General features: G+C 46.9%; 4 protein-coding genes and 1 long non-coding RNA gene across 10 annotated transcripts in view; 3 read left to right on the top strand and 2 right to left on the bottom strand.

Annotated features, from left to right (window-relative positions):
- Positions 1-23,543, top strand: part of LOC119389411 (solute carrier family 35 member G1) — a 98,572-nt gene extending 75,029 nt beyond the window's left edge. For 4 of the 6 annotated variants that reach the window (XM_037656644.2, XM_037656647.2, XM_037656646.2 and 1 more), the window contains exons 2-3: positions 20,135-20,454; positions 21,529-23,543. In XM_037656644.2, the coding sequence (XP_037512572.1) occupies positions 20,213-20,454; positions 21,529-22,381 (1,095 nt within the window). In that variant the 5' untranslated portion in view covers positions 20,135-20,212 and the 3' untranslated portion in view covers positions 22,382-23,543. Of the gene's footprint in view, positions 1-9,876; positions 10,120-12,362; positions 12,533-20,134; positions 20,455-21,528 lie in introns of those variants that run through there. The other 2 variants (XM_037656645.2, XM_037656643.2) reach the window with 2 other exon arrangements.
- Positions 23,544-33,995: 10,452 nt separating this feature from the next.
- On the top strand, positions 33,996-38,769 carry LOC119389409 (N-alpha-acetyltransferase 35, NatC auxiliary subunit-like). The gene is given in 4 exon segments (XM_037656642.2): positions 33,996-35,138; positions 35,585-36,326; positions 36,328-36,342; positions 37,630-38,769. Coding segments are annotated over 4 exon segments (2,208 nt in total). The 5' UTR covers positions 33,996-34,023; the 3' UTR covers positions 37,966-38,769.
- Positions 38,770-38,880: 111 nt separating this feature from the next.
- LOC125758006 (uncharacterized) lies at positions 38,881-39,192 on the bottom strand. Its single transcript, XR_007415689.1, has 2 exons — positions 39,055-39,192; positions 38,881-38,977 (listed from the first exon to the last, which is right to left on the bottom strand). It is a non-coding gene; the product is annotated as an uncharacterized LOC125758006 (long non-coding RNA).
- Positions 39,193-43,416: 4,224 nt separating this feature from the next.
- On the top strand, positions 43,417-69,587 carry LOC119389408 (uncharacterized). Its single transcript, XM_037656641.2, has 5 exons — positions 43,417-43,674; positions 49,003-49,064; positions 66,431-66,508; positions 67,400-67,426; positions 68,160-69,587. The coding sequence occupies exons 1-5, from the start codon at positions 43,575-43,577 to the stop codon at positions 68,217-68,219; spliced, it is 327 nt and encodes a 108-aa protein (XP_037512569.1). The 5' UTR covers positions 43,417-43,574; the 3' UTR covers positions 68,220-69,587.
- A 1,077-nt stretch (positions 69,588-70,664) lies between these two features.
- On the bottom strand, positions 70,665-93,685 carry LOC119389407 (uncharacterized). Its single transcript, XM_037656639.2, has 5 exons — positions 93,298-93,685; positions 82,693-82,868; positions 79,624-79,783; positions 72,085-72,231; positions 70,665-70,854 (listed from the first exon to the last, which is right to left on the bottom strand). The coding sequence occupies exons 1-5, from the start codon at positions 93,540-93,542 to the stop codon at positions 70,761-70,763; spliced, it is 822 nt and encodes a 273-aa protein (XP_037512567.1). The 5' UTR covers positions 93,543-93,685; the 3' UTR covers positions 70,665-70,760.
- Positions 93,686-122,169: the final 28,484 nt, after the last annotated feature.

The following is a 122,169-nucleotide window of genomic DNA, read 5'->3' as shown; positions in this document are numbered from 1 at the left end:
TTCGACCCATACCAGTGCGGGTTTAGAGAAGGCCGATCCACCACCGATCATCTCATACGTATCGAGGCACGCATACGTGAAGCTTTTGTTCATAATCAATTTTTCCTATCTGTATTCCTCGACATGGAGAAGGCTACGATACGACGTGGAGGTTTGGGATACTGAGAGACCTTTCACACATAGGTATACGCGGTAAACATGTTCAATGCCATTGAAAGCTATCTATCCGATCGCACATTCCGTGTTCGAGTGGGTAGTGTTTGTCCCGAACATTTATACAGGAAACCGGAGTGCCACAGGGCGGGGTGCTCAGCTGTACGCTCTTTATTATAAAATGATTCTCTCCGTTTGTACATCCCACGTAATATGTTTTATTCAACATACGTTGACGAGTTCAGATAGGTTTTCAATCGTGTTCTCTTGGGATCTGTGAGCGACAGGTTCAGCTTGCTCTTAACAAGGTGTCCAAATGGGCTGATGAAAACGGGTTCAAACTGAACCCACAGAAAAGCACTTGTGTCCTTTTTTCACGAAAAAGAGGCTTGCACCCTGATCCTGAAATCGTCATGAAGGGTGAGCGTCTGCCCGTAAATACAGAACATAAGTTCCTAGGTATAATTTGGATGCGAAGTTAACCTTTGTACACACATCAAACATCTTAAGAATAAATGCATGAAAACAATGAATATCCTAAAGGTGCTGTCACGCACAACGTGGGGAAGCGACAGAAAATGCCTCATGAATCTATATAAAAGCCTTGTACGCTCACGCCTCGACTATGGGGCGATAGTCTATCACTCTGCCACGCCAAGTGCTCTGAAAATGTTGGACCCAGTTCATCATCTAGGCATCCGCCTGTCCACAGGCGCATTTAGAACAAGCCCAGTTGAGAGCCTTTATGTAGAATCGGACGAGTGGTCACTCCATCTGCAGAGAACGTATTCTTCTTTCATATATTTTCTTAAAGTGAACGCGAACAGTGAGCACCCTGCATATTCTACCATCAACGATCTGTCCAGCTCTCAACTTTTTCGCAATCGGCCCACAATGGCACGCCCTTTCTCACTGCGTGTTAGAGAGCTAGCAGAAGAAACAAATCTTCCACTGCTTGAATATCACCCCATTCCCCCCGCTATGCAGCTCCCGCCATGGCAGTGGCAGCTTATAAAATGTGACACATCCTTCGTAGCTGTCACAAAGCACGCCCCTCTTATACACATTCGGATGTATTTCCTAGAGCTGCAACATAAATATAACTGCCCAGAAATTATACTGATGCATCCAAGTCCCATGCTGGCGTGTCATATGCAGCGGTAGGCCCATCTTTCTCGGATGCCGGCGTTCTACCCACTAGCACAAGCATTTCACAGCCGAGGCTTACGCGTTATTCGTAGCCGTCAAACGCATTAAAGAATTGAATACACCAGGGTAGTTATATACACTGACTCCTTGAGTGTCGTGAAAGCTTTGAAAAGTCAGAAAAAACATAGAAATCCTGTAATTATGTCCCTCTACTCAATACTCTGCGCGGCGTACGCTTCCAAAGCAACATATCGTCGTGTGCTGGGTGCCAGGGCACCGGGACATTGAAGGAAATGTGTTGGCTGACCAGCTGGCCACGTCAACCAACGTAAGCGCTGCCAACTTTTCAATTGCTGTCCCCGTGATGGACCTAAAACCAAACATACGGAAAAAGCTCAGGGCTCACTGGCAGAAGTTATGGGATCTACAAACGCATAACAAGTTACACCTGATCAAACCATACGTCGGTAACTGGCCACCTACATCAAAAACACGCCGTACAGAGGTCACTCTCTGTCGGCTTAGAATAGGACACACACACAGCACACACACACACCTTTTGTCCGGTGGTGACCCACCCAGTTGTGACAGATGTGGCCATCCACTTACCGTACATCACATACTCCTTGAATGCTCTGAGCTAGACGCTTACAGAAAAAAACACTTTCCACTGGCGTTCAAGCAACACATACCCCTTCATCCAGCAATGTTCATAGGTAGAGAACCTCTTTTTAAATATGATGCATTGAATGCATTTTTAAAGGACGTACATACTTTCATGTCATCTATGCAGGTGATCGGTAGCACGGCCTCCTAAGGGAGGCTGCTGCTGCGGATGCTACATCAAAAGAGAGCACCTGCCTCCTGGCCCTTGGGACCAAGGGCGCTGACGAGGCATCCGTGCTAATACAACACTTCTATATTTTAGCGTCACGATAACCTAGAACTCATCTTCACCATGCACGCTTCACTCCACTTTCATGATTTTAATACATATATGTTTTACGCACCTTTAGTGCGCAGAATCTTAGGCCCTTATACAGCCACTAAACATCATCATTGTTCCCATCCTACACCATTTCCTGGCGCTCTTTGGCCATCAATGGCCCTTGCGCCATTAAACAACATATATCATCATTTCCTCCGATATTTTAACGTCACATAAGTTGTTTCAAAGCATGTGAGTAGTAGGCGAGCAGCTGATAGCTCCTTTTCTATATTTATTAATCTTACAATGTGATGCTGTCTCTTTTAATGATTATTATTGCTTTCGGGATATATATGTTTTCTTATACAGGTTTATAAAGTAAGTTTAACGTCCCAAAGCAACTCAGCGTATCAGAGACGCCGGAGTGGAGGGCTCCGGGTAATTTCGACCACGTGGTTTTTTTTTTTTTTTTTAACGTGCACAGACATCGCGCAGTATACGGGCCTCTAGCATGTCGCCTCCGTGAAATGCGACCAGCGCTGGGGTCGACTTGTTTTCTGTAGGAAGCGGGCAAAGAGGGAGTAGCCTTTTCCTGGGTGTTCTCTATTAACAGATAATGAGAACCAGAACCTGTGGTCAGCACGCATTTGCAGTCCCCTACCGTTATATTTATTTGGAGATATAAAACAATGTGATTTGCTTTCACCGCTATGAATAATTAAAAAAAATCTTCCTGAGAAGCATTGCAAGTTTCCTTGCACGCGCAAGGAACCACTCGTAAATGAGTCAGCCTTGACACAAATAATCGGCTATTTGAGATTTTTTTCGCTTGCTCATAACGTCACACGCGTCAGCGCTGACTGTCTCATGATGAGGAGGATGATTCGGCATCCGCGTCTGAAGTGGCCATCGCTATGAACCCTCAGAGGCGTCATTTAGTGCAGCCCGACACGGTCGACTTCCTTCACATTGTGTAACAGCTTGATATCAGCGGAAACTTCCGCATTCCTCGAAAAGCTGCCATGTCTATGCACATCCAATCGAGACAGAAGCTCGAGGGAAGATGGAGGCTCGAAGTGGTCAGAAATCGTCGATCCCTTACGTGGAATGTGGCTTGTTCGGCGAGTTCCCACCATATCTGTATCGTGATTTAGAACAACACAGATATGCAGAATAGGAGGATTCAGAAATATTCAGTTCGTCAACCGGAGACTTGGAGAATAACATTATGTCGCACCGGTCACGGGACGCTCATGTGAGGACACAAGCTTCCGGGGTTATTAAATTTATGTGGCAGCAAGAAACATTGCACCGGAAAGATCCTCAATAAAAGAACTGCGTACTTATTGCTCAAATCTTAGTGTTGTTTTTGTTTTATTAGCTTCGCAGTTAACCTCCAATCATGTTCTGATATCAATTTTGATACAATGTGTGATGTCCTTTAAGAATAATCGCATCGTTTCTTCATAAACCTAATGCATGTAATCTTGTTTTCACCTATGCAAGTTCAACGCTGTATTGTGTAGTTACGAGATTTTTTTTTTTGTAATGCAAGTTGTTTGCAATGGTTCTTGTTTCCAATTAAAATGCGTTGCATCGTTGTTGATTATCCTGTTTCTCCATCTTCTTTCTTTATTTATTTACCTGCTTTACCATGTTGATGAGGCTGTTTTCTCATCGCTCTTTTTGATCTGTATTATGTGCACCACAGTTTGCTGTATACTCGCCAAAGTGTACTTTTGAGGTGCCGGAGCTAGTCAAGCTGCTTCTCAGCCTTTTCTCCCAGCCTCCGCCATCTTTTTGATGAAAAATAAAGGACTGTTGTTATTATTAAATATGTTTGTGATTGACCCTTGGGAACACTGTTCATGTGTTACAATTGCAAAGTTGAGTGTATACGAGCCACGTATCACAAACATGCACGTTCAGCGGCTGTATACCTTTGCCTATATCAAGGACCGCACTTGGTGAATATTTGTGCTAACAGCTGCTCTTATGTCCTATGAATGCCTCTTAAAAGCGGTTCCAAAAGGAGTGTGCAAACCTTCAAGCGGGTGATGTTCAGGTGATGAGGCAGAAGTACGAGACGTTTATTATCAGAAGAAGATTCTCCATTTAGATTGGGTCCCTTTGAATAGTGTAAACTACTTTTCTCGATCGTCCTTTTTAAGACGAAAGTGTTTTATGCCGAGGTCCACCAAGCCTTTAACCAAGCCTTTACTGACATCATTTATGTCACGGATGTGACGTCGGTAAAATGCACACGAACAGGTGACAAAGAAATAACAGAAGAAAACTTGGGCCATCTCCCCGAAGGGAACCCTGATGGGATGCGAAGCAGCAGCGGTGCGCACGGCATTGACCCGGTTGAGACGGGCGTCGACGCGGGTGCTGGAAGGACGGTTTGAAGCGAAACTCGGTGTAGCATTTACTCGAGTAAACGTTTGTTTGAAAGGCAAAGACACGGGAGGCGGGTTGGGTTTCGTTTAAGTTTCATTAAAGCGTTTGGCAAGACTTCGTTGTTTCTTCAGAGTCGAGACACGGGCGCTGGACCGGAGCAGGCGCGCGTTTCGCCTTGACTACCACGGGTGAAGCGAGAGAGAAGTGACACGTTCAGAGGTGTTGCGAGCGGGCGGAGCAGCCGGCAGCTGCGGGCGCTCCGGCGAGCATGCTGCGGGTGAGGGAGAGAGTGACGTCAGCGCGCACCTGCGAGGGAAACGTGCGAGGGGAGCGTGACGTCAACGCAAAGCTGTGGCGTGACCTACTTGGCAACGCTCCAACACCTACGGCGAGAGGAACGCGATGCGGCGCATTCGTACGGACGCACGTAACGTACGGCGTTACACACGTGAGTCAAAAAGCTGCTTCGCATCTAAAAAATGTCATTGATTTGGATGACATGATAGTCGAACCCAGGACCTCCAACCGACGACGACAAGAGCAGGGCGCTCAGCCCACAAAGCGACCGACGCTCACGCATGAGCCGTTACAAACGCGCCTTATATCTTTCAAACCTTTTCCCTGTCACAGTGACCTTCGCTGGCGTGGGGCGGTGTCGTCGTCTTAGAGGGGTGAAGTGAAACTCTGCATCATGACACTAACGAGTGCCGACAGGACGCGGTTTGTTAGTCTCAGCGCAGCGGACGTTGGCTCCCTGATTTCCACTCCATATCGTTTCAATACAGTTTAGAGTGAGTGCTTTGTTGCATGAGACACGCCAGTGGGCAGCGGGACGCCTTCGTGCGTTCACTGCTCAAGCTACGAGCTCTGCGCCCCGCGTTCCTGAAGCGCTGTGTGGCAGTGTATGCACGAGCAGAAGTGTAGGTTACCCACTCGCTGGAGAGCGCACACCTTGCCGTTTCTCTCCTCCAACGGCGACGTTCTCCACGAGTGCATATCGAGTACTAGTGATTACGTGCTCGTTCATGCCATCATTGCGCTGGATTAACCATAAGCTGTGTACGAGTTTTTGTTAACTACTTCAGCTAGCACAACGATTTAATCATGATCGTTGAAGTTAGTCGTCAGGATGGAGATGTGCCACTAGGATCAACGTAGGCGCGTCCACATCAAACGATGCTATAGCCGCCAAACACCAACAGATATTGTGCAAGCTTTGATTTATCAATGCACAATGAACATTAAACTACTTTTGCAAACACACATTTCACTTTCGTGTTATACCGATTCCTATGACGGAGGGATCAACCATTTTTTTTAATGCCTGGGGTCTTGCGCGCCTAAACTACGATATGATTACGAGGCACATCGTTGCGGGCGACTGCGTACTAACTTTCGACCACCTGACGGGGTTCTTTAACGTGCACCTAAATCAAAGTACACGAGTGTTATTGCATTTCGCCCCCATCGAAATACGGCCGCCGTGGCCGAGAATCGTACCCGCGACCACGAACGTTTATCTAAAGTGATAACAAAAAAAAATGATATAACTTAAATGATATAGCTCATGACTGCTTAGAGAAATTACCTCGTTATAGATTGTTTTGCCACCGACGCAAGTTGTTACATGTAGTTGATTGCTGTAAAATGTACCTTAATTACTTTCGGATATAAAAAAGTTAAATTACAAAAAAACAATAATTTATTACAAGTAATTATATGCGATTCATCACGAACTTGTCTCCTCATAAACGCGGATTATCGAGCAATGAAAACTGTAGTTCACTTACCCTGACTGCCCCGCCACGGTGGTCTAGTGGTTATGGCGCTCGACTGCTGACCCGAAGGTCGCGTGATCGAATCCCGGCCGCGGCGGCTGCATTTTTGATGGAGGCGAAAATGTTTGAGGCCCGTGTACTTAGATTTAGGTGCACGTTAAAGAACCTCAGGTGGTCGAAATTTCCGGAGCTCTCCACTACGGCGTTAGGGATGGTAAAATCGATGAACGATTAATCGATTAAAGGTCCGCAATTAATCGATTATTCGTCATCTATTTCCGCCTATCGATTAATCGAATTAATCGATTAAAACTATTCAATTATTCGATTACGGCACCCCCCCACTCCCGCCCCCAACCTCGCCCCCTTGGCCGGAGCGCATGACTGCGAGGCGCGCTATCCTGAGACGCAGATGCCGTGCACATCGCCTTCTTTTTCACTGCTTTCACTGCAGCGCATATTTCTGCGCTAGCAGAACGAGCCCAGAGCTGGCGGCGGCCATACCCCACAGAGAAATATATGAACTCGCCCTGAACTCCAAGCACTCCCCAATGCTTCAAGCCCGCACAGGAAGCGGCTCCAGCCCATCGAGGCAGAAATGAACTTGCCCGCTTCTCTCCGGCTCACAGTCTGCTGCTGCTACTGCCTTCACCTCCTTGAGCGTCGCCTGAGTATACGCGGGCTGGCGTTGCTTGCGTGTTGTATTGTGTAAATATTACACATTGGTGGTTACACTGCTATTTTTGCGATGTCATAATGCCGGGCAATCGGAAGAGGAGTGCAGTGTGGTCGTTGTTCGCTGAATATGAGAAAACGAAGACTGCAAGGTGTAATAAATGTGGCAAGCACTTCTCGAAGCCAGCACTTGAAGCACGAAAGTTACTGCCAATAATATCAGTAGCGAGGCGGCAGAAGAGGGTGTCCAGGTTAAACTTTTCGCAGACGACTGCTTAATCTACGCCACAATTACCAAGCTAGACGACCAACTCAAAGTTTAGAATTGTTTGAAAATTTTAGATAATTGGCATAGTAAATGGAAAATGTCAATAAATTATTCTAAATCTACATATACACGCATCAGCAAAAGGAAAACTATCCATTCCTTTTCGTACAGCATTGGTGGACACTTGTTGGTGACTGCGCACCGGTTCAAGTATCTCGGGGTAACAATTAGGCGAAAATTGGCATGGAATGAACATACAGATAACGTCTGCACGACAGCCTATCAAAAGTTATATATATATTGAGCAAAAAACTAGAACATGCATCTCGTAACGTAAAACATATTGCATACACCACCTTCATTAGGACGATACTAGAATATTCAGCCGTTGTTTGGAGTCCCGATAAAGTGACCCTTAAGAAGAAGCTGGAAAGAATACAGAGACTGGCGGCGCGTTTTATTTGTTCAACGTACCCAAGGAAGGAATCGTTCACGCTGATGTTACAGAGATGCAAATTAGATCATCTTGAACTACGGAGAAAAAAATATAGGCTGAAGGTATTTTTCCAAATAATTCCCGATCAACCTGAGATTGATATGCTCAAATATTTACACGCCCCAGACAAAAGAAACCCCCGAACTAACCACGATTGCGTCATAAAACCATACCAAACAAATACTGACACGTTTCGATATTCTTTCTTCCCAGATGTCGTAGAAATGTGGAACAAACTAGCAAACGCTATTGTTGTTTTAAATGACGTCACCTATTTCGAAAATGCTGTAGAAGCGCACTTACGAGATTGTTCAATGTAATTTTTTTCCAATGATAAATGGTGTAAGCGACCTCATGTTCATTGTAAATATTTTGAAAAATGTGAGTGAATTTTGAATTGTTATTTTGAATTCTGAATTGTTATTTAAGGAAATACCTGTTTTCATTGTGAAGTGCCAAATATTACGCAACTTTATGTAATTTGTACATTTTTTATGTATGTAATTGTATTGTCATCTTTGTTATGACCCTCTATGAGGGTTGACAGTATTAACAAATAAATAATAAATTAGTTGAGAGAAAATGTAGCGCAGGAATGTGCACTCGCGAATTGTGACAAGGGTCTTATAGACCCTTTATGTAATCCGCAACTTTACGCGTCGGTTTACCGAACGTCTAGGATCCAGTGCATTGAAGAAGTGACCTTGTAGCATTTAGTAATACTGTATGGTTGCATATTTAGGGAGCAATACAGCTCTCAGCTAGAGGCCCCCGTCTTCTGCTGTGACAGGAAAGGACAGTCGCGAAATTTATGTTGTAATGTCTGATACACTAGATAGCGATCACAGTTCAGGCTGTACGTACGATTGAAAAGGTGCGAGTGGCGCCGCGTTAAGGCAACGATCAGATGAAACTTGCGGAGTATACTGGCGCAGCTGCTGTTTATTCTAGCCGGGAGGCAGAGACTCATGTCACCCTATTTCCCGCAGTACCGATGGTCAGTTTGAGTGTTTGTGTATGTTTGTGTGTAATCTCTGCATGGGTGACCTCAAGGAAAAGATCGTGTCAGTCCGCAATTACAGTATTATGTAGGGCTTCCACAATATCTAACCGACAAACCGCGAAAAGGTGCGGTGCTTACGAGAGCGAGCGTCTTATTTAATTCCTCTTCCTCCTCGCCTCTCTTTTACCTTTCTCGGGATTTCCTCACCCTCCGCCACACTGCATGTTTCAGCTGCGACTTTCCAACCAGTGTGGTCCCCGAGCACGCCTCCGGTTTCGATGAGCTCGAGTAGGCAGGCTTCGAGAAAATACGACCTGCTGCCGAATAGTCCATAGATGATGGCCACAGATGCTTGAATCCGCGACATCAACCAACGACGACGAGCCCCTTCTGTCCAGTGTGCGAAAGTGGGAATTTTCACACACTGGGCACAAGGGGCCCGTCGTCGACACTTTCGAAAGTGGGAATTTGCGATCGTCAGCGCGTCTGAAAAAAAGATTTGGGTCCATATCAAACACGAACGATGCCTCTCAAACAAAGAGATATCTGTTTTAAAGCACCCATAAAAAATGTCAATTAATCGATTAATCGATTAAAAGATTCCACCGAAAGCAATTAATCGATTAAAGGCTAAACCGATTAACGATTAATCGATTAAAAATTTTAATCGACCATCCCTATACGGCGTCTCTCATAATCATATCGCGGTTTTGGGACGTTAAACCCCAGATGTTATTATATTATTACCCTGGCTATCGCGTATGCAATTAAACATGCGCGCGAGCATCTTCTTAGATATTTTTTCCCGTTAATGGCACATATCAGGCATGCCATATGTGAGATCGTATGCCTTTTGGTTGCCTTTTGCAAGATTCAAAACAGATCAAACACACAATTGGCAAAGGCACAACGAGGCGTGTGGCTGCTCAATAAATCAGCGGAGCAAACCTGCACAGCGTGTCGCAAAAACAGTATTAACAATGCTTCGAGGAAGGGCATCTGTGACAGGCGGGATGAATATGCGACGCGCTTTTGCAGTCACGCAGGCGAATGAAACGCAGCATTCTATTGCAACGTAAGCTTACTTTACGAGACTTGGCTGACATCTGCTGAGCACCCGTTTGTGTTTTCGGTTGCGAAGCAGCACTCCTCTTGGAGCGGCTGCTTAGGTGGTGGGTCTTTAAGGGCACAAGAATTTCTTTAACTTGATCTCGTTGATTCGTGACAATGCAGCCGGGTCCGCTGACCACTCACCGCTGGATGATAACGGCAAGTGCTGCTTTCTGTTGGCCGCAAGGCACCGGCAATGGCTGCCGCTCAGTCGGATGCGGCCTCTCTATAATGTAGACGTCATTGTAATGCGTGCTCTGCTAATGCAGGCGTGCTTATATGTTCCTGATGACACAGCAGGACGCAGTCGAGGCTGCACCGAAGTCAGCATGGCAGACGCGTCCACTTTTGCCGGAGCATGAATATCTCCTTTTTTTTTATTATTTCCAAAGCCTGCCCTTAGGCATATTACACGCGGTGTCATAAATACATGTACAAATTTGCTTCATGCATGAATTCGAACAGTGAGCGGTGGAACGGTTCGTGAGTCCAGCTATCAAGGTCGGGTGGTCGGTCAGACCCGAGTCCTGTCGCAAGGAGGGGGCGAAGACGGCCTAAATGCAGGCCTGTACAGCCACCCACAGCAAGTGTGTCGCAGTCACATCGCGGATTGGGTCGTCACAAAATGTCTTCTATTGGCCCATGACACGTGCCCTGAGCTGCGGCGCGAACTCGGTCCTTGGATGTCTGCGCATAACGAAAGCGCTTCGTCGAGTTCTTGAGAACGACTAGAGTTCAGAGAATGTTCGCTGATCTTCTTCCGCGTTGAGTGATGTAGGGTAATCTTTCACCCATTTTCATCTCGTGTCAGGCTTTTTGCCAGAAATAGTTTCCCTATAATCAAGTTCTCTTTTATGTTTTTAGCGATAAGTTGGCGGTAGTTTCTCGGCCCGCGTCAGCCAACTGGCGCGCGTGACAGTGCAAGTTGTAGCGAGCGCGGCCCAAGAAACCACCGCCAACTTATCGGTCTACCGCTGCAACGGAGCCGGCGAGTCGGGGCCGCTATAGAGTTTCCTACAATACTTACTAGAGGGAACTCTGGCGCTAGTGTCTATGGGAGCTCAAACTAGGGACCCTACTCAAACGCATGACGCTTCAGCCAGCATGGGAATGATGGGTAGTACACAAATTTGTCTAAACTTCGTACTTTCGGCTCCGTTTGGCTCCGCGTCGCCTGCATCCGCTTTGTCGCAAAACGAAGTTCAGCAAAAGTCAGCAGTTTCACTTCGCCACTTTAACTTCTTTAGGCTCAGCGACTCAAATCTGGTCACGAAGTTCACAACGATCCATTCTTTTATCCGAAAGAAAAACCAAAACATAGCAATAAACAAAGCCACAAGTACGTTTGAAGCCGCAAGCACGAAGACTAGGCAAATTTGTGTACTACCCATCATTCCCATGGTAGCTGAACGATCGCAGCGCCAGAGTCCCCTCTAGTTAATTTTAGGAAACTCTATGGGGGCCGCAGCTGATTCCGTTCGCTAAAACCACGCTTCAGAGCAGCACGATCGCGGCGCGCGAATGCGCTATAGTCACGTGTTCTTTTTTCTTTTGTTTTTACTTGGATAACATAGTACACGTGAGACTCTCTGTATCGCAAATAATGCATTGGAGGCTTCTGAAGACGCTCTCAAACTTTGCGAATCCCATTTCTTGCCTAAAGTCAATATTTAGCAATTTAGTTGAATAATTCTAATTAACAAATTAATTAATTACAAAACAAAAATTGTCTAATGCGCAAGGTGGCTGTCAGCAATATGCAACTGATCTCACCCGCTTGCCTCTAATATTGTATTTTTAACCCTTGGCAAAAAAAAAAAATATATATATATATATATATATATATATATATATATATATATATATATATATATATATATATATATATATAAATTGCAATGGCACTTATACCGTGAATGGCAAAAGAAGCGGCGTTTGTCCTGCTTCTTTTATGACGCAGACCCGTCACGGTGGTTTAGTGGTTATGGCGCCCGACCGCTGACCCGAAGGTCGCAAGATCGAATCCCGACCGCAGTGGCCGCATTCCGATGGAGGCAAAATGCTTGAGTCCCGTGTACTTATATTTAGGTGCATGTTAAAGAGCACCAGATGGTCAAAACTTCTGGAGCTCCCCACTACGGCGTCCCTCATAATCATATCGTGGTTCTGGGACGTAAAACCCTCAAAATCATTAATATGTGTATCTTTTATGGCGCAACAAACCATTAATTTAAGACAAGTACTACCACAAACTCTCCTGGATATGCGTAGAAGCGATTGTTTTCGGCGGCAGCGGCGCGCGGAGGCACAACTCGCTGATGACGTGCGGTGCCGTCACGCGCCGAGTGTCGCACGCGAGCAGCAAGGCGATCAGTTGAGGCGACGCGTATTGTCGCCACAGCAAGTGGACAGAGGAAAGAGGGAGAGTGTGCGGAGCACGGTCGAGCGAGCAGCAGGGGAGCCTTCGCGCAGCTGTGCACTCGCCGCCGATAACCCGCGAGAAGCGGTGAACCTACATCGGTATACTACGTTCAACAATTAATCTCTCGCACTGGGACGAACTACAATTTCGGTAAGTCTCTGTCTGACAATGGCTACTGTACGTTCACCTCTCTCTCTCTCTCTGTATATATATATATATATATATATATATATATATATATATATATATATATATATATATATATATATATATATATACACGAGTCCCCCACGCCGAAGCCATTGTGAATTGCTTTCCTTTTTACGATTATTACAACTACTTGGGCGGCGCTGCTGTAGAGGTTAACTCATGCGAGAGCATATCAACCAGACGAGCGCGAGTCCGGTTTCCTACCCCTCGTGTAAGGGAACACAAGAGGAACAGAGGGAGAGAGTGCGCACTGCACGTAGTCAGCGTCAGAAGTTTATGGACCACAACGCACAATACAAATATTTCCGCTGCTTTAGCAGGCAGCCTTGAAATTTAAATTTCTGGGCTGTTTAGAAACGCACTAACAACATATACTACTGTGCAGTTCGATCGAATACAGTCACAAATTGCTGGGAAGTTCAAAGTTTCTTCAAACGTAGTGGTCTCTAAACTTGTTACGTCGACTGTACGCGCAACAGGATTACGATCTCTCGACGAGGCCGGTGTTTGTGAACAACTGCGAATTCGCACGAAAAGCTCTTATGAAATACGGAACGAACGAGAGCTTCACGTAATGTTCTGGAATTGCAATTCCACGTTTGCACTTCAAGTATCAAAGCTCTGCAAGTTGCTCCCGTTGGTGCATATTTGGTTAGCTTTTCAGCACATCACCATACTTATGTTGCTGCGTCTGAAGCTTCTTATTCAGCACGAGCAGCTATTAGACGCTTTTGTTTCTTGCTAACGATTAGGTACGTTTATGCCAAGGTTCGTAATAAAACTAAGTTCGCCGCTATACTTACTGTATACTAACTTTATACTGACTAAAATCGCGTCCGATAACTCGACCATACTGTGAAGAACCGCGAGAACTATTCGTCAGCTGGCATCAAGCTCATCATGAAGACACTAAAAAGAAAGAAACAATCTGTGCCATAATTTAAGCTGGCAAACGAATCAGCGACAGGCTGCTTTTCGATAGGCAGATTTTCTGTCTGATGCACCGCAATCCGTGATATATGCGCTGCGTACGAATTAATCTTTCGGCGACTCTAGTTTGAAATGGACCTGTCGTAGCGGCGAGCGCCACCACGAGAGAGTGAGACGCTGCGTGTCTCACCTCATGTACAAGCCATCTTATGATTTACCACACATAAAATGCTTGGCCCACGGGAGCCGCTTGTCATCACCACCACCACGCGGCTTGTCGCGGTCATCGTGTGTCTTCATATGGGCCTGGCCACGCCACCGCGCACCTGTTTTTAGCAAGCTCATGTTGACTACAATTCATACAGTTCCTAAAGCCTTACTTCGCATAACATTCCAATTTGTTGCTACCACATCCATTGCTTCGCCCTTGCGGCGAAACTGCGACTTTTTTTTGTCTCCTCTATTCTTTCCGGTTTTCTTTTTTCCATTTTCCTTTCCCCTAATGTCGGGTAGCAAACCAGAAGTTCCTCTTCCGCTTAACCTCTCTGCCTCTCATTTGTCTCGCTCTCTCGAAACCCCAAGCTTTAACTATACCACAGGGTTTGTTGATGCATAATTCTGTGGTTATCATTGTAGACATCTCTGACATACGCCGATAAGGATGTGAGCCGATCAGTCACGTGCTGCACTCCTTCACAGCGCCAATTATGCTGACTGCAAGTATACTATACTTGCCTATATACGACACGTGCAAGTATCGGCGTCCCATCGGCTGATTTTTCATCATCGTCACTCGTTACGACCTAATCGCCGATTCGACTTTGTTTTTATTCCCTCGGAGTCCACTTGGTTGCTCCCGTAGTTGGACGTGTCATTCTCTTCTGTAGGCGCACCACCACACATTCTGTCCAAGTTTGCATTTTGGACGCAAGGACGAAGAAAGCGACGGTACAAGCGTTTATGTTAAACTCGCAATTTCACGAAATGTTCTTCTACATGTGACCGCGGGGACCATCGCTCCATTACAGCAGATATCCCATGTTTAGGATTCACTATACAAGTTTTGTGACCCGAATAGCTTTTACATTTCTTTCTGTTCTGCTTCTCTCAGGGACTGGCATGTCCCTATGGCTGCCGTGAGCAGCAGGAGAAGTACCGGCTGCTGGGATCAGGGGCTTATTTCCATCCTTCGGCACAGCGCGTCCATCAGTCGATAACGCACCATCGTCTTCGTTCCTTCCTCTCGGAAAAAGTAGGCAGGCTTCACTGTTTGCGTCTAAGCACACGTAAGCTCCGGGAAAGCTAGCTTCTCGTGATAGGAAGCTCGAAAGGAGAAGCCGTAACTTATGCCGAAGCTTTGGGAATCGCGACATCTCGCGGTAATGTTGATGGCTATTCGGATAAGCGGGTCACTCATTTTTCACGGGCCGCAGATGAGCCGTCGGTATAATTCGGGTACGTCGTGGCCTATTTAGTTATATCATTATATTTAGATCATGATATCACGGCCTTTTCACTTATGGCATTTAGAATCTTGGTTCTCCCGCTTTATATTTACATACAAGGAAACACGAGGGTTCTCTTTTTGTGAAAAACGCCAGGCATGCGCGGAACACGCAGCGCAATCACATAATAATAATAATTGTTTGGGTTTAACGTCCCAAAACCACGATATGATTATGAGGGACGCCGTAGTGGAGGGCTCCGGAAATTTCGACCACCCGGGGTTCTTCAACGTGCATTAAACATAAGTACACGGGCCTGAAGCGTTTTCGCCTCCATGGAAAATGCGGCCGCCGCGGCCGGGATTTGATACCCGATACCGCGACCTTTGGGTCAGCACTCGAGCACCACAACCGCTAGACTACCGTGACGGGTGCAGCAGAGTCACAGCGGAAGCTAGAGGAGCGGCCTTTCTAGCGCGCGTTGTAAACTCGCTTGGGGCGACTACGGCAAGTTCATTTGCAAGGTACCCGCTATGCCATTATTCTTCATTCTGCGGAGAAGCTAGGTACCCGCTTCACATCGTAAACGCATTATGCGCACTTTGCTGATGCTGTGGCTGATGACGATGAAGAATTATGGCTGAGCCTTTTGTAAAGAGTGAGAAGCTTTAAACCATACATTCGTTAAAATAACCATCGTGTGACGCCTGGCTGTTATTACTCCTCTACCACGCTATAATGCATCTGTTAACGTGATTCCTTGCCCGACATGACGCCTGGGTCTTTTTGCGAATGAGTGTAAAGCGCCGGCGCGGCTCTGTCGTAGAATACTCGACTGCCACGCAGGGGGCCTTGTTTCAATTCCCGCTTTATACCGAATATCTTTTTCTCTTTGTGCGCGATAGCGGTTACTGACACCGGCGGCGGCGTACAACTACGCTACCAAAATCGGCTGTTGTGATGTCGCGACAGAATTCGCTGTAAAACGTCAAAAGCGCAGCGCGGAGAAGAGCCACCGACTGGTCATCCTCGGTTGTGTTGGCAGTAATACTGAAACGATTACATTGTACGTCGAGCTTAATCTATCTTTGACGGAACGTCAACTACCGGCGGCTGATGGACATCGGCACACTGTGCCACCGCTTTCGCATTTGCACTCGTTACGCTGACTCCGCCACGAGTTCTCGTCACGCCTGAACGGAATCACTGGCGCGGCGCGAGTCCCTCCCGTCGCGGAGCTGTTCGCGCGCATTGATTGAGCGGGAGGTGATTGTAGTTCGCACAAACGCCAGCTGCGTGTCCACGTCGAGTGGACGAGACGTGGCCGTAAACAGCTCGGACGTTAATTCTCTGTCATCGCGCACCGTGCTCTGACGAGCGCTGTCAGTGCAAATTGTATTTGGCGGCGGAGAAAATGGGATACCTAAATTCTGTTCTCTACTGGCACGAACCCCGCCACTTCTGCATAGAAAGCAGTGAGCGGCTCGCATCAAATCGCATTAGTCAACTCTGCAGATGAAAGCGGATTTGGATGAGCGAGGTCTGTATATACATGAGCTGTCAACATAAATTATGATATCTAAATTACTTGAGTCGTACAAATTCAGAAATGCAAAATTGATACCCCATGTAGAAAAGGCGTTCTTGCGATATACATTACTAGTACTCTATTTACCGAAGCAGTAGTAACAAAAAAAATTGGCCGCGTATCTGCGTGCTTCGCTGCAAATGTCGTCTAAAGACGATAGAAGAGGCGCTGCGTGAGATGTGGACGCCATCTGGCAATACGTCGGGAAACATGAGTGCTGTGTTGCGGGCTGGTAGTCCCGGCGCAGGGGCAGGCGAAGACCGGCGGTGACCAACGCGACCGGTGGGGACGCCGGCCAGCCCGAACACGCTGTTTGGCGCGATGCGCCGAAGGAGAAGAAACGTCCGCACTCAACGAGTACTCTCCACAAACTCTCTTACTTACACGTCGCCTGGGTAAAACAGGAATGCCAGAGCGGCGCCCCCTGTCATTCGTACAATGCAATACTGAACCGAAACCGAAACACAACATGAGCTTGTGCAGAGGGCACGGAGGAAGACAAGTTTCAGCGCAGTCGCATTTTCAGCGCACCTTAAGAAACTAGGGTTGTAACATTGTAGGGCGAGTAGGGCCAGAAGGACCGTCACGACGAAAACCTACCTCCTCAGTCGTATTCGCCTGGAACGTTGGTGTGGCTTCGCGTTCCCTCCTCCGCTCCTGGCCTTTCCACAAAGCTACTGCCTAAGTACGAAGGCCCCTACGCGTCCTACGTCAAGCATCCCCAGTTAACTATATGATTGAGCCTGTTCAATCATCTACGGACTGCAGTCGTCGCGGCCGCGAGACTGTTCACGTCGATCGACTGAAGCCGCAATATGACCCACCAGTTGTACCTGTTCCTTAGGTCGCCAGGATGGCTCCTTTTCTGCGGGGGAGTGATTTGTAACATGGTAGGGCGCAGACAAGAACGCCTGCGAAAGAAGAAGACGAAGACGGTTGTTGTTGGCGCTCGCGCTTGCTCGGCTTGGACCGCTGATCGCTTCAGCTGTGGCAATCTTTTAATAAACGCGTTACTGTCTCAACGTTAAGTCTTTAAAATTGCGTATCTATGTATTTTCTGTTAAAGGAACACACCGCCTAATACTTACCTAGTGATGTTGCGCCTCAGATATGCGTAATGTTTGCTTTTTGATCAACAATGTACACAAGTATGAACCTAGTCAGCCGTTCACGATGGCTGGCCCTTGGGCAAGTGGTTCAACTTTGGCCGAGTGGCTGAATCGAGGGACGTGCCGACAAACAGAAAGACAGACAGAAAGACAGACCAAAATTTCTGCGTTTAAGTTCCCCAAGAAAGACTATCGTCTTTAAAAACGCTGAGAGTGGGGTTGGCACGTTTTGACTGCTCACAACGTGCACCTTGCCTCTTCCTGTTCTTAATTTCCATTCACCGGCGGTTTGGTGGCCAATCACCGTAGTGGGTAGGCACCACTGACCGAGCAAGTAAGCAAACATGCACCCGTAACTGCCGTACTACATACAGCGTATATTAAACCTCCCTCTGGTTGCGTCTTCCGTATGCGGACCAAGATGTAAGCATGAGACGGTTCTTTAATTTGTTGCAAATGCACTTTACCAGTCAGCATGGGCTATAACGACAGGATGGTGGAATAAAGAGCTCGTCCCTGTCGTCCATCATCCTGTCAGGCTTATACTTGGTGCTACAAACCTTACACACAATGCCGGCCGGGTTGGCTTCAGTATTGGCTTTACGCGGATAACAACTGTAACGGCATGCACGGTTCACGCGCCGTTAGGACACCGCGTCTATAGTATGCCGTTGCGGAGACAAGGAAAATCTAATCCGCCTATTTCGCATTAAGGAGTACCGCTACTGTGGCGAAGGACAAAGCGGCGGCGTGGCATGTGTCGAATGTCAGTCAAAGAAAAGCCAGCAACGCATCTTTCGTCAGACTCGGGTTGCGTTACTGTTTATACAGAGGGGAGGCGCTCGTGACATTGGTTGAAGTAATAGTTTCTGAGGTTTTACGTGCCAAAACCACGATAAGATTACGAGGCATGCCGTAGTGGAAGACCCCGAATTAATTTTTACCACCCGGGGACGGGCTGCGAAATCTACTTCCGCGTATTACTTCCACGCATCTGCATATATTTGCGTACATGTCTAGATCTGCTTGCATATATTGGGAGCGCCAGCTAAAGCGACCATGCTGTCATATAAATAAACGAAACGCACGGGACGAGTGCTGGGCGTCTAGAATTTAATATATTGTTGCACAATCATACTCGACGTTGAATGTGCACGTGGTTAGCAGGTAGGAAAACATTGCATATGGTTTAGTGAAAAAAAGCATGTCCCAAATGAATCACCCTTTGCGTAATGAAAACGAGTTTACAGTGACAACTGGAAGCTCTATGCAAGCGAAATCTGCAAAACGATGTTCCCGACAATTTCCTCGATATACTGCTTTTTTCATCTGCGTTCCCTTCCGAAAAGCGAAATCGAAACTATGGATGAATGTCTAACCGATGCGCCTGGAGCGTACTTGAATTGCAGTAGAAACGAAAATTGTGCGGTTTGGGGACTATTCATGTTAGCTTACTTCGCATCAGTATGACACGCTTTCATGTGCGCCTCAATGTGCTTGTGCCCTTTGTGCGCACAAGGATATTAACAAGTGCGCTAAAATGTTTGTCTTGCTTTCCTTTCATGCCCTACACATTTGTGTGTGTGTGTGTGTGTTTATTTCTCGGAGCTTAAGAGTATTCGTAGTCAATGTAGCTGTACTAGCACTTCGAAGGACACGCACGTGGCTGCGTAAAAACAACAAATTTGTATGAAGATGTCCAGCTGTATCTGCCGTTCCTGTTTTTAACGTTTTCGTGTCTCCATATTGTGCACATAAAATTGAAGCTAGACATATACTTCTGCTGCATCCCTAATCGCACTCCCCGTCAACGTTTCAGGGCTCCTGAACTTTTAAAAACAGCATAAGAACGGTTCCGTGGTCAGTATTACATGTTTCCTTTTCGTTAGCCACTGACGCCAACTATTTTATAGCCAAGCTGTACATGTCTAGGGCTCCGTGTGTTTTTCCTGTACGTCAATAAAAACGTATGCGCCACACAAATTCGGCAGACATCACCACTCACTACCGGTCCACTAATCGTGAAGAAGGAAACGCACAGGCGGCAAACGCCAATGAAGATCGTGCACAAAGCGCATGCGGGAAGCCAGACAACACATGTCGGGAAGCGGAGAATGCGGCAAGCAGATGTCAGTGCCGTGCTGCTCAAATGGAACGAAGCTATACTCTAAATTTAAAGGGGACATTCTGGACAGACATTTCGGATTTAGTTTCAGGGTTCGTGATCGGCCATGGTTTGAAATTATGTGTCACCTCGGTGTCGTATGCTAACAGCTTCGTTGATCATTCACCTTCACAGAGTGGAACGACTGACTCGCAATTTTCTTACCTTAGTACTCCCTGTCAGCTCCGATTTGCCTTTGATTGATTGATTGATTGATTGATTGATTGATTGATTGATTGATTGATTGATTGATTGATTGATTGATTGATTGATTGATTGATTGATTGATTGATTGATTGGATACAGATGGCCTGTGGCGATGAGGCGTCCTGAGCAGCGTCGGGCCAGTAGGAGGCTTCTTCCCTCACCAGCCGGCGGCGGCCCATGCCGACCTCCTCGTCGTGTTCGCTGGCCCTGCCGCTGCTGCAGACGGCCGACGAAGAGCACGATGGCTACTCTGCCGCCACCGCCGCGGACGGCAAGCCGTACGCTAACGGTTTGGTCGACGAAGACGATGACGGCGCCACTTCGTCCGGCCACTCGTGGGAGCTGTACAAAGGCCTCGCCTTCTCCTCACTGTCCAGCTTCTTCTTCTCCATCTGCACCGTCATCGTCAAGAGACTCAAGTACGTGCCACACTCGTCACCTCCTGGCTCCGTGTGATGCCTCGCTGAAAACACCGCCTGTTACGTGCCCTCGCGTCGAGGATTCGCCCAACCCCAATCATCGTCAAATAGGCCTGCTATGCTATTTCTTTTTGGAAACTGATCTCGAGACGCAACCTTTACTCAACATGACGAAACACATTCAACACGGCGGCATTTTATTGTTTCGCCTAACGAAAGTGATCCGCCAGAAACGTGTTATATTAGATTGTAATAGCAATTACGTGAACGTTCCAGGCTAATTTTCGAGCCGCCGTCAGCGTCGCCTTGAGGTTCCGTATACGAAGTCCAAGGGCGATATCGTCGTCCCGCGCGTCTTATGTTCTATGTTCGAGCGAAAGCACGCGACGGCAGCTGGCGATCGCGGATAGGAAACGCGCGATCCGTCTTCCGTCGCGTCAAAGGCCCGCGGGGGATCCCGGTGGGGCGGCTGTGCGGCTCCAGCAGCGACTGCACACTTTGAGCGGCCAGACGTGGTCGCTCGCGCCCTATCTTGACAGGGATCAGCGGACGGCTCATGTCTTTGTATGTGCTGTGTTCACGCCGCTCAGTTCGCGTAGAAGTGATAGCACGAAGGTCGCTTCACTGGCAGAAGCGGCAGCGTTTCCTTACGCCAGTGTATTGTTGCGTTACGCCTGGGTGAATGCTAAAGGAGTTAGCTGTTAGCCTTACTTCGTACAACATTTCAATTTGTTGCTGTCGCATTAATTGCTTCGCCTTTGCGGTGAAACTGACTTTTTGGCTTAGCACAAGCAGGAGGCTGCCTCTATTTGACACTTCGTGCAACAGTGTTATGTAAGCACTGAAATGCTTATAGCAACAGTGTATCCTTGGCGCATACAGCTCTGCGCGACAGTCTGAGAAGTCAGACTACGCGGAAAGTGTCGCATTTCTCTATTTGTTCTTTCTTTAAGGGAAAGAGGGAAGTTATTACATAGATTACTGCCCTAGGAATCATGTTTTGACTGTCGCAGCGATTTAATGCCAAAGACATGCTCGTTGCCAATGCCATAACCCATTGCTGTCGTGGCGCAGTTACATATCGGCGGCCGAGCTGGCTGTGGTGCGCTTCCTGGGCATCCTGGTGTTCACGGCGCCACTGGTGGTGCTGAGCCGCGAGTCACCGCTCGGGCCGCGGGGCGTTCGCCGGCTGCTGGTGCTGCGAGGACTGCTGGGCGCCACCAGCCTGTTCCTACGCTTCTACGCCATCCACTACATGCCGATCGCCGACGCGTCCGTCATCATCTTCAGCGTGCCGGTGTTCGTGTCGGCATTGGCCAAGCTGTTCCTCAAAGAACCGTGCGGATTTTTCCACGTGGCCGCCGTCATGGTCACCCTCGCCGGGCTCGCGCTCATCACCAAGGTGCCGCTGCTGTTCGGGGGCGGTGTCGACCAAGGGCCCGTGCAGGCACGCGGCGTGCTAGCCGCACTGTCATCGACCGTGTTCGGGGCCAGCGTGTACATCGTGGTGCGCAAGGTCAAGGGCGTCCACCACTCGGTCATCATGTTCAACTTCGGCTGGGTCGCCATCCTGGAGACGGCCACCATCTCGCTGCTGACCGTCGGTCAGTTGGAGCTGCCCCGCTGCGGCATCGACCGCTGGCTCCTCGTGGTGCTCGGCGCGTTCAGCTTCGGCGGCCAGGTGCTGCTCACGCGAGCCCTTCAGCTCGAGCAGGCGGGCCCCGTGTCCGTGGTCCGGTCGGCAGCCGACATCGTGTTCGTGTTCGTCTGGCAGGTGGCGTTCTTCGGCGAGGTGCCCGACCGGTACACCATGTCTGGCGCCGTGCTCGTCACCGCTTGCGTGCTCCTCACGGGCTTGCGCAAGTGGGCGCTCACGCTGCCCGAGAGCTCGGCCACCAGGGCCAGGCTCGCCTGGCTCATTTCTTGATCCCACGTGGTGCTTTGCCTCGCGATATTGGCTGAAAAGCAACGAACGCTCGCGGTGAAGCTTGCGAATGTCAAAAAGCTTGTGCCAGGCACAGTGTGCGATAAGGCGAAACGCTCGCAATTGGCAGTGCTGTAAAGATTCACTTAGACCACGCAGATGTTTCCAAAAAGATCAGGCAAACACGAGTGACTCTACAAAACATCAGCGTCACCCGCGAGCGGACGACACGTGATCATACACAAAATGGTGGCTGCTTGCAGCGCTATAGCGTTCGTGAGAGCGAAGACATGCTTGTCGGCCCAGTCCTCACATTGCGCACAAGTATCGGATTCCAACACACACATAGGGTGCGCATTAGAAACTCGCATCGTTCTGTTTGCTCGCGGTTGTTAAAACTGTGTTGTCCCGTGGGAGTGCTCGCTGCAGATCTGGGCATGCTTTCATCGAGGTATGTTAATTCAAGACGTAAGTGCGCTGTGGTATGACTTGGGGTGCACTATTAAAGGTTGCGTTTTGTTGTTTTTGACAGCTGTCTTGAAAACGCTGACGCTCTTCGATGCTCTAGAATTAAATAAGGAAAGAAAGAAACTCTGGGCGCGTAAAGCTACTATACTGCATGTGAAACAACTAGTCAACGTCTGCTGGCGACACTGTCATTATAAGCGTGCTGGAGGCCGCGACGGGCAGCGTTAGCTATGCATTAAGTAAAGACGCAAAATGGTGGTGTGTCTAAATGAAGACGCAGAAGTGTTTTGTTTTCTCGCTAGCTTCCGATGCATTTTCGGGTCAACTTCAGGGCTGAGTGTATTGGTCGCCACCATCTCTTGTCACGATCGGTGTTTCTAGGACTCTTGCGGTGTATGACAGCGGAGATTGCTTTCTAGATGACGTCACTATAACTGCGATGACGCCGCTGAAAGTGACAAACCTCTCTAGCGCCTTTCGGTAGTGTGGTGTGAGTAAAAGTTGCATCCGCGACCGGGTTGACCTTAGTACGACGTTCCTCACGGTTCTGGATACGCGCTTTCGCCTCCTGTAGTCAGCGCCTCACATATCGTGCTTGTACGTTCCGTACAGATCTAGCTGTGATAATAATTTTGAGAAGATATGCTCGTGTCTGCGGATGAGAACAAAATAAAGAATTATTGACGCTTGTTAGAAATGTGCTTTATTGGTTGTCCAACCATCTATTTTCCCCAAATCTGTCGCATGAGCTACTGCAATGCATTAGTTACATACTGCTTGGACCACGTGTCACACTTGTCCGCAGTATTCAAGAGAAATAAATGAATACGCATCACAAACAAACAGCCAGGAGTCACCCGCGTAGCGAGAGGGGAGGGGGGGTGGAGGAGGGGAGGGTGTTCATACCCCGCGAAATTTTTCAATTTTGCATGTGTGTGTATACATGCACACATACAAAAGCGAGCACGAACATACATCAAGTGCGGTTGAACCCCTCCCCGAAAAATTCTGGCTGCGCCTCTGTCGGAAGTATTTGTATCAGCGCACTTCACAAAAGCCTAAGCCTATACGCAGGTTTATATATATATATATATATATATATATATATATATATATATATATATATATATATATATATATATATATATATATATATAGAGGCATTCACTGTTAACAGACAGATATTCAGACATGCGCAGTATTTTGTATGGTGATAGCATAAATAGCGAAATAGCAGTACATATTGAAAATGTGACAAAGCAAACCCAAACATATAATAGCGATAGTATGTAGGGTGGTTGAAATATCACCACACTTGTGACACAATGAAAAAATAAAAAATAAAATCTATGCAATGTTGATAAGTCACATTTGTTTGCAACGAAATGTACACGAGCAAAATACCAGCGTCGACGTCACATTATGATAGCAAGGTTACATGCGCATTCTGGTCACCTGAATGATTGGGCGGATATATATATATATATATATATATATATATATATATATGTGTGTGTGTGTTGTGTGTGTGTGTGTGTGTGTGTGTGTGTGTGTGTGTGTGTGTGTGTGTGTGTTTGCGCGAACGTAGGACACGTTAGAGCCGGCTATCCCATCATCATGATAGTAGAAGACAAGAAAAATTAGGAAGAATAAAATAATGAGAAGAACACAAAAAGTAATCAGAAGCACTATGTACATATACAAAATGTGGCGTTTAAAGCATGAGAAGTCTAAGGGCATTGTACAGTACATACAGCAGGTTGAATGATGCGTATACAATCATGGGCTCCTGTTCACTTTTTTTCCTTAAAGACTTCCCATTGGAGGAATGACATAAGGTCTGCTACCCTAGGATTAATCGATCATTTTTATTTGTTAGTAATGATAACAACTGGAGCGCCAACTTGGGCTTAAACATTAGCTTGACGGGGTCCTATGTTATGTGTGATTTCCAAGCAACTTCTGCACCCACCCCTGCAATGTCTCGCAAAGAGACGGAAGTATATGTAAATAAAATAAAAATAATCATGGTTGATCCCTCCGTCATAGGAATCGGTATAACACGAAAGTGAAATGTGTGATTGCAAAAGTAGTTCAGTGTTCGTTGTGCATTGATAAATCAAAGCTTGCACAATGTCTGTTGGTGTTTGGCGGCTCTAGCACCGTTTGATGTGGACGCGCCTACGTTGATCCTATAGAGGCACATCTCCATCCTGACGACTAACGTTAACGATCATGATTAAATCGTTGTGCTAGCTCAAGTAGTTAACAAACTCGGACACAGCGTATGGGTAATCCAGCGCAATGATGGCATGAACGAGCATGTAATCACTAGTACTCGATATGCGCTCGTGGAGAACGTCGTCGTTTGAGGAGAGAAACGGCAAGGTGTGCGCTCTCCAGCGAGTGGGTAATCTACACTTCTGCTCGTGCATACACTGCCACACAGCGCTTCAGGAACGCGAGGCGCAGAGCTCGTAGCTTGAGCAGTGAACGCACGAAGCCGTCCCGCTGCCCGCTGGCGTATCTCATGCAACAAAACACTCACTCTACACTGTATTGAAATGATATGGAGTGGAAATCAGGGAGCCAGCGTCCGCTGCGCTGAGACCACCGAACCGCGTCATCTCGCAACTCGTTAGTGTCATGATGCAAAGTTTTACTTCACCTCTCCAAGACGGCGGCACCACCCCACGCCAGCGAAGGTCACTGTGACAGGGAGAAGGTATGAAAGATATATAAGGCGCGTTTGTAACGGCTCATGCGTGAGCGTCGGTGGCGTAGTGCTCTGAGCGCGCTGCTCCTATCGTCGTCGACCGGAGGTCCTGTGCTCGACTCTCATATCAACAAAATTCTTTCTTCTGTTATTTCTTTGTCACCTGTTCGTGTGCATTTTACCGACGTCACATCCGTGACGGAAATGATGTCAGTAAAGGCTTTGTGGACCCCGGCATAAAACACTTTTGTGTTAAAAGACCTTGCAATGCAACGTAAGCGTATAGCACACAATTTCTGCAGAGAAGCGAGGTGCCCGCTGCACATCTGTAAGGTATGATGTGCACTTTGTTGATGATGCATGTGGCTGATGACAATGAAGAATTATGGCTGAGCACTTTGCAGTGGATAGGAAGCATTAAACCATTGTGTGATGACTGGTTGTTATTTTACTCTTCTGCCACGCTATATTACATAGGTTAACGGGATTCCATTCCCGACAGGACGCCTGTACATAGAGTCTTTTTGCAAATGAGTTTCAAGCACCAGCGTGACTCTGCGGTAAAATACTCGACTGCCACGCAAAGGGCCCGGGTTTTAAACCCCATTCGATCCTGGGTATTTTATTTTCTAACTTTATTTTTTCATGTCTATCGATTACGCCACCGACGGCGACGCCGCTCAACGCAGAAACGGGCGCCTAAGAGCAGCGCTCTAAAAGATAGAAAGACAGAGAAAAAGGTAACAACAGACACAAAAGAGAGATAGAAAGAAAAAGCCGGGTGTAGCTTGGACTAGTGGCGCAAGGCTTAAAGGGGTGGTGCCACCAAATTTGTGGCTTGCGCGTTCTTTGCTGTAAGCGTTTCCTATAGCTCCAGGAAGCACGATGCACGCACCAAGATTAATGTATTCTCGCTAAATAATTTAATATCGCCGTTTGATGTGGACAACTTTCGGTTTCGGTTTCTGGGCGCCGAGGTTGGGCAGTGACGTAGAAGTGTAGGAGGCGTGGTCACGTGACCACACAAGGCTGTGACGCACTTGGCCAGGAAGCTATCGAAACTCGGCGAGTGATGTAGCAACCGATGCTTTGCCGGTACTATAGTGAATTAGAATATATTCTAGTTCACTACAGCCGGTACGTACGTTGCGGAAGTGACGGATGTGAGGACGTCACTCACGTTACTACAGCAGATCTGGTGTGACGTCACTACAACTTTCGTTGCCCATCCTACAGATCTACGTCAGAGTTGGCGCGCTAGCGATGGGTTTCGATCGGGAGAATGGGCATTTAGGTACACTTTGGAAGTGAATTAAAATATATTCTAAACGTTTGCTGTGTCCGACCCTTCGTGTGGAATGTCCTTGCATACAGGGGAAACCCACAACAGGCTTGTTATAGCCTCGAAATTTAATGGCACCACCCCTTTAAGGCACAGCTGAGCTGATCGGGTCCTAGCTGGTCTTGGCCATGCACAGTGGTCCGAAGTCATACGAAGTGATGAAAAGTGATTCTAAGTTATATGAAGTAATGCCAAGTGATGCCGAGTTCCAGCATAGTCGTATCTCGCCGTTTCGGCCGTACTACGCCTTGGACTACTTTAAAGGGACACTAAAGAGAAACAATGAATCGGTTTAGATTGATAAAGTGTGCTCGGAGAACTCTTGTGTAGTTTATTTCACCGCCATGGGTTTATTATTAGAGGAGAAAATCAAGTTCAAAGTTTCATTTTCAAATTTCGCGCCGAACTTTGAAATTCGTGACGTAAAAGACTTCAAAGAGCATTTAACGTATTTTGGCGCCACTGGCTCGACGAAATTTCCACAAACTCGTTATGTCAAGTCTCTGGCCCACTCAGAGGACAATGTACTTCGATTTAACCGATTAGGAACTACGTAGGCCCAAGCAGGCGCCGTCAAAAATATGTGACGTCACGGCAAATGGTGTGGGAATTCCAAGGTGGCGTCGCCACCTGTATTTTCTTTTTGCGCGTTTTCTCGCTTATTAAGCGTCTTCACGCAGAAAGCGTGGTGTTTTTGGTATCGTGGAAGACTACTTTACTAATGCGAGAAAAATCGTTTTGCTCTTTAGTGTCCCTTTAAACGAGTCGAGTCCAGCAGCCTTGCTTGGCAGCGCGCAGCGATTCCCGGTAAGCGGCTTCCTCATCGACAGTGTGAACCTCCTTTGCCCCCCCCCCCCCCCTTGTCTTCGTCTGGTGCTACAGAACGAAGGAGCGCACGCGCAGTTGGCCGTGACGTCACGTCAGCTGCGCGTAGTGTCCAGGCAGGCGGGCTGGTGGCGGAGCAGTGTGTGATAGCGAAGCAGACGCACAGCTGTGCAACTGGTTGCTAGGCAACGCGCGGTGACGTAATCGCGGCGCGGAGGTTTTTTTTTTTTTTTTGTTCGCGTTGGACAGATTGCGGCCGGCTAAAACAGCTCCGCTGTTAGAGAAGAGAGCAAGCATATAGCCATGTATAGTACAGTACAGCAAGGGGTGGGAAGTGAGGGTAAGGGAAAGGATGAGGGCAACGCCACCAGCTCCGCTGCTTCCTCAGTCTTCGCACCACAACTGCGTAGCTGCCCCAATTTTTTGTGTATAAGAAATAGGTAGGCAGTGCTCTAAATATGCTGACGTGCAGTGAAGCCAGCTACAAGCGTGAACAGAAGTCGCATCACTTATAATAAACGGCATGTGCAAAGGTGTTCTATATTCTAAACAATTTATATATATATATATATATATATATATATATATATATATATATATATATATATATATATATATATATATATATATATATATATATATATATATATATATATATATATATATCTTTAGTCGTAGACAAAGGTTCTAGGTTTCCGTCATGACGAATAATCATCTTCTGTAAGGTGAAACGTCTGTTTACATTGTATTTAGTGGCCGTACACCATGGCAAACGCTGCTAATTTAACATGTCATAATTTTTTTTTTTTGGTTTGGCGGCTGCTGGGAGCATGCTACGACAACGACTCTTATCACAGAAGATAAATGTTTGGACTAATAGTTAGCATGTGTACCCCAGCTTAATGTAGTTGAAAAATAGGTCTGCCAACAATCTATATTTCTCGACCCTCCAAAATTTTGTTATAGTTTAATGTTACCTTGTTCTTCGCATGAAAACTTACTACCTTCATCTTTGTAGCATTCATATTAAAGAGATTTTCCTTCGACCATACAGATAACTTTGTTAAGAGAGCGTTACATTTTGATGATAACTGGTTTATACTATAGATGCCACCATAAGAACGGTGCTGTCATCTGCACAAGGAAGCCCCACTGAAAGTCATTCACACTGCGGGAGTCAGCGTAGGCGAAGCTTTTGTGAGTCCTGAAAACGAAATGAAGCATCACAACAGGATAGGTGACCTAATGACGTCTTTCAGACATGGTGAACGTTGCATGTCAAGTGGGAGTTTTATTCAAATTAAAAACAGTGGCGTTCAAGCAGTCGCGGTGGCTTTATAGAGAAAGAACTGGGTGACAGCGCAAGGTCAACCATGCTGAGACATACGAAGAGCTGCCTGTCAACCACAGTTTTTTGTTTCGCACGGAGTAATATGTACTTTGTGCTATATACGAAAGGATTCTTAGAATGCAGAGGAGGAAAATATTAAAGGAGCAGTGACAACAACTTTACGCATGTTACGCATGTCAACTGCATGCGTCCACATGTAGTTGTCGACCCCCTAGTACCGATTCACCACTGATAATGCCGCGGGGGGATGAATCAATATCTGTAATATTGATTAGTATGACCAGTAACGAGCGCGGTTCAAAACAGGTGCAAAGCCCGCCAGTTTGCAGAGCTGGCAGCGCTGCCGCGAGGTCACGCCCCGAAAGGGTTCCCATCTGATCGCGCGGCCACACAAAACGGTGACGCGAGTTTCAGCTGACATTTCTTCTGCTAGGCGCGCACGTGTAGTCATGTCTTCGTCACCACCACCGTCGTCGCCGCCGTCATCAGTGTCTACAAGTGATGAAGAAAATACTGAGGTATTGGAAATCGTTGCGATTCGCGTCGTCGCGAATCATTCTCGCTTCAATCCTCTGCAAAGAAGCAATTCTGAAATCGACGCCGGTCCCACCAACGACGAGTAGGCACCTGGAGACGCACGCTTGGGCCATGCCGGCTGGCAAGAACACAGAACAGGAAGAAACGTTTTGGGCAGGACAGGCGCTCCTATCCTGTTCACAAAAGTAAGCAGTCCGGTGACTAACAACAACGAACGATTTATTCAACAATTTATTAAAGGTGAAATACGTCCGCACTGCTCAGAACACCATTCGCGTCTGCTGATTCTTCCATTAGGCCGGGCTCGCCGTCTTTCACCCTCGCCCCCAACACACACACATAAACGCTGTCGACGTTCTGCGAGAGTCGTCCCCAGCCAGGCGTCCGTGCTGGCGCGTTTATCAAGCTCCAAAGAACAGCTCATTTTCTTGGTGTGTAAGGCCAGCGCCTGAGGAGGCGTTGGTAAGGCCAACGTTCAATGCATCGCAGAGACGCGTGGAGAGAGAGAGAGAGAGAGTGAGTCGTGAAAGAAATGAAAAGGGGCGCTATTTTCTGCCTCCCGTCGTGGGGGCACGGCTCAGCGCCCTTAGGAATGGGGAAGGGTAAGTAAAGATGATAGAAGAAAGGAAGATAGAAGGAGTGATTAGCGTGGCAAGAGTAGTAAACTGCATGCGCAGTCCTACCTGGAAGCTTTTATAAACCAACTTTGCAGCTGTCCGCGACAAAGACATACCTTCTTGCGGTACTTGAAACGCCACTGGTGCAAGACGCGCACAACTGTTTCATGACATGCTGGCACATAATACAGTTGAGATCGTCGCTCCCAATTATCACACTCTGACGAGCACACGACAATTCATTCGAAGCAGCGCGGCGAAGACGCAGGACTTGAGACAACCAACCCAGACAACCGAAGTGAAGCCACTGCCAGGCGTCGCTGCTAGTCGGCACCAGGATGACAACACTGAGATCGTTGACGTAATCTACAGTGAACTAGAACATATATATCACTATAACGTTATCTTTACTGGCGCATCAACGCCTGGGGGCCAGGTGAACACGTCATAATACTGTCGATGTCGCAGGGTGCTGAACGCACCGTTGAGCTTTCGTACGCTACGCTGTTCCACTCTGGAAATAAGGTAACTTCTACGCAACGGACGCAATTCATACTTCGCTCAAAAAACTTGTGCATAACAAGCTATCGAGTGAAGGCCACATGTCAAGCTTGAAATTTCATGTCACTGCATGCTCCTTTAATAAGTCATATGTCACAATGAAATGTTCGCGCATTAGTTCACAGACCACAATCCCCTTTAATTTATCTGTCTCAGTTTGTTTGTCCCGTTCCTTGCGGTGTTATCCAATTTTTGCATTATACATGCATCTACCAGGCCAAGTTAACACTTTAGAGTTGCGCTGATAAGTACAAGCTCACAGGCTCCGGCCGCATTCTGATGTGGGGGTCTAATTCAGGCGCATGTTAAAGAAATATATTGTAACAAAATAGAAAGTTGGGCGAGTTGGTGCATATTCATATGCACCAACTCGCCCAACTCTCTTTTTTGTCTTCGTATTTTTTGTGCGCCGCTTTTCTTTAAACATGTTAAAGAACCCATAACGTGGTCAAATTTAGACCGGGGCCCCAACTACGTCGTGATGCGTAATCTGACATTGTTGCGGTATGCGCAAAAAACAGCGGAAATTTCTAAAGCTCGTTGAACGACAATGCATGTCATTCTCGACTTGGCGAGGAACGCGGCCCGTCATCTGTCGTGCCTGAGCCGTCGTCCTGTCCTCACGACTTCCTTCATCATCGACTGCTCGTCGTTCTGAAGGCACTGTATTTCCATCGCGTTAGCGAAGACCACAACGGAGGTAAGGCAGGCTGTACCATTCTGCGCCTTCCGCACAATGGCATTGCGACACACACGCTGCGATCATCTGAAAGAGCTAGTGGGCGTAGTCATAGGCGTGCGCACAGGGGGGGGGGGGGCCTAATCACCTGAGAGGGGGGCGCGAAATCTGCCCCGTACATTGGCCCTTCTATCATCTAAGAGGGGGGGGGCGCAAAATCTGCCCTATACGCTGACTTTGTAGGGTGGGGGGGGGGGGCGCTGCGATGAACCTTCGCCCCCCCTGATGGCGTAGTGACTACAATATTGGCGATTTCAGCATCGCGCTGCTGTACTTGGTGACCATTGTTTCATCCATTATTCACGGTGGGAACGACTTGCGCTTCGATACTCGCCGCTCGCAGTGGTGTATGAGCGCTTTTGAAAGATGCATGAACAGTTAAACAATGAATTTTATCAGACATATTGTGAAGAACGGAAAAAAGAGATATATTGAACAATACTGCCGAACGTGCGGGTTTTCAGAATACTAATTAAAACCTGTAAATACTTTGAGCATAAAAGAAGTCAAGGTATGCAAACACGGACCCAACAGAAGAGAACACTGCGATGGATAAGAAAGTAGACACAAAAACTTATTTGCGCATGCGCAGATATGATAGCGCCGCCTGCTCATCCGGCACACGCGGGAGTATACACGATAGACAACTGTTGCGGTTCCACTACTATCGATATGTCATGCCTCAACCATTAGACGCGTTTCTTCATTATACACCAATTTTACGATCACACTTTATCACAACTTATTGCTGTTGCTCGCGGTACATGGGCAAAGCACAACGCTTCGCGAGTGGAAAGGCATTAGTAAGTCATTGTTAAGCTGTCAGCTTCACAATGGCTGAGACAACAAGAGGCAGCGGGCCACAAGGCTTCCCCGCAGCTGCGACAACGATAGACATCGGAGGTGAATACAATTTCAACGCACTTTTCACGCAGCACGTGTAAATTAGTAATTTGTCTTTATGTTTTGTCACATCTGGCCTTAGAGGTGGTCTGGGAATCTGCGCAAGCGGTAACTATTAGGGCAACTCACGAAATAGTAGATGAAACGTAAATGGAGACGAGCGAACACGCAGGTCATCGTTCCGCTGCACATAAAGTACTCACATGAGCGTTTTCTGTAACGCTCGGGTTTCTGCGCCATCATTATTTAACTTTAACGCAACCCTAATCTTTACCGGACCACCTGGTTTCGCTTGGCACGATGCAATACAATGTTCATGGAACGAAGCGAGCAACAAACACCGATGTCTGTGTTGATTCGCGTCGTCGTAGTAGTAGAAAAGCTATAGTAGTCCCTGATCGTTGCGCGGGATAACAAGCAGTTGTACGACGGGTGAGCTCAAACTTCAGTGACTACCACAGCAGGGTTCCCCATCAGCCCCCCCCCCCCTTGCTAAGTCAAAGTATGGTGCAGATTCGCCCCCTCCCCCTCCCCTTCTCTTAGGTAACTGCCCACGCGATCACACCAATTAAGCGCGTGTGCTAAGGAATTGAATAAGTTTGGACACACGCACCTTTCGCGGGTATCCAAGGTTGAGCATAGGTGCACAGCCGGTGACCGAACGTTCGCCGGAAACAGTATGCTCGGAGCAGACGCGAGCCCAAGCTGGTGGCACAAAATTCTTTCTCTTAAAGCGGGAAACCCAGAATCGTCGCTGGTCTTCATCTGTGGGGAACCGATGTAGCTTAAACAAGTTTCGACCGCAAAGACGCCACGGCTGGAGGTGCAGTTCGCATGGTTTGGCTGCCAGTTTTGTACGACAGTTGTTATCTCAGCCAAACACAGCGCAGTGGAAGCTTCTCGACCTACTATCGTCTGACAGCTCGATTCTCGACAGCACAGCTCGTTTAGGACGTCGAAAAACCATAACACAGTGCCCACATACACGTGATGCAAAGAAAAAACGGCAATCTACACACACCGACGGCAGCAGCCGCATGCACGGCATACGGCATTACGTTAGCAAGAGTGTCATTTGAAGTTTCGCCGGTTTCGCGCTCAACGTCCCTCTCATACATAGCCTCCGAGCTTTGGCACGCTGCACAAATCTCCAAGGCCATGTCTTTTTGTCATTTGCCTCTCGCACTTGCCGCGAGGCGGCTGCACAAATCTGTGCTTAGTGCGAGAGCTGTCATTGCTGTCATCGTCATAGAGTAAGTAGTATGGTAACCCTATGGTCATCGTAGCAGAGACTTTTTTTTATTTGCAGCATTTTATTTTTTAAAGCTTGGCAAGCAATTGTCCTGAGTACCACACACAAAATGTGACTTTTCAGCAAAATTTGAGCGAGAACAGGGCAGCACCCAAAATGTATTTTTTTTATGTCGCTCAACTCTAGAGTGCAGTGCGGCCACAGTAAAGCAACGACGCTTTCAAAGTTTGCACTGCAGAGTTTGCACATGCTACGAAAGCGAAACTGATGTTTTGGGCAGTTTTCGGCACTAGATGGACACTCAGCAGCGCCATCGAGAGCGTTATCATCTAAAATGGCTGACGAGGAGAATTCGTTTCTAGACAGTGGCCGAGAGAACGCACTTTTGTGCAAAAATGATCCGCCAGCACCAACCTACTGCTGGAAAGACATCACGAAGGAGTTCAGAGAAGCCACGAGGGAGCTTGAACTTGGTGAGCTCGTCCACGACGACATGTTCACGCTGTTCGAAGCCATGTCGGCGATTGAGATGATGGATCCGAAAATGGACGCTGGAATGATGTGTAACTTTGGCAACAAGAAAGTGATGAATTTTGACCAAGCTGTGAGTGCGGGTGCCCTTAAGATAGCGGATCTGAGCCCGGCGGAACACATCGGCATAATCGACTCGACACTTGCCTGCCTCGTAACTTGGCTGGAGGGCCACTCTCTGGCACAGACCGTGTTCACTAACCTCTACTTGCACAAACCACACCAAGTCGAAGACAAGGTGATGAAGGCTTTTTCGGTTTGTGTCCTCAAAATGGTCGACATGATTAAAAACTTCGTCACCAAGGCTGCCGTATTCGAGGAAGAAGACTTCCAACCAGTAGTGTATGGGTTCAAATTGGCCTGGGATGTCACTGAAGTCCGGGCTGCAGGAATGATGAAAGAGATCGAAGACGAACTCTCCAAAAAGGTTAAGGCTACCAGGGCAAAGCTCGGGGAGGAACTCGACTCGACGCAACTGGCCTGCCACGAAGAGGCCGTGGCTGTTTACTCGAGAATCAAATTCTGCCGTTTCTTCCAGCAGGCACTGATCGTTTTCAACAAGAAGGGAAGTGATGGCGTCGAAGAAGTGGAGCGCCTTCTCCAGCAATGCCTCGAGGTGCTGCCCGTTCTGCGGCGCACCATCGCCCTAGGCGTGCAGCCCGACCCCAATGCGGAAGGAACCAACCGCGCTGACTACCCGACGGTGATGGGATTCGAGCCGTTGGTTAACCAGAGGCTACTTCCCCCGACTTTTCCCCGTTACACGAAAATAAAGCCACGCGAGGACACCATGGAATACCTGGAAGCCTTGATTGGTCGGCTGCGTCATGTTTGCCGAATCGTGGACTGCTCATCATTTCACTCTGCCATCGACTTCCTTGGAGAGTTTAGCAAGACCTGGCCGTGCGTTCTGTCGAGGTACGCTTGTCACAATGATTCAAGTTGCAAAGCGAGCTTGTTGGTATGGCAAATTTTCTATTTCTGTCGTAGCGCAAAGAAACAGCACACTAAAGAGGCACACGGCAACACGCGCACAGTGCTATTGTGTGTGTGTGTCGTCATGTGACTTTCTTGTGTCCCCTTGCTTTGTGCTATCGTGGTTATCAAAACGATTCACTTTCGCAGTTTATGCCGCTTGTAGCAACTCTGAACAACTTGCAATGTGTACTAGTTTGTCAGCAGAAACTGATGACCAGCAACATCGTGACTAAACACTCATGTTGCTGCATTTTAATGTGTTTAGTGTTGACCACCTGGATTCTGCTCATGTTTTCATTTACACATTACTGGCGTTCTGTTCCAATATCAGTTCCAATAATGTGTGAAGTGGTATTCGTAACCTGGCATTTTGCATGTGCACGCAGGTCCGTGGTCCAGCTTTTGTACTTGCCCTGCCCAGGCAAGGTTCTTGGCAACCTGACCATGGTGGACGTCCTCAAGGAGTCAGTCCGTGCTTTCATCCGACCACCTGTGCTATCACAGCGAGGCAACAATGCCCTCGGTAACCATCCGCATGCCCGTGAGCTTGTTGATGCTTTCCTCAACCACTGCGTGCGGCCCTTCACCTCCATGGTGCACATCAGTGGCCACAACAGGGCACGTCAGCGTGACAAGTTGACGCACCTCCTGGAGGAACTTGCTGTGCTGCAGGATGAAGCGGATCGCCTGGACACAGTGCTGCACAGCATCTCACTCAAGATGGAGTCGTCGTTGCCCCACCAGCCACAACAGCAGTTGGCATGCTTCACCACTTGGGTATTGCACCACGTCCTGCGCACCATGATTCGCTATCTTCTTTCAGGCTTTGAGCTTGAACTGTACTCTGCACATGAATATGGCTACATCTACTGGTATTTGTACGAGTTCCTATATGGCTGGATGATCTCGGCACTTTCACGTGCTGATGCATTCCTGATGGAACAGGAAGCACGTGCTGAACAGCAGCGTACTGGGCGACCTGTAAAGAAAGGCAAACGCCGCAAGAAGCCCTGTCCCCACAGCCGTGAAATTTTCATAAGCCAAGCATACCAAAATCTATGTGGTGGCTATTACAAGACCCTGGCAGGCTTCACACTAGACGGCAAGCTCCGGAGGCCATGCCCAGAGTTTTGACAAGGAAAAGGTATGCATTGATCTTGTGTGAAGACGCTAGTTGTAGAGCTCACCAAAGACCAATCTGTCCTTGTGCATGCTTCTTTTGCGAAGTGCCTCGGCCACGAAATGTTTAGATATGCACTTGCATATGGTCTAATGGTCCATGCATTATTGTAGTCAAAACCTTAGTACCACTGTAGCTGCCTTCCGTGGAAAGACAGCAAGGGAGCATAAACAGTGAACATGGTTTGATCCCTGTGTTGCAGTGAACTGCCGTCGTCAGTATGGTAGTGTGTTTACTGAATTGAGGAAACAGTAATCTGAAATTGCTACTCCGAAGGAAAGGGTGAGAGAGTGCTAGACTGGTATGACAATCAGAAAGTTCAACGTATGCAACAGATCGTCATAAACTACTTGTAGCAGTATAGATGGAGCCCCTGAACAGCACGGAGCGATTTTGCTGGATCGGCTCAAGCCCAAAAGCAGAGTTACCAGGTGCTACAGAGCTGATAGGCAAATAATCATAAAAAAAGCCCCAAAAAAGCGGCCCAAAGAAGCCCAAAAGAAGCGGAAATTTAATTAATTTTCCAATTCTTGAAAGTATTTTTAATTACAATAAAAATGTCACTCACTTACGAAGGGGAGTTTAAAAAATCACTTCAGTTATGTTGTACAGCGAAAATATGCACAACTATGAACGAAAGCACATATTTCATTTTTAATATTGTCTCCAGGGTAGCCTCCATTTGGTTGAATGCACGTTTGCCAGTGCATGATTAACGTTACTTGTTGATTCCCCCAACGTATGTTTTACTTCCAACGCTCAACTACTCAAAGTCGTCGACAAATGCCTTATTGATGAACGTGATGGTCACTAAAGTAAATATATTTGCAATGCAAATAAGCCCGAAAAACGCAACAAGCGACTGGAAAATTCTATAAGCGACTAGGCGAAAAAAGAAGCCCAAATCCATTTATTATAAACGGAACTGGCAACTGTGCCCCAAAGTGTCATGCACGAGCCCAGTCGAGCCCGGCTCAGTGATTTCAGACTTGGCTGGGTTTGTTTACATCAGTATAGAAGCACGGATAATCATACCTGATAAGTCATCTTTGAAGTTCGGTCCACTAAGTGAAGTTTGTTAATATGTGCTAAAACTCGCATGTTTTAGTCCTGACTTTTAATTGGGTTTGTTGTCTTGTTGGGTTTTAGCGCTTGCTTTAGTGCTTACAAACAAGACTGTGTGCATATGCAGCTCACAGGTGACTTGCACAGTGACAGCATTGTTTTTGATTCGGAGCACATATTTTTCAGGTGCGCTATGAACATCGTTTTGCACCCTTCAATAGCATCCTGACACCGCCTCCTGTACAGTACGGCCAGTACAAGGAGATGACTGACCCATACAAGTATCAGCCACCTCCAACACCAGAGGACATGTACTTGGCAGCCTGCAAGTGCTTCCAAAATGCACGCATGTTGCTCGACAATGTGCCTGACCTCAGCAGTGAACTGACTAGTGTAATGAAAGTGGCTAAGACAAACTTTGTTGTGGTGAAACTTCTGCTCAGTGGCCACAAGAAGGATTCTACAATGCTGCCAGAATTTGACTTCAGCCAGCACAAGAACTTTCCCATTATCAGAATTTGAATGACAGCATTATACACATTGCATTTTTGATACCAATGCAATTCACAGCTCTTCCATGCTAAAGGGTTGCTGCTCATCATCAATATTGCTCAGGTCTGTAGTGAGTTCAGCAAAAATTGGAATGTTGTTTGTAGTGGTACTGTCACTTTTACAGTGGAAAAGTGGCACTTCCTGTTGACATCATGAGTGCACTTTCAGACCATTATCGTAGTGATTTTGGGCTACAAGCAATACCTGCTTTAAAAGCAATTGCAACAGACTTGCTTTGTTACAGATTAACTATTCAAGAAAAGCATGAACAAAGTTTGGAGTTGTTAAACTATCAAGAGATAAAGCTGAGCATTGCCAAGTACTTAGTCATGACCTTGCACTCAAGTAAGACATTTGGCGTTATTTGAGCTTTATCTTAAACTATTAATGACATGATATATTTTACTGTTTGTTTTTTGCATTGGATAAAGGTCCTGTCCCACAAAACCATAGGAAAAAATGTATATGACAGGCTTGGAGCACCTTTAGTAATTTGCAACTTGCTTTTTTTGTAGCCATTTCAGTGTTACTTCCCTAGTGTGCCATTACACAGCAGGTTGTTACATGTGAGCAGAACAGGGGCCAGATGTGCTGCTGTATTGGGCTGTCCAAAGAGTAGCAACATGGGAGACAACCCAGAGAACTGCTACAATGCTGTGATGTCCTGCTCCCACATGACCGTCTTCCGTTCCTAGCATCACACGACATACCACATCTTGGAAGAGTTATTTGAATGAATCATCCAGGCCGCTCTGATTCTTGCCAGTATTTTCTTATAGTCATGGCACCTGGGGCATTAATTCAAAAAAATGAAAAGTTGGATATATCATGCAGTACATTGCTTGACTTAAACTTATACGTGTGCTGCCTCATGTCAGTTTATTGCGGCAATGCAGTCGGCACTGGTGTCAACGTCCTGCTGCTATGGATTGTAGAACACGAACTGTACTGTAAGACTTGCAACACCTGCAAAGAAGTTTTTCTCAGAGTGCTAGTTCACACTGTCACATTGGCAGATGTATAACCAGAAGCTATGTAATCACTAACTGAAATTGTTACTGCGAACAGTGCATTTATAAAAATGTTGGCACGTGTTGTTCTTTAAACATGACATTTTTGTTGAAGGCCCTTCATTGTGCTGTACTGGTTGTAAATATTTTCATCTGCAGAGCAGTATAGGTCTTTGCATTGTGTCATACTTGGGGGAAAGGTCGTTGTTGCAATGACAAGGAGGACAAAGTGGTTAGATGGAAACACCTGTTATTTAAAATAAAGCTTATGTCGACTCATTTCTCAAAATTTCCCGTCTCAGGTGTCGTATCTCAGGCCTAAGAATTTCATATACGAAGCACACATACACTAAGGAACAAAACTAGAGAGCTCCATGGAAAAAGAAAAGGAATCAGTCAGGCTAGGCAATCAACATTCCACTTCTGTTTGCAATTTCGGGCGTCCTTATGTCATACAATGCCGAGGGCCCCAACTGCCTGGCGGCTCTACTGCAAAACGTTCTGGTCATAGGCGTGCGCACAGGGGGGGGCAGGGGGGGGCGGCCGCACCCCCCTAATAACCTAAGAGGGGGCCGCAAAATCTGCCCCATACATTGACCCCCCCCTAGTCACCTAAGAGGGGGGGGGGGCGCTGCGATGAACCTTCGCCGCCCCTGATGGTGAACCCTGCGCACGCCTATGGTTCTGGTACCCTATGATCACGTCCCGCCAACTGAGCGCGTCTGTCCAGTGGTGGAGCTCGGACCAAAGTTTGTTATCGAGCCTGGGGCAGAAGGTTCTGCAAAGCTGCAGTAACAATAGCACAGCTTTAACGGTCCATTCTGACAGGACAGACTCGGAACTTCTGTCAGGAAATGGCACGGCTGGCAAAATGCACAAGCTGGGCGTAGTCGGCAGAGGCCCCGCCCAGATGACCGAAGCGCGGCACCGATCGCTTCCGCGGCTAAAGAAAAATAGTCCCGCTCATGCAGTCTGCAATGTTCTTCGTAGGTACGTGGGTTACTTTCCGTCCGGCTCGTGACGTCAGTGGAGTGCGCGCCCATTGGTGTAGTCTTGTATGCGGCCGCCTTTGAGGAAGAAATGCCGCGGACTTCTGAAGTTGTATTCGACCATAGATCCTGTTGTCTTCTTTCTTGTCTATGTTTTTCTTTTATCGCTGTTGTTAGGATGAAGCCTAACCAACTTGACCAATTGTCCATTCTTCTAAAAGTCGCTAGTCGCCAGAAAAACAATGTGACCCTAGGGGCTTTTGGTCTTCTTCGATTATCTGCCTCTAATGAGGCACTGCCTTGACAGTCCCAGACTACATAGGCGGTGCTTCAGTTCGGCATTGGCGTAGGCAAGAAAGAAGGAGGCGAGGGGGGGGGGGGGGAGGTACAGCGATATTTCCGCTCACACATAGTAGGAATGTACCCCTTCCCCCCCGCCTCCCGCCGTACATGAAAGCTTTCTGACTGGGCACTTAGAATAGACTCAATAACTCTGCATAAAAAAAAAAAAGCAAGAAATCGCTTAGGCTGTCGCATGCGCTGTTTTTGTTTACTCTTACGATGCTAATGGAGTGAGCAGATAATACGTCTGAATCTTCATAATATCATCTACTTTCTCTCTCATTCTTTTAAACGAGGAACTGTTTTTATTGAACATATGCGATGATATAATTGGAACGTGTGGCCGGCTATTTTCTCTGATTATCAAAGAACACTACGCAACGTCATCGTGTCCAATATGATTGATATTACGCCATACATCGGGTGTAAAAGCTACACTAGGTTTGAAGCGTTCGCGCAATAATTGTTTCGCACCCACGGAAAAATAAAGCGTGCAATAAATTATGGGAAGGCCTCCCATGAACAGCTCTCGGTGCGGTCCTTTACGTAATAACCGACTGCGTAAATTTCCTCGTAATCATGACGCAGTCCGGCTTGTGCTATGCAATGGGCGCTTTTCAGACGGCTCGAATCACATTTAATGCAATGTGGAAAATCCACGTACCGAGGTCGAGAACGGGTATACATGCACGTTGCCATCGCAACGTGGTTCAAGACACACTTGGGCAGCATTCACGCCACGGCGCGCGAGTTTGACGCGCGCTGGTGACGCGCACATCTATGAGCAGAATTAGTTTCCGTGTTTTTGGAGCCAATGTAGAGGAACCAAATTACATGGACTATACAGAAGGACGCACATACTCATTCATGGTCAACTGCGGTCGAAGCACGAAAAACAACGGCCATCTGAAAACACATTAAAAACAACTCGCGAGCCCACTTAGCCAAATGCATTGGCTATCGTTGCAGCTGACGTGAAATATACCCATAAGCACGCCGGCCGTCACGGAAGCGCTGCTAACTCTCTGACGTCGTCGGCGACAGTGTTTTCCCGTGCGAGACGCGATCGGTCACACCTTCAGATCGGTCACACCCTGTAATCAGCCCATTTAGACGCACTCTCTCAGCTGACGGCCACTCGTGTCGTCGGCCAGCACGGGCACCCGCCCAGCTGACCGAGGAAAATTGCCCATCAAGTTCTGTGCAGGCGCAGCTCGTTGCAAACGGGTAACTGATCGAGTTATCGGGCGTACACCGAACTTTGCCAAGCGTGATTGGCCAATGCTTGCGCACGTTACACTGAATTCACCCCGTTAATGAGTGTCCCTTTTCGCAGGATGCACAGCCGCGCATCTGGCTGGGCAGAAGGGTCAAACGCAGCTGCCACCTGAGCGGTGCTAGCAAGGCTGTATATGCTACAGCACTCCGGCAAGGCACTGTCGCTAGCGCCCCCCTCCTCCCGTGCGCACGCCCATATGCACATGGTGAGACGCCTGGTGCAATTTGTGCTGTGGAGCCTGCTCAGCCTGGTGACTCCTGGCGCGAGGTTCTTTCCTTTTTTTTTCTTGTCCTAGAAAAAGTTTCAAGCACTAGAGTGACACCTGACTGCCACGAAGAATGCCTGGGTTCATTCCGGCTTTTTATTCTTTGCGTCTATCGGAATTTTTCGCCCCCGGACAACAACGACACCGACTAGGGATCTTTAATCAACGCTGCCACGTTAATATCGCATTTTCCAGGACTGTAGCTGCCCGCCTGAAGCAAATCGCTTCCAGCGTCATTCACACCCATTTTAATTAGCTCACTTGTATGTTACATCTTCTTACGTGTGTGAGGCCACCCTGTCCTTTATAAGCATATATTTGGCCCGAACGTTAAAATAATCGAGCAAACAATTGAATGCACAAATAAGAAACAGTGTGACAGTTATTATATTCACCGTATGAAGCTCTCGAAGCAGTGCGGGCATGCTTTGTCTATGAGAACATGATATAAGCCTTGTACGCGGGCTGCTGGCGTCAGCGAAAGGCGCCCTGCTCTCATCCGTGGAGCACGAGCGAAGCAGTGCGCCTTCTCGGGCGAAGACCTTCCCGACCTTGAACACGACAAGGACACCGCATATGTAGTGACGTGACGCGCGCTTGCAGGCTTGAACTGAACTCATTTTAAGCCTCTTTTTATTTGTTATTATTCGCAGCCTGGAATATGCCCCATGCACTTTACTTGATTTCTCTAACGAAATACTTGAAGCATAACGAGTTCTGGACGCTTGACGCCGTCATTCCTGAGTTGTTATATAATGAAATAATCTAAACAATTAAAAACGGTTCGCAACGTGGCAGATTTTTTCGTGCATGCATCGAACAAGTGTATCAAAGATTCGCTGCCCATGCAAACGAAATCAGCTCTCCTGACTAAGCTATAGCAGCTACCACTGCACAGGCGTGTGCGTGCTTTGAGTGTATTTTTATGCGAATCATGATGATGGTGAAAAGCAAAAACGCTCGTGCACTTGTGAAAACAATCTGCGTGGTCAAAATTAATTCGGAGAGCCTTGCAGTACCGCTTCGCTCAAAGTTCCAGTGCTTCTTTGTGACGTTAAAGGCGACAAATAAATAAATAAATAAATAAATAAATAAATAAATGGTGGTCACTACATGCCACGGTTGTCTAGTGGTTATGGTGCTCGATTGCTGACCCGAAGGTCGCGGGATAGAATCCCGGCCGTGGCGGCTGCATTTCGATGGGGGCATGCTTGAGGCCCGTGTACTTAGATTTAGGTGCATGTTAAAGAACACCAGACGGTCAAAATTTCCGAAACCCTCCACTACGGCGTCCCTCATAATCATATCGTGCTTTTCGGACGTAAAACCCCAACAATTATTATTAGATGGTGGTCACTTCACACTCAAGTTCTACTACTGATGGAGGTCACATAACCAATCGCGTCCGAGGGGAGCATACATCGCGTTCCCTTTATTGCCCGCACGCCATCGACGGGAGGAGGAGGGGAGCGTGCGTGCACGCATGTGCGCAGTACGCGTATTTATATGCGGCCAGCCCAGTGGCTCCGAGACGAGTTTTTTTCCCGTGTCTGTCGAAAACGGAAGCGAGCGCGGCATTCGAAATGCGGCCGCCGCGCGGGTCGCGCGAGGCCGGCCCGTCGCCGTGGATCATCAACGCCTCCGCGGTGAACGCAGTGCGATACGTGTGACGCCGATGGACACGGTGCGAGGATATGTGTCGCCCGATCGCGATGCTCTCCGGTGCGCTGCTGGCATCGTGTCTCCTCCGCTTCTGTGTAGCCACCGAGGAGAACGCGTGCAAAGACATCTGCGGTACGTAAGCACTTCCTCGCTCGAAGGTAAACTTTGCAGACTACCGGCAAAAGACTTCCAAGGACATTTCTTCAACCTAATCACCATCATCAGCCTATCTTATGTAGTACACTGGTGGACGAAGGCCTCTCCCAGTGATCTCCAGCTCGCCCTGTTCTTCATGAGCTGCTGAATCTATCATGTGCCTCCAAATTTCTTAATATCGACGCTTCACCTAACGTCCTCGGCCGCGCTTCCCACCTCTTGGTATCCATTCAGACGCTATAACTCACGATCGGTTGTCAGTCCTTTTCACAACGTATCCGATATCCTTACTATAGATATTGGCTACCCCTGTTTGTTCTCTGGCACACTCTGCTGCCATCCTATCTCTCGGTATTAACGCCTATCATTCTTCGTTCCATCGCACGCTGGGTGGTCCTTAGCTACTTCTCGAGTTTGCTATCCTCCAAGTTTTAGCCCCATGTGTCAGAACTGGCAAAATACAACGGTTGCATACTTTCCTCTTTAGCGACAGTGGTAGCTTGCCGCTCATGAGTTGAGTACGTTTGCTGTATACGCACGAGTCGACCCTTATTCTTCAATAAACTTATTTTACGTGAGTAGGCTGTCCCGTTACTGTTTGACCTATAGATACACATGTCCTTCTACTGATTCTTAGGTCCGGTAACCTGTCACGAACTTTCGCTCTCTCGACGTGCAATTGCATTCAGTTGGTCGAACACGCACGTACAGGCTGCGCCACTTGATTTCCGCTGGCGGGATTCATAGGCTCAAAAGAAACTGATCTCCGAAATATTGCTCGCCACTGCACGCTAATATGAAGCGTGATCACTACGCGTTATAACACGTAGCACGAATCACTACGGTTCTGTGAGATCATACGTGAGTTCAGAAAATCTACTCATCAGGGGCGTAGCCAGAAATTTTTTTCGGGGGGTGTGGGGGGGGGGGGGGTTCAACCATACTTTATATATGTTCGTGCGTGTGTTTGTGTGTGCGCGTGTATGTATACGCAAGAAAAAATGAAAAATTTCGGGGGGGGGGGGGTTGAACCCCCCCCCCCCCTGGCTACGCCCCTGCTACTCATGAATGCACGTCAGTACTAAACGCGGCACTTCGTCTACGGTTTACAAATCGCACCACTATAGCATGCAAACCGCGTTTTGCTGACAAGTCCAAAGATTATTTTGTGCGACACAGGACAGTTTGCTGCTCTGAGTTGTAATCTCATACGGCAGTGACATCCTGCAGTGTATTTTGCATACTGAAAATATTTCTAGCATTCTTCGTTTTTGGTTAATTCGCGCCGAGGTAATGAAAAATAGATGCGACACAAATTAAAGCTTTTGTTGCCTGCACTGTAAACCATATTACACCCATATAGATATTTTTGGTGTCTATAACTCACACCCATACACCCCACGGAAAGAGCGTAACAAGCAGGACTACACTCTTTTCATGGGCGTACTTCATGGACTTACACCCTTTGTGCATTAATTTTCAAGGGTGTAATATGAAAACTACACCCTTATTGCAAAAGTGGAAAGGGGGTTTAAGCAAACATACACCATAACACCCTTTAAAATTATATAATAATTGTTGGGGTTTAACGTCTCAGAACTACGATATGATAATGAGAGACGCCGTAGTGAGGGCTCCGGAAATTCCGACCACCTGGGGTTCTTTAACGCGCACCTAAATCTATAAGTACACGGGCCTCAAGCATTCTCGCCTCCATGGAAAATGCGGCCGCCGCGGCCGGGATTCGACCCCGTGACCTGCCGGTCAGCACTCGAGCACCATAACCACTAGACCACCGTGGCGGGCCCCTTTCGAAAATATAAATAAAGCGCCCCCCTTTCCCTCCCTTTCTTCTGAAGCACTATAAAGCAAATCCCATAGCTGGTTCTTCCAGGGGAGAACTATAGCTGTCATTCACCACCCACTCCGGGAAAATATCGGATGCTACTGTGCTTATTTCGTGCATTCATGCTATTTTGTAAAATGCCGTAGCAGTGGGTGTGTGCGCACAACGATCAGAATCGAGAGGAAAAAAGAACGGAATGTCGCTGCTCGCAGCTGTAAATTGTAACTGAGGCTTAACAGCTTAAAGGGACATTAAAGAGAAACAATGAATCGCTTTAGATCAATAAATTTTGCTCTAAGAACTCTAATGTCGTTAATTTCGCCATCACAAGTTTATTAATAGAGGAGAAAATCAAGTTCAAAGTTTCATTTTTAAATTTCGCGCCTGAAATCTCCCTGCGTGACGTCACGGATTTCAAAGTGTATTTATCGTATTTTGGCACAATTTGCTCAACAAAATTACCCCAAACTTGGTATGTTAAGTCTATGGCCCCCTCAGAGGACAATGTACTTCATTTTTTCTGATTAGGAACTATGTAGTGCCTAGTCGGCGCCGTCAAAACATGTGACGTCATGGCGAATGGTGCGGGAACTTCAAGGTGGCGTTGCCACCCACATTTAGTTTTTGCGCGTTTTCTCGCTTACTAAGCGTCTTTTCGCAGCAAGTGGAGTGTTTTTGATATCGTAAAGAGTATTTTACTAATATGAGAAAAATCGTTTTGCTCTTTAGTGTCCCTTTAAAACATAGCGAAACTTCTTCACAAAAATGAATAGGTGTAACATTTCAAGAAACACCCCTACACCCTACCAGTTATTAGGGTGTTATATTTGAACACAGGCACGTAGGCAAGGGGGGGGGGGGGGGGCCGGGCCCCCCCCCCCGAAATTCGTCCGGCCTTCTATACTCCCGAGCAACATTTGTTTTATTTTTGCCATGGAAAGACTTTCTTTCGAACAATTAGGCCTTGGCCCCCCCCCCCCCCCAAAAAAAAAAATCCTGGCTACGTGCCTGTTTGAACATATGCCCTTCATGCACCCTTATTTGAAATAAGGGTGTGCAAAGGGCGTTTGTGTTGTATTTGCATCCTGTGAAAAAAAAAACATTGTCAGAAATAAGGGTGTACGAAGGCTGTTTCAGTGATCGAACACCCTTACAGTGGGTGTGAAAAGGTTTACAGTGTACGAATGGGTGGATGAATATTGTGAGCATCCTTTTGAAAAAACATAGAAACTTGGCTTCGGATGTCACCGAAATTTCTATTTTCGTTTTTACTTCGGCTCTTATCATCGACCCTTACGCATCACGACTATAGCGTAAGCCATGCAAAGTGGCAGACATTTATTGCCCTAAATAACTACACTTTTTGTTCTTTGCTTTAGCTGCACCGATATTTCAGCAATCTTCTGCTGTTTTCTGCGCGGGTTGATTCATTCAAGGAGGTTTAAAAAAAACAGTATTTTTTTTTAAACCTCCTTGGATTCATCTTTCCTCTATCGCATGCTGTCCAAGGCCTTGGGAATCCTTGTTCACTTCTATACATGTCCACCACCATAAGAATATATGCCGACGACTGTACTTCAAGGGAATTTCCTTGTGATACTGAGTGAGACAGAGAGAGAGCGAGAGTGGCAAAGAGCGGGGAAGGAACGGAATAACCACAGGTCGCATACGCCTTGAAGCAAACATTGCTTGAACATAGAGAATATGGCCTGCGTTTTCCTTGCTTTCGCACTGTTTTGTTTCAGCATTGCCACAAATAAACGTACATAGAAGCTTAACATATTGCATGTTCGCTTATGATCACGTTGTCTTCTCAAGCCATAGATACTTAGCAGTAGGAAAAAAAATTGGCCGCGTATCTGCGTGCTTCGCTGCAAATGTCGTCTAAAGACGATAGAAGAGGCGCTGCGTGAGATATGGACGCCATCTGGCAATACGTCGGGAAACATGAGTGCTGTGTTGCGGGCTGGTAGTCCCGGCGCAGGGGCAGGCGAAGACCGGCGGTGACCAACGCGACCGGTGGGGACGCCGGCCAGCCCGAACACGCTGTTTGGCGCGATGCGCCGAAGGAGAAGAAACGTCCGCACTCAACGAGTACTCTCCACAAACTCTCTTACTTACACGTCGCCTGGGTAAAACAGGAATGCCAGAGCGGCGCCCCCTGTCATTCGTACAATGCAATACTGAACCGAAACCGAAACACAACATGAGCTTGTGCAGAGGGCATGGAGGAAGACAAGTTTCAGCGCAGTCGCATTTTCAGCGCACCTTAAGAAACTGGGGTTGTAACATTGTAGGGCGAGTAGGGCCAGAAGGACCGTCACGACGAAAACCTACCTCCTCAGTCGTATTCGCCTGGAACGTTGGTGTGGCTTTCGCGTTCCCTCCTCCGCTCCTGGCCTTTCCACAAAGCTACTGCCTAAGTACGAAGGCCCCTACGCGTCCTACGTCAAGCATCCCCAGTTAACTATATGATTGAGCCTGTTCAATCATCTACGGACTGCCGTCGTCGCGGCCGCGAGACTGTTCACGTCGATCGACTGAAGCCGCAATATGACCCACCAGTTGTACCTGTTTCCTTAGGTCGCCAGGATGGCTCCTTTTCTGCGGGGGAGTGATTTGTAACATGGTAGGGCGCAGACAAGAACGCCTGCGAAAGAAGAAGACGAAGACGGTTGTTGTTGGCGCTCGCGCTTGCTCGGCTTGGACCGCTGATCGCTTCAGCTGTGGCAATCTTTTAATAAACGCGTTACTGTCTCAACGTTAAGTCTTTAAAATTGCGTATCTATGTATTTTCTGTTAAAGGAACACCACCGCCTAATACTTACCTAGTGATGTTGCGCCTCAGATTTGCGTAATGTTTGCTTTTGATCAACAATGTACACAAGTATGAACCTAGTCAGCCGTTCACAGATGGCTGGCCCTTGGGCAAGTGGTTCAACTTTGGCCGAGTGGCTGAATCGAGGGACGTGCCGACAAACAGAAAGACAGACCAAAATTTCTGCGTTTAAGTTCCCCAAGAAAGACTATCGTCTTTAAAAACGCATTTCAAGCAGCGCTCTATAGCAGCAGTCGTCCTGTCTTTCTTCGTTCCTTGTCGTGCCTTGTGTAAGTGCGCTGCTTCCCACGTAAACATGCTCTATAGCTAATCCGTTGATGCGTTGACAGCTAGTGCACGCGTTTTACACAACTGTCATTCAAAATAAATAAATAAATAAATAAAGGCAAAAAAAAAGAGAAAGGAGCGGCAGATTGCAGCTTTTAGCCTTGAAAACCATTCCAAATGTACTTGAAAAAAAATTGAATTTGAATTTGACTCGTGCAATTGAGGAACGCAGCTCTCAGGACCTTACGCCCATGCCACCTGTTCGTGTATAAATTTGCGAACATCACTGCTTGTCAGACAAAGACGACGCAGAAACATCTGACTACATAAAACGTTCGGCATTTTGTTACAGATCTCAAGATGGACGCCATGGTGAAGTTATTGGGATGCATGCGTCATACAGCGAACGTTCACGTAAGTGAATGCTGGCTCGAAGCGCCATTCCTGTTTTCCTATGTTAATTTTGAACCTTTACAAGATCAAGAACAACTTTTTCACAAACAGCTTTTTTCCCCGTCCAGTAAGCAATGTATAGTGTGTACCGTATGGCCGATTATTTATTTGTCGGCCGGCTTCAGTAATTGGTTTTACCGCAAAGGTCTTCGCGATTGCAGAGCGAGCGATCACTGTTGTAGACTTGGCACCGTACTTGACTATCGTGTCTGATGACGCAGAATCGCTCCCATTCCGCCCCCGCTGCGCAAGACGCCTGGCGGAAAGCCAGCATCTTGCGCTTGTTTGACCACTTCGTTAGTTCGTTACTTGATGCAATAAGTGGACGTGTGTACCTTTATATACACACTGGAAATTCCATTTCCATTGCTTCGGTTTATTCTGCATTTCATGGGGGGAGACTAAATAAACGCCCATTCCTGAGCTATAGCGGGTTCGATAAAGACGTTGTTGCATACGAATGGCCGTCGTAACAGTGAAGCGAGGTGATGCAAGTATGCAGTCATTGCGAACTAGGGTTAACAAATCTTCTATGAAGGAAGTCGGATTGGAAGGGGGGGGGGGGGTACACTAGTATAGGGAGCCAGCGAAATCAGTTGCTGGAGAATGTATACTCCTAAATGTTGTCGCACTTCACGCGGCAGTTCAGCTAAGGTGGCTAAAGCCCCTCGCAGCCACCGCAACAGTGCTTCGTGCATCGCAACATTGCTTCGTGCGTGCGATTCGTGCAAACTTCGCGTTCCGTAGAGCGACGCGCGTTGTCGGGCGTCAGGGGCGTAGCCAGAAATTTTTTTCGGTGGGAGCACCACCTTGATCTGAAGTGTGGGTCGGGCAGCCAGATGTGATCGAGTGTCATTTTGTGCAGTCTATGCCATGGCAAAAAAAAAATTTGAGGGGGGAGGCACAGGCCCGGTGTGCACCCCCCCCCCTGGCTACGCCACTGTCGGGCGTGTGTTGGATCACATCAAAATTTCTAACTGGACGGTCCGGAACAAATCCGGGACATATCGCTGTCCCGACAGGGACGGTGCGGGACTCGGGACGCTGTATGAAAAGTCGGGACAGTCCCGCAAAATCCGGGACGCTTGGTCCGGAACCCTATCTGGAACCCTATTACGACCGGAAAGCCTCGTGAGTCTGTGCGACTTCTTGAACGAAAGTGTTGTCGCTTGGACAGTTCTCATGAAATATGGTGGGTGCAGTGTCTCCCACTGTTCTTCACATCAACGAAAAGCAAGAGGAGCGGCACAAGTTCTCAGTGCCAGGTCGTTGAATTTGAAGGGCGCACACGTCAGTTTTAAGTTGTAAAGTATACCGGTCTACGCAACAGTATCATGACGGACACAACAATCAGAATAGGTTATCAAGAAAAAGCTCATGGATTTCCGCGCGCGCGCGCACACACACACACACACACACACACACACACACACACACACACACACACACACACACACACACACACACACACACACACACCACACACACACACACGCACACGCACACGCACACACACGCACACGCACACGCGCACACACACACACACACACACAAACAAACTCATAACATCTACAGAAGCTTCCTTCTTGACGCTGACATCAGTTTGGCTCTTGTAATAATAATAGTACTAATAATGGTAATAATAATAGTAGTAATGATATTCTTTATTGGCATTCTGCTTTGAAACAGGGCGGCAAAAAAATCACGCCATATCCACGGAATGAATGATGATAAGTGGGCGAAGCTCGAGAGGGTGTTACGAGCGGCGTCGTTGGCCGACGCGGACTCAGGGGGTAGCGTGGAGCTGAGCGGCGACAGTCGTACCGCAGGCCCAGGGACGTCCGGAACAGCAGGAAGCCGAGGCAGAGAGACCGGCGTTGAGGAAAACTTAACAGAAGTTTATTTACAACATCACAGAGGACAGGATCGTCAGAACGACATCTAGTCCGATCGATCCGTCCCGAGCAGACGCTCTGCTGCTCCTTAAATACGCTTTCTTCCCAATAGAGGGAAACTCCTTATGCGGCAAATGTCCAATCACAAACGTGCATGCCTTTGAAGCTGCATAACTAGCAAACGTCCAATCACAAGCATGCATGCCTTTGGAGAGTCCGTCTCTTCGACACTAGGTCACCGCCCCCAGGATGGCACGCCAGGGACCACTGCACTCTCACTCTTCACGTCCGACCAGTTCGGAAGGGGGGGGGGGGGGACAATGCCACCTGGGTCAACTGAATAATCCCTTTTCGAGCAAAGGCACCAGCTTTAAACCAAAAGGCACACTCGATGCAAATACGCGTCCAACATGCAAATACGGCGTCTCCAATGTGCAAATACGCGTCCCACGGAGTCGACCCCTCGTGCATCTGCCAGCCTGCCGCCGAAGCGCTCAGTTGAGGGAAAAAGGACAGCAGGTGTAGTGTTGGGGGGTCCAATCGCTCTCGGAAATGAGGGGGGTGGGAGTCCACGAACGCAGGGAAACTCGTTTGGAGACGCTGGCCCAGGACCCTCGCATTTGCTGTTGTAAACATGCTGGGGAAGTCCAAGAAGCAGGGAAACCTCGTTGGAGACAGCTGGCCCAGGGACCCTCGCATTTGCTTTGTAAGGCCCGAACACAACGTACGCGTTGCAGCGCCCGTCAACGCGTGACTTTTTGACGCGGCGCCGCGCCCTCTCCCTATGGAGATGGAGGGCGCGCAGCTTCGCAGTAAGCCGCGCGCCCTCTCTAACAGCTTCCCCGCGGCAGGCCGAGACCTCGCGTAACAAAGGTCAATCACCTTTGTGGGGAGAGGTCGATGAAGACAATGCTTGATGTGCTGAAGCCGTGCACAATCGCAATGCTGCTCTGCTGCATTCCTCCGCCACCTCCGGTGATCTCGAACATCTGGTAGCGTCCGTCCAAGTTCGGAGAAAAGCTTCTTGCTCTGCTGGCCAACATTCCTTCTCGAAAGACAGCACCTGTGTCAACCACGCGAGAACCACAACCGCCAAGCAGGCAAGCGCCCGTACTCTCTCCCTGAGACCCACCAGGCTTTACTTCAAACAAAATTTCCTGCTCTCAATACAATAGCAGCAGCAATTCCAACAACCAAACCTGAAATAGGCTGCTCAAATCCACAAACACATGTCGTGATGAAGCACGACCACTACAACAAAAAAAAAGGCAATTGTAAACCTCTCACATAAAAAAAATGAACCTAAATACACAAGCCAGAGTACCCGATGCCATCAAGTTCCTTGGAAACAACGAGTAAAGCCCTGAGCGTTGCCACTGTTCAATTGTGGGACACCCTGACGTAATGATTCCTTGCGTCCTCGCATGACACGCAAGTGAAACCTTACAAAACATTTTCAATCTTAGCTTTCTTAAAACTCATGGAGGGCATTCTCCTTTTACGCACTCAACTCGCTCTGATGCGTGGTCCTATTCTTTCGATAGATAACATCACACGCATAACGATAAAAAAACATAGCTCTAAAACTAGCTATTACATCATCAAAGACAACGAGACCACAAAAGAAACTATTTCATACAAAAAAAAAACAACTACCCAAAAAATCCCTTAACGTCACCATTCCCCGAAAAGCTTACAGTCGCCTAAACAACTTTTGCGTCTCCCTCGTGGTTTCCAGCGAGTGAGCGCGCGCACAACCCTCTTACCGAACGTGAGGTTCTTTTGCCGCAGCAACAAATCTGATCTGTTTGAAAACAGATAGGAATACTGTGTCGGCAGATAGTCAGACACAGCAGCCTTTGTATGCAAACGCCAAATGGGCCCTTGATGCAAACCTCAGCAATCGGAAGGCATACGTTTCGCGCTTCCGCTGCTTGCTTAAACCAAGCGCGTTCTCCTGTGAGCTGCCATGGTTCTACATACGAGGAATGCACCACGTCCATTGTTGCTGCCGAATCTCGCAGTACGCGACACTCCTTCCATTACTCTGAGCTCTCGGATATATGGCTCCAAAAGTTGCGTGCTTTCCTTCCCGCTGTCAACTGACAGGCAAGCAACCTTTGGATTCTCGCAGTACGCCGCCATATGACCCGGCTTGTGGCAATTGTAGCACACAAGCGGACGCCTCTTTTCAAAAGCACTCTTTTGGTGCTTTTCCTGAGCCAGATCGGCTTCTTTTACTGCCTCCCCCTTTTCTACGGGTTCAGCGTTGCGCTCTCGATTATCTTGAACGGATTGTCCTTTCCACTCAGTCGCCTTTCTATTCTGGCCCTCCCGCTGGGGAATCTCCTTCTTGTCAAGCGTACGGCGCGAGACGAACTCTTCCGCAAGCTCCGCGGCCTTCGAGACAGTGGTTACGTCCTCCCTGTCTTGCACCCAGAGCCTAACGTCTTGGGGCAAACGACGGTAAAACTGCTCGAGTCCGAAGCACTCCATCATTTTATCTTTATCCTCGAACGCCTTAGCCTCTTTGAGCCACTCCCTCATATTAACTTGTATGCGAAGTCAGCATACGACTCGTCTTTCTGCTTTACGGCGTTCCGGAACTTCTGCCTGAATGCTTCCGCTGACAATCTATACCTCTTTAGCAGGCTCGATTTGACCTGGTCGTAATCATCTGCTTCCTCTTTTGTCAAGCGGGCAATTACATCGGCAGCCTCACACGGTAGTAAGGTAAGCAAGCACTGCGGCCACATCGTTTTGGTAACACCCGCCTTCTCGCACGTGCGCTCGAAGTTTACCAAAAACAGACCTATGTCCTCTCCGGAGCGGTAGGGTTGCATTAGGTCTTTCATCCTGAACGACTTCCGTTCTACTCCGCTAGACGCTTCGTTACCTCCACTATTACTTCGAGCCTTGAGCAGCTCGACTCAAGGCGCTTCATCTCAAGCTCCCTTTCTTCCGCTTCGCGCCTTAGCCTCTCATTTCTTTCTTCCGCTTCGCGCCTAGCCTCTCATTTCTTTCTTCCGCTTTCGCGCTTCCTTTCTGCCGCTCTCGCCTCTCTTTTTTTCTTCCGCTTCGAGCCTCTGCTTTTCTTTTTCTTCCTCAATCAGCTCTAGACACTCTGAGAGCTCGTCGTCGTCTGCCTTAAGGTTCTCAATAGCCTCGATAATCTCTGGCTTTCTCATTTGTTCTCGAACATCCAAACCCAAACTTTTAGCTAACTCTAGCAAAAGCGGTTTTTTCAGTGCCTTCAGATTCATGGTTGCTGCAAGTGCTGCTAACTTCACTACTACTAAGACGCTACGTTCCTATGCACAGGTCAACGTAGAGTAGTTATCCAAAATTACCACCTTTCCTACAAAACTCGAGACAAAGCCTGGTAAAATCTCAGTGAAGAAAAGTCAAGCACTCACCACACCCTGCAGCCATGATCTCGGCGGAGACGATCCCGATGCTGGCACGAGCTTGTTGCGACTTGTCGTGAGTAGAATCCCGTCGCTGCCATCCAGTTGTTACGGGTGGGTATTCGGATCCATCCCACCGCTGCCACCAGTTGTTACGGGTGGGTATTCGGATCCATCCCACCGCTGCAGCCAGTTGTTACGAGCGGCGTCGTTGGCCGACGCGGACTCAGGGGGTAGCGTGGAGCTGAGCGGCGACAGTCGTACCGCAGGCCCAGGGACGTCCGGAACAGCAGGAAGCCGAGGCATAGAGACCGGCGTTGAGGAAAACTTAACAGAAGTTTATTTACAACATCACAGAGGACAGGATCGTCAGAACGACATCTAGTCCAATCGATCCGTCCCGAGCAGACGCTCCTGCTGCTCCTTAAATATGCTTCCAATACAAGACAGGGAAACTCCTTAGCTGCAAATGTCCAATCACAAACGTGCATGCCTTTGAAGCTGCATAACTATGCAAACGTCCAATCACAAGCATGCATGCCTTGGAGAGGTCCGTCTCTTCGACACATAGGTCACCGCCCCCAGGATGGCACGCCAGGGACCACTGCACTCTCACTCTTACGTCCGACCAGTTCGGAAGGGGGGGGGGGGGGACAATGCTACCTCGGTTCAACTGATAATCCTTTTCGAACAAAGGCACCAGCTTTAACCAAAAGCACACTCGATGCAAATACGCGTCCAACATGCAAATACGCGTCCCAACGTGCAAATACGCGTCCCACGGAGGCGCCCCGCGCGCAGCTGCCAGCTTCCGCCGAAGCGCTCAGTTGAGGGAAAAGACAGCAGGTGTAGTGTGTCCTAATCCGCTCTCCGAAATGAGGGGGGGGTGGAGTCCAAGAAGCAGGGAAACTCGTTTGGAGACAGCTGGCCCAGGACCCTCGCATTTGCTTTGTAACTGCTGGGGGAAGTCCAAGAAGCAGGGAAACTCGTTTGGAGACAGCTGGCCCAGGACCCTCGCATTTGCTTTGTAACAAGGGCTAAACTGTAACTCTCCCGTGAAAGTTAGCCCATTACATCATTAGAAAGACGTAAGACTGTGCGTATATTATACAAAATCAACTTTTATTTTGTTCTTGTTCGTTTGTTGTTTCGTTTCTTCGTTTGTTCTTTTCATTTCGTCGTTGTCATGGCGGCTGGATTGCGAGGTCCCTTCATTACGACGGCTTTATGGTCCGTGAAATGAAGCGAGAGGGGTTCTTGTACTGGCTACAGTGGGAAGTTTGCAAACACTAAGTCTATGCCCGTCCCTCGGATCGTGGTAGGCTTCATATGGATACATCTGAGTGCGTATTTGGAAAGCATGTGCTGCACGATCCAGTCATTGGCAATGAGGTCCACGTTGAAGTCCCCGACCAGCACAAACGGACGGTTCTTGTACTTGTTGTCGTAGTCACGTAACGCAGCGTCTATAAACGACTTGACGTCCCCGATAGACAGGTTGGGTGCGAGGTACACGGTCATGACGGCGACTAGCAGACGGCGACTGAATCGGTGGACCGGTGTTTCGACGCGTGGTGGCGATTCCGGGCTCGATTGTCGGCTCCGCGATGGAGTGCCAAGCATGAAGCTTACCCCGCACCTCCACCAGTGTAACGACGTGGGATCGACGAGGACACGGAGCACGACAAACACGCTTTATCGATCAGAGAAAGAACTGCAACGTCTTCTTCGTCCCTGCGCTGGGCCAAGAACACTCGCGCTGCTTCGTTGCCATCACCACTGGCACATACGCGCGGCATAGGCGGTCACGTACGAGCTAGGAGGGACAGACCCACGGCTTTAGGAGCTTCGCCCTTAAAAGTAGGCATCTACCCTACTTGATCTGATCAGGATTTATTTCAATCTGATATTTTACAGCGAAGCTGTATACCTCTCGTTGGTCAGAAAATTTCGAGGCGTCAACGCAGAACTCCTATAGCACTTATGTGCCACAGAAATTGGGCAAATCCCACTACTCACCACAGACGCTCGCGTGCTCTTCTGCTAGCAGATGCGCGCACTCCTTGCGTTTTCATCTCGGACACTGGGGAAGCGCATTCGGAGAGGTGGACAGACGAGCCGACGAACGCGGCTTACCGAAGGAAAGAGCGAAACGAGAAAACGAGTATAACTCCGCTAGCGTTCGCTGTAGACTAGTGCGCAACTGCAAACCCACAACTAAATTTCGACCTCTGGGTGGTCTAGGGACCCTTTGACAATTGAAGGCAAACGACACATCTTTCTTTGCGATCAGGCACACAGCAATCAGGCATACAGCAGTATTCGTTTCAGTGAAGAAAACCACAAAACAAGCATCAAAACCGCACGATGGATAATAAAGCACCTGTGAACGCTCCCACGCGTTCTCGTTAAAGATTAGGTTGCAGCTGCTTTGCACTTCACTCGAGGGTTTCGAATGACGTCAAACGGCCCTTCCTTCTCCCCGCGTGTCTTTCCCGATTCCATACATAAAAGGGAGACCCGTCTAGCTACTCATTCAGTTCATTCAAAGACTGCCACGGATAGACCACGGAAATTAAAGACACCAGAAGAACAACGTGAACAGAATGCTCGACGAAAGGAAAAAATTCGTCTTGCTGAAAATGCTCGCGGAACCAGTCACGGTCTACCACAGCGCCCGCAAAGCGGTTATCACTACCATTACTCTAAAGTAGTAATAAAACATTCCCCCCCCCCCTTCCTTAACTAAGGTGAATAGCTGCACTAGGAGGTAAATTTGGGAGAGTTGCTTACTGAACATAACCAACAAGGAAGGACACGAGACAGAACACAAAAGGGCGCCAACTAGCCCAGCAACAAGTTTTTCTTGGGAGAGTTGGTTGTAATTCACCATTGACAAGCTACAGCGCTAAGCAGATAAGGACAGAGGCAAGAAGGTCACGACACGAACTCTCGTGTCGTATTCGTCGCCTCTGTCTTCGTCTGTTTAGCACTCTGGCTTGTAAATGTTAAGGGGCTAAGCCCTAGAACGAGGGAATGTTTTGATTCAGTCCACAGAAAATTTCCATTTATTTCTTACAGTTCCTGCCTTCCCGTACGATCTGTACGATTGGTTGGTCCTATATAAATCTCCATCGGAAGCTCTACAGTGTCGTCGTCTATGCATTGGTGCTTGAGGTTACCCCATATCGCATCTTGTCTAGGTTGTGGTAATCTCCCTTAATATGTAGGAATATTTATAGCGTTCTATCCTGAGCTTCTGAAACTTCTGCTCTGGTATAGAATATTTACCCCCCCCCCCCTCCCACGGCGACTCTCGTCCCGTCCGTGCAAGTCTCCACGTATTCAGTTCTGACCGGCGAATCAGGCCCAAGAAAACTTGCCAGATTTTGTGGGTAAAATGCTTGTGAACATTTAACGATGCACAAATAAAACAGCTCCGGTCACAGAAAATACCAAAGGACGCGTGAATGTGGATGACAGAGCCCGTAAACGGAAGAACTAACATGGTTTATAGCGAGAAAAAATTTGTGATAGTTTCCTGACGAGAACGTATTGTGAAGTACGTAGTACATGATTTGTATAAGCTAAACTTAAAGTCATCTGACTTGTTTATTTAGAATGGACATAATCGTGTATTCATGGGTTCGAAACAGCGCGAATAATACGAGGACACAGAAAGAAACAGACTGTCTGTTTCTTTCTGTGTCCTCGTATTTTTCGCGCTGTTTCGAACCCATGAAGCGTTACCAACAAGCTCAGACCCATACCCTTTTAAAATAATCGTGTACCGCGCAAAAAAAAAAAGAAAGAAAAAGAAAAACTAAGGCAGCTTCGCTCTTGGTGCCAAGCCTGGAGAAACAGCGGAGCTGGGCGGCCTTCCTTCTTTCTCTCTTTCTTTCTATTTCTCTCTGTTTTTTCTATCGCCTTTTTGTCTATGTTTCTTTCTATTTCTTTCTGTCTCTCCCTATCTATTTTTTTCTCTCCCTTTCTCGCTCTTTCTCTCTTTTTTCCTTTTCTTCCCTTTCTATTTATCACTTCCTCTTTCTTTCTATCTCTCTCTGTTTTTTCTATCGCCTTTTTGTCTATGTTTCTTTCTATTTCTTTCTGTCTCTCCCTATCTATTTTTTTCTCTCCCTTTCTCGCTCTTTCTCTCTTTTTTCCTTTTCTTCCCTTTCTCTCTCTATTTATCACTTCCTCTTTCTTCTATCTCTCTCTGTTTTTCTATCGCCTTTCTGTCTATGTTTCTTTCTATTTCTTTCTGTCTCTCCCAATCTATTTTTTTCTCTCCCTTTCTCGCTCTTTCTCTCTTTTTTCCTTTTCTTCCCTTTCTCTCTCTATTTATCACTTCCTCTTTCTTTCTATCTCTCTCTGTTTTTTCTATCGCCTTTTTGTCTATGTTTCTTTCTATTTCTTTCTGTCTCTCCCTATCTATTTTTTTCTCTCCCTTTCTCGCTCTTTCTCTCTTTTTTCCTTTTCTTCCCTTTCTCTCTCTATTTATCACTTCCTCTTTCTTTCTATCTCTCTCTGTTCTTTCTATCGCCTTTTGTCTATGTTTCTTTCTATTTCTTTCTGTCTCTCCCTATCTATTTTTTTCTCTCCCTTTCTCGCTCTTTCTCTCTTTTTTCCTTTTCTTCCCTTTCTCTCTCTATTTATCACTTCCTCTTTCTTTCTATCTCTCTCTGTTTTTTCTATCGCCTTTTTGTCTATGTTTCTTTCTATTTCTTTCTGTCTCTCCCTATCTATTTTTTTCTCTCCCTTTCTCGCTCTTTCTATCTTTTTTCCTTTTCTTCCCTTTCTCTCTCTATTTATCACTTCCTCTTTCTTTCTATCTCTCTCTGTTTTTTCTATCGCCTTTTTGTCTATGTTTCTTTCTATTTCTTTCTGTCTCTCCCTATCTATTTTTTTCTCTCCCTTTCTCGCTCTTTCACTCTTTTTCCTTTTCTTCCCTTTCTCTCTCTATTATCACTCCTCTTTCTTTCTATCTCTCTCTGTTTTTCTATCGCCTTTGTCTTGTTTCTTTCTATTTCTTTCTGCTCTCCCAATCTATTTTTTTCTCTCCTTTCTCGCTCTTTCTCATCTATTTTTCCTTTTCTTCCCTTCTCATCTCTATTTATCACTTCCTCTTTCTTCTATCTCTCTCTGTTTTTTCTATCGCCTTTTTGTCTATGTTTCTTTCTATTTCTTTCTGTCCTCTCCCTATCTATTTTTTTCTCTCCCTTTCTCGCTCTTTCTCTCTTTTTCCTTTTCTTCCCTTCTCTATCGATTTATCACTTCCTCTTTCTTTCTATCTCTCTCTGTTTTTTCTATCGCCTTTTTGTCTATGTTTCTTTCTATTTCTTTCTGTCTCTCCCTATCGATTTTTTTCTCTCCCTTTCTCGCTCTTTCTCTCTTTTTCCTTTTCTTCCCTTCTCTCTCTATTTATCACTTCCTCTTTCTTTCTATCTCTCTCGGTTTTTTCTATCGCCTTTTTGTCTATGTTTCTTTCTATTTCTTCTGTCTCTCCCTATCCTATTTTTTTCTCTCCCTTTCTCGCTCTTTCTATCTTTTTTCCTTTTCTTCCCTTTCTCTCTCTATTTATCACTTCCTCTTTCTTTCTATCTCTCTCTGTTTTTTCTATCGCCTTTTTGTCTATGTTTCTTTCTATTTCTTTCTGTCTCTCCCTATCTATTTTTTTCTCTCCCTTTCTCGCTCTTTCTCTCTTTTTTCCTTTTCTTCCCTTTCTCTCTCTATTTATCACTTCCTCTTTCTTTCTATCTCTCTCTGTTTTTCTATCGCCTTTTTGTCTATGTTTCTTTCTATTTCTTTCTGTCTCTCCCTATCTATTTTTTTCTCTCCCTTTCTCGCTCTTTCTATCTTTTTTCCTTTTCTTCCCTTTCTCTCTCTATTTATCACTTCCTCTTTCTTTCTCTCTCTCTCTCTCTCTCTGTGTTCATTTCTCTCTCTAGTCAATTTCTTTTTCTGTCTGTTTCTCTCTATCTCTGTCTCTCTCTGTCTTTGTATCTTTTTTTTTCTCTCTCTGTGCTCGTTCTCTCGCCCATCCGAGTTATTGCATCCCACGCCGGACAAATCGGCGCAGCGGGAGAGTGCGCATGTTCGGGGAGCAAAGCAGACATGTTCGGGGAGCGAAGCAGAAGTTGAAGGGGACAAAGAGAGTGCGCGCCGGCCGAGTTATTGCGTTGCATGCGCTAGACGCAGCTGTGCCAGGTGCTAGGCGACGCGAGGTGCCATGTAAGGTAGAGACCGTTCATGATGATGCTAGTTTTAACACGAAAGTGTTTTATGCCGGGGTCCACCCAGAATTCAGTGACATATTTCCGTCACGGAAATGACGTAAAAAAGGCACACGATAAGATAGCAAAGAAAAACTTGAAGAAAGGAAGTTCCTTCACCGGGAGTCGAACCTACGACCTCTTCGTTCGCAACAAAATGCAAGGCACGCTATCCACTGCGCCGCGGTCACAAACTCTGGCGGCTTTACAAACGCGCCTTTTATATCTCACACTTTCCTCTCACGGTGCTCTTGGTCGGCGGGGTGATGCCGGCATCTGGGAGCGATAAAGTCAAGTAATGCATCATGACCGCTGGCCCCCGCGATTGGCTCCTGCAACGCGTCGTTGCTACGCGTCCGTCCCATTCGGCGCGTTTCCAATAGGAGAAGTGCAGTTTTGTCAATGCCTTAACACATCGCGAGGTGGCGACCTTATCCCAAGCCTCGTAAAGTCCCTCGACCTCGCTCACAGCTTTCATCCATATTAAAAAAATCACAGCATATCACGGAGTGAATGGATGATGAGTGGGCGAAGCTGCGGAGGTTCATCGGTAACCGTGAATCTTCCGTGAATTCTGCCCAGGTACATCATCACCGACGTGAGATCGGGCGCGTTTATACTAAAGGTTCGATGAGTTATGACGACCTTGCAGGCGCACTTAATTTTACATGTATCGCTGTGAATTTTCATTGTTTAGAAAACCATTGCTTAGAAAACATCTGGCGTCTTTCGTTAAGCAGCTGGCGTCTTTTCGTTTTGCTTTAGAAACATCTGGCGTTCTTTCGTTTGCTTTTACAAAACATCTGGCGTCTTTTGTTGGTTTATTTCATCAATCAACGGCGTTTGAACAAATTTTTATTGTTTAAATCACGCACAGGAGAAATCTCACCAGGCACTACCTTGGAGGTAAAGAATGGCTGCTAATGGGAAGAGAGACAGAAGAAGTCGGCTTTTAGCTAACGCTGCGAATTTTTTATTGTTCAACAACGCACAGGAAAAATCTCCCACCGGCACCACCTTGCAGGTCAAAGCGTAAGACTGGTTACATACTACGCTACGAGGGACGAACGGGTGCCGCTATAAGGAGCTTCGCCCCTAAAACAGCTCTGCGACGCGCCACCTGCCTCGCCTGGCTGCAACAGCGTGTTCCCCAGCTTACGCTCGCCCCGAGAACAATCGGGGTCGGGCTAAAGCGGAGACACGACGCGCGTTGCGTTTCGCTCTACTCCGGACGGCCGGTCATGTAGGCTCCAGTTCTGCGTTCAATCAGCGACGCTCTTCTGGCTGTCACACCGCTTTCTCTGATTACGCTCTCACCGTTAACTACTACACCTACCAAAAAGGTTTGCTTAATCATTGTTCATGGCATTTGTCGTCGGGATGGAGATGTACCACCAAGCGTCAATGTGGGAAACGTTAAACGTGGGTGCATTCACGTTAAACGGTGCTCTAGCTGCCAAACACCAATGGGCGAACCTCTCTTATATCAATGTAGCTTAAAGAGCTTCGCTGTTAAGGAAAGGATACACTAAGATAGCGGGCGTAGCTGGAGCCGTTGGATTGAAGATACCGACAACAGGGGCGTAGTCAGGAATTGTTTTCTTTGGGGGGGGGGGGGGGGGGGGGGGCATCAGCCATACTTTATGTATGTTTGTACGTGCGCTTGTAGGTGTGCGTGTATATATACGCATGTAAAACTGAATAAATTTCGCAGGGAGTTTGAACCCCCCTGGCTACGCCAGTCACCGACAGGAAGGCAAGATAATGCATTGAGGCAGTGAAAAGCAGGAAGCAAAATAGTGTCGCTCAACCAATCACGCTGATACACTTGGAAACGTCGCGGACGCGCAAGTTTTGTTATTTCGCGCATAGCATTAGCATTAAACGTGCGAGTGCTTAGTAAGACAAAGGGGGGAGCCCATCTCAGCGGGGCTGTCAAAACAAAAGGGCGTCTCCACCGCCGCCCTTGAGGAACGAACGACCTTCGGTCCACGCGCCGCTGCCCTCCCGACCGAACGAAAGTGGCCGCCGACTGTCGCATCTAGCTTCTTGGGTTAACTTCTCAACCACGCAGGCATTTTTTTTTTCTTCCTCGCTTACTTCTTTTCTGGAACGCAACGCGCAATCATTCAGCCACTCAGTCTTACGCAATCACTTCCCACGAGACACGTAGTAAGGCCTCACGCGAGCAGCAAGCTCGCCGGAAGCGCCGACAGCTCGAAAAAAAAAAAAAAAGCCGTGGTTGAAGTGGCGTGGTGATTTTTCCCCTTTTCTCTGGCAGTTTACAAACATTATGGGTCAGTACTGCATGATGGCTTCAAGTCGATCACGCATCCATAGAAGCACCCGGCGAAAACGCACGCGGAAGCAGTGCTTGTGCGAAATGTACTGAAAGAGTCACGCGGTGCCGATCAGAACTGATTGGCGGTGAAGCAAATGTGTATACATGGTGCGGTATTCTATACTCGCGGATATCGGAAAAAGTATATGAACGATGTTTGACTTTTCCTGCTCGTCATAAAGATGACTTGGTAGATTGCTTCTGATAATATCGCATTAGTTGCTCTGTTGTTATGTTCTTCGCGCAGCGGCGGTCTCCTGCCGGTGAACATGCTACCAAGCGCTGGATGTGAGCACCGATATGGTAAAAGCCCTGCTAAGTTAGGAGGTGTGCTGAGGCATTCGTCCTAAAAGCGGGCGTTCTAAGAGCACAGGGGCTGAATATATCAACCGCTTACATTTACCGTTGTTTGTTTAACGGGCGTTTTTCCTTGGTCCTACCTCCTTAGCAGACTTGTTTCTTTGTTGTTTTGCTTTGGCCAAAACCTCAGCAAGCAGCGCTGCGTGTTCTAAAACGCAATGATATTTTTTGCGCTTGCAGCTCAAACGTGTCCTTATCTTACACACCTTCATTTTTTTTTTTTCTAATTGCAAATAAGGAAGCTGCAGCTAATAGTCAGCAGTGGTCCGCGTTATACCTCGTGCTGTGCTTTCGCCAACTCTTTACGACGCTGGAAACGAAGAAGCGCGTACAAATGCATTAATAAACAAAGTCACTTACAATAAGCAAAGAAAGATGGCCTGTTTCTCTTTCTGGTATGTCCCTGACTCGTCACATATATGTACGTAGCTGTCTTTAAGGATGCACATTAACTCTCTTTTGGAGATCACCGTACTCTCTTCGGAGAGTCGTGAGAGGCGCGACTCTCTAAAAGAGAGTTAACGTGTATCTTTAAAAAGACTTATATAGGTGGCTAGTCAAGACTTACCAAGAACAGTAATTGGTAGTTTTGCAGCGAAAGCTGTTATGAGATCACAAGGGCCGTTTTTGACGCCGTAGTTGTCCGCCACCGCCGGTGTCCGTAACCACTATCGCACGAAATAAGGAAAAAAAAAAACGAAATAAGAAAAAATATCCATGATGGAACGAGGTTCGAACCTGGGCCCTCTGCGTGGGAGCCCAGTATTCTACTTCAGAGCCATGCCAGTGCTTGAAACTGCGTTCCAAATAGACCCTATACAGGCATCATATCGGGAAGGAACCACATTAATATATGTAATGTAGTGTGGTAGAAGAGTAAAATAACAACCAGGCGTCACACAACGCGAATTCTGTAACTAGGCGTCAAATATTGCGAATTGAGCAACGAGTGCGTTGTTGAATGCTTCCAACCAATTGCAAAAGGCTTTGCCATAATTCTTCATCGTCATCAGCCACAGCATCAAGAAAGTGCACATAATGCCTTACAGGTGTTTAGCGGGTACCACGGTTCTCCGCAGATTGACGAAAAAATTGCATAGTGGCTGCTTCCCTAATTCACAAAAATTATGATGATTTATATATAGCGTAGTGGGTTCCTCGCAAGTGCAATTCTCTTGGTTGCCGAGGAAGCCAATAAGGCTCCCATGCTCCATTTCCTGACGGTCCCAATAAAGTTAATTCCCCCTCTCTCTCTCTTTTTCACGTTAACGTATGTTGTAAAGCGTGGTGGGAGAGTTAAGCGATCGGGCGCCGCACAACGTGAATTTCGTAACTAGTGGGTCGTTTAAAGCTTCCAACCCATTACAAAGGGCTCAGCCATAATTCTACATCGTCATCAACCGTCGCATCAACAAAGTACACATAATGCCTTACAGATGGTATTTCGTTTCTCCGCAGAATGACGAATTATGTCGTGGTGGGTGCTTCCCAACTTCACAAAAATTATGATTTGTGGCGTAGTGGGTACGTTGCTATTGCAGGTGTAATAGTAGCCACAAGAGAGTTTACAACGGGCTCTAGAAATGCCGCTCTTCCACCTTTCGCTGTGACTGTGCTGCGCTTTCCGCGCAGGCCTGGCGTTCTTTTTGCACGCTCGTGAAAGTCGCTCTGACAGAAAGTTCGACAAAATACCGCATGCATGTGATGTTGCGGATGCCCGAATAGTGCACGCCGCCAGTGCACGCCGCCGCGCAGTAAAGGCGGGCAACGTTGGGCACGGCAACAGTGACGTGCGAAATACTGCTTTCAGGCGGGTGATTTGAAGTGCGCTAACACGATGCGGACCAATAAACGTGATTTTATTTCAAAATAAGCACTTCCTTGGCATAAAAGTAGCCCTACGAGGTTTCTGGACCGCTAATTCAACAATCAACGTCGACCTAATATTTGCCTTTAGTGTCCCCTTTAAACGAGTTCTTGGTTTGTGCTGAGTGGATTACTTTTTTTCCCTTCTCTCTCTCTCTCCCTCTCTTTCTTTCGCCTATCGTAAGACAACCAAATGTTCGCGTATTGTTTCGCATATCTGAAAATTCTGCTTTAGGAGAATCAACTTTGGCTTTGCTATATATGCAAATGCATGTAAAACGCAGAAACGCTTTCATGGACCAGTTGGAAGAAAGTGTGTTGCTTGTGGTAAAAAACAAAAAAAAGTTGTGTTCTGGTAACTATAGAGAGCAGCTTTCTTATAACGGGATTGGTATTTTTACAAAAATCTCCAAAAGCTTTTCAAAGAGATGTTAGTGCACGAAGTTTACAAATTTGTAGCTCTGCACCAAGAACAGACTTCGCAGTTTCGCAGAGTGCACTAATCTGCTGGAGCATTTAGATCGATATATGATTTTAATTTCGATATCATGATCTGTCATTTTGCAGCTTACGCGAAGTTAAGTTGTTTACGGGAGTTTTGCAAAAGTACTACTCACAAATTAGCATACTTCGGAGCGGAGTACCAAAATTTTATTTGTCCGCCTTAAAGGTAACATCAGGCATGGCTTGCAAAAATGACGATTTAAAGAGTTGTGAACTTGATACCTAATCTTTTTTTTACAATTTGGGACTTCGCGAATATTTAGAGTTCTAACAAAAAGTTTGTTTCCTACAGTCACTACAGAGTAACTTTTTTCTTTTAAATGCGCAAAAATATTCAAATTCGGTTCGTAATTGCAGGGAAAGACGACTTTTCAGTTTATGTATATTTAGATAAGAGCTCCCTAGCTAAAAGCGTTTAATCAACCAGGTAAGCTTCAGCCGGAACTTACTGTACATACATCTCGGTTTAATATAAGCGCACTCGCAGATAATAATAATAGTAATTGCTGGGGTTTGACGTCCCAAAACCACGATATGATTATGAGGGACGATGCATTGGAGGGCTCCGGAAATGTCGACCACCTGGGGTTCTTTAACGTGCACCTAAATCTAAATACACGGGCATCAAGCACACTCAAACATCTATAATTATCCTTGGTTCATTTTTATCTTTTTGTTGCAGGTAGGCCACATTATTGCCAAGTTCATGTCCAATGACGCCTTCCTCACGAGGGCTCTCTGTGGGGCCGGCTACAATATCGTAAGTGCAGCACAACACTCTTGATCTTATACTTCCCCGTAACATAGTACACATCTATATAAGTCGTCAACCATTTTTCTAAACACGCTCATTAAGACGCAATACTGTTGTAATAATTACAAAGCATGTTTTAATTCTCTCATTGACGGGCCATTTTCACGACGGCTTACCAATCTCCTATGCGCAGTATAGTGCATAGTGCTCTGAATCGCCAACAATTCTTCTCACACATTAATTAAGATGTATGACAAACGTACCACGGTTTACATTTCGAACCTGAGAACTCGCCAAAGTTTCCCAGGCTGCCACGGTGGGCGGACATGTCGTCGCCGCGGCTGCCGAATTGCGTAAGAACTTGGATTCGTGCTGTGTTGAACAAATGAAACGCGAACGAAATCCAGAGCTTGGTGAAGCTGAGATATACCTCTTCACACACCGTTAGACGACATTCACGAACCAATTGTCGAAGTTGCGTTAAGTAACTGAAGCGAAGGGCTCATTATTCGGGCTTGAAATTTCGCAGAAATTTCTGTTGCGATGCGTCATACTGCGTTCCTGGCTCATGAAAGCTTCGTGCACACCAATTTCCGTAGTGTGTGGAATCCGTATAATGTTTTATTGATTATGTAAGGTCATTTGTTATCAGCGAGTCATACAAACGTCAAATTGGACATCAGCGGGTTAACGAGAATCTCTTGATAAAATATTAGCAAATATCAGTTAATTAAGCTGCTAAATGATCAATGGTGTATTTTTGTTTTGCCGTGAGCGACAGCCAGCAATAAATACGACTGAGTTTTCTATTTTCTCGATAACTAGACAGTTACTGCAGCCGGCATGATATTTTTTGAGCATTCTTTTTCATTTCTCACTTGCTTTGTTTCTGTGCAGGACAGCCTTCTACGCTTGTTTTTCGCGGTAAGTCAATCGCCGCACACATTTTTGCTTCTCACATGCCCAACTATGCTGCCTCACGCAGCATCAGATTAATAAAACTCAGGTTCCTGTACTTTCACGCAGCTCTGTGCATTCCTTTAGTAATGTCTTAGTACAAATGCAAAACATTAGGGCACGGTTTTTACACGTACCGCGTCGCAGAGGGGACCAGTGCTTTTATCATATGGTAACAGCACAAGCTTTCTGCCGTGGGGTTTTGATGGCATCTGCTAGATTTTGTTGGGTGAGCGATATACCCAGCACCTAACAGTAACGGTATGACCTGCACATGCCGGCCACGAAATATCAAGTGAAACAGGTTCGCTCAAACAGACTAATCTATTACGACCAATAAAACAAAAGTAATTTTGGTCTTAAATTCTGACGTGCAATATCGGCCAGATATAGTATGATTTTTGTAATGAAATTAAATCTTGCCGCATGGCTGTCGTTGTACAGAATGACGTGATAATTGGTATTGTAAAATGTGATCAGCGCGAACGGGTTGCGCAAAAACGCGGAGAATGGTGAATTGCTTTAAATGGCACCGCTACATCATTGCCACATGACAAACATCCTTCTCAGTCGTTTTGAGTAACCGCTCTTGCGCTTCGCATCAAACACATGTCGCCATGCTATATTTGCGAATGCTGGTGATCAGACTGCTTCAACACACTCGACGCCTTTCTTTTACTTTTTTTTTCTTTTTTTGCAGGATGACTTCATGGGCGAGCTGAAGACCGCCGAGCGAAAATGCCAGAAAGAGTTGCTATAGTAATCAATTAATGGCTGCTTTACGCTCGTCGATATGCTCTCGCGCGTCTCGCCACTGTCACGCGCAAGTTCGCATCAAAGCGCCCAGCCGGGATTGTTCGATGCGTCAAACGAAAGCTAATCGTTCACACTCTGGTTTTCGCTTTGAAGAAAACATCTGTGCAACTACGTGCCACATTTTATTCGCAACAGCTATCGCGTTGGGCCAGTCGGCCTATTTCGAAGCGAAACGAAGCGACGCAGTTAACGTAAACTAAGAAAAGCCGGTATGTATTTCGAGGTAGGTGCGCGCTTTATGCGCGGTCAGCTTGACCTGCTGCTTAAGCTTTTTCTGCTCGGACTCTTGGTAGATGACCATTTATTTTAAATCGTGACAACTCCACAAATGACAACAATCATGACAGGCGTTCGCGTAAAAAATACCAAAAGGGCAGTGAGAGTGAATGAACACTTTTTTTATCAAGAGCAGATGATGTCGAAGCCAGGCGTTTAGGGCTTCGTTGAAAACTAAGAGGGGATCCAATGAACACCGGAGAGTTAACTTGTGCGCAGACAGGCTGATGGCGTGAGTTAGCTGTATGGCCAGAAAGTGAAAGCCAGCGGAACGCCCTTGCTTCATAGCTCGCCCTGCTTGCGGGGCACTCAAATATTGGGAACAGGAGTTAACTTCGGCAAGGTAACCGCTGTTCTTTTCTGAATATTAACGTTTAAATATACGGGCGCTTAGCAGTAGCTTACAAAAGCTCGCGAAAGCGGAGACTATAGTTTACTGTGAGATGATAGATGAGGGTGGTTTCGTTTAAGGGCCTTGCAAAGGTTGATTGAAAATCATCCGCCCATGTTTGTTGCTTTGGCTCAGTGGGATTGGGCCTTTATCTAGTGAGATTTGGGTGCTAGATCGCAAATACCGTGAATGTATTTTTAAGTGGACCATATTTCATCACGTCCGAATCGAACTCACTCACGAAGGCATTTTGCTGTTAAAACGAACTTTATGTACATTGCCTTTTTGTTCTCGACGGTAGCCAGGGTATGCATTGAGAGAGAGAGAGAGAGAGACCAAAAAAAAAGCGAGCTGCGATTTACACCGCTCGAACACGTATAGCATGTTCTCAATGAAGTATCGCGAAAAAAGAAAGAGTATAGAAAATAACGATCCCAAACAACAGAAACCTCCGCGACAGGTGGGGTTCAAGCCCAGATTACACACCTGCGCGCATTTTACCCTTGTACCAGTGACTCCAACAATGATGTCAATGCCATTAAGTTGTAGACCTTTTTTTTCCCCCAGATACCACCTGCCTTCAGCATGCAAATGCATTTCTGCAACGTTTGTTTCTGTATACATGCTTTCTACGTAATAAACGCTTTCTTGTTGTCCACGTTGATTAATACTATGAATTCACAAGCAATAATTGGACACATTGTGCAAACTGCAAACCGATAGCAGCATAATCCGATGTAAACAGCTTGGTTACGCTGGGTGGTGTCCCTCCCACAAGTGTGCACGCCTGCAGCCAGCGCTGCCACTCGTATAGTGGCGCATGGCGCGGACCACTTGGAATCCGCTCATTTACATAATTTCCGCTTCATCATTTCACTAGGCATTTCATCCTCACGTTTATTTTATTTCGTGACAGGCGACCTTTGAGATTTATCACATTTCCCGAGATTGCACAATTGCAAATCTATATAAAGTCATCACGAAAGTTTACAGATCCGCGCTTTCTCTCTGGAATGCGTGGCACATGCGTGCATACTAATGGTACATTCGGGTGGTTGTTTCAAAGCGCTCCGGAGGCTCTGAAAAATTGATGTAAAATAGCAGCTAAGCAATACTGCTAAAATAAACGGGTCAATTCACGATCAGGAAAGAAGAACGTGACTTGCATGTACCTGCTTGTTCTCGTTGTAGAGCTGCTGAATTCACCACTTTCAAACACGGTCAGAGCGCTCTCAAAGGACCACCCGAATGCGCCTTAACGGTGCCCTATAATAAGGCAAGCGCTTCGAAACCTGCCGGCCCAGTTTTCCCGGACTTGTTTGATTCGGTAAAGTGTAGCTTCGTGTTGTGCATTGTTCTGACCAGTGCGTGATAAAAGAGGAGAACGCAAAACGAGACAGCTCCTAAGACAACTATCTCCCTTCAGCCATTATCAAAAAGGCCCTTTGGCAACGCTAAGAAGAGCACAGGTGAGAGAGCCTATGCCCTCACGAGACAACCACTAAATTACTTTGACCTTCTCAGTCGATAGCATGGCCGCGTCGCATGACGTCATCGATGACGTCATGCGCCGCGATCCTGGAACCGCTCGTGTTGTCGCCGCCGGACACCGAATCTTTCGACTCGTGAGATATACGAGGCTTTCGCCGGAATAATTCTCGTTTGAGCATCCACGGCACTTGGATATCCACGAGGTTCCACAGTTCTAAAGATGCGCAACGGTTCTTGTTTATTTACACAATTTTGGCGGCTTCCACTGGCGGATTAGATCGCTGAGAACTCGGCAGTGATGCTCCGGTCTTGACTGCCGCAGAGGGCTCAGTCGTAGTGGCGCTCGGTGGGCACAAACTGCATGCCCAGCTCCTGATAGGCCCAGGTTTCGCAGCTGCTCTCGCTGCGGCTGTACCTGCGACTGCCAAGAAGATGCAGCCACGCTCCACACGTCCTCCTAGCACCGGTTCAAAATTCGAGTGAAATATGCCACTTTCACCGACAGTGCGACGAGTTGAGCTGCTAGTGTCGGAGATTAGGGGAGTTGGTACTGCATTATAGGAACTTGTTACAGCGCGGCAATCGGTCGGAATGAACGGGGCCAAAAAAGAATAAAAGAAAATTTGTCCTCTATTTGCCCTTCTGCCCGTATTTTCTCGTGCTATACTTGCAATCTTTCAACCCCGAAAGCGTTTCCATTTACCCAGTTGTCGGTACTTCTGAGCATCCTTATCGCCATTATGTCCTTCTCTTCCCTGTGCAGGGTAGCAAATCGGGCGGGCGTATGTTTAACGCTCCCGCATTTCCTCGCCTCTCATTTTTATTCATCGTTTAACCATTGCATCAAATTAGTTTGTTAGACAATGCATTGCAAAGAGCTTCGTTAGAATCTCAAGTGCTGACATCAGCGAAAAATGGCTGTTGCTCTAGCTACAACACTTCAAATTGACAACATAGATGACCGAATCTTGTGACGCCGTGCACTCGTGAAAGTGTGATTGCTGTTTGTCAATTTCTCTGGGTGGTTTACGTTTAACTTTCTCAGAAAGAAAAGAATGCTTGCTAAAGCTCCGTGACCCCAATTTACTTGTACATGTATATCAGTGTACTTACGCAGTTGCCTGAACTTTGAACGTTAGAAATTTACAAAGCGTTTCGAAATCTCAGCACTCTGCATCACGCCATCATGTATAGTCGGTCGCAACCTAAGAATAAATGTAAGCTCCGCCCACAGCCACAGCTGTCCCGCCCATAGAAAATTTGCATAGGTGCCCATCCAATTGCATTTGCTCACTTCCGTGCGTCAAGCACCGTGCACGTAATTCATGTCGGTGGTTTTCTTATACAGACACATGTTAGTGCCGCTGGTGTTCGGCCGAAAACTTGAACTTCCTGGCAAATTTCAGCAAAGATTCAGACATCACTGCTACGAGAAACGCAATATTTTAACTAGGGACGACGAACATTTAGTTGCTGATATGCGCAGTGTTTACATTAGCAGCGAAAAAGTACTCATGGTTACAATGGAAACCACCTGGCACGGCTCTCCTGCGCAGATGATTGACAGGCGCGCCGCAGTACTGCGGGCGGAGCTCGCATTTATTCCTATGATGTAACCGACTACAGTAATGCGACGCGCAGCGTGTCTTACCCCCTATCAGTGCAGACAGGCTTGCGCACTTTCCGGATGCAGGGCACCTTGATGACGTTGAAGTACACGTTGCCGATGGTGTCCGCTATGTGGCTCTTTGCCCGCCGCAGACAGTTGTAGAAGTCGCGGTCGCAGTCACAGTGCGATCTGCGCAACAGAAGACGAAGTCACTTGTATTATTCATGTGCGTCAATTGATAGACACTAGGGGTGTGCGAATAGCGAATTTTCGAACCGAATCGAATACTATTCGAATAGTTTTAACCATTCTCAAAACAGCCCTAGAATTCCACATTTCATTTGAAACAAATAACGATCAAACAACGGAAAACAAGAAAATGAACCCTCGCTGCTTCCAACGTTCTGTTCCTTTGGGGTTTTCTCGCAGCTGCAGATTATTCGTGAGATATTCAAAAAATAGTCGGCATTTCGAATGTGCGCTGCTCAATTCGAGTATACAGAATAGAATAGAACGATTCGACGCGTTATTCGAACTTTTCGAATATTCGCACACCCCTAATATAGACCCCACAGGGTAGCATACTTTTGATTGAAAGGAGACTTGCAAAAGTTATAAATTCCTAGGCTTCGAGAAAAAACACAAACAAACCGAACATACGTTTACATTTCCTTGACGCAGAGTCAGACGCAGGTGCTCACGCCTGCAGAGTTAACGTTAAGCGAAGCATGCAGTCATCGCGTGCTCTGAAGAGATCTCTCTTGACTGTTCCGTTGATCACGTGACACACCACGACGAGAACTTGTGAGTGAGCAATACTTCAATAATTCGGTGCTCCTTACCCGACAAGGAAGACCGAATGAACCGTCATTTGCCTTTTTTTCCCCTTTCTTTCTTTCTTTTTGCTGTTGTGCAGCCAGGTGTGTCAAGCAGGGCGCAAGCTCAGCTGAGCACACAATCGGGCTGCGTGCAAATGTCGAACTTCCGTGCCACTCTGAACAATTGTGCTCCGACGTGTGCGGTCAAGTGGGTCGGATCGTATATGTATGTGGGAATCGATGTCACGATGTTTGCTCGATAAGGACACGCCTGGCAGAGCGAGAGGCTTACATGCTTGCAGTATGGAACAATGAGGAAGGAAATTCTGTGGCACAAATTATTGTACATGAAACGGACAAGGAGCAGCGAACTGGTGGCTCTTCTCATTTCCTTATTATTGATAAAACTGCGTTGGCGCATGACGGTTTTCTGGTGGCTATAATGGTACCTTGCTTAAGTGTCTTCGAGTGCACTGCTGAATAGAATTTGTTGTACGTTCGGAAGCTGCGTGTAGTCCTTCGTCCATTCTAGGCTGTACAGCAGTGAATTATGCCTCGAATAATCACAACGCGACCGCTACATGCATTTCGTAATTTAGGTGAGACACGTGAAATGCAGCAGTGATCATGCGAAATTCTTGTTCCTTAACACGCGCACCGCTCAAATTCTCTTTTCCCACGACTGACGTCCCGAAATCAATTTGTGCACAGTCATTCGTCTATATCTGCCTCTTCGTCCATGGTTACGAGCAAACAGATGTTTTTATGATGCGTTCATGGTTCAGAATAATAATTGTTGGGGTCTTACGTCCCAAAACCACGATTTGATTATGAGAGACGCCGTAGTGAAGAGCTCCGGAAATTTTGACCATCTGGTGCTCTTTAACGTGCACCTAAATCTAAATACATGGGCCTCAAGCATTTGGCCTCCATCGAAATTGCGGGATTCGATTCCGCGACCTTCGGGTCGGAAGTCGAGCACAATAACCACTAGACCACCGTGGCGGCGCGTTGCGTGCATGGTTCGTGACTTAAAAGAAAAAGCAAACAACCAAACCGCCAGGCCTGCGCGGAAAGCGCAGCACAGTCATAGCGAAAGCTGGAAGAGCGGCATTTCTAGAGCCCGTTGTAAACTCTTGGGGCTGGTAATACAAGTACACTAGGTACCCACTACGCCATAAATCATAATTTTTGTGAAGTTGGGAAGCAGCCACTATGCCATTTTTTCGTTATTTCGCGGAGAATCGTGGTACCCGCAAGACACCTATAAGGCATTATGTGCACTTTGTTGATGCTGTGCCTGATGACGATGAAGCATTATGGCAGAGCCCTTTGTAATGGGTTGGAAGATATCAACAACCCACTCGTTGTGCAATTTGCATTGTGTGACGCTATGTTAATGTGGTTCCTTCCCGATATGAAGCCTGTATAGGATGTTTTTGCAAAGCAGTTTCAAGCACCTGCATAGCTCTTTGCAAAAGTGACTTTCTGCAAAGAGCTATGCAGGTGCTTGAAACTGGACGTCGATCCAAGCAGAAGCAGGTGCAGGTCCACCGGTTGCTGTTCAGCCATCACCTTGACTTCGTCGCCGTTCAAGAAACGAAGATCGAGAGTGAAGTGGATACGGAGAGGGGCCTTGCGGCCATGCATATCTCTCCGTATTTGATGTAATTGTTACGCACGCTGTAGGCCTATCGGCGGGCTGCCTTTTGTTTCTTAGGAAGAGTTTACCTTATTCTTCTGTTGCTTATAATGTTGACGAAGAGGGGCGGCTTATACAATGCGGCTTTATGTTGTATGGTTTGCCGTGGCGCCTAATCAATGTATATGCCTTCTATGATGCACCACGGCGCACTAATTTCTTTGAAAGCTTGGCCACTTTGCTAGATTTTGACCGTAACATTCTGCTCATGGGTGATTTCAACTGTGTTTGCAATCCATGTGATCGTGCTGGGTTTAGCCGCAGCGATAAGAGTGCTGAAGTGCTATCTCTGATAGTTGCAAACGCGGGACTTGTTGACATAGGAGCACTGAAAGATTACCCTCATATACACGCACAGGGTAGCACTCACACTCGATAATAATAATATCTGGGGTTTAACGTCCCAAAACCACGATATGATTATGAGAGACGCCGTAGTGGAGGGCTCCGGAAATTTCGACCACCTGGGGTTCTTTAACGTGCACCTAAATCTAAGTACACGGACCTCAAACATTTTCGCCTCCATCGAAAATGCAGCCGCCGCGGCCGGGATTCGATCCCGCGACCTTCGGGTCAGCAGCCGAGCGCCATAACCACTATCACCGTGGCGGGGCCACTCACACTCGAATTGATCGCATTTATGTTTCAGCGCCTCTTATTTCCCGCGACCTGTCATGCAAAACGGAACCTATTTCGTTTTCAGATCACTGCATTGTTGTGGGGCAGATTGGTCATAACACTCGATCATATTTCAGACCGCAGTGGGCATTCTGGAAACTCAACACTCCAATTGTGAGTGACCAGGAATTTACTGCTCGCGTGCGCGTAGCCCTGAGGAGTTGCTGGTCGGCTGACATGCCTTTGTTTGCCTCTTGGGAATTTTTCAAACAAGAAGTTCGGACAGTAGCTATCGAAATCGGATCAGTGAGGGGCTTTTACAGAAGATTAGAACAAAATATGTTACTAAAGAATCTTCAAAACTTAGATGAATTTGAATGTGAGGCGCCTGGTTGTTACAGACGAAATCGCTAATGTCAAATGCGCACTCCAGAGGTACGACACCTTACGCTACAGAGGTGCCCGCGTTCGATCACGCAATACTCGTACCTTGCATTCAGAGGAACCCACACGTCAATCCTTACTCGATGAATACCGCAACGCAAAAAGCAAATTTATACCAGATTTATATTCGCAAGGGTCATTGGTAACTAATACAAATGAAATCATGACAGAATTTGAAGCTTATTACAAAGCATTGTTCAGCGATTCCTATGAAGAGCAGAATGGAGATCTCGTAACGCAGTTTTTGTCATTTGTGACTCCTTTATCTGACGAAGAGTGTGAGTCTATTAGTGGGCCAATCACTTTAAAAGAAATAGAACTCGCCGTTGACCAGTTACCGATGTCGAAAACGCCAGGATCCGAAAGGATGTCGGGCGAGTTTTACTAAACATTTAAATCCTTATTGTGCCCGGTACTGATGGACATTTTTACGCAGAGTTTGAATCTGGCGACCCTTCCTCAATCTTTACAAGAAGCCACACCGTCCTAATTCCGAAATACTCAGATAGAGAAAAGCTTCGTCATGTTGACGGCTACAGACCGATTACACTGTGTAACGTTGACTATAAAATTTTTGCAAAAGTACATTCAAATAGACAACAATTTGCAATGTCAATTCTTATTGGCGCCCACCAGACTTGTGGCCTGAAAGGTCGTTCAATACAAACCAACATACACATCGCCCGCACAGTATTGGAACATTCTTCCCACTCGTATGACCAACTGGCAATATTACAAGTATACATTTAGCGAAGGCGTTTGATCGGGTTCGTCATTCCTTTCTGTTTTCTCTTCTAGACCATGCTAACGTGGGTTCCGCTATATTCAAAGGTATAAAACTATGCTACAGTGATTGCTCAACTCGTTTGATTGTTAATGGCCACCTGTCAAAACCTGTGTTGATTCACTCTTCTGTGCAGCAAGGCTGTCCGTTGTCGCCACTGCTTTTTGCCCTCTATTTGGAAAACCACTGTGCTTAAGCGTGATTCGATCTTGCAATGTTCATGGTTTCAGTATTTATGGAAATGAGGTGAAAATATTAGCGTATGCGGATGACCTGGCGTTCTTTTGTACAGACATTTCCAGTATTAAAACAGTGGTGTCCTCTATTCGGGAATTCGGAACCATTTCTGGTGCACGAATGAACTTTGCTAAAAGTTTAGGACTGTGGTTTGGCCCGTGGGCTCATAAACCAACTGATTTCGAGGGTATTGTATGGTCCTGTATGCCACCGAAATACCTTGGCGCTCCACTGGATGCATATAAGTCAAGCGCACATTATTGGAAAGAACGTGTACCCAGCCTAAAGCGTTACGCCCAGACGTTTATTCCCCATAACCTCTCAATTTTTGGCAGAGCTAAAGCATGCAGCCTATTCCTGGCAACAAAATTATTCTACGTACTGCAAATACTACTTTGTTCCAGGGTTTGCATTCAGAAGTTTCACCGAATCTTTGCTACCTTTATTCGGTCATCAAGTTCCGAGCCGATGAGGCGTGACAACGTTTTTAGACCAGTTTGTGCATGTGGTCTTGGGTTGGTGCATCCCTTCATTAGACAATTGGTGTCTCGTTTTTTTTTCTATTTTCGGGACTGCGATCGTCCGCTGCTTCGAACATTCTTACAAGTGAATCTCGTCGATGTTTTACCAAGTTTAGTGGTGTCTGTTAATTGTGCCTCGCCTCCCTATTTGCAAGGATTCATGCGTGAAGTGTATGAAGCAGTGCGGTTTTTGACAGTCAGGTTCTCTAATGACTATTCATTCTCTAGTTAAAGAAAATATCTATATAATGCCATATTATATACGTTATTTCCTGCACCATTGTACCGCTCACTATATGTTGGATTGCCTGGACATGACGTGCTTGTGCGTGTGAAGAAAATGCCTATTTCACCATATCGAAGACGTTCTTCTACAAAGTGCATACACAGACGCCGCCTGCTGAAGACCTGGTTAAGCAGCAAAGGCATCTTTGTATCTTCAGTTAATTGTCGCCTCTGTGAAGTTCCGGAAACTATAGAACATTGCTTCATCAGCTGTAAAGACGCTGTACTCTTTTGGGACGTTCTACAAAGGGCTTTTAAAAAACAACTCGATTTAAATTCGTATAGCATACGTTATCTCGTGCCACCCAAAAGCCATTCTATGCCTTTGACATGCTATTACTAATGGGTATGCACAGTTTATGGAAAACTCGCATGTTAGACATGCATTCGGAACCCATGGTATCATCGCGGTTGCATTTCATTCAAATGGCTCTTCAGCTAAAAACTTTTATCAACAATTAGAGTTTCAACCGGACTGGTATCCACTCTTCATGAAATGTATAGCTTTAATACCCTTTTAGGACTTCTGTGTAACGCTTGTACGCTGGTAGAGGCCGCCTTGAGTATTTTGTTTGCTATGTATGCTAAGTACGCACATTTGTAATAAATACCACGAAAAAAAAAAAACACCTGCATAGCTCTGTGGTAGAATACCGGGCTCCCCCGGAAAGGGCCCAGGTTCGAACCCTGTTCCATCCTGGAAATTTTTTCTTATTTCAGTTTTTTTTTTATTTCGCGCGATAGCGGTTATGGACACCGGCGGCGGCGGTGGACAACTACGGCGCCACAAACGGCCGTTGTGATCTCAGAACAGCTTTCGCTGTAAGAAGCATAAAGTGATCAAGCCATTGACATCTTTAGTGAGCCTGCGACTACTAAATTCATTAGAGCGCGTCGCGAATGGTGCTGAAATTCTGAAAACGCTAACTAGAGTGTTAAATGATGGAATGATTACAGGACGTGATTAAGTGACACTGTAACGGTATACCTTTGCAACAAAATAGTCAGGATAATGATGTGACCTGAAAGCAGCGATGTTCTCTGGTTTCAGCATCACCAACTTTCCCGGTGAAGGGATGTCCGATAACCTAGCGAGTATTTCATATTTATGAAGTTATTGCAAACTAATCGTATATTGACGATACCAATTAAAGGGACACTAAAGGCAAATATTAAGTCAAGGTTGATTGTTGAAATAGCGGTTCAAAAATCTCGTAGTGTCATTTTTGTGCCAATGAAGTGCTCATTTTGAAATAAAATCACGTTTTAGTGGTCCGCATCGCGTTAGCGCACTTCAAATCACCCGCCTGAAAGCGGTCTTTCGCACGTCACTGTTGCCGTGCCCAACGTTGCCCGCCTTTACTGCGCGGCGGCGTGCACTGGCGGCGTGCACTATTCGGGCATCCGCAACATCACATGCATGCGGTATTTTGTCGAACTTTCTGTCAAAGCGACTTTCACGAGCGTGCAAAACACACGCGGCAGTACGCGATACCGAAGCTACCACTGAGACGCGACCGCGTGAGCGAAGCAGGGCGCCGGGCGAAGCGCAGTTCGGTGAAAACGGAACTTTTTAATACGCATGCCGTTCCCCATGGCAACGCCAAAGAGGTTCTTTTTTTTCCATGAATCAAACAGAAACGAACAAGCAGCATTTTATTACGTCTCTTGATCCACGGAAGGTTCTTTTTTTATTGCAGCTAGTTTGATTACGAATGATTAATTGTAGTCGGACTCTCTCACGTCATCGGGATCACTTCCAAAATGTCCCACTCGTGGCGCTCATCGTGTGATACATTTAGCTTTATGTCTCGGTAAGTAGGGCACTGCTGTTGATAATATTGCCGTTTTAGACGTTGTCATACATTGAACTTTCACTCTGACATAAATTGTTATTTGCCTTTAATGTCCCTTTAAATTTCCCTTAACACAGATGAAGTTATAGAAAAGGTGCAACTCTCAATATTTGCATTATTTCATGAAGAGCACCTAAATCGTAACTGTACAGGCTTAGTGCTCCGTTGTTCCTAGCACCATCGAAACAGCGTCGTGGTAAGGTTTCTTTCGGTCTGAGAAGGGCACTACGTTTCAGAAACAAAATAGCGTCTTCCGTATACCTTAAGATGCGTAAAAACTCGACAAGGGCTGCAGCTGCAGGAAGCGGCCACTCACTTTGTGTACAAGGAAAAGTTGACCAGGTCGTATCCTGTGCGGAAGGCTTTGAGCTTGACCGGGCAGTGGTCGTGCGCGCGGCAGCACACGTCAACAGTCACGTGGGTGCCCAGATCTTCGTACGAAGACGCGATGTCCCCCAGGCCGCACCACTTGGTGCCTGCATGCGCAACCGCCTGCATCACGCCCTTGGAAGGGTGTCCTCACGGAGACGGCAAATGACCGCTTCCATGGGCACAGCTGCTGGCTATTAGAAAGAAATGCGTGCTACCCTACCTACCTTTTCCAGATGACGATTTCAGTAATATTATGAGCTAGTAGTATATATGCACGGAAAGAAGAATCAAGGCACACAGCTTTGAATAAAACTGTCGATGTCATATTACTGATTTGTAAGAACAGCTAATTATCTACGAATAATTAAAAAGAAAACAACTCGAAGCACCGTCCAACAATACCGTCAGGACAAGTTCAGCTGCTGTGCTACCTTTACTACAGAACAGCAGAATCTCGTGTGAGTGAGTGAGTGAGTGAGTGAGTGAGTGAGTGAGTGAGTGAGTGAGTGAGTGAGTGAGTGAGTGAGTGAGTGAGTGAGTGAGTGAGTGAGTGAGTGAGTGAGTGAGTGAGTGAGTGAGTGAGCGAGCGAGCGAGCGAGCGAGCGTTGGTCTCCTTGCAACGTCCACCATCCATCTTTAATATAACTTGATATTCAAATATCGATGGGATGACAATTATCCCTTGAGCGTTACCATTGTACAGCTATTTGTAATGATAACACGCAACACTCCAGTAAGAACATGCTCGCAGAATGGGGCTACTGGCCGCGAGATCGAGCGGAGTCGCCGCCTGGCGGCTACTGGCTGAAGCGCGCCTAGTGTGGATTGCTCCCTGCGTCGTCTGCTAGCCACGCCGTGTTTGCATGTGCGCGTACGTCCTGCACGTTCTCAAAGGGCGGTTTGTTCTGTTATATTAGCGCGATTTTAACTGCTCGTACGTATACCTAACATGGTGTACAGAAGCAAACGGGCTTGCTCGGCGCATGCGCATTGTAATAAGATCAGTGAGTGCGAATTTCGAGAGGGCTGTGTATTGGTGTCGTACCCTTCGTTCGCCGGAATCATTTCAGTGTTGATGCCGCTTTCTGGCTCAAGCACATCGTAAAGTGCGCTTGGCATAGTCCCAAACATGAGGAGCATTAAATTGTGTGTGAATGCAGCGTTTTAGCGACTCAGTGGTAAACAAAAACGAGGCTCATGCACTTTCGCGTTGTTGTTACGTGTATAACTGTGGCACTGTAGTTCATGATGAGCTGTAGTTGCGCTTAAGATGTCCTTTTATTTTACGGTCGTGGTCACGCTACAGCGAAATATTTCTATCGAGTGAAGTCTGAGACTTCGGTACTCAAACTGTCCCTAAAAAAACAGACAAAGGAATGACACCGCAGTGATAAAACGGAGTTGCCGCGCGCAATTTTAACTTGGAGCGAAATTTATGCAGAACCACTTGTGTGCTTAGCCCGACAGCGTGCCTTATATTTATGTCGTATAATTTCACGCAAAACCTCATTATTTTTTTTTTACATTATCTTGAGCGTTTGTGTGGATTTGTTATAAATTGATGGAAGGCAGCGGACATTATTACTTTGAAAAAAAAAAGACACTTATTCCATAAAATATCCGGACCTTTGTTGCATCACTGTCGTGCACGTAATCAATCGATGAATGCTCTGTGCTCAACTCTTACCTGCGTATGCGTATTCGCGTGAACAGTGCTATTGAACTCATTGCATAGGAATATGGGCTGGTGTACAAATGAACAAGAAGTAAACACTTAAGTAGTTCAGTCGTGCTACAGCAGTGCGTAGTACACAGAACACAAGCTAAACACGTACAGAGAAAACAACAAAAAACGTCATATAGTGCGTAAGCGCAGACTGTCATCCAGGGCGAGCATCCCTTTCATCGGCAGATTGCGCTTCTCTCACTAGTAATAGGAACGTTGGATGATCTTCGTGCATCGATTCAACAATGAGGAGTGTATATATTACCAGTAAGTAGCAATCAATGCATTTTATTCGCCGACAATCGGCTGAAGCTACTTACAACGAAGCGCCGCTGGGTGCATTTGTATACGCGCCTCCGACCGCCTCTCCACACTAACGCGGTGACGCTGCTGCCACCTATAGGTCGATCTCGCGGCCAATAATAAAGTATTATAAGAACATTGGGTGTAGAATGGTTGGCCAGAGCCATAGATAGACTGCTGTGTTTTCGGTTGACAATAAAAGAAGCACAAGCACGTCCTTAGGCGTGCTAAAGCTGCAAATAAAATCTGTAAAATACCTGTAATTCATTACGTAGTCGTTAAGAAGTAGTGGTCTCGGTGTGCACAGGGACAGAGCTGGTTTCTGGTGTACGATGCGCCTCGTCTTTGTCGCGCGCAGAGCGTAGGACCACTGCTGTCGCGTCCGTTGTCGCAGGCTTAAAGCGGTACTGACCAGAAAATTTTCAGTTGTTTATTTTCTTCCTTTCCTTTTTTTTTGCGTCAATTGAAAGGTCAAGCCCTCAAGAGCCTCGAACATGCACTGGCAAGCGTGAGTGCACATTGAAAAAGTAATTACAGTACGTTTTCAAAGCTAGTTTCAGTTCCCACCGTACCCTGACGTCACAACACGGTATCCGCTTCTTGTCAGTTGTCACGTGCAAGATATCGTGACGTTTCCACGGCCGCTCCGCTTCGTGGCTCTGTTGGTGACACACAAGCGCCCGCTTTGAATGTTATGCTAGCTGGCGTCATCGCAACTCTCCATACTGGAGCGTGGAGCCTTACGTCACGGTAGTGTCGATGTCAGTAGGTGCGCCGAGCGAAAATAGACTTTAATGTCAAAATAAAGTATCTTATCGTCATTTACTGAGCTTCGCACTTGCTCACAGCCGTCTCTGTATACAGGAGATTTGTATAGCAGAGTAAACTCAGCTTCTAAAATTGGTGTCAGTACCCCTATAGAAGCAAAAACTACTTGCTAAACCTAACCTACACCGGCAAACTTAGGAGGCTGCGGCGACGTACCTGGTATGATGCCGCTCCAGAGGCTCGAGGCGCTCCACTGCGGAGTGCTGTTGGTGCTGGCGGACCAGTCACGCAGGTCCCGGCACTTCGAGATCAGGTTCAGCATGGCCGTGAAGTCCACCTGCTGCACGGGCAGGCCCTGCGCTTTGATGATTGGCTCGGCCTCACGCTCATCGCTGCGTGTATACGAGGTAGCATGCATGCCGCGCGCTTCGATATGTAATCTATTCATTCGAGTTACCCCTAAATGCCCTCGGGTTGGAGGTACTACATAAAGGATATCGGGTACAAATACAGTGCACGTGCAAATACAGGCGTGTACAATATTCGTTAAAAAAAGGAAAGCTTTGTAAGGTACAAAATATTAATGTAACTATTTACACGTAACATGAAAAACACGCAAACGTAACGTAATAACTCAAGTTATTGGTTGGTGAAGAAAAAAGTAAAGAACAATCAAACAAAAGTACAAATATAAGCAACAAATGAAGTACAAAGTCAAAGTATAAAGTACAGCAAATTGTGTAAAAGTGCAAAATACGAATGCGCAGAATAAACCATTGAAAAAATAATCAGAGGTGGCTGGGTGACCATTGTGGTGAATGAGGTCTTGAAATGTGGTCATGTTAGCTTCTGTGGCGATGTCTGACGGAAACTGGTTCCAATCCCTCGATGTGCGTGGTATGAAAGATTCAACGTAATGTTTAGAATGGCATATTACCTCTTTTGGATCGTCCCGGCGAGGAAATATAGCGTGTGGTTGCAAAAAAAGAAAAAGGTCGTCACGGAAGGATGGGTGATAGTACAGTTTATGAATAAATGTGATGAGATAGATGAGCAGATAATGCTAACATAAGCATAGAAGCAGCGATTAATTCTTTCGTTACCGTAGGAAAATTTACCTTTGTAGGTTTTAGTAATTTAGTGTCAATTTAAGTGATTGTACTTTTCAATGTCATTATGAAAAACAAGGTTTATTGAACATTGCATAAAACATTTCTAGTGTTGTGCTCCCTAAATGAAAGAAAACAAAACGAAAAATAATCTGAAATATAGGAAATGTTTGCCCAACAGTTGTCTACATTAGGGGAAAGTGTGAAGGAGCTACCTCAAAAAGCGTATGAGTTACCTTTTTTTTTTTTGTCTGCCAAGTGAAAACTGCATTATTTCACCAGGTTACATGGTTATATTTTTCCCTCTAGAAGTTTTCCAAACACAGTAATACAATGCATGTAGTTAAGAAGAGGAATAAATTTGCTACTTCATCCATAGGTATTCTAGCCAATTATGCTAAACAGCAGCGCAGCAAAAAGTTCAGATACTAAAAGACAGCACTAAACGTGGCACCAAAACACCCTAAGGCATGGCTTCACCACACACAAAAGAAAATATTGCAAACGTGTAAGCTACAAAAAAGTTTTCACATTTGAATATCTGACATTATCGAAATAGGTGGAACCCTGTCTGAAAGCTCTAAGATGTAAAAAATAGAATTGTTTCTAAGGTTGGTGTGCCAATGGACAAAACAGGCTTTACAAGTGGAATTTGTCTGCTAGTCAAGTTTCTAGTCCTCGTAGCACTTTTTGCATATTCTCCGCTTCGTCAATCGGTAGGACTTGCTCTAAATGTACTTATTTTGGGGAGGTGTAGTCGTGGCAGCTCGACGATGCCCAAACAGACCAGCAGGCAAATGCAATTCACCATCTCTGCGGCCGGTTTCCCAAGAACGATCATCCTCGGCATAAGATTGCCTCTACAAGACTTCCGACCACGCATACTCATTTTTGTTAACCCAAATCCTGTTTATTACTTCCGCTGTGAGAAAAGATGCTCAAAACGCCGATTTAACATGTGACACATATTGCTTCACTACGCAACACTACTCTGAGATCACGGCCGGGTACCCTTGGGCTGAACATCACTCTCTGCAGGCTGAAGGTGATGTCATCAAATCTTCACCATATACTGCTAGGACACTACAAATAGAAGATATAATAGTGCCAACATCCTCACGACATTTCAACTAGCATAAAAAATCGATGTGCCAGAAAGTGAAACGTACTGATCAACATCTGACTACGATCCGGGCTCGTTCTTCAGTTTTAAAAGCGAAGCTGTTAAAACTGGCAGTAAGACGTCCGTTAACAAGAAACCCCTGCTGCGCCGTGCATGTGCTAAATATGGCCAAGCCACCGCCGAGCCGTCGCCATAGCAACCCCCAGTTTCTCACACCGTGGCTCAGGTACAGCGATTTCAACACATTCAGAGTGGCAAGCTTTGCGCATATTCCGGATCCGCCCGTCGCCTTCTCTTGGCTGCCGCTTCTTCGGCCAAGCACGCGGGATCCAATCGCCGCCGGCGTTGCGATTCCCGTGCACGACGAGCTGAGGGTCGACCGGCTTCGCTGTGGCAAGCTTTGCGCAACTTAGTGCAAACTTTCCGCATTTTTTTTTTATTGTCCATGATTTGACAGCATCCGCAGTCACTTCTAGTAAACAGCAAAAAAAAAAAAAAAAATCGCTTGCGGATGCAACAGAATCGCCAAAGGACAACCTTTCCGATAGGGTCTCGCTACCGGATCGTCTGCCATCTTCGCGAACAAACCAGGAGAACCGCTATAACAAATCAAGCGAGTCGCTGTTAAAAATCGCCGCCAGTCGGGAAAAAGAAACTGACTTTGCAGGGAATGAAACATTAGTGCTTACATAATGTGCTAGATGGCGCAACTAGACGATAGAAGCGCCCGTATATTTTTTAAATTGTCGCTCGGCGCGTTCGTGTCACCGGCGACCCACGTTCTATAGACGTCGTAAGGAAAGAGTTAAACGAGAACTATGCGTGACAACCGACAACGTCCGAGGAAGAACTCGAGTTGGGACTCGCCGCGGAGTGAGACACTGCTGCTAAGCATGAGGCTGCGAGCTTGATTCCCGAGCGCGCTATTTATTGATCAGCTTCTCAAGCAGCGTGTGTATCATTTATTTAACCGATTTTAACCGAACAAGCATCTCGTGCGGCTTCGTAGATAATATTAAGGCATTTCCGTGCAAAGGCGCTCAAGACCCGTCTTCTCAAGTTAATTACACACCATCTCAAAGGGACCGACAACAAATTTTTATAGTACCTGTTTTCTTTAGTGCAACGGAAAGCTTACTGGTCATATACTGTCCAATCATGGAGTGCTAACGCGAAAAACGCCGCAAAACATTTATAATCAGAATTTTTCCATTTGCAGCGACTACGTAGTCGTATAGACGTCAGACCCTGCCCAGGCGGCGCTGCGAAAAACACCGCCACCAGCGCCCTCATCGTAGCCCTGACGCTAACTGGGTAGTACAAAGAGAGCCGTCCGCAAGCGAATGTGCATAGGCCGCGCATAGACCACAATAGAACCCCCCTTTTTCGTTGGTATCGAGGCGCGGTTTCCTGAAAATCAAGGACCTGGAAAGCTTCTTCCGCCAATCCACGCGTCAAAAAAGTGGGAAGCTCATCAAAACGAACTGCGGGTACAATGCAAAATAAGTTTCAGTTATTCCGGCGTGCTGCAACTCGCAAGTATACAAGCGAGCGTCGCACAACATCGAGTTCGATGCAAGCCCTCCGACATCCGTTCTCTAGAACCTAAATGCATTAAAATTGGGTCTATACGTAATGCCAAAGCGATGAAGTACATACGCGACCAATTTACTTAGCTATGTATTGCTATGTATCTTACGATCAGTGCTACAAAACTCGCTTTATCAGGGACGAACGACCCCAGCGATTTTCGCCTTTTCAGTTGCATTCTCCCTTCACCTCTCGCTTCCTGTGCATAGGACTGTTTTATTGCGCATCCTCAAGTGGCATGGTTGTCTTCCGTTTGTATATACTGCAAATGGGGACACGTGCGTGTTCACTTTCGCGGGGTACAACCAAAGGCAAAAACGTGGCCTCCGAGATAGCTGCGGCAATCGCGAAGGCCACGGGCAACACAAACCTGAAGGTAGTCACGACGAACATTTTGCGATTTACTTGTACGATGCACGTGTTAGCCAGTTAGCAGGGGCGTAGCCAGGGGGGGGGGGGTTCAACCCCCCCCCCCCCCGAAATTTTTCAATTTTGCTTGCGTATATATATACACACATACAAACGCACGCACGAACATACATAAAGTATGGTTGAACCCCCCCGAAAAAAATTTCTGGCTACGCCCCTGCTAGTTAGCACCGGAACTCTCAGCCTTCAAAACGTACGTGCGCAATGTTGTGTGGTGACGACCAACTATTGGATGTCGCGGCGTGCGTGTCACGCGTCTTCAGTCTGCACTCCGTGTTACACGGCACACACGGGGACACACCGCGGTCAGAGCCTCTGCTGCGCTTCATAGTCAAAGTTACCACGGTTCTCCGTCAGGGCTACGCAAAACAACAGCAGAGCCACATTATCACACCTTCTCATGCGACTGGCTCTGGAGAACGCGGGTACTTCGCTTACCCAACACGCTCGCAACGACCCGTATCCAGTGCTCTCGCCTTTCTGCTTCGTACAACTATGGAATTCGGTAAAACTGAACGTTGTTATTCAGTCCTTTACGTCCGTGGCAATTCACAACGCAACAGTAGCGTCGATTGCGGCGTTTCTTCGTAGTGTGCGGAGCGGTCTCATCTGCTGTTGTTTTCGCCGTCGTTCTGGCGAGTGATCCAGCAAGCATTTCATGGCGGTTCGGTGGCGCGTCCGACTAGCGGAGAGAGGTCCACAGCTCTCTTTCTTAGTGCTAAATGCGCAAACCCACGCAATATTAAGCTCAATCGTTGTTTTGCACTCGCTAGTTGCACTTGGTCCCACAGCAAACTGTGCGAAGAAGTCGGTCTTTGTACTACCCAATGCTGCTCCGACAGGTGGCGTCACGCGTTTGCGAAACTCCAGAGTCTGACACATCAAATGCTGCAGACAGTGGGAAGGTGAACGCGACAGCGGTTCGTGTTTCTGCGGTTTGCTGCGCATGAGCGCACTCCACGCGCATGCCCTGCGGCTCTTGTTCCACTATAGTTGCCGCGAAGGCAGCGCCGATTCTTAGGGTCAGCTCATTTCACCTCGTAAGCAACACATAATAGAGCGGGAATGGTTTATAGTATACATACTCTAATTTTGAGCACTAAATATGGTGCGCATAAAAGCATCAGACTACGTACAGCGAAGTGAACTCCATAATTCAGCTTCAAGGCTAAGCTGCGCTGCATACCGGTTTATTGCGACTTTTAAACGCGATTTAGAGATATACATCCTACTCAGGTATAGCGCCACCAGGACGTAACCGCACATTCTGGCCAGTTGTCGGTCGCTTTAGGTTTCAGCTGACCGTGTCAGGATCGACGAGGATCAGTAATGCGTGTGCCTATCAGGATATATTTGTGAGAAAGAGTGCAAGAGAGGGACCGGTCTCGCTACCGAGATCGAAAAGGAAGAGCGGACAAATCTTTCGAGGTCACTCGCGCACACGACAGTCGGCCGGGACTCCATTCAGAGAGATTCACTAAATCCGTACAGCGGCGCTACCGCAAGCTTCGACGCCGGCGCTTCATGGGCAGTACTGTGCAAGATATAGGCAACCCGAAAGGATTTAAAAGATACGAAGCTGTAAGAACGAGACGCGAGAGAAGGTGCAGTCATGATTCGGTTCGAATGAGTTCCGGTATTTCTAACAGGTTTAACAGCATTTAACTTTCTTGAGCAAGTTTTTTCCAGCACAAAAGAGACGAAGACAAAATACCGAAAAAAAAAGTAAGATACAGTTTCTCAGTCTCTCGTCCCCGCCTGTTTCGCGCTGGAAAAAACTTGCTCAAGATCATGAAGCAACTAAGAGTCATTTAACTTTCCCTCACTGTCAGGAAGATCACTGTCATGCCACAGTATGCCGGGGCACAGTCGCCTGCACTCTGACGTGGGTGCGGATACATACTCCGGCGCGAAGACAATCACTTTCAGTGAACCAATTCGAGGCTCAACTGGGCTGCACCGAACTCTACTCCACCGCGGTTCGGCCGATAGCGGCCACTAGCCGCAGCAGGTATTCTGCATGGCCGATGTATGCAGGCCATCTCCCTGCGGCGTGGTCAAGGACGCCTGCAGAAGGGTTCCCTTCCCTCTTAACGGGGCCGATGAACTCGTCCAGCTCGGACAGCGCGGCGAGGGAAAGTCGATCATGTCGGCCGATGGCCGCTAGTGCGCGGCCAAACGAAAACGACAGCGAGCGTATCTCGGAGGCGCGCATCTGCCCCGCCTCGCGGAAAACTGCGGCAGAGGGCGAAACGCGGAAACGGACGCCTGCTCGAGTCTGATGGTGCAGAGAGATCCGAGCACAAACTATACGGCTTCGGGTCGTTCTGAGACTGCACCCAGACCACGGCGTAAGACCGAGCACCTACTCTGACTGCCCGTGGCAAGTCGCGTTTCATATATGCATGCCCGAGTACATACGGATGACCAAGCCAGTCTGGTTTAAGAATCCTCGATGCTTTTACATTTTAGTACTTGAAAATTGTACTCGCGAGATGTGTCGCTTTCCTTAGGTTTGTTTCATGGGAAGAGCAGCACACGATGTCACTCAATGAATCCCATTTACAGAACGTTGTATAGTCCTCCGCAATGGGCACGAACGCTTATTCTGCGGTAACTGTGCCTCTCACGCATTTATTGTATGCCAACGCATTATGAAAGCTACTGTCAGCCATTATGTGACGGCCACAGTTGTGTGATGCGCTGGCATAAGGCTCCGACGTTGTTGGCTAAATGAGTCAGCAACATGGCGCAGTTCCTGAAGAGCGATGTCATCAGACGAGAACCGCCGAGAAAGGAACGTTCTCTAAGCCGTATAGTTGAGACACAAGGGCACTACTTCCACTGTGCGATATCGTGGGACGGTCGGCTCATTAGGACTATGACAACTAATACCAGCGGTCTCTGAGCCAAGATACAAAAAAAAAAGGGGGGCCTGCACGCGTTTTTGACATATGGCGCTTCGGTTCGGCGTAGTCGTTCTTGAATGGAATACCCATCGCTCACAACGCCAAAGTGCGATGAACGGTAAACAGAAAAAAGGAAGTCATTTGAGTCGGTAATGATCCATCACCAAAACTCTCATAGACAACGACCGAATACGTATTAGCAACTGGGTATCCACTCTGCTCAGTTTATAAAAGTTAGGTTACGCCTGCTCAGCGAGGATGCAGCCCTCATGTGACTTTTGCCGTTTCAAGTTGGCGTCAGACCAGCTTCTGCTTCGACACACTTGCGCAGTTTAAGGGGTTAGAATCAATTGCACCTGTGGCACGCGTTTTCCCTTCGGCGGTTAAGCAAAGGAGAAGGATACGTAAATATGAACACACCGCGGGAAGCGATGGGGCGTCATGGTGACCTTGAAACCCAGCCGGTGCAGCTGCGTTGTGCACAAAGCAGCACACAGATGCAGACAGAAAGCAAATGCATTATCAATCAGACGCATTAACGTCTAAAAAGTGACGCTTTTTAACCAGCGCCTACTTGTTACAGGAGTATATGGAGCCCAAAGAAGACGGCAAGCTGCAGGGTAATCGCAATATCTTGCCGAACAGGATCTCCGGTGCCGAACGTGTGCCGATCGCATTGCAGTCGCCTCATGGGCCGCGTGTTCTTGTTTCTATGCCAAGCTCGCCCGGAATCCGCTTTTGGAAACCCGTGCACGTACTTTAATTCGTGAAGGTGCAATATGTGTACGTGCTACGGTGATGGCTGCAGCAGGTTCTGGTCAGCGAAGGATCACTGAGATGAGGCTCAAGGAAAGCGTCAAGGGCCAGAGCGTAAAACTGTGACGTGTATTTCGTGATGCGTTCTTTTGACCATTTGGGATATTGCTGTTTTTAAATGCCCTGTAACCGATGTGATAGTTTAACGTCCTTGGGAATCCATTAATCATTTTGAATAACCGAAAGGATGCGTCGATACAGAAACAACCGACCCCACCTCATTGTAAGCACAGTACGTGTGGTGCCAGCGCCATAAATGGGGGTGTAAAAGTATGGGAGTACATACAGAGTCATATCTGAAATAATCTGTAGGGGGGTGTTTAAGCCACCGGCGCTCCCCGGCTTATCCAGTGGATATGGACCACTGAGCAGGACGAATAACAATAGATCAATCAAATCTCAGGAGAAAAATCGTCAACGGATCCGCCAATGCTTAAAGTGTCGTGTCTCAAGTTCAGAGGTTGCTACTGTTGACACGCAGCCGTCAACCGTTGCTACAACGGGCATACATAAGTCACATAACAAGAAAATCAAGCTGCAGAAGAGCTTGAATACCACGAGGACATGCGTCAGGGAGTGTCGTTCCACGTCCAGCCTTTCAGAAACCACGGTAAGACAACATTTAGAACGCGCGCGCGCACACACACGCACACGCACACGCACGCAGACACACGCACACAGACACGCAACGCAGCTACACGCAGCCACGCAGCGGCGGCGTTGCGCCGGTGGGTGAGGCATTTCGCCCAGGTCAAGCCGTAGCAATAGGACACGAGTCACGTGGACGGTTAACGTGTTGATCGGGCTAAGGTCAAGGAACGCGGGGGCGAGCATGTCCGAGTCGCTTTTTGGCCGCCAGCCGTGCGAGTCCCCCACCAATCCTTTCTTCAGGCGCCTCTGTATTCGACACCGATTGGACACACTGGCGCTGGAAAAGCTGCTTCGAGCAACTTTCTCACCTCTCTGCATATCCTTGACTCTGCCCGACCGCCGCTGCTGATGGCCGCTCAGGTGTCCGCAATTCAAGCTATAAATACACTAAAACATACTTTAATTATCTTCCCTTCTTTTACGTTTATATTTATGAACAACCACTACAGATGGCTTGCACTTGACGTCACTGAAACCGCCGTGTTGGAACACCAGCACGCGATGTCACACTTAATGTTATAAAGGGGCAGGTCCTTTCGTTATTCACGCCCAGAGGTGTTCCTGCCACGTCGTTATCACATTGAAGCAGGTTAACCGCAACTTTTTTGTCAGCAAATCCGCCATCGGCGGAGTGCCAGTACGTTCAGAAGCTGCATCCATGACGTCGCGTGCGAGCTATCTATAACTTAATGACACTCTTCTCCGTCGGAATCAAGGCAAGTCGCTGGACTGGCACGAGCACGAGTACCATGCACGGCATGAGAATGAGTATCTTCAGCCATCGCTAGTTCCTTTGGTCAACATACGTTTTACCACACAGTGCCATGAGGAATATGAGGACTGTGAAAACGATCATTGTTCTTCGTCTTCTCACAGCACAGACGGTCTGGGAACTTTTCTTTTTTGTACGTCCTTCATACTAATCGATAAGATAGACGGGAAACCAATATTTAGTCAAGACAGAGCCATACAAAGCTAACTTTTAGGGAAAAGATAAACGCAGACCTTTTTTGCTATAACTATGCTAATAAATGTACAGTGGGGTGCTCATTGAGTTGCAACACGGTGGCCATGGTTGAATGGAACCCAAGCCGGCAAATGTGAAATTGGTTTTCGAGATCATCATCATCATCATCATCATCATCATCATCATCATCATCATCATGCTGTCTACGCCCACTGCAAGGCAAAGGCCTCTCCCATATCCGAGATACCAGTTTTCGAGATACCAGTAGTCAAAAAGAGTGTGTACATCACTGATTGTGTTCTATATTGGCGCCACCATAGGCGTGCGCAGGGTTCTCCGTTAAGGGAGGCCAAGTTTCAACCACACGATCCCCGCACAGGTGAAAAGGAAGCGATCACGTGCTTCTCACAAAAGCCTGCCATTGGTCCCCGGCTTTCAGGTGGGAAGTAAACAATCTTCGAATGCAACATCAGGGCTCCTTGGTCGCCATTAAACAAACATGCGTAGCCACAACCCCGCGCATTAAAAAAATGGCGTGAAAGGTCCGACTGAGTACAGGTATCGGGCAGAATTGGCGCTCCTGTTTAGATGATTTCGGGGGCGACCGCACCCCTTGTCCCGCCCCTCGTGCGCGCACGCCTATGGGCGCCACCTTGCAGTTTTGGCGCCACTATATATGACCACGGGCAGCACGTTGCAACTCATATTGGGCGCGAGTGTACATTACATTGAAATATTCTGTTTATTCGTATTCTTAAAAGATAAAAGAAAAAAAAACTGAAGCCGAAAAGAAACCTGGGGTACAAACAAGTCCCGGTATATGGAGTGAGAAAACTCAACCCATATATGCAATGACAGCGCGCATCGACAAATAAATAAACTTATTATGCATATTTATCAATTTTGTGCCTGTTTGCTCGATACGGTTGTTATTCGACTCGGAACGACCGAAAGCTGAGCTAGTCGGATTTTTATCCGTGTTTGTCCCTTTCCACACGGCTACATCTGACAACTGCGGGCGATCAGAAATCGTGGGAAAATGTTAAATACGCTACAAATAAGCCGCGTTTCTGACTAACGCCAGTCACATAACTAACCACAGTGGTATGCGCTGGCGAACGTGCAAAACGCAACGAAGCGCTTGGTTGGAGTTGAGCCTCTCGTTTCGATTAATCGCCATGATAATTGAATAATGAGAAGAGAAAGAAAGAGAAGATTGGGGCTCACTCGAGCTCAAACAGTCGACAGGTCTGCAGGGTGACTCCGTCGGCGCCGTACTCCACTCTGGCGATCGTTTTGCCGTCGTAGTACATCACCGTCTTCGCTTGCGCAGTCGGAGCAGACGACAACGCAGGCGGTGACTTCGCAGGAGCGGTCGACAAGCCGGCCTGTCCGCAGCCGCAGAGGACGAAGGCCAGGGCCAGGGTGAGGGCGCGACGGCCCATCCAGCGGGGTCTCGTGCCGCGGGACATGCTCGGCAAAGCAAGCCGCGACGGAGCGGCACGAGCGTCGCAGTAGCCAGCTCGTCGCTGCGGCGACACTACGCGGATGCGGGTCAGCGCACCGCTCGCGACCAAAAGTGGGCCGCCGCACCGGCTGGGCTGGCAGCGCCAACACGTGCTTCGCGACTTCGAGCAGTGCGCTACCGCGTGTGAGGAAGATCCCCTTCCGCAGGCGGCTCCCTTTCTCGCTCTGCAAAATCTCTTTTCTCTTCGCTTTGTTTTTCGGCTGCCAGTTCGGAAGATACGGATGGCAGTGTACGTTCTCTCTTTGTGGAGAGCCAGTGTGGAATTGAGAAATGTCAGCTTGCGTGTCAAATCAGGCCCGATTGTTCGGACACTATTCGACTTGGTATAATAACCAGTTTAGAGATCGTCGCTTTAAACGAACACTAAAGAGCGAATAGTTTTCTTTTTCGTATCAGCGAATTGCTCATTCACAAAGTCAAAAGTATCACTCTTACCGCAAGAATATGCTTGGTATGCCCTTACACAAGATGCGCGAAACAAAAAAATACAGGAGGCAACGCCGCCCTGACATTCACGCAACTCGCCGTGGCGCCATTAATTTTTGACGGCGTCTGCTAGGCCCCACATAATTCCTTAATGCTAAAAATTAATTTCGTTGTGTTTTCAGGGAGCTAGAGATACAACATAGCAAGCCTCGGGAATTCTCATTGAGCCGTTATGACGAAAATATGAAAAAAGAAATAGCTTGTCGTTACACAGAGATGCAGGTCCTAAATTGCGCGTGCGCGTGTGTCTTACACTGAGGACACTGTTTTACTCTGAGAAAAATGTGGTTGCGTGGCTGCGCACCAATGGCACTGCTAATGGCGATCTTCACAAAGAGGCGCCGCAGTCGAGCGAACTTGACGGCTGGATCCAGGACCCCTGGTTGATGGTCAACTGGAACACCATTATCCTTTAACAGCACAGCTGTTCAGCGAATCGTTTCTTTTTCATCCCGTACCAAAAAACTATAATCATCATAAACGCGCCACAGAAATTGGGTAAATTTTTTTTTCGAAAGTCTGCCCTTAGGCATAATATTTATTCAGAAATACACATATAAATTTGCTTCGTGTATGAAGTCCAGTAACGAGCGATGGTGAGGTCCACTAATCCAGCGGTCAAGGTCGGGTCCCACTACACAAAACTTCCACTAAAAAGGAAGAAGGCAACAGTTAGCCCAACAAATAGCTGCGAAGCGACGGCGGCGAGCCGAAGACCCCGAGTACGTACAAGGAGAAAATAATAGGGAACGGGAAAGACAACCGCGGCTGCGAGAAGACCCCGAAGCGATGGAAGGTCTACGCCAATGACGACGCGCCCGTATACATAGATCTACGAGAGGTGAGAACGCTTGCTTTCAGCGCGAAGTTCTGTCTCTGGAGTTTGGACGTCCGTGTCGCGGCTGTGACTGCCATGCGGTTTCACTCGAACCTCTCTGCGCTGGGAATCAACGTAGAAAGAACCTATAGCATCACCTAGATAAAGCCTAGCTAAGACCTAGAAGCAACCTAGAAACAACCTGCATCACCTAGCTAAGATCTAGAAACAACCAAGAAGCAACCAGATTAGCCTTCAGCATCATCCAGTTTCGCTGCTTCAAGCCTTGCACGGCTTAGTGCAAGCTTCGCCTGATTTTTTTTTTCTGAACTGCGATAATAAATCATTTTTTTTATTGAAGGTTAAGGTCTCGTGCTGCCTCTGCACTTCGTTGCTGCTGGCATAAAATAAATGGCAGCTTCGCACCAGTGTTGCCAAGAATAAATCAAGAGCTAAGCTGGGCTGCCTGCCTTGTTTATTTGTTTGTTTGTGGCCTATCGAGTTTGGCACATACCCACTCTGGGGGATTGGCCAAGAAGACTTAATGTTGTCCATGGATAATAACTACATTAATTTCTGCCTCCCTATCACTAAAGTGGAAAAAAATTGCAAAGATAAAGAGCAATAAAATTATAAAGGGTATTGTAGCCTATGGATAATAATTCATTAATTACAAGGAAAAAGGAAATAAGTGCTGTTATAATAACGGAAGTATGAAAATTTTGAGCCGACCAGAAAGCTGAGTTTACCTGACGCGACCAAAGTGGACTGTATGTCTTATCTTTAATAACATTTTATAATTATTTCACGAGTATTTTTCCAGTATTTCTTAAAGTAGACATTATGTTGTAATACGTTTAGCGGCTAGAATGAAATTACACACAGCATCAAAAATTTATCTATGGCAATGTCCCAAAACAGAGGCACCGAAATTTAGAACATTTTCGGCAGTTAAATCAATCGTCGAAAACGGAATAACCAGAAGTCTTTTGCTGATTATTGAATAGTTACGACATAATATAAAATAATGTTCAATAGATTCTATTTCTTCGCAAAGTGGGCGAAGGGGCGATATAGCCAGACCAGCTCTGTGTAAATATAAGTTTAATGGGGGGACACGGCATCGAAATTTGGTAATAAGAACTTCCACCTTTCTAGATTGACTCCACTTAGGTTTCCATGGAAATTTAAGGTGTTGATATCCTGTCCATTTAGTTATAGTTTCGATCATATCTGTACAAATTGCTAATTTTCGATATCTGATCGCTGCTATGTGTTCCACTTCTGGGAGTCCCGAAATTATTGGTCCATCAAGGGAAGCCCGGGCTAAAGAATCGGCCAATTCATTTATTTGTAACCTTCCTTGTTTATCTTTATTTTTCTCTTTCTCTCTGTTTCTTATCTCTCTTTTGTATCTGTTCCTTTCTATTTCTTTCTTTCTCACTCTGTATATTTCTTTCTATTTCTTCCCTTACTTTCTGTCTCTCTCTTTATTTATCTCTTCCTCTTTCTTTCTATCTCATTCTATCTCTATGTTTCTTTCTCATTCTTTCTTTGTTCCTCTCTCCATGTTTTTGTCTTTTTATCTTTTGATATCTTTATTCCCTTTATTTCTCTCTATTCTTCTCCTAGCCTTTTTTTTTTCTATCTCTTTCTTTCGCTCTATTTTTCCCGTGTTAGTTTTCGTTTGACACTCGCCCCTTCTGTACACGGTAGAGAGGGGCTTGCCCAATTCTTGTCGCACATACCCACCTGAGGAGTTTTGCACGACGGAGATCAAGTTACCGAGAGCTTAAACAGCTTCACTATAAAGAGAAAGAAGAGAGCGCGTGCCGGTTCATGATGCTGATAGTTTTTTACGACAGAGCACAAGTTACCGACAGCTTAAACAGCTTCACTATAGAGAGAAAGAAGAGAGCCGGTTCATGATGATAGTTTTTCACGACAGAGCACAAGTTACCGACAGCTTAAACAGCTTCACTATAAAGAGAAAGAAGAGAGCGCGTGCCGGTTCATGATGATGATAGTTTTTTTACGACAGACAACAAGTTACCGGCAGCTTAAACAGCTTCACTATAAAGAGGAAGAAGAGAGCGCGTGCCGGTTCATCATTATGATAGTTTTTTACGACGCAGCACAAGTTACCGGCAGCTTAAACAGCTTCACTATAAGGAGGAAGAAGAGAGCGCGTGCCGGTCCGTGATGATGATAATTTTTAACGACGGAGCACAAGTTACCGGCAACTTAAACAGCTTCATTATAAAGACGAAGAAGAGAGCGCGTGCCGGTTCATGATTATGATAGTGTTTTACGACGCAGCACAAGTTACCGGCCGCTTAAACAGCTTCACTATAAAGAGGAAGAAGAGAGCGCGTGCCGGTTCATGATTATGATAGCTTTTTACGACGCAGCACAAGTTACCGGCAGCTTAAACAGCTTCACTATAAAGAGGAAGAAGAGAGCGCGTGCCGGTTCATGATGATGATAGTTTTTAACGACGGAGCACAAGTTACCCGCAGCTTAAACAGCTTCATTATAAAGACGAAGAAGAGAGCGCGTGCCGGTTCATGATTATGATAGTTTTTTACGACGCAGCACAAGTTATCGGCAGCTTAAACAGCTTCACTATAAAGAGGAAGAAGAGAGCGCGTGCCGGTTCATGATGATGATAGTTTTTTACGACGCAGCACAAGTTACCGGCAGCTTAAACAGCTTCACTATGAAGAGGAAGAAGAGAGCGCGTGCCGGTTCATGATGATGATAGTTTTCTACAACGGAGCACAAGTCACCGACAGCTTCAACAGCTTCGCTGTTAAAAAAAATTCGGCAGATCCCACGCGTTGTGGAAATCGGTTTCATGCGAAGCAGTCAGCGAGTACTTCTATGCTTCATCCTTTTGAGCCAAGAGTTACGAGGTGAATCGACGTCTTTTTGTAAGTGTAGTAGATGTGTGCACATCGTGGGCTTATCAGGCACGTCGACAACATTAGCGTTTAAAGCGTAACATACGGTGCGACGTAACGTCAGCCCCAATGCCAGAATACATACTTCAGTAATATCGAAACTAAGTGCACTTTATGGTGCAATCATGTGAATCTCATACGTAACTTTCGTCAATGTATATATTCCTCCGGGGTCGAGCAAGGATTCAATATAACTTGCTGAATCATAGGAATACAAATGTAATATTTATTACAGACTGCTATAAGAGCGGAGCCAATACTGCAACCACATACGTTAATCTGATATGACGCCTGCATCGTAGGAGTACATATGTAGTGTTTATTGCTTTCTTGTAAAATTAGATAGCCAGCACCACAACCACAATTGACGTTGCACCGATATTACGCCTGCATAGGCTGTTTTTACAAACCAGTTAGTAGACCTGGCGTGGCTCTGTGGTAGAATACCTGATTGCCACGCAGAATGCTTCGGTTCGATTCCTACTAGGTTCCTAATTCTTATTCTTTCCATTCGTCGGGTCAACGCTTCCGATGTCGGTTTTTTCTTAACGCTCTCTCATTTAAATTACCATATCTGTTCTCGCCATTCCTGGGTAGATATAAACTGTCAGTCACCGCGGTAAATGGGTATGTGCCATACTGTCTGGAGGAAAGGGTTTGGCGACGTACGGGACAGGATTTTCACGTTATTCATGTCATGACCTGCCAGTCATATTCGTCCAACCCTCTTACCCTCCCGTGCCAATTTTGGTCTACATTAAGCAGGCGATCGTGAGAGCACGCAGACGTAGGCGGCTAGATAGATAGATACGTAGATAGAAACGCTTAAAGTGCCAAAGGTTCGCTAAGAAATGCTTCGCATTTAAAAGCAATGGAACAGAAAATGGTCGGCTTAACACTGTGAAATCGTAAAGTAAGCACAGTGGAGTAGCTTATATTCTAGCTTAAGCGAAAGAAATGGATCTGTGCCTGCGTGGGACAGACAACTCATAGGCATGTGCGGGGGGGGGGGGGGGCAGCCCTCCCCCTAGTCAGTCACCTAAAAGGCGGTGGGGCGGGGGTACGCGAAGTCTGCCCCACACATTGACTTAGTAGGGAAGGGGTTGCTGCGATGAACCTTCGCCCGCCTTTACCCGCCTTCACCCCCCCCCCCCCCCCCCCCGAAGGGGAACCCTGCGCACGCCTATGACACGACCGGTTTTCAGTTTGAGACGGAACAGATACGAAGGTAATAGAAAAGAATCCGAAGGTGGCAACGAGTTAAATGGAGCGACGAAACCAAGAAGTTCGCCAAAATAAAATGAAATCGGCTCGCACAGGATAGGGTACATTGGAGAACGTCATCCTGCAGTGGACATGAAAACAGGCTGAAAAATGATGACGATGAAGACCGTGCTGCCCACTTCTGGTCACTACATCTTACAGTACTATTCAGGAAACAGCTTTTCATACTGCTCTTCGTTTGGGCTCAATAAAAGTTGATTCATCATCAAACGCGGAAGCACAAGGCCCCGATGCTGGTCAGCCGCGTCGCTAGAATCATAGTAATGAAGAGAAATGAAGATCTTTCCCTTTCCACAACACCATTACACACACACACACACAAACGCGCGCGCGCGCGCGCCACACGCACTGCACACACTTTCCTGCGCCTGCTGCTCCTCGCTCAAGCGTTACAACAAAATCGAAAATCACTAAGAAGAATACGGACGAGTTCCTCTCGTATGGGAAGACTTTCCATGGCGAATGTGATTTCATGGTTAACCGATGGCGTTGAATAACTGCCACCTTTCAGATTCTTGCATGTTATGTATATTGGGGCAAGCAGTATTCATACCTCTCTCTTTCGGTGGTGATTCACTTGGTGTTCATATAATGTTAAGCACAGAGCACTAAGTGTTGGGGCTCTACAATTCCCTTTGTTGACTGCAAATTGGCCTTACAAGCCACGTCAGATGCCGTCCGAGGGTAGCTGTATACAATACTCGCAGGACAACATGCCAAGCGTTACACCAAATCGCTAAGGATAGAGCACGGTCGACTTCCTCTCGTATCGGAACACTTTCCATGGCGAATGTGACGTCACGGTTCAGCGATGGCTTTGAATAACAGCTATATACCGCTAATCATTCGTGCAGCTACCGCGACACCGCGAACACATCTGGCACGCGATCGTTTCATATTACATGAAGCAGGTTTTGCGACGCAAGAAAAGCTCCCTTATGGATTCGCCTATTGCACATTATATCACGCGAGGACGAAGTGAACGCGCAGCATGCGCGCCTCAATACACGAGGTCATGTGTCTTTCTGTACGAAACCGCTTTTTGCTCAAGATCACGTCCGCATGAGGTCTATAAGGCTTTTGCCTTAATAAAATATTTCCGATAAAAGACGCGCGATTTCGCGACTGTAGCAATCTTAGGTCATCACTAATTTCGTCCCGACAAAGTGTTCCTGTGTGAGGTTACAGGGCAGGCACTGAGCTAGAACACTTTTCAGAAACGTGTGGAAACATGCTGTACATATTTGAGTGAGCAGCGCAAATGTTGATGTACGCTGGAAAAGAATCGCTCGAATTTTACGAGACAAAATCACGGTATGATTACGAGGGGACGCTGGATTACTTTCGACCACCTAACGTGCACCTAAACCTAAGCACACGGGTGTTATTTGCATTTCGCCCCTATCGAAATTTGGACGCCACGGCCGGGATCGAACCCGCGCCCTCAAGCTTAGCAGCGCTCCATGCACCTTATGTGCTAATAAGCTGATATGGCGTATATGGCAAGATGAGAACTTGAATAACATGGAATGCGTTATTATATCTGTACAACAAAAGAACGGAGACAAATGTGGCGGCACCACATAAGTATGATTAAGAAAATCACGCCAATAACGGATGGCGAGAACAATTATTATGAACCAAGTCCGGCATGTCGTTATGGCCAACTTGCGGGACGGGCGAAGAGCTATCATGCCCGTTGTAATCGCATGCACAAATGTTGGAGAACGCCGATCGGCGCAGTACAGCAAAAGGGACGTCAGCAGCTCAAGCATAGCTGAGCGGCTAGGATTTGGGCCGAACGCGCTTTCTCCTCCTGCGTCTGCTGCTCGTGTCCTTGGTGCGCGATGATTCTTTGGCCAAAGATACGACCTCGGATGTCGCCGGGTTAGCGCGCGTGCTCGTGGACTTGACGGCCGCATCATGGTGGGCGTCTTCAGGCGACAGCAAGGACAGGACGTTAGGGCTGAGGACGGTGGCCGGAGACGTCACGCCGCTGGTAGTCCTGCTCGGACAGCTTCCACGTTCGTTCGACGCGCGGTCCCCATGGCTTGCCGTTTCCGTCACGGGCTCAGGCGACGCCAGTACCGGAGAGGCCGCACTCGCCTGGAGACCCTCGAGAACGACACGCGGTTTAGATACGGTTGGTTGGCTATATTGCGCTGAATATTGCGTCAAATCACGGAGAGAAGTGGCGGGCAAAGGGCTAGACCGTAACTACCTCGTCGTTTGCTGGGAACGTGGTATTACACACTTTATTTCTACGAAGTGTCTATTTCTAAAGACTTAATTTCAACAAAGTGTAACCATTACTGTCGCGCGATTAACATATGTGGTTACCATTTGTATAATTTATGTGTATGTATCACCCTATGTAACATCCCCTCGAGGGGTCTTTAAGGAAATGAAAATAAAAACAACTTCTTGAAAGGGAAAAATTGGGATCCACCCGTTGGTAGCACGATGCTCTCTCAATGTAGCGCAAAGCTTACACAGGCGGTATGCCCTCGCCAATTCGTCTGCTCCACAATTAATGGTCGAAGTGAAGATAGTGTGAAAGACGTGAAGGAGACCGAGATGACAAAGATTCAAGAAAACCGCGCAACGCCTTGCAGAGATATTGAGGCGAGAATAATGACGGAAAGTTCATTCGCATCTCTCCCCAGCAAAGGAAGCAGGCGTCTGTTGCTTTGAGGGAAATAAAAGGAATACGAACACTCTCAAAATGTAAAAAGAGTGCTGTCACTAAATATGTATGTATGGTACCAGATAAATGAAGTCATGTCTTCTGCTCGGCCGTTCGAGCGATCCGTTCGGAGTTTATCGATGACATGTGCACAGCTACAGGGACCGCTCTAATGAAATATGTTTTTGAAGGACGTTTAAGAGTACATACAAATAAAGTCTTGCGAGGGTATATGGGGTGAGCTAGTACACTGCGCCGCAGAGGCACTTCTATTGACTTGACCGCGAGCGATATTGCCACGCGTAGCACACGTCGCTTACGTGTGTCTCATGCTTCCCAATGGTCCACGTCTGTTAAGGACACATGTAGGGTAGGGTAAAATTTTAAAAAAATCGAAATTTGGTTTTTTGCGTTCTTGGAATGATAAGGCCTTCCTTAAAGGGACCCTGAAACGGTTTTTTGAAGTTTTGACAGCGTTTAGGCAGGAGCATCCCCAAATCATTCGCACCAGAAATTAAGCGACGCACTGTGTACCAAGGCCGCTACGGAATTTATATCTATACCCTCCTCCTCACCACTGCCTTGCACCCTCAACTCACAGACACCCTGACATCGCCGGCGATCGCAGCGCTCTCATGAGCGCACTCGACGGTGAGCTTCGCCCAGCCATGTGCGCCCGCCGACGGGTTGCGCGCAATCTCGGAGGCCCAACAAAGACGAAGCTCGCGGAGTGGTTGGTATCTGCTCCGACAGGTGCCGCCGCACTACCAGCAGATCTTATTTTATTCTCCTGTACGGCGGCAATCTGCAAAAGCATGCGGGCAAATAAACATAATTCGAGAACGATCACCGATACGCGTAAACTCGGGCAATGTTGTTGTGTCTTCAGGGGTGCAGTTACAGCCACAAAAACGTGGATCGTGGCGTTGAACGGATAGCGAGAGCGCGACGCTCATTGCAGCGACGAGCTGAAGGGATTCCACTCGCCAGATGCCTCACGAACATTGCACGATGTCGCAGCTTTACAATGTGGTACACAACACGGCTAGGGCAATTAATTATGTCCAAGAAAAGAAACCTCGAGATAAACACTGTCGCTCAGCTCACGTCAACACGGAGTACGTTGTAACACAGGCAGACGACGCTCGCTGCCCACAGGAGGTTCAGTGACGTGTACTGGACATATCCAATCAGATCAGCCGCCTGCGTGACGTCGCGCTTCCAATACGACGCGCACTGGAAGTGGGCGGCTTGAAAACGCGTTTGGCTGAGCCGCTGTGATCGGTGGCGATTCGCATCTTTAAAGCCTTGTAATAAATTACACAGTTTACGCACAGAGCTTAAATCGGTCTGTAAATGATCCTTAGGACTTGCTCTACCGGCTCAATGTGTTCGTACAAAATCGTCAAAACCGTTTCAGGGTCCCTTTAACAATATTTAGTGCCCCACACAATTTTGCGCGTTTTGACTGAGCCAAAAGGACCAGGTTTGCGAGACTAACTAACGAGCAGTAATCCCCCTTTTCTCAGAACGTGCTCAACCTGAGCTTTCTGCCTCAAGTGAATTCTTTAAAATCGAAACTGGCAGTTTTTTTGAGCTTAGCAGGCTTTCAAAAAAGTATTTGGGTACTGAAAGGCGCACGGTGCGTTTTTTTTTTAATACGCGTGGCATTTACAGAGTCCACTTGCCGTGTGTGTGTTTGTGTGAGATGCGCACGGAAACGCAGTCCTGTGCATTTTTTCGCCTTTGTTGATTTTGTTGCGGCGGCAAAAGATATTCTCGTGCTGACAAATCAAACAAACTGTTTAGAAGCGCAGTATAATTGGAAATCGACACGCTTCGGCTACTAACAGAAACGACACCGGGAACACTCATGCGAGCCCTTCAGCAAGTAAGCTTTGTCCTCATTCCACGTAGCCGCAAGGACAAAGTGTCACCTGTAATGACGATGGCTACGCTTTGATTGGTGTGGAGCTTCTATAAACCGTGATTACGAGTAACTGTGTCTGCCCAGAATGCGGAGGAACCGTTGTACTCGTACAGAACGCTATGGATCGTGTTCCTTGGAATGGAAACCCTCAGAACTGCCACCTTTGAAACCGTTCTAACCTTGAAAAAGGCCTGCGTGTCTCGAGTAAACGTTCTCAAGGCAGTTTGGCATATCTCCAAGGCCTAACACTGTGATATGGTTGGGTGAAATCGACCGCCATCGACAGTATTTGGCCAATAGAGAGACAGAAGATATATGACAAAACAAGTCAGGGAATCAAGAGAACACAAAAAGAAGCGAAAAGCTGTTTGGTGTGATGACTATATGTCACGTTGTTATTAATTAAATTGTTCAGTACATCTTCGTTTTGAACGGAACATGAAATAAACTTCTTTTTCCTCTTTAACTCTCAATATCTCGAAATCAATTTTTTATCCATTTGCCCCATTACCAAAAGAACTCGAAAAAAACAGAAGGCTGATTTTTTTTACCAGATTAAATCAAACATCAATACGAGGCTACTGAACTAGAATGGTGTACGTATGCGGAATATTTTTCATTTTTTTGGCAGCTTTATTTAAAAAATAATGACAAAAATTACTTGCTTTGCTAAACAATTTTAAAAATGTCAGCACTTGAAATACATTTGTAATTCTAGTTCAATTGCAAGAATAGACGCTGACAAATAAAATGAAACAAACCCGAACGCTTTACACATGGTAGTTTCAGAGAAGATGGGTCTCAAAGAAGCCGTAAAATCGCTGTGCCCTGAAGCGCGTTTGCACGTCCCTTTCCCTTTCTGCCTATCCTGTTTTGATGGGCAGCAATTGCATATTCTTGCCCGATTGGATATTCTTTCACGGGAATCGTGGTGCCGCCAGGCGTTGTTGCTGCATTGATGCCGAAGCTACACGAACATTCTGCCTCTTGTCCTCCCCGCTCAAAAGAAAAATTCGGCAGATCCCAAGCGTTGTGGGAATCGGTTTCATGCGAAGCAGTCAGCGAGCACTTCTATGCTATATTTTATAGTTTTGAGCCAAGCGTTACGAGGTGGATCGACGTGTTTGTGTAATTGTAGTAGCTGTGTGCCCATCGTGGGCTTACCAGGCACGTCGACAACACTGGCGTTTAAAGGTTAACTTATGGTCTGACGTAACGTCAGCCCTCACGCTGGAGTACATACGTCAGTATTATCGAAACTAAGTGCACTTTATGGTGCAATCATCTGAATATCATACGTAACTTTCGTTAATAGACAGTTATAGTTTAGCGGGTTTAACGGAATAGCGGGCTTACCGGAATAGCGGGATCGAAGTGCGCATGCGCAGTACCGTAAACGACCCGTAACGTTTACCGTACGCACGCTATTTTTCAGATTTAGCGTTACCGTGTTTGCGTGGTTAACGTAGTGGACGTAAAAGATGGCGGCGGTTTTCGACGCCCGCTTCGAACTGAATTTAGCGTTGATGTGGACGGATACACTTCTTTCGTAGCAAACGACTGTGCGAAATGGCTTCCCTTGCCTTCAGGTAGCTTCGACGACACGGTATTACGGATAACTTAGCGTAGTTTTTGAGATCGCTTCCTATTTCGAACGTCCCTAGGCCTATCTAGAAGATCGGTGTAAACAAGTCTGCAACATGAAAATTTTCGCTTTTGGCGCTTAGTTCATACTTATTTACTTTTATTTTCACTAAAAAAGGAGTAATATTGCTGCGTGCGGGCATACAGGCGAGCATTCTCGGTTTTGTTCTTTTCACTTTTTTTTAACGCATTCACCCTTCGCTAGGTGGCGCCACCGTCCCGGCTTGGGCGCGTAAACGCTATCCCGCTAAACTAAAACACGCTTTCCGCAACCAACGTTTGCGGCACGGTAACGCTATTCCCTTAACCCCCGCTATCACGCTAACGGTAAACTATAACTGTCTAATGTATTCCTCCGGGGTCGAACAATGCTTCAATATAGCTTGCTGAATAATAGGAATACAAATGTAATGTTTATTAGACTGCTGTAAAAGCGGAGCCAACACTGGAACCACAGAAGTTAATCTGATATGACGCCTGTATTGTAGGAGTACTTATGTAGTGTTTATTGCTTTCTTGTAAAATTAGATAGCCAGCACCACAACCACAATCGACGTTGCACCGACATTACGCCTGCATAGCCTGTTTTCCCAAACCAGTTTATAGACCTGGCGTGGCTCTGTGGTAGAATACCTGACTGCCACGCAGAATGCTTGGCAGTCAGGGGATCCTAACCTGTGGCGCATACCCGTATACCCCGGCTCCTGGTATACGGGTATGTGCCACATGTGTCTGGAGGAAAGGGTTTGACGACGTACGCGACAGGATTCTCACGTTATTAGATGCGAAGCATCTTATAGCGGAGTTCAAACCGGTGGTGGTGGTGTGCGGCGTGACCACCCTTACTGCGCATGCGCGTACCCTCTCCACTTCCCCTCTCCCCTCCACCTTCCCCCATCCACTTTCCTCTCCCCTTTCCCCCTCTCCCTCTCTCTCCCCTGCCCCTCTACTTCCCCTCTCCACTCTTCCTCTGAAACGCGGGCTAGATATGCCGAAATTCCCTCCTACGCAACACCGCGATGAGCGCCAGCGCATGCGCGTCCCCTCCCCCTATCTCTCCTCTCCTACGCTGCCCCCCACTCGCAAGCCTGTCGACCACGTTCCCCGCTCGCCCTGTGGAATTAACGGCCAGGCTAGAGGGAAGACACGACGCCCGTAGCGTTCCTCTTCGCGTTGCACTACGCGAGGTCGGTAGCATGCCCAACGAACGCCAACTGAACGCGATCGTGCAAGTGCTCCGGCTTCGCACCGCCTCATGGTCCCCTTTAGAGGGAAATGGTGTAATTTTCATGTCATGACCTTACAGACATATTCGTCAAATCCTCTTACCCTCCCATGCCAATTTTGGTCTGCACCAAATTAAGGAGGCGATCATGAGAGCACCCAGACAGTAGGCGGCTAGATAGATAGATAGATAGATAGATAGATAGATAGATAGATAGATAGATAGATAGATAGATAGATAGATAGATAGATAGATAGATAGATAGATAGATAGATAGATAGATAGATAGATAGATAGATAGATAGATAGATAGAGACGCTCAAAGTGCCAAAGGTTCGCTAAGAAATGCTTCGCATTTAATATTGGCGAGAAATCGCGCACAGGTAATCAAACCCGTCGCAGTAATCTTAGTAAATTTTCACTTAAATATACGGGCGCATTGGAACAAAGTAATGACTGCCGCTGAGAGATGAAGGTTTGGCGACGCTGAGCCACGACGGCCTGTGGCAGCAGCACACGCGGCTGGCAGCTTCGTAGCCTCTTCAACTCGACGATGTGCGTGAACATAGACGTACGCACGGGGGGGGGGGGGGGCGCTAGTTATCTGAAGGGGGCGCCAAGTGTGTCGGACCTGTCATTGCTTAAGGCGCAAGGTTACGGACATGCAGGATTTTGACCACAATGGCGGCCTGGGAACCCTGATGCTGCATTTCAAGAGCTGTTTGCTTCCCATTTTTACCACCGGAAAACCGGAGACCAAAGGCAGGCCATTGATGGAAGGTAGCACGCCATCGCCCCATTTTCATTATTTAACCCACTACGAGGGTTTTGTTCTTTCGTACTCGACCAATGCTGGGGGAGCTCTGCGGTGAAAATTGCCCCCCCCCCCCCTTTCATAAATGGGAACCCAGCGTACGCCTGCGTGGACGAGTTATCGTGCCAGAATATCAGCTGCTGTTTCTTCGAGAATATGTGAATAGTTTTCTTCGAATGTTCTGCATATACGGCGAACACTGTATCAAGACATTGCGTGCAAATTATGAGACGCAGATATGGAAACGCAACTTTTCTAAACGCGCGTGTAGCGGGGACCTGTATGCACACTAACCTGTCAGCAGACAGGCCTCACACTGCGAGGCCGAAGAAAGAGCCCAACACGAACGCGTTCTCGACGGCGGTGTACAGCCACTCTCGGTCGCAAGTCATGTCCCACTGCGAGAAATAACGGTGGCCTTTGAAACCATCGTACATCCAGAAACGCGCATTCTTACACGTCGTCCACGAAGGGACGTTCAGCGAAAAAAATCAAGCGAGAACCTCGCTCGCCAAAACATCTCGGAGGCGTGCATACACGGACACAGAAGAGCGAACAGGACTTCACAAACGGGGCACATCAACTTCCACTGTGGCGAAAACTCGGTATCAAAACGTGCAACGCCACTGCTGCGTCTGAGCTGCATGACAGTGCAACACTGCGTTCGAAAGTTCTCGCCGCACATGCACCATCTGACTGCATGTGTTGCATACACTAAAAATTTGAGGATAGTTTAACTAAGGTGTAGGAATGAAGAATTACAGAAAACATTTCTGTAATCATCATAAGCATAAGCTTTCGCGTAAAAGCGCTACCAATAAATCATTTTTTTGGCTGTTTCTCGATATTTTGTAATCTATAGCGGATTTTGCGTTTTAGCCAAAACGCCAATGACTTTCGAATGTTCAACATTTTTCTCAAGCGGACACAGTTATCAGCTTTAGTCCTCCCGTTGCAAATGTACATACATTGCGCGTCTCGACCTTAATCTCACCATGGGGACAATCGATTAGATATAGGACTTGGTGACATTAAAGATAGGATAGTGACTATTAGAAAGTGTTAGATAGCGAAAGGCTGTGATCAAAACGTATCCAGCCGTCACCTCGTGGATGATGGTCACCCTGCCGGAGGATGTGTTGAAGGACCTGTGACGACAAGGGCGCGTCTCCTGCGTCTCGTTGCCGCCGTCGACGTACACCAGGCATTGGCTGAGGGAGCCGTCCTCTTGGCGAGGGATGTTGATGGCCTTCCACTCCTCGAGCGACGTGTTGGTGGGCGCCTCTGACAGCCGGCACCAGTGGTCCTCGTGGTCCGGCCTGCTTATCCGAATAAAACTATTCGAAAGCAGTCCCACTCCTAAAATAACCAATTATCATTTTTAGGCTATTACATTTACTGGCATCTGTATTTACATGGACAACTGGCTGTTCCTCCTCAGTTATATTAACACTGACTGGACCAAATTCAAATTGCGCCTTTCATTACCATTACGACTTCACCTCAATGCAGCTACACATCTGTTTACGAAACGGATGTCTAGAATGCCCACACATACTATACGCCATTCTTCATTTCAGCTACAACGTACTCCTAGAAATGCTTATTCAACGGTGTAACGGTCAATATAAGGGTCACTTCGTTTTTCTTTCTTTCCTTTTAAAAGATTCATGTTGCGCTTTGAGGAGCACCATCGAGTGTGATCGAATCGCTGCAAGCTTGTGCTCCATCACTTCGCGAGCTTAATTCTTGCCTTTCACGAGCGACCATGCTTGCCGATGGAAGGCTTATCGATCTGTACCTGATTATAATGTACAGCAGCGTGTGCAGGCCGGAGGTCATCATCGCGAACGTCGAGTAGAATATCATAGTCCAGTGGAAGGGGCCCGCGTGACCCAAGATGTCGGACAGATTGTCTCCCCGCCAGAGGGGCCCCTCCGTGGTGTCATGCCGACGTGGTGCTTAGCTTCGCGGACACGACATCGCTCGCCCGAGATGACAGACAGCACTACATGAGCGCAGCTGTATTCCATCCAGTGGCGTAGCCAGGGGGTGGCACACCGGGCCCGTGCCCCCCCCCCCCTCCCCCGAAACTTTTTTCCCCATGGGATATAGAGCACAAAATGGCACTCGACCCCACTTATCTGGCCGGACCCCATGTCAGATCAAGGAGCTGCCCCCCCCCCCCCCCCCCAAAATTTCTGCCTACGCCACTGATTGCATCTCATGATGCTTACAAATAACGTTAGCGCTGCCTTGTTATTTGGGGGAGCATTCCGTTACAAATTATTTGTGCTTTCAATCAATCAATCAATCAATCAATCAATCAACTCCCCCCCCCCCCTAATTCCTCGTCATTTTACCGCCTTCTGACCGTAATAGCCTCAGTGGGAGAGGGTCTAGAGGAGGAGGAGGGGTTTTCGGTGCAACTAAGGTGGAACTTTGCTGCTCTTAATATAGGACCCTGCGCACGTATATGGGCCCTATAACCGATTATTTTGCAAGCAGTGCAAGAGAGTCTATACAAAGTAGAAGTGATGACGAGCAACATTAAACGTTTCCAGTTCGCACATGGGCATTTATGGCCGCGGATCGAGACAAAAGGCTGAACGGCTTTGCAAGGACGACTTGCGGAAACCCTCCTACGATCCACTGCTTCCAGCAAAGCGCCGTTGTAAGTGCCCTTCTTTACTGCATGTCTTCTGCCTTTTGCGCTGTTTTAATTTCTAACATTGCTAGCTGCTCATATATATTCTACAATAATGAAACTAAACTATGCATTTTGTGCAAGTGATTTTTCTTATTTCTTATATTGTGACGGAACCCGCCATGTGGTCTAGCGGTTATGGTGCTCGACTACTGACCCGAAGGTCGCGGGATCGAATCCCGACCGTGGCGGCCGCATTTCGATGGAGGCGAAATGCTTGAGGCCCGTGTACTCAGATTTAAGTGCACGTTAAATAGCACCAGATGATCGAAATTTCTGGAGCCCTGCACTACGGCGCCCCTCATAATCATATCGTGGTTTTGGGCCGTAAAAACCCCAACAATCAATCATCATATTTCGTGACGTATGTCAAAGGCGGCGAGGGGTGGGGGTGCCGATTCGGGGTCGTGGGAACGTTTGCGATTATGCCAAGGTCATGTTAGCTCTGGTTGTGTGTGTCGTATTTTCTCGCTGATCACGATAACCGAGAATGCATTGGGAAAGAAGGTAAGACGCGCAAGTACGGACACAAGAGCAACCATCGAAGTTGATAGTCCGCGTCTGCATGTGTTGTCTGGGTTTTCTTCTCTAGTCTGGACGTCTTTACTTTTCTCATGATGAATCGCTACCAACTAGCTAACCTTGCTGTCATTATAAGTAGAGAATACCACATGCAGTGCTTGTAAAAAATGACAGGTTAGCGCCATTTTCGAGATATCAGTCACTAAAATCCCATCATTGGAGCTGCATCGACGTCCTTGAAGATCGCTTCTGGAAAATGTGGCAACGCCAACACATGCATGGTAGCGCATACTGAGGCAGATATCTCGAAAGTAGCGCTAATCTTGTAAACATACGATTTCTGTTAAGCAAGAATGATTTCGCAACCACATAGCCATGAGTTCGCAGTTACAATGCCCGGCCAAAAGTGGATATAAATAAAAATGTTTAGCGGCCAGCACCGATCAGATACCTGGCCATTCTGATCTCGCATGCACTCCTGATTTCCTCTCCCTTCATATATGCTGCAAAAAAGACGGAACGATGCTGTCACAATTTCTCAACATTCACTCTTCGAAAAAAAAAAAGAGTGGCGTAACCACGCGCACGCACGAACACACACATGCACCCGCGATTGATCAAAGTTGTAAATGTCACGCAACCGTGAGCGGTAAATAGCAAGAAAGTTGTTCTCCCGTAAAATGTCACTCAAATCTGCCTTTAGCCACAAAGAAAGAAAATTGCTTTTCACGGATCCAGCCTCCTGAGCATCGAAAGCGCTTACCCGGGGTGAAAAAATTAGACGACCTCTCGATGCAGCGATAATAAGGGCTCGATCCTGTAGGCCACGCGGTGCCATACGCAAGCTTGCTCGCTTGCTTGCTTGGTTCTTAACGCTTGGCTCTTACCCACTACGGGGGATTCGATCCTCGCTGCTGGGTTTTCTACCTCGACGGAATTCAGTAGCTATAGTGAACTAGAACACATATAGTTCACTATATCAGTAGCTAAGCGCCGTGCTGCTGGTTGGTTTGGTCTTGGCGGGGTGGCTCAACCCACTACGGGGGATCGGCCATGAATCGTGTGGCAATTTCTTACCGCGTTCGTGAGTATGATTTTTAACAGCGAAGCCGTTTAACCTATCCGTAACTTGTGCGTCGTTGTGCAAAACTCCACTGGTGGGTAGAAAAAGAAGAGCAAAACTTTATTTTAAGGGAAGGGGTAGAAAAAGAGGGACTCGGGAGTGTGTTGGGCGGGGCCCCAAGTTCAGGGCCCCACTGGCAACCGCCGCTCGTGACTCAGAACGACTAAACCGTCTTTTTCATTTTCCTGTGCTGTCTCTGCCGTTTTGGTAGGGGTTTGGTAGGCGCCGGGACAACCGGTATTGCCAGAAGCAAAGCCTTCGAGATGATGAGACGTTTCGCGACATTTCCGCTAGGGGAGAGCGCATGCGCGGGGGCGCCGTGAAAAAAGGTGGATTGCGCTTCTGGGTCCGAGCCGGCGAGTTGTGCCTCCCACTGCTCCAAACTGTTTACAAAGTTGTCTAAAAAATTGCACCATTTCCCGCTAAAGGGGACGATGAGGCGATGCGAAGCAGGAGCACTTGCACGATCGCGTTCCGTTGGCGTTCTTTGGGCATGCTACCGACCTCGCGTCGTGGAACGCGAAGAGGAACGCTACGCGCGTCTTGTCTTCCCTCTAGCCTGGCCGTTAATTCTCACAGGGCGAGCGGGGAACGCGGTCGGCAGGCGTGCGAGAGTGGGGCAGCGTAGGAGAGGAGAAAGAGGGGGAGGGGACGCGCATGCGCTGGTGCTCATCGCGGCGTTGCGCAGGAGAGACTTTCGGCATGTCTAACCCGCGTTTCAGAGGAAGAGTGGAAAGGGGAAGGGGAGAGGGAAAGTGGAGAGGGGGAAGGGAGAGGGTATGCGCATGCGCAGTAAGGGTGGTCACGCCGCACACCACCACCACCACCGGATTGAACTCCGCCATAAGATACTTCGCATCCAAAATTCTCTGGCTTACGGCCACTGCGCCGCAGGAATTGGGCAAGCCCCTAACGAGTACAACAGGGGCAAGCGAAAACTCTGCTCGGCAAAGTGGAGCACATGGAACACGTGAAAGAGAGAGAGAGAGAAGCATAGAGAAATAAAGGGAACAAAGACATAAAAAGATAGATACAGAAAGAAAGAAGCAGACACGAAAAAGAGATAGAAAAAGAAGAGAGCAAGACCGAAAGAGAAGGAAAGAGAGAAGTAAAAAGAAACAAAGAAGGAGAAAGAAGCAGATATAGGGAAAGGAAATAAAGAGAAATAAAGATAGAAATAAAAAGAAACAGATACAAAAAGAGAGGAAGAAAAAAATGAACACGGAAGGCAGCCCAGCTTCCTTCAGGCTTGTCACCACTACTGCGAAGCTGACATAATTTTTAAGGTGTGTGAACCTTAATAAATATATTTTGTTAGAAATCGAATAGTCCGTGCTATAAGACTCATATTCGAAAATTCTCTATTTCAAGTTGTCGCATATTCGTTTGTTTCGAATACGGTATAATGACCGACTTTGAGGTCTGTGGAAAGGTGTAATGGTTCCGGGGCTTACTTTTGGGAACTCAGTGGTGTGCATGATGGCAGAGGTGCAATCGGGCAGAATCGCGAGTTGGGCTAGTTGACGGATGTTCATCGTAAAATAGTTGACAGCGCAATTGGTTAAATACGGACAGAAAGAAGAAACTACAGCACGGTGTCCTTTTCTTCTTTCTGTCCGTATTTAACGCGTTGCGCTGTCAATTATTTTACGGTGCAATCGGGAATTGATGTAAATCAAAGGACTGTAGGACGTCTCGCGTTGGGTGCTCACGGGAAGACGACAAAAGAGGTTGTAAAGGGCGATATGGGATGGGCAGGTTTTGAGGCGAGGGAAGCTCAGAGCAAAATAAGGTTCGAGGAGAGGCTGAGGAATATGAAGGAGAGTAGATGGGCAGAGAAGGTGTTCCGTTATTTGTATAGGAAGAGCGCGGACACACAGTGGAGAAAAAGAACTAGGAGGCTGGTAGTGTAAGCAATATGCCAACAAAGAGCGTTAAGCGAAGTCAGAGAGGCGAAGAGGATTTACTGGACGGCAGCTTTATGGAGAAAAAAACCGGCTCTGAGTAACTACCGAAAGGGCAAAAATCAAATAAGGAGCGAGGAATTTTACGATAACTCAAGGGGAAGCGCCTTACTGTTTGAAGCGAGATCGGGTTGCCTTAGAACGCGTAGTTATAAAGCGAGATTCAGTAAAGAAGAAGAACAATGCGCGTGCTGTGGGGAATGCAAGGAAACGACGGAGCATGTTCTGATTGAATGTGGAGATATCCACCCAGGTGTACATTTGGGCACGAGCCTGCATCAAGCCTTGGGTTTTAGGGACAACAATGGAAAGCTGAACACACCCGCGACTGAAATAAGTAAGAGACGGTTAGAGTATTGGTGGCAGAAAATTAGAGAGAAAGGACAAAAATAAATATTGGAAAAATAAGGACGTTCTACCGTAAAGGGCAGAGAACAGGGCTGAGAAATGACATTTTTTTCCTGTAGTAAGATAGATTTTATCGAAGTACACAGGCATTAGGCCAACATTAAAAAAGAAGAGGAAAAGGAAAAAAGTCTTTTTTTTTTTTGTCGAGCCTGGTGGCACACTTGTCACCGTTCCGTTTAAAGGGACACTAAAGGCAAATAACAATTTATGTCAGAGTAAAAGCTCAATGTATGACAACGTCTAAAACGGCAATATTATCAACAGCAGTGCCCTACTTACCGAGAAATTAAGCTAAATGTATCACACGATGAGCGCCACGAGTGGGACATTTTGGAAGTGACCCCGATGACGTGTGAGAGTCTGAATACAATTAATCGCTAGTAATGAAACTAGCTGCAATAAAAAAAGAACCTTCCGTGCATCAAGAGACGCAATAAATTGCTACTTGTTCGTTTCTGTTTGATTCATGGAAAAAAGAACCTCTTTTGGCATTGCCATGGGGAACGGCGCGCGTGGTTCAAAAGTTCCGTTTTCGTTTCCGGCACCTTCTTGGATGGAGCCAAGGAGGTTAAAATAAAATTTGCTGGAGTGGAGGAGGCGCCCCTCAGCTGAAGCCGCGTGCCGCCATCTTGCCATAGGCAGAAAGCGCGCCTTCCGCAACGCATGCTGCAGCGGCCGCATAGATGTTCTAGCTGTTCTCTGGCGTGGTGGCGTCCGGACGTTGTTGGATACATTGTGCGTTGCGTACGGCTGTATAAATCGAGCGAAAAGGTACTCTGGGATGAAGTTTCAGTTGTAAGCAGAACATTTCGAGCTCGATGAAAACTTCTCTATATGCCGGAACATATGCTGACAGCCCGCAATCTGTCTATAATTTCACATCTGACGGTCATTCTTTTTTCCTAACCGGTTTCGTAAGGACTCAAATGTTCGAAGCACGTCGGGGCAGGCTGTTTGACGGGAAGTCTGGAAGCCAAAAGACGGCGATCGCATATGTTAGAGGCACTTTTCGCCAAATTGTTTCGACCGGACTAGGCTGCGACCTGGGAGTTTTTCGACTAGCTGTGCTTGACGCGTTTGTAAAACACTTGCAAAACCCAGTGATACACATTCTTGTGCTTGTTGATACCACTGGTGCGGAGCGCGAATAGGAAAATAACGCACCGCTTGCTATTCATTGAAATTATATAAATAGGCCGATTTCGTTATCGGTTGCCCTGTTCGTGCTATAAAAGGGTAGCTCGCAACTACGAGGTTAAGTAACGTCATTTGGGCAATATACAAGGACCTGTTTTTTCTTACATTCGTGCATTTTTTTCGTTATATTTGTATTTGCTTTATGCAGTGCAGCGAGTAAAACCAGCAGGTCTGAACTGTGCAGTGCTCTTTCCAGCTGCAAATAAAGCGACCTAACCGATCGCCCAGGGGTACTCCGGCCGTTAGATGCGTTCAAATTGAAAAAAGTTGTTGAAGTTGTGACAGTTGCATCACCTATACGGCAGCATTACGAAGAAATGCTTCATCTTTTCCAAGAAGAGATAAAACAGCTCAAGATGAAAATTCTGCAGCAGAAAAATTGCACGCTAACCAAAAAGAGCGAGGCTCGATCCTCAAGCGATAATAAAGGAGATCAAGGATCAAAAGCTCATGTCTGAGTAGGGCAGGGCGATGTTCACTGCAGCCTTCCCCCATACATACAGCAACCCCTAGGGCACGAAAAGACCAGAAAGGCACATATTCTATTCGAGCTGCGGGCGTTTGCGTTAACGCTGCACTTCTATTCTCCATCAGCTTACGAGTATGTACGCACGAAGTTTAATCGTTTTATCGCGCACTGTCAGCAGAGCGCTCTATATACGAGAACGGTGTACAGAATTCCATCAAAGGAAATGCTGGCTTCACAGATGAGTCACTGTCTCGAAAAAGCTAGCCCAATGCCGCACAAAAACTCTACTGTACTTTGATTGTTGATGACAAATGAGAAAACATGTTGAGATTGTGGGCGACTAAACGGTTAGATGTGCGGACTTTGAGACTGGAATACATGATGACAGACTATGCTCGTTGGCTTAAACTTATGACTTATGCCACTTGGGCGTTTTTAATTGATTCATTGACAGGGTAAGAGAGAGCGGCCGCGAGCCTACTAAATAGTATCGAAAAAGCTGTATCTATTGAAACAGTGTCGACTGCGAGCTGAATGCCCTTGAAGCACGTCCATGCAAAGCCAAAACTATTCTTTTTGGAGATTTTGAGCTTGTCTTGAGAAAAGAGATGACTTTCAAGCCTTGACGAATATATATCCTTCTCGATGAGCATATCGAGTGTGGTGCTTTGGACCCACATTTATATTCCGCTCAAAGAAAGTGGCCGAACTCCATATATGCATAAGACTCCGTCACATGACGAACGAAATAAACAGGAAAATGAATGCCGAGAAGTGAGGTCTGCTCTTACGAGGATAATTATTAAAAAAAAACAGTGATACAGGCCCTTCGGTGTGCATGCTTGCAAGGAAAACGCAAAAGAAACAGAATAAAACTGGCCCCATTCTTATCTACGATTTCGCTTCTTATTCTTGACAACTTCTCCCTTAATGTTCGTCATTATAACCATTAAAAACCACAGAGGAAAGACGCGGTCAGCGCGGCGGGCGCGCTTTGGCTCCCGTTTCATGCCTATGGCAAGATGGCCGCCGCGCGCGCGGCGCGGCTTCACTGCGGCCCACTGATTAGTATAGGCGGCCTCCACTCCAGCAAGTTTTATTTAAACCTCCTTGGATGGAGCCACCTGGCTGAGCTAGTGGAACATGTACACGCGCCTCCAGCATTTCGCTTCCGTCGACCCCGATATGGTGATCAGTGAGAACGATGGTTGCACGACGGATGCTTACAATCAACAACAACAATAATAATAATAATAATAATAATAATAATAATAATAATAATAATAATAATAATAATAATAATAATAATAATTGTCAGGGTTTGACGTTCCGAAACTGCGATATTATCATAAAGGACGCCGCGGTTGAGGGCTCCGGAAACTTCAACCACCTGGGGTTCTTTAAGGGGCCCCTTTTTCAAGTAATCATCAAATGGCTTCATTAAATGAGTTAATTGCCTCACGAATCCAGTGCCGCAAACATGTTTAGAATCAGTCAAGTACGAGCGGAGTTGCAGGGATTTGTCGCACGCTGTAATAAGCGCTTTCTCTCTTTCACACCCGCGAGCGCGCTGAAAGCTACGCACGGGGAAGGGGGGAATGATAAGGGGTCAAGAAGCTACATCCGTTCTGCAGCGCGAGTCACGACATCGAGCACTTTCTTTCCTTTTTCTTTCTTCGAACGCGCTACTTACTTTCAGCGTTATCGCGAGCGCGGTCATGTCGCGACATCCCGCGGCGGCCGCGGTAACTGTGCAGCTCACGATGCTCAAATTCATGGAGTTTCCTACAATATTTACTACAGGGAACTCTGGCGCTAGTGTCTATGGGAGATGCAACGAATGACTCAGCCAGCATGGGAATGATGGGTAGTACACGGATTTGTCTAAACTTCGTTCTTTCGGCTCCGTTTGGCTCCACGTCGCCTGCATCTGCTTTGTCGCAAAACGAAGTTCAGCAAAAGTCAGCAGTCCCACTTCACCACTTTAACCTTTTTAGGCTCACCAATTCAAATCTGGTCACGAAGTTTCACAACGGTCTATTCTTTTATCCGAAACGAACGCCAAAACCCAGCAATAAACAAAGCCACAAGTGTGTTAGAAGGCGTAAGCACGAAGATTAGGCAAATCCGTGTACTACCAAAACCATATACTACCCATATGCTACCCATCATTCCCATGGTAGCTGAACAATCGCAGCGCCAGAGTTCCTTCTAGGTAATTGTAGGAAACTCTATGCTCAAATCAACCATTGGCTGTGAACGTTGCGTTTATGGCGATGTCATTTGAGTTTATGGCATCATTTGTCGAAAGAAGAGCGGGCGATTTCTGGCTGACTTGGAGAATCCGCCTTTCTCACGACGCCTCTGCGCATGCGCGCATCCCTAGCGGAAAAGTCGCGAAACGTCTCGTCATCTCGGAGGCTTTGCTTCTGGCAATACCAGTTGTCCCGGCCCCTACCAAACCCATACCAAGCCCCTACCAAAACGGCAGCACAGGAAAATGAAAGAGGCGGATTAACTGTAAGCTCCAGGCCGCGTGTGGATCGCATGTTCTCAGGATCTTTGACTACCAATCGGTAGCGTTTCCCCGAGTCCTGACCATGCTCAGTACACGGGCTTATAGCATTTCGCCTCCATCGAAATGCGGCCGTCGCGGCCGGGATTCGAGCCCGCGACCTTCGGGTCGGCAGTCGAGCACCATAACCACTAGACCACAGAGGCGGGTACGTCTCTCCGAGGTCAGGATGAACGCCTCTAACAATGCGTCTGGGATGTAACCTGCCACAGTTGCGCACTGACTACCCGTGCAATGGTGTACTATAAGCCAAGAATAGCTTTTCCAAGTTGACATTCACTTCAGGGAATGATATCTGGTGATGGTGGTGGCGATGCATTCTGCTCTCAATAATTTCGTTGCATTAGAGAAACACAGCGATCCCGAAATAACCATTTATTAGCAGCAGCAATTCCAAAGGCACTTTGCTGAGACTTGGTAAACAGCATTCACTGATTGACGGAGTTGCCTTAAAGCTAGCAGCTCAAGAGCACTTGCACAATTATAACAATATGTATGCATATAATTGAAACATGACTTCTCATGGCAAACACACATAAAAATCTCAACAAACCTTAAAACTTTCTTTATAGAGGAAAAAAAAAATTCCTGCACCCAAAACAATCTGGAAGACAGTATAAATGAAACTAAAACTGTAATTGTATTATGGCAATTCACCACCATTTCATACATAAAAACAGTCTCCCCAATAAATAGTGTTATATACAATTTTTGCAGGCATTATGCCTTACCGTTAAGAGGATAAAAACACACGAAGACGCATGTCAAGATATCTGAAGGAAGCTCTTAAAGCCTAACCATAGTGGCTGGCTGCAGTTCTTTACTGTGAGAGAACCTACAGCTTAGAAACACTGATAAAACAACTCAGGCAAAAATGGTCGTGGCTTGCCACCATCAATTTTCCTGAACGGATCACTACGATCATTCATTAGCTTCCACCTCTGCCCTTTCACTGCTATTGGTACAATTTTGCATTTTCTTGTTTTTCCTTTTCCAGCAACACAGCTGGTTGTTTTCATTGCCTGAATGCCTTATACTTCAGACAATGCTATAAAAATCGCAACATGGTAAGAAGATTTAAAGCAAGATGAGAGAATAGGAAGGACCTCCTCAGAGCTCTACTACAAAATAGTTCAAAATGTTACAACAAAACCATGCAATCAATAATTCTGTAGCAAGTAAAATTAATGTTTATAACATCGCAACACGCTGAAATGAGGAGAAAAGTAAGCGGTACTACACGAGGGAGAAAGCAAGGACAAAAAAACTGTTGGGAAGCGAGTCTCTCTAAAAAACAAACAAGCAATAAATATTTAAAGCATCAGAAACGAGAGGAGGCAGTGAATAATTGACAGAGAAGTAGGAGAAAGTATCAAGCAGTAAACTGCTATTTGACGACAATACACCTCACAGAAGCCACATCCCAACAGGATATTGTTGACACCGCCTGCACAGTGTTTTTGCTTTATATTGCATTGTCATTGCTCCCAACTAACGTAACATAGCAGTTTTCATTGACAGTGACACAGTTACATGGCATTTGTGCACAAAACGATGAACTTCACTTTCTGCTTAAAGGGACGCCAAAGTTGAGTTAAGCATTAGTGCAATGTGCTCAGAAAATTGCAATTGAGGTCACATTGCCCTTTCTCTTTATTTTGCTGAGTTCTACACAAAGCAGCAAAGAGACATTGTCTAGTGTCAACATATTTTGCAATGCTCACCACTGATTTAATGCCTTTTTCTGCAGAAAAGGCCTGCAATAACACTGGATTGTTTGACATAATTTAAGAAACACCAGAAAGCATAAATATGAGCAGAGGTGGTGAAGCACAGTGATACTCCTTCATATAAAAGCCACAGCACTTCTATTTTAATGACTGACTACATTCCAAATACTGAGCACCACAGAGTTGCAGGTTATTGTACCAGTACTGCTGTTCTGAGACTTATCTTCTTACGTTCTGGTATAAGACTACACTAATACATTCACAATGTGAAAATTTATGCATGTCATCACGAGGAGCTACTTCAGATATTTGATGGTGGCACCAACCCTATTCTTTCACTTCACACTTGCAAGGCTAGCACTGCTACATATTTTCCCCTGTGATCCTTTTATTTGTTGCACGTTGGGCTCGTGGGTGGTTCATCTTAACTGCCAATGGCATAGCACATCCAGGGTGAGACAAACAGAGTGGCACAGAAACACACACACAGAGCTGTGTGTGCTTCTGTGTCACTTTTTTGTCACGTTTTTTGACGCGCTATACCAATGGCTTTTGTTTATATGGTGGTAGTTACGCGGACTGCAATACGCCTTTCCCCTATCAAGCAGCTGCAAGCAGCTTCAAAGCTGGCCACCATGTATGCTTAGCATCTGGCACAAACTCTGCAACACCCTGAAAATTTTATGCTGCTGTAATGACGAGCTCGTCTACATCTTATTCATTCCCGAAAGTGCAAAAAAAACGGGAGGCAAGTAGATAGTCCAGAAGCAATAACTACCATGGCCACGGCACCATAAAAGTTAAACGAAAAAGTGACCTCCCACAATGTATACTTATAAGCTTTCATGAAGTTTGGCAGACATCAACGTAGTACAATAAATCGTTGCAGCCTTATAAAACTGTTATAACAAGATTGCAGCAGGAACTGCTTGCTTGGCTGACAAACATATTTAGTGTCAAACAAGCTTTTCAGGACAGATGTTGCTTGTTCAGTTCTTTAACAGCTGCATTGGCTAGGGTAAAGGCACAGGGTGACATAAAGATGTGCAGCTTTTCTACAGCATTCAGGCAAGAGAAAGCACATGGTTATTACAACTACTAGTGGAGATAAGAGACAAAGGAACATGTCAAGACGAGGTAACTCATGAAAGCTGGGCTTACAGAATAAAACTGCTAGGCACAGCATTACACACAAGAATTGTTCAATTAGTTAAAATAATAAATAGGAACCACAAAATACTTTGTACCAAAACATTTCACATTATACATACAAGTGTGTGTTCAGTAAATATGCAAATATTCTAATCAAAAGTGGTCACAGTCGTTCAGCAAGTTTTTAAGCACTTCATGCAGTGGCACAGTTCATGTAAAAGTACCTTCTCAAATATATGAATTAGAAATACACCAGAGCTACACAATATTCCACTTCAACATTTTCTTGGGCTGTGTGAACAATTGCAATTCTGAAATAAGCAAGCTCGCAGACCACCTTGTAAAAATATATGATTCGCTTACCTACGGTACTTAAGGGGAGACGTGGGTCTTGAAAAGTGTGTTTTTAATAAATGGGTGAACAGAATGAAATTTAATACATGTATTCAGTTCTTTCTGCAGATTCCAAATCTGTGAGAAGATTTTTCATAGCTGCATTAGAACAAATGATATGCTATTTCTACAACGTTTTCTAGCACATTTCTACGGGGATTTTTGGCAACTTCTTTTCGTCAAACACAAAAGCAAAGTATGTGGCAAGAATGCCAGAAAGCTGATCTAGCCGATGATGCTGTTTATTTTCTTATAATATTGTTTACCATATGATAACTCTCGTTAATCATAAAGTGTATGAAGCAAAAAATTTTCACTCATATTTGCATGCATTTATTTTGCACTTGAAGTTTTATGAAAACAATAAAATTAGCATCATGGGCTAGACGAGCTCTCTGGCAGTCTTGCCACATACTTTGTTCTTGTGTTTGACAAAGCAAAGTTGCCAAAAAGTACCGTAACAAATATGCTCTCATAAATTG

This window comes from Rhipicephalus sanguineus, chromosome 4 (genome assembly GCF_013339695.2).
Source record: "Rhipicephalus sanguineus isolate Rsan-2018 chromosome 4, BIME_Rsan_1.4, whole genome shotgun sequence".
Classification (NCBI taxonomy): domain Eukaryota; kingdom Metazoa; phylum Arthropoda; class Arachnida; order Ixodida; family Ixodidae; genus Rhipicephalus; species Rhipicephalus sanguineus.
This window is presented reverse-complemented; position numbering and strand designations above follow the sequence as displayed.

Excerpts from the sequence above, each read along its gene's own strand:
- LOC119389408 (XM_037656641.2), top strand. The coding sequence starts at position 43,575 with ATGTGTCGCCCGATCGCGATGCTCTCCGGTGCGCTGCTGGCATCGTGT. Across the intron at positions 43,675-49,002 it reads CGCGTGCAAAGACATCTGCG|ATCTCAAGATGGACGCCATG; the intron begins GTACGTAAGCAC and ends ATTTTGTTACAG. Across the intron at positions 66,509-67,399 it reads GTGGGGCCGGCTACAATATC|GACAGCCTTCTACGCTTGTT; the intron begins GTAAGTGCAGCA and ends GTTTCTGTGCAG.
- LOC119389407 (XM_037656639.2), bottom strand. The coding sequence starts at position 93,542 with ATGTCCCGCGGCACGAGACCCCGCTGGATGGGCCGTCGCGCCCTCACC. Across the intron at positions 79,784-82,692 it reads CTGGAGCGGCATCATACCAG|GCACCAAGTGGTGCGGCCTG; the intron begins GTACGTCGCCGC and ends TTGCGCATGCAG. Across the intron at positions 70,855-72,084 it reads CCTGTCTGCACTGATAGGGG|TCGCAGGTACAGCCGCAGCG; the intron begins GTAAGACACGCT and ends TCTTCTTGGCAG.